This window comes from Thamnophis sirtalis, unplaced genomic scaffold, assembly GCF_051295495.1.
Source record: "Thamnophis sirtalis isolate CommonGarterSnake01/CBP01778 unplaced genomic scaffold, rThaSir2_p1.2 scaffold_8, whole genome shotgun sequence".
NCBI classification, from domain to species: domain Eukaryota; kingdom Metazoa; phylum Chordata; class Lepidosauria; order Squamata; family Natricidae; genus Thamnophis; species Thamnophis sirtalis.
Genome location: NW_028261388.1, coordinates 27281758 through 27425936, shown reverse-complemented (window position 1 = coordinate 27425936; position 144179 = coordinate 27281758). Strand labels below are relative to the sequence as shown.

Here is a 144179-nt window from a genome sequence, read left to right as displayed (position 1 = left end):
GTTATATTGAGTGGTTGCATAAAAAGCAATGACAAATGACAAATATCAACAAATTAATCTTTGTTGTCAGGTAAAAGAACTGGGATCAATTAAGCTAAGGAATTTGCATATAGAAATCTAAATAAATAATTGCCCTAGCTCACTGAGGCAAGAGGCTCCTAAAATGGTCATTTGCATAGCTGCATGCAAGAGCCATGCATCAAACCTCAGAAAATAAATGGCTTTCTGTTGGGGTGCCAGACATTGGAGAACAGCCAGAGATAAGTGAGTTCAGTACATGTCTTCTGATTATGCTGCCCAGAATGTTCAGTGGTAAGAAGTAGAAATAGCCAAATGTGATATTTATTATTTTCTTCCATCTCCTGCTCTTATGCTTTGTACTCTACATGCATACCAACTTACACACATCATATTCATACACACTTATTTAATTAGCTTTTCAACAGGATCTCTTTATCACTCTGGTGAAAGGGTGGAAAAATCTTGGCCAGTTGAATATAAACAGAAGAAAATGTGTGTGCCTATGACTGAGTGTGGATCAGATTCCCCAACCTTTTCACCTTTGTGGACAGTGGGGAGGGGGGTTATTATGTAAGCTAGGTAAGGTAAAGGCTCCCTTCACATATATGTGCTAGTTGTTCTTGACTCTAGAAGGCAATGCTCATCTCCATTTCAAAGCTGAAAAGCCAGTGCTGTCTGAGCACATCTCTATGGCCATGTGGCCAGCATGACTAAATGATGAAGGTGCACAGAATGCTGTTATCTTCCCACAAAAAGGTGGTTCCTACTACTTGCATTTTTACATGCTTTTGAACTGCTATGTTGGCAGAAGCTTGGACAAGTAACAGGAGCTCACTCCATTACGTTAAGAACCTTACAAAAGATAACAATCCATACCAACACTAGCATACTGCATAATGTTGTATTTCAATGGGTGTGGAAATTCATAGAAATGATGGCTTCCTTAATAAAGGAAGTATCTGCTACCTTAGCATCAGTTTAGTGGATAGGCTTCTAGCTAGGTATATTTTTCATTATCCAACAGATACTTTCATTCTAAATCCAAAGAAGCTGTCAGAGCAGTTGAAATGAAATCCTCCACCACAGGTTATTCACTTTCTTTTATTTGGGCAAATAACAAATATGAGTCATTAAATAAAACAACAACGTTCTGCAGAATCCATGTGGCTGTTTTATTTTGTTTGTTAAATTTTCCACTGCATGAAAATCAATTCCATTTATCATTTCTTGCTGACAATTCTTTTGCATATCTTATGCCAATTATTTCTTTGTCAGTCATATTTTAAAACTAATCAGTTTGCCTAGGCTACATTCGGTGCAATTAAGTATCTACTTCTGAGACCTTAAAGCCACTTAGTGGAATCTTTAGGGGAATGGCCAAAATTAACATGTAGTAATGATGAGAGGAGAATTGTAATAAATCTGAAAAAATGCTGTACTTTCCTTCTTTCCTATGACACATTCAGTACATAGAAATAATGGAGAATCACTGGATGTCACTTGCATTTTGTTTATCTAAAAATAGGATACCTATTTAGAGCTGCAAACCTACAGCTTTGTCGGAGACTGACATGATTACTCTACATCAAGTGGTACCTCCTTCAAAAATGATTCTGAAAAAGGACTTGGACCTCACAGGAACCTACCCTTCTGTGTTAAAAGCGAACTTCTACATAGGATTGAAAGGATGTCCCTCATTTAATAACCTATCTATTAAAGCAGAAACACACATTTTTCAGGTTCAAAAAGGAAGGAAATCAGATATTTGCCACTATTTCAGAGGAAACCGTATTTCAGAGTAATGGAACAATATGTAACTTAACTTCATCATCCTCCATCATTCCCAATATTACAAGAACAAGACAAGAATGAGACAAAATACAAAAGTTATTTGTTTTCTCTTGACCTCTCGCTATCTTATCCATGATGAAAACACAGTTTTGCATATCCCCAAATGAAAAGTTGCAAAATCTGGTAATTCTTACTGAATCCCTTCAACTCCAACTCCAGCAGGATCTTTACACAATCTGCTGAGAGAACTTCCTGATCAGGACTAGGATCTCACAGATTGCTGTTGCAGGTTGCTGTTGTCACAGGTTGCTGTTGATGTCTGAAACATGGAGGAAGAATGTTATAGATCAGGGGAGATCCATCCCACAACCTGCCTTCAATCTGTAGGCTGTATTTAAACATGGGTTTAGCACGTTTTCAGAAGAGTACCAACTCCATTTTTAGAAAGAGCCTGACAGGTCACACTAATAGAGAACTTACATATGCTATCCATAATCAATTCATAAGGCTTCTTGAAAAGTCACTAAACATAGTATACAAAACATCCACCTACATGTTAATCTTGTCACCTACATGTCACTACATGTTAAGGAGAGTAGCTGTTGAGTTTGTTTGCTTTCCTTCAGTGATGCTTAGGAGTAGGAAGCCAGGGCAATCTACCTTAACTTGTTCCATATATTACATCAATGTAAATTACATCAAAAAGGAATCCTTTAATACTGAGAGGCAGAATGAAGAGCCAAAACAATGCAACAGTTTTTGTGGGAATAGTTGTTTTTTTTGACAGCTAGAGAATAGCACAGTAATGCAACCAATTTTCAATCCCATTCATTCACCCAGAAGGCTTGGGGTCTTTTTACTTATGGTTTTGCACAACAGGGCAACTGATTCCACAAGGGTTAGATAGCAGGTTGCAATCCACTACCAAAATATTTCATTCTCAGGATATTCTGTTACTGAAGATATTGTGCTTCCACTGTTCTGCTCTAATATTTCAACCAAGCATAGAGAAAAATATGCAATTTTGCCTTTGTTTCTGCTCCAGGGAAAGATAATACATTTACATTACTAAATGTAGCTTCCCAGAAAAAAGTGCCCAAGTGAAGAATCAACAGTTTTTGATAGGCAGAAAAAGACTACAGACTATATAAGGTGGGGAGGGGGGAACCTTTCATATACAAAGAATTGAAATAAAGGCAAAAAGAACAAGTGGTTAAAAAACAAAAACAAAAAACAAAAACAAAGCTTCTGTCAAGGTGGCGCAGTGGTTAAAAGCAGCACTGCAGGCTACTGCTAGATCAGCAGGTCAGCGGTTCAAATCTCACCGGCTCAGGGTTGACTCAGCCTTCCATCCTTCCGAGGTGGGTAAAATGAGGACCCAGATTGTTGGGGGCAATATGCTGACTCTCTGTAAACCGCTTAGAGAGGCCTGAAAGGCCTATGAAGCGGTATATAAGTCTACTGCTATTGCTATTGCTATTGCTATTTTGGTTTCATGCAGACTTTTATCTCACAATTGGAGGGTTTTATTTTAGATATTCCCTTTTCATAGTTTATCAGGTGATTTGTGTGACTTGCCTTTGCACTCTTATGTGCTCAGATCTTTCATTTCACTGAATCCAGATTGATCCATACATTATTGTGAATTCTCTTACCTATATTTGTACCAAGAAATAATTTCTAGGGTCGAAACCTCAGTAGTCAAGCTGGATCCAAATTCTATAGCTTCAAAAAGCCCATAAATGATGGTTTTTGCAATACTGTGAGCTCAAGATGCCTGAGACAGGAAATGTTTTTTGCAAAAGGAAGCAATTGCTGAAAGCAACATGTAGGAATATGTAACCTGCAAATTAATTTACCTTCTGCTGTTTTATTTTCATATAAATTTCAACATAGTTTATCTTGCCGTGTGTTAATTCAGTGCATCACGGCTTTTCACACCTTGACATAGATTTGGTTAACAAAGAAGCTGGAAACAGAAGGATATGCATAATAAACATTTTGCATAATCACTGATTGTATGATCAGCCCAGACATATCCTACTACCTGGAAAAACAGTGCTAGAAATCCTCCAAGATACAAAGTTGCACCCATAAAGGCAAAATAATTCCTATGAAATTATCACAGCTCCAAAGTGAAACACTCATGGTAGTGTAGAAAATGATCAAAGATGATGGGGAGTAAGTGAATAGGCACTGCTCCTTTTCTTACTTGGCTCAGTTAAAATTTGGACTGTCTCCTTTTTTTTGAATGCACAATAAATGTATTATAACACATTTTTCAAAGCCAGGAAGGAGAAAAAAACCATGAAAGTAGAGCATCACCTCATCATAAAGTACAATATAATTTTGAATAACTTCATCTAATGACCAAACTACCTTCTTTTTTGCCTTCAGAAAACCCTTGAAAATTTTAGGATGAATTCCTCAACATTATAATAATCTCTGTGGAGGCCCAGGTTTCCTGCAAAAAGAGGATGTCAAATTTTGATATATAGTCAAAAAAGACTTGGTCTTTTGATTGAACAGATCAACCTGCTATATTCCAGATTATAAGGGAAAGTGGGTCATCTTTTACAGCTCATCAGGAAACTTGATTTATACAAAGAGAAGTTGTTTGGCTGTTACCATGGTTTGAGGTGTCATTGCACACGAATTGGTCTTCTTTAAAAATAGGGAGGGCCCATCTAGGTCATGTATAGACACTTGAGGAACTTGTTCAGGGTAAGAGGTTTTCGCACCAGCTAACAGAGCTTGCCATTCCGATGTCTCTTCTCTTGGTGTGGGGCAAGGCGTTATTAGGTCGTCTTTCATTCTTTGAGATGGTGGGTCTGAAGTGGGTTGACTCTCAATTTCTTGGTTTGGTGCTGATGGTGATGAAGGTGTCATGGGATATTCACACAGGGATGAAAACATCTCCATATCTACTGGGATTTCTAATACCCCCTTTGGGTCTTGGCTTCTATTTTCCATGATCTTGTATTCATGTAATCCCTTGTCCTCTGAGGGAGAAGTGAGAGGCTCAATTATTGGGGAAACCAGATCTATAAGTGGCTCTGCTGTGTCCCTTGTGACCAATAAGGATTTCTTTTATAATATAACTTTTATAATATATTGTCTTATTCTTTCCTTGGGAGAGCACCAAAAGCGTTAATGAGACCAGCTTCTGTGCTGTTAAGTATCTCTTCACCGGGCAGGGCTGGTTGACTCCCACTGTCTTTCTCTCTCTTTTCCAAGGGTGAAAATAAGGAGAAGGCAGCCACCTTGGGAGCTCGCATGTTAGCTATTAACAGAGTAATCCTTTCCTCACCAAAGACTCTGATGGGAAAGATTTGGAAGGAGGCTAAATATGCCTTCACCTTGAATAACATCTGTGATATGGTGGGCTGTTTGAAAGACAGGAGAATCCACTTCCAATTTGGGACATCAGGTAACCACTCCACAGCATGGAGATGAATCATGCCCCTGTGACAGTGAAGAAGCTGGCTTAGGGAATTTAATATTGCACTTCTGGAATTCCAACATCCATACTTAGATCCATTCAAATGGATTCTAAGAGCTATCCGTTGGGTTTGTAGTGAGTGATGTGATTGTTGTAATTGAGGGAGGGATGCTTTCCTGATTTCTTCTTTATTGATACCTTTTCCTCTTGTTGCCTTGTCTGGGGAGGGACTGTTTTTCTGAGAGTACTGCCACCTTTTATCCGACTCTTTAATTGTTTCTCTGGCTCTTGGCTCTTTTTCCTTTTCCTTATCCTGCGTATGGGAGTTAACCAAGTCTTCCGCAAGAACTTTAGTGGGGTACCTGGGGCCCGATATTGTACTTGAAAAACAGCTAAGTCTTTTTTCAATGTCTCTACATCATGTTGGATGGCAATTAATTGTTCAAATATTGAAACCACCATTTGCGCCAGGGAGCTGCAGTCAGGGGAGGCAGGGGATGTGCCTCATCTTGTTTGATGTTTTATTATCACTCGAGCAGAGTTAAGCAAGGGTTAAAAGCCGAAAAATTCCTGACATAGATGAGGCACATCGTTCCCCCGCCTCCTCCTGTAGAGGATGCTTTTTTAAAGGCTTTTTTAAACAGTTAAGCAGAATCATCCACACAGTGACTCTGGCAGCAACTAGGTCAGCCTGATCTCAGCTCTTGTCTTTTTCCTTTTACATTTTTTTCTTTTCATGATGGCAGGCAAGAGCAGAGTTGAAATCCTCTCTGAAGCAGCTGGAAAAGATATGTGTGTGAGTCGGAGGGAGGGGGAGGAATTCAAACTTCATCCTCAAGTGTAGATCCCTCCCCAAGTGTAGTTTGATTGCATGCAGAGCTACATTGCCTTTACACACACACACACACACACACACACACACACACACACACACCTGGATAAAAGTATATAAGCCTAGCTTCACTGATTACAAGTTTGAAAAGGCAATGTAGCTCCACCTGCAATTAAAGGCTCAGATCGGAAGGGACCAGGGGAATGGGGGGGTGGTATGGCAGATGAGCTGCTTTCAAGCCATTGGAAAATATATCCAATCCAACTTCTGTGTTTGTGTTTGTTTGAGATTGAGTGAATGAGAGAGGGAACCAACTTCTCTGTGTGTGTGTGTCTGTTTGGGAGGGGGGAGGGAGGCAGAGAGGGAGGAAGGAGGGGAAGGGAGAAGAAAAAGAATGAAGGAAATCTTTTTTGCAAAGGAGAAAAACAAATGTTGTCGCTTTAAATCAGAACTGAGCATGCCTGGCTGTGGAATTCTGGGAGTTGAAGTCCACTAGTCAAAAAAAAAAATTGAAAACCTTGTGTCAGTGCCTCACCAGCCATAAACCTCACCGCACGTCACTAGTTTGCGCTGTGAAAAGGCATTGCTTTGCCATAAACTCAGTTGAATTTTCCCAAGGTAAACTCCATACTGTGAATTCTCTGGTTGTTGGTCGCCTTTTTTGCCTTTAGCTCAGCCTCCATATAGGAAGTTATCAGGCTAGTTGTTTGTGAGAAGAGCTGGCTTTCAGTATGTCCCCCCCCCCGCCAGATTGGGAAAGTCTAGTAAATGCTGTTCTGTCACATCTTTTGGGGGGATTAGTTTTACTTACAGATCTCTTGCCAACAAAGAGCTCCTCAATTCTTGGTTGTTTTGCTGTCTTCACTGGAGGGAGAGATCCTGGGCTGGAGCCATGGCATTTCTTTCTTTTTCCCATGCTTTTTTAATTCTCAGCAGCAACAAAAGTTTTGGTTTGTATTATGTTCTACGCTGTTATCTCCACCAAAAAAATATTAATTAAATAAAAAAATTGATCCAATGGGAGTACTAAAAATTGATAAAATAAAACAAAACTGCGAGGCACTACTGCAAACACTCTCCAGCTGCACAGGCTGCAGCTCCACCACCCACCTTATAATAATCTATTATGGAAGCCATTCATAGGGATTAGCTTATTGGATGTTTGCGTGATTTTTTTCAAACAAGGCACAAATCAAACATGTATATGGAATACAGCTAAATTTATACTATTATACTATACTAATTTTATTTATATTATGCTAATATGCAGTGAGTCAACATTTTCAGGTTTGTCACTCATATTTGTAATAAATAATTTAAAAAGAAGTCTCATGTATTTATTTTAATTTAAATTCAGTTAGCAATGTGTCATATGTCTTTTAATTGTTTTATGTTACAAAGTTTCAAGAATTTTCAACAATTTACCAATAATAGTAATATGCAATTTACCTTTACATAAAAGTAAAAGGTAAAGTTTTCCTGACACATATGTGCTAGTCATTCCTGAATCTAGGGGGCAGTGCTCATCTCCATTTCAAAGCCAAAGAGCCAGCACTGCCCAAAGACGTCACCGTGGTCATGTGGCCAGTATGACTAAATGCCAAAGGCTCATGGAATGCTGTTACCTTCCCACTAAAGGTGGTTCCTATTTTTCTACTTGCATTTTTACATGCTTTCAAACTGCTAGGTTGCCAGAAGCTGGGAGCTCACTCTGTTACATGGCGCTAGAATTCGAACTGCCAAAGTGCCAAATTTTCTGACTAACAAGCTTAGCATCTTAGCTACTGAGCATATGAATACCATTGACAAGATCCCATCAGTCAATTGCAAAAATCAGTTTAATTTAAAGCAGCTTGTATCCTGTTACAGTTGCTTTAACACCATCAAAGAAGAACATACCCCAGGTCCTTGGTAAGATTTTTGACAGATGGATAAAAATATTACCATTATTATTTCCAAGAATAATTGATGCCAAAGTTCAGAAAGGCATTATTTTTGGTCCACAGATCAGAAAAGTCATCAATTACAAGCTGTTTGAACTTCTGAGGGGCAGAGAAAATCAACCTGAAAACATTTAAGAATGTTGTTGAAAGTTTTCTTGGCATCTGCAGAGTACCAAACCACATTCAGTAGGTTGACAAACTTCTTACAGCATAGACAGCATTGGAAGGACTCAACAGGTGGATAAATCTGCTCTAAAGATTTATTTATTTATTTATTTATTTATTTATTTGTTTGTTTGTTTGTTTATTTATTTGTTTGTTTGTTTGTTTGTTTGTTTGTCTTGTATGCCACCCACTCCCGGAGGACTCCGGGCGGCTCACAAAAGACAAGGGAAAGGGGGGAACGAGACAAAGACAACATATTAAAAACAAAACCAACATTCACAATTTCTGTGGAGGTAGATGCTTCTCAGCTCCCCTCAGCCTGCTGGAACAGCCAGGACTTGGTGGCTTTGCGGAAGGCCTGGAGGGTAGTAAGGGTCCAGATCTCAACAGGGAGCTCGTTCCAGAGGGCCGGAGCTGCAACAGTCTGGCTGACTGTGTGACAAACCATAATGGTTCTAGAGTTTGCCATCCTGTTCCAATAAGATCTCGCAATGACAATATAGACTGAACCAATGTACCATATTTTTCAGAGTATGACACCCTTTTCTACCCTAAAAAGAAGGTGAAAATCTGGGTGTGTCTTATACACTGAATACAGCATTTTTGGCCTCCCAAAATCCTGCCCTATGCATCCCTTTTCCGCATGGGATATAATAAATTGTAACAAAAAATCCATTTGTCATTTTAGGGAATTGCACAATTGAAAAACCCTGCATTAATGAAGACAAACACAAATCCTGAGAAACTGAATCAATTAAAGAAAAGCAGTGAACTTTTAAGGAACACTAGCTTCTACAGTATGTTCTGAATTGTTACAGATTATTGCTTTTAGTTTTCATTTCACCTATGAAATATAATTTCCTGTTGTACATTCTGAAGATTCACAACAAGAATTTGTAAACCATAGAATAGCATCAAGAAAGCTAACACAACCTCTGCATGATTAGCAAATGAATTGCCTTAAACAAAGACACACTGGTATTGCAGCTATCTTCCAAAAATAGCTGCCAGTTATTGATGGCTGACTTGCCGATAGACATGTTTGAGAGCAATGATATGTAACCTGATATCTACCAAACAGGGTAGGTTGTAACCTCTGTCAACATAAGGCTGCGGGAGATATATGCTACATCAGGAACACTCCACCTTTCCTCATGCTGACTGCCCTTGAGATGTGTAAACATTAACTATCAGAGTTATTATGACATATCTCTCTGGAAATCCAGGTAATTGAACCCACATCTGGAGGAAGAGCACTCTAGAATATTGAGATTCACCAGCAGATTCCAAACAAAAACAAAAACAATAACATTTATGTGGACTACTAAAGTTATACATAGTGTTATATTCTAAGACTCTATAGATGTTTTGAATGGGTGATTCTCTGTGAAAGATATAGAATTGAATCACCTGTTTCAATCAAACTTTCAAATTGATTTGAAGCTTTGAATCAAATCAGTTGCCTTTGAATATTTTAGGAGAGATTCAAAGCAATTCAGTTTTGATGGATTATCTGGCCCAGCAGAATCTCAAACATTATTGAAGCTTCTTTCCATGTAGGGACAAAGTTGAGGATGGCTGAGTTCTTTGTGTGATGCATTTTTCTGATATTGACATGAGCAGTCATCCAATGAAGAATTTTAAATTCAGAAACCATGCCTCTCAGTATATTTGGAACAGTGTTCTTCAGCTATCCTATTATTTTTAGGTAGCTTTTTCTAATGGAAGGGAGAGCAAAGAGGGATTTATTCAATGTATGAGTCTGATTGTGCATGCTGTTGCTTCTCCAGTAAATCTCAAATGAGAACCAGATTTTGGCTGATACTGCTAGTATGTTCAGTTATATGCATTCCATATTTCTGACAATTTCTATAACTTGAATACATAAAAGCAAATAATTTGTATTCAAATTAGCTGTTTTTCCCCCCTTGGTTTTAGTTAAGCCATTGATTTAATTGTATATAGGCACACTTGGAATTTTTGGAAATACATTGCCAAACTTCCTTTGAAATTAGTCTCTTAAAATCTTAAATCCATGATATTTATATTAAATCATTAATGGAGGCAAAAGACATGTCTTTCTGAATGTGTACTTTTATCATATTAAAGCACCCTTAAATAATATCCAAAGATTATATTAAATTCTGTATATCATACTTTTCACATAATCAAATAATTAATCTATTTACAATGTATAGTAAATCATTAAGAGGTTTATCTTAATCAAATGCAAGACAGAATGACTGCATTGCCAATTTCATAGAGTGAAATAAGTCAAGTTTAAACTTTTTCTAATATACAAGTCACTTTATTATTAATAAGTTATCTTTGACAGGTATTTGTGATCAGATAACTTGAAATAACACCAAATTGTTAAATAATCTTGGATGAAATTCTTTCTCGATGTATATCCCTGGGATAGGTTTATACAGATAAAACCATTCTCCCAATAACTGGAATTATCTGTACAGCAGCTTTTTAAAAAAACTTTTCTATCACTTTCTAGAAGCCTGCCTCTCTAAAACTTTTAACAAGGAATTTATTATTTTAACACTCCAGTGTTATAGTGCTGCTAGTTTGGAGATCCACTAATACAGTGTCAGTAGATATCAAGGTCAGACTTAGAATAAGGTAGAAGCTTTTTATTTTAACCCGCAAGCTTTTTCTTCCCAGAAACCTTATGGTTTCCAATGCTTTCTCTAGGCAATTTTCTATATTTGATTAATTATTAATCTTATCCAATAATTAAACTATAGATGAAATGCTTTTTTCTATGCTTGTGCATATGTTCTGGAAAGTATCTGAAGGAAAATCGCATATGCAGTTCTCATATTTGGATTGTCTTTCATGTTCTTTGATGTTATTGAATATACCTTTTTACACCTGAACACTTTTTAAAAATTAAGATCCTCCAAAGTCCTGCATGGATGATTCATCCTGCAACTTTGAAAGTCATACTGCATGTTTTCATGAATGCTTTATTTTCCCCCTTCCCCCACCATGCTTTGGTCAATATGGAGAAAAACAAATTGGTTCAGATTATTTTTTTCCAAGGATAACATCTCATTGAAATTTTCATGGGTGGAGAATAGGTTTCTTGCCTTACCTGATTTATGAGATGGCTGAGAGTTTTATACGAATGTCCTAACTTCTACTGTGCAAACATTTCTTTGCTAGCCTACACAATTCAAAGTCAAACATAATTACTCTTGACTTCAAAAGAGCAAACTTCCAAAAAATGAGAGGATTGGAAAAAGAAAGTTGAAAGTGGGAGTCAAGAAGGTCAAACCTTTTCAAAAGCTTAGAGATTATTTAAAATTGCTCTGGTAGAATATATACTCCACATTAGAAAAGGTGGCCCAAAGTTGGAGAGGACATCAGAGAGATTAACAAGCAGGATCAGCAAAACTATTGGAGGCAAGCAATCATTTAGAGGCAAGAAATTGGGGGAGGCAAGCATAAAAGACTTGGAGGAGCAGACGGTAAAAACATTAAGACAGAGAAAAAGTAGAAAGAAAGTATGTTTAAATTAGGAAACTAGTTTAGGAAGACTGTTGAGGCCCTGGAAATTACTGGGAAATTTGCAAGAATTGCAAGTTATTGCTTCTTTCTGCACTGTTGAGGATACAGGATACATGCCTACACTAGCATTGTCTTTTTCAAGAGAGGAATCAAATGAACAAAGAGAATAAAGTAGTGGTGGGATTCAAACTTTTTTTACTACCGGTTCTGTGGGTGTGACTTTGTGGGCGTGGCAGGGGAAGGTTACTGCAAAATCCCCATTCCCTCCCCACCCCACTAACCTGCTTTCCAGCTCTGTTCTCCTGTTCAGGGTAACGAAAGAAGTTCAGCTGGGAGGCTTAGATGTAGCAGGGGCGGGGCCAGCCTATTTGCTGGTTCCCCGAACTACTAAAAATTCATTTTACCGGTTCTCCAGAACTGGCTGAATACCACCTCTTGAATAAAGGTAATAATAGAGGAAGTTATAAATCTAATAAAAATTCAAAATAAATAAACTGTCTGATTTAACAGTATCCACAGAAGGAGACTTAAAGGACTTAAATATTTTAACACAGATACAATTTCTAAGTAGTCTATATAGAGTTAATGTTGAGCAATGAGATAGCCAAGTTTACTGAGGTTATTAAATTGCTCATGGTAATGCAATCAAAACAGGATTGTGAAGTGTTCCAAAAAGATAGGTGGGAGAGCAGATTTTAAAACAGCAACCACAGTTAATTGTAAGCCAATGCAAAGCAAAACAGATTATCTCCAAAAGCATACCACTGCCACCAACAAATATACATTAAGAGATTCTGAGCTAACGGTAACTGATTAGGACAGGGATCTTTGAATTGAGGTTCTTCATTCGGTGAAAATGTCAACCATGTCAATGGTCTGGGGTACAAGTGGGAGAGATAATAAAATTCAGGATGGCAGTTGTGGCAGTGAAATCAAAGCCTCAGTCTTTTGTACCTGGATTTGATATTAATTTACATATGTAAGCAGCATGATACCATATGCGCACATTATCTTTATATCAATAACAAACTTTTCCATGTCAATATACCTCTAAGACAGGGATGTCAAACTCGTGGCCCGCAAGCTGGATGCATCATGTGCTGACCACGCCCACTGCCAATTTAGCAAAGGGAAAAAAGATGCTATACATCACAGGTTTGACACCCCTGCTCTAATGTGATGGAACAAAGCTTTCAGAAAAACTACTGCTTCCAATGTATAGATATAAAACTCTCAAGAATCCAGCAAAATATAACATTGCTTAAGAAGTTTAACTATTATTTATGTATTTATTTATCTAATTTATGTAGCCACATGTTGTGGCCCAGCAGGAGCCGTTGGAGCTGCCAATGGACTCCGATAGCAAGGACCCCTATGAGTCTACTATGGAAGTTGTGGAGGAACCTGGGCAGGGTTCAGACTCAGAGCAGGGACCAGAGAGGCTTGTTGGCCAACAGGAGGCGCCTGAGGCATGGAGCAGGGGGGAAGATCAAAGGGAGTTTGTCCCTGACACCAAGCAACGAAGGGTGGAGAAACAAAGGCAGCAGTTACGGAGACAGACTCATAAGAGATAATCAAGCCCAGGTGGTTATGGCTTGGCCCTTCCCAAGAGAATATATAAGAAGAGACTTTGGGAGGAGTCCTTTTGCAGGACACAACCATTCGTAATAATCTGGAGTACTCCTTGTCTGGTCTGCCTTGTGTTCCCATGTCCCATGTCTGTTGAAGTCTGGGTTGCTGCCAATGTCTTGCCAGTGAGTCGTGTCTGGGCTTTCAGCCAACAGGATTATAATTGCTGTAAATAAAGAGTGGCAAACAGCTAAGCCTGTGTCTGTGTTCATTACTGGACGGAGAAGGGCCAGAACAGCCACCTATCTTTCAAGCAAGTGACTGGTTAAGGTACCATTGTCATTACCAATAATAAAAATAAAAAACACTAAAATTCATAAAAACAGTTAAAATGGAATTAATAGGTGAAGGGATAATAATAGTAATGCTGCTTTCCTGTTCCCTAGCCTGCTGGCATAACCAGGTCTTAAGGGACCATAGAAAGCCTAAAGTGATGAAGCCATCCCCATCTTGGAGGGGAGACATAGCAGAAAAGGCCCACTGCCTAGTCCTGCTGATTACAATTCATTAGATGATGGGACATGTCATGTACACATTCTGTTCAAATCTAGTAGGCAAGTGGATGAAGTCGGCAAGAATTATAATGTGTATTCTACTATTGTTCTACTTTGCTCATAACTCCTTACGCTGACTTGGAACAGTTCTTTATGGGTATTCAGAAGAGGAATTCTTAGCTTTGGAGATGCCTGGGTTTCAATCAGTCTTTCTGCATAAGAAATATGAACTCTGTCGTTACATTGTGTACCTGTTTACATAATTGCTATTTATGATGAATAATGGGATAGCTAACCAATAGAGAAAGGACGTTCCAATTTTCCTAATGATTTGTAATTGTATATCAGGCAGGGAAATGCATTTGGTTAACACATTTTTTTAAAAGCAGTTCAAACACAGTCTTTGATTAGAGAGTTTTCCTTTAAAAGAATGACTCTGAAATTGCTTAAAATATTTTGGTTTCAGAAAAGCTTCCAAAAGATTTATTTACCGTAGACTATATTTTTATCCCAAGTTTGCACACTAACCATTATACTGCTCTGAGTTTAATAGACTGTTTATATACTGTGTTTTTGATTCTTTTCTAATCCTTTCATATTGTTACCTTGAAAAACAAAAAACAAAAAACCTACCCATTAAAAAAACAACTTGTCATTCCTGGTAGGTTTCTTTGTTTCCTTTTTTAAAAGTAAATTTTCCAATTCTGCCTCAAAACCTATTTCACCAAGCAGCAAAGAAAGACAATATGAGAAAAATAATACATAATAGTCGAGACTATTATATGCTCAGAAGTGGAAAGGTTTGACACTTTCCACAATGGCTGGTAAAGGTGATGAAATGTGTGGAGATGGCTCAGTTCACTTCTTTGAACAGAACACACAGACACAGACATACCCCAAGATCTATATTTATGGCTGACTGGAAATCCCTTATAGACTTTTTGGCATAAAAGAGGAAAAATACACTTATGATCTGCGGTTTGGTGATTAGAAAAAAACCTGCACAATAGAGAAAAAAAATAGCTTTGTTGTAATCATAGAGTAAACAAATGTTGTCATTGTACTCACATTTGCTGCAAAATAAATGAAAAGCTTTTTCTAGTTCTTTTTATTTCTTTCCTCACTTTTTTCTTTTTTTAGCAGATTTTTTATTATTTTTCCCTTCTACAGCACCTTATAGTCATTATATCAACATTATTATGTCATCATACCTGTACATGTATATAATATTTCACTTCTATATGTATACACCTTTATGCACAGTTCTATATATATTTATATATATTGTTTTTTGGCTTAATTAATTTTATTCTTGTTTTGCAGCCCTTTGTACCAATTGTTCCAAATTTCATAATATTCCGACTCTTCTTAATCTTTTAATTTTAGTGTTAATTTGTCCATCTATGCACAATCCAAAGTTTTTTTTATCACTAATTCGTCCGAGGGGGTATTATTTTGTTTCCAGCATTGGGCAAATGCTATTCTAGCTGTAGTTAGCAGATGTGTTAATATGTATTTAATTTTCTTTATATATTTCCCTTTGATTATTCCCAGCAGAAAGATTTCAGATTTGTATTTTATCTGTTCTCCTGTAATTTCTTGCAGCCATTTCCAAATTTTTGTCCAATATTTTTGTGCTTCTGTGCAGGTCCACCATATGTGATAAAAAGTCCCTTGTGCTTTTTTTACACTTCCAGCAGTCGGCTTCATGTTTGGGTACATTTTAGCCAATCTTGTTGGTGGTAAATGCCAACGATAAAGGTACCAACCACCTAAATAGTATATCTCGTATAATCAGTTGTGTTGCCAGGAATCGATATTCTCTCCTTTGCTCCCTTACTCTTTGCAGGATTTGTTTCAGGGTTTGTATCTCACTGCTTTGGCCGTTCCCCTCTGTGATCTTCCCTTTCTGCCCATACTCACCGCTGTTTCCACTTGCAAGCCAGTCTGCTAATCCACTCGGTGACACAACAACAAGTTGATTAAATTCTTCCTTCCCCTTTTAGATAGTTTGTCGAGACTTCAAGTCCACCATTGAAACAAGGGAGACGCTTGCACGCCAGATTAAAAGGGTATCACCACATTGTAACGGGTGGTCACCCTCTGCCTCATTAGTCCTAGAGTTTCCCTACTCCTCTCCAAGATCAGTGTACCCCCAAAGGGATCCTCCAAACGTGTAGATTGGGATAAGAAGTCAGAGCCCCAATTTCTTCCCCACACTCATCTCGACGTCACCACCGGAAGCCCACTTTTTATTTTTTTCTATCTTCTTTCTTTATTCCTTTTAATCTTTTTTTTTTTAAAAAAGTATGTTTTAAAAATACAGTAACAACTAAGCCCAGGCTGTTACATCAACACATACAATGTTAAATCAAAAGGTTGATGCATATACCCTTTTCACATTTCAAAACTAAGCAATGCATTTTATATAACATGCAAATTGATGTGGTGATTATGCAAATTGAAGTGTGTTAATTTAGCATGCCTGATTTATGTAATTTCCAACAGGTGTTTTCATCCTTACTCCTGCCAAGAAGCAAAGACAGCAAACAAGAAGCAAAGGTATTTTTAATTTAATTTATCTTTTTAGTTTAATACGGAAAGATACTTCCTATATCAGGAATAGATGACTTGTAAGGTATCAAGGTTCACATTTAACATAATGGCCAAGGTATTTTCACAACCTTTGGGCTGTTGTCACAATCACCAACCCCATACTGAATAAAAAATAAATGGAAGAGAGTAAGGAAGATGACCTTGACAGAAATATACAAGAACTTAGTCACAAAAAAGGCTGTAATGTTTTTAACATTTGAGAAACAGAAAATATTTGGAAGTTACTTCACATTGGTGTATGCCTGATATGAAGAAGCAACAGGTATAGATGGCAAACTCTGCTAGAAGCCCTGGAGATATCAATTGGAGTTCAAAGGTTAAAATCACTTAGGGCCAATCCTGTATTGTAATTCCCTCAAGATGTTTTACACAGTTAGCTATGCCTGCAGAGATAATAGAGTACTCATGCCACAGACTATCTTAAGAACATTCATTCCATGATTATATGGAGAGAGAGAGAGAGATGGAGAGTGAGGGGGGAGGGAGGGCGGGAGGGATGTGAGAGTATACTAAAATGCAAATTGGAATTTATGAATTAGAATACGGTAGCCAAGCTGGCTAATTTATCTATTATGCATTATTTTCTCCTTTTATTTTTGTAGTGTTTTTATGATCGTTTTTGTTGAATAAGTTCTAACTAAAAAATGAGTAAAATTATTTCTGCTCTCAAAGGAAAGTTTAATTACTTTTTATCTGTATGGGCAGTTGTATCCCATTGAAACAAATAGAAAGAAAAGTCCATCAGCTGCTAATCTGAAGGGTATTGCCTGCCTAGGGAGTGTCAGGTCCTCCATAATCACTTCAAGTGCAGAGTGAGAAGATGTGTATTGTTAAATCTTAATTTGACAAGATAATCACAAGAGAGAGCAAAGACTGAACACTTTACTGCCAACTACTATTGTCTTCTCTCTTTTTTTTTTTTGTAATCCAGATATGAAATCTCTAGTAGTCCCCATGATAAAATTGCAAAGAATTCTTATTATCCATTCAACAGGAAGTTATAAATGTGCCTTTAGATCCAACATAGTTATATATACATTTGATAAATAAATAAAAGTAAGGAAAATTTGGCTTATCTAATAAGGAGCCGAGGTGGCGCAGTGGTTAGAGTGCAGTACTGAAGGCCACTACAGCTGACTGTTATCTGCAGTTCAGCGGTTCTAATCTCACCGGCTCAAGGTTAACTCAGCCTTCCATCCTTCCAAGGCAGGTGAAATGAGGACCCAGACTGTGGGGGCAATATGCTGACTCTGTAAACCGCTTAGAGAGGGCTGAAAGCCCTATGAAGCAGTATATAAATCTAACTGCTATTGCTATTGCTATTGCTAAATAACTGAGTCAGACTATGGGTACAGATTAAAAACATTATGTCTAGAGGTGTATTTGGTGTTTTTCTTTGGTTTAAATACTTTTAATATTTGTAAACTTCCCAGAATCACTGGGAGTGGGATAGCATATACATTTAAGAACATATTTTGATTGGTCGCATGGACAGCCAGATATTTAGACTGGTATATTAGTATTTTGTCTACTTGCTGAATCCCAAGCAAGGACCTGGGACACACAGATATGGTTGTTTAATAATATTAAAGATATCTTTGCAAGTGACGCTGCCTTTCGCAATTGACTGATGGTGATTTTGTAAATGCTCAGGATATTCAAGTAGTGCTGCAGTTGTAGGATTGTACCCAGGGCAGCTACTACTAATGGTATTGTTTTTGTTTTCTTTTACTACAGTTGTTATATATCTATTTACAGGTCTCTGTGTTTTGTGATTCTTTTTTCCAATTCTTGCTTTTCTGCTTTCTACGGGTACTAGTTCACTAGCCAATCTTTTTTGTATTTCTTACTGAGAATTGTTATATATGTGGTGTTATGTGGCAAGTGCTTGTCTCTTTGAATGTCAAAGTCCCAGACAATTTTAACTTCTTCATTTTCTATTACTTTGTCTATTTTGTGGTCCCTTCAGTTCTTGCTTGCAGATAAGTGGAATTTCTTGGAAATCTTCCAATGCACCATTGTCGCTCTTTTGTCTTACTGTTCTTTGTGATTTTCTTGCAATGGCTAACTAGGCGGTCCACTGTTTCTTCAGCTTCTTTGCAGAGATGGCAACTCTTCCTATGCATTTGTTCTTAGGACTTGGTCTTGTGCAGCCAGAACTAGTCTGTCTCTTTGCTATCTGCTTTGCTAGAAAGTGTGAGTCTCTTTTGTTATGATGCTGGATGTGTCCTTGGGCACCATTTCATTATTCACTTTTGTTGCAGAAATAGCTGTTTGGGGTTAGAGTTAGAGTTTAATCCTATGTGTGCTGCACAGTGTTGCAGCTGTGAGTTTACTTTCAATAAGTAAATAAATAAATAAAAAGGCTGGTCATCCTACTTCATGGCAGAGTCAGCAGTGCCAGGAACTATGCATATCAGTTTTTCTACAAGACTTGAGTCTTTAATAAAGCTGAATTCATAAGGACATTTGGATATTTGTGGATGGTCAAATGGTCTCAAATTATAAAGACAGTGAAACTGCCAAGCTTTTACATTGTCAACTTTCTCTAAAGCGGGGGGGGGGGGGAGGAATAAAAGCAATTTCCTACTTTATCATAGCACTCCAAAATGGAGGGGAAAAAAAGATGCATCTTGGATTAGGGCACAAGAGAAAAACAGATGCATTACCAGATGCTCTAAATGTTCACAAGTTAGAGGTGGGACAGACCCTTTCCTCAAATATCTACTCTAATGAAAATTGGCATATTGCTCCCCAGGCATTTTAGAAAGAGAAAATATAGATGTCTGGATGTGCAGAGGGAGCCTCTTAGCACTGCGAATGAAAACAGTTTTTTCAGTTTAAAGAATAAAAAGTTTTAAATAAAATATTTCAGGATCATTTGAATTTCCCTTCAGTTGTTCAAAGAAGAAATGTTTAATTTTTAAATATAGCTTAGCAATTGCTCAGCTGCTCAGCAGATTTTCATGATTTTGCTAACTTTCCAATTTTCATTCTAATTTATGAATCCAGTTTAAAACACAGTATATGCCAAATTAATCCATAATACTTGCTTCTTTTCATATCTGTCTGAATATCAAGACACTATTGATACTGGTGAGTTTACTGTACATATTTGTGAGTTGAGCTCAGAACCATTAACCATAGATTGATTTTTCAAGCCATGAGCTGAGAATATGAGCACTATAAGTACACTGTACTAGTATAGCCACTAGGCACTACAATGCTCATCCTAGCAATGTAAATCCTTGTCTGAAGACATACCTCTTCTTCTTCTTTATAAGAAGGAGGATTAATATTTTGCTTTTTTTAAAAAAAACATTTGTATGGCTATCTTAGAACCACAACTTTGGGCAGCTCCAAACAGTTGGTGTTGTGTAGAGAGAGTCTCCTCTTTCAAATTCCTGGGAGTCCATCTCGGCAAAGATTTCACCTGGAAAAACAGCACAATCCAGGTGGCCAGGAAGGCCCAAGAGAGACTCCATTTCCTTAGGGTCTTGCGTAAAAACAGGATGGAACAACAATGATTATCACCTTTTACCAGTCCACAATAGAAAGGGTCCTCACTTATTGCATCACAGTATGGCATGCTGATTTGACAGCCATGGATAGAAAAGCATTACAGAGGGTGGTGAGCACAGCACAAAACATTGTGGGCTTCCCTCCTGACACCACTAGGTGAGATTGCTAGGGCTCGCTGCCTTAGAAGAGTGAGAAAAATCCTCAGGGATGATTCACACCCTGGTCAGCACTTCTTTATCCTCCTACAATCAGGAAGGAGATGTAGAAGCATAGCCAGCCGCACAAACAGGCTGAAGAACAGTTTTTATCCATGGGCTGTCAGACTCCTGAATGTGAACTAACATCATAGCTAAGTCCATAACTAATGGACTTGCAGGGCTGGTGCAACATGTAATATGTTCATGCTGGTGTAATGGGACTGGGTGCTTGCTTATACGATTTATTGGGTCAGAGCTATTTTTTTTTTCATTTTTTCATTTTTCCTTTGGTCTTCACTGTGAGTTGTATTGTGTTGGAAAGGGTGCACTGACATTTGTCTGAAACGGTATAGGGTTTCCTGCCTAGGCAGCAGGTTGGACTAGAAGACCTCCAAGGTCCCTTCCAACTCTGCTATTGTATCGTATTATTATTTAAAATCAAACATCATTTTTAAAAAATCTAATATTCCTCCATGTTTCAATACTCCACATGTTGACAAGTTTCAATTGATTTTCAAACTACTAATTCTGGCACATTAACAAATCTGCATTTGAGTTCTTTACCTCGTCATGCCAACACAACAGAATTATAATTGGGGGAAAATGAGAAGTAGAACATCAACTTAAAAGATATAGCTGTAATTTCAGATTCAACGCTAAGTGAGTGTAAAGGCAGCAAATACTGAATGACGCTACTGAAGACAATTAATAAATCCGTTTATTTCAACAACTTTAGTCATGCTTAACAGAAATAACATTCTATTGTGATTTAGGGCTTGAATCCAGTAGTGCATATCTTTTAATTTAGGAAATAAGGTTTTTTTTAATAAAGTACTTTTGAATCCTAAGCCTTGGAAAAGATAAAATGGGGATTATTCTACTGTACTATACTTTGCACATATGCTATACCTAAACATTTGACAAATAAAAGCTGAGAAGTGCTCTAGTCAAAAGGATTGCTGTTTTTGTTTTGTTTTGTTTTGGCTGAGAGTACCATGTGCATTAATCCCCAGGCCCAGTGGAGGTTCTGCTTCATGGGATTTCTGGGAATTCATCTCTTTATTTTGCAGAGCAGGTAAATGGAATAGTTAACAGATGGCTATAGAGATGAGGAGTGGAGAGTTGAACTGCCTACAGATGGTGGACTAGCTCCCTTTAAAGCTATCTGTGGGTTGCATGACAGCCCAATATGTTGTGGACTTCAAAATGTGTATTCCCACACAGCCCTGATGTCAATATGACATTTCTCTTTTCATGGAATAAAGGTTTGGTGTGTGCATGTGTTTGCATGTGCGTAGGATTTGAGGAAGGCTGGCCAGATGGAGAAAGATAAATAGGAATAACACAGAAGAGTAAGAGAAAATAGCTATGATCAGTCATTGGGATCCCAGTGCCAAATAAATTTTCTCAGGCCATTGGGAGATTTTATTTCACTGAGGCCAAAAAATGTTCCTAGTAAGAGAAAAGCCCATGGTTCTTTCCTGAAGTAGTTTTTTTCTTTATTCCTTTATTCTTGTGATATTTTCTGGTGTGAATCTTAGATTACAAACTCCTTAGAAGAGTTTCCAGTCAACCTATAGTTTATGAAATACCGTTGACAGTGAAATTCCCCCCCCCCCCCAAAGTTTTTCACAGGGGCATTTGAGTAAACACAATTGGATTTCATTATATGTAAAGACTCCACCTGTAAATTAAATCTAATAAGGACGCATATTCGTAATTATGCTGTGATGAAATTTGTACCAGTATGGCAGAATTTGTTACAGTGTTTCTAAAGCTTAGGCAAAATCCTTCATTTGTAGAATTACATTAACACACTTGATGCAAATAAGTCAAATAAGCAAACTTAACATAATTGCATGCTCAGATTATTATTTTTTCAATCAATGTGCAATAAAGCTTTGGCTTCTCAGTAAAATATTATATACAGATTAGGAAAAATGTCAAAATTTTAAAATTATAATATTTAATCCAGTAAATATATATGATGCTCGTTTAATCATTTATATTACTAGCATTTTTTTAAAAAAGTTGCAGAACAACAACCAGAATATATTTGATTGCTCTATTTAAAATAACATGGTGTTTCATGTAAATTTTATCTAAAATATTTTAGATGTTTTAATTTTTAAAAAAAATGAAATTTGCACTGGAATATTTAAGAGTTATAAAAGCTGAAGAATAATTCAGTTCTGTTCATAATGTTAGCAGGGTGATACAAATTTATACAGAAGCAACTCATTCTGTTCTCTTCCTAGAACAGAATGAGCTACAGAAATAATACAGGTTAAGGGATAATTTCCTCACTCCTAGGGCAAATCCCGTTAATAGATTTTGTGACAGTTTCGTGTGTGACAGAAAAATACTTACCTTTCTAAAGTGCCTCTTAAGGAAACAAAAGAAAAAATGGGGGAAATTAGTATAGAAGACAGAAAAGGTTTATATATATATATAAAATCAGATTCATATGTGTTTGAACAATCTTTTGTTGGCTTTTGTTTCTAGGTAACAAGGATAAACAATATCAAAAGAACATTTATACACACACACACACACACACACACACACACATTTTGTTTTGGTGGAGAAAGAGCAACAAAAGGAAACACAGATGTAAAAATTGTCCTGTCTGTCTACCCACCTACAATTTCTTTGCTGACATACTGTAGCAGGAAAATGTGAAATTTGAATAGATAAATCCAGAAATTATGTGGAAGAAACAATTCAAGGATAAAGATGAATCACTGTTTCTAGAACAAGAAAAAGATTATCAGAACTTATGTGTATTTTCTGCACATTGGTATTTGTGTCACTCTATTATCTTCCCTCCCTCTGGCTTTAACTACTACCTAACATAACTATTGAGGGTTAATACAGAGATGGATCTTCAGCTTTTTCCACAAACATACGTAAGTAATCTGGCCTACCAGGTTATGTTTTGTTCAAAAACTCACACAAAACCTCTCCGCATGTTTGATCAAAGCAACAACAATAAAAATCTGTTTCCATAATCCAAAGTGCTTGTTTCAAAGATAATCATGTTTACTTTGCTTTGGATGGCACACTCAAATAAAAAGAAAAGAACCTTTCACTGGTAATTCCTCTTCTTACATCTCTCCTCTTCCCAACATCAATCAAATTACTACAGTTAAGTCTCTATTGGCCTACACTTGGTCTGGAAGCTTCAGTTGATGTAGGGTCAGCCAACGCACTGTAAATTTGGATCCCAGGCCACGAACACACTGTACCTGTGCAAATCACATATATTAAAACCCCAGGAAATATTACTGAACCAACTCAGAAGCTGATTTTGGAGAAGTTTCTTGTAGCAATTTTCTCATTCTCAGATTCTATTCTCCTTACTTGAGCCTGCATTATAGGTTGCATTTTAGAATAGAATAGAATAGAATAGAACAGAACAAAACAGAACAGAATAACAATTGGACTCTTCCAATGGACCCTTTTAATGGTCCAACCTTAGCGGTCTTCTAGTCCAGCCCCCTGCTCAGGCAGGAAATCTTATACCATTTCAGACAAATGGTTGTCCAATCTCTTCTTTAAAACTTCCAGTGTTGGAGAATTCACAATTTCTGGAGGCAAGTTGTTGCACTGGTTAATTGTTCTAACTGTCAGGAAATTACTTCTTAATTCTAGGTTTCTTCTCTCCTTGATTAGTTTCCACCCATTGCTTCTTGTCCTGTCCTCAGGTGCTTTGGAGAATAGTTTGACTCCCTATTCTTTGTGCCAACCCCTGAGATATCAGAACACTACTTTCATGTCACTCCTAGTCCTTCTTTTCATCAGACTAGACATACCCAGTTCCAGCAACCATTCTTCATATGTTTGAGCCTCCAGTCCCCTAATCATCTTCATTGCTCTTTGCACCCTTTTGAGAGTCTCAACATCTTTTTTTTATATCTGTATTTGGGCCCATTAGATCCCGTCTCAGTCTCCAGTCTCAGGTTTTTCTAACCATGAACAACCATGATCAACCATAACCTGTCAATGACTACTTCAGCTTCCACCATAACAACAACAAAGGTCCCTTCCAACTCTGCTATTGTATTATAATACACGAGCACACAATAGATACAAACCAAAAGTAAAACCAACTTCAGAATGCCTGGAATGTGTTACCTGACTCAGTGGTTTCTTCACCAAACTCCCACAACTTTAACCTCAGACTAGTCTACTATTCACCCAATTCCTAAGAGGTCTGTAAAGGACGTGCATAAGCGCACCAACATGCCTATCGTTCCTGTCCTAACAACTTCATTTATTCTTATCCATTTCATGCACTCATAATCTTGCATATATTTACATCTATTATCCTATACAGACTTGACAAAACAAACAAACAAACAAATAAATATATATATATAAATAAATGATCCTCCAGCTGATTCATCAGGCACTCCCTTACCCATGAGTGTGTCAGGTTCTCTTTTTTCTTTTTTCTTTTGCTGCAGAGAAAAACCCCCACTGAGCAAAATCCTGCAGTGAGAAAAGATTTCCTCTCTGTGCTTTCTCCTTTTGCTTTTTGCTTTATTCACATTTCTTTCCAGATACAAAGGACTTCCCAGTTATACATGTGAAATGCAATGCAATCACATTCTAATAAAAAGGGAAGAAATGAACCTGAGCATCAAGAAAACAACTTCAGCAAGCAGCATCCTCCCTTAAGATTAATCCACACCATCCAGGAATCTCCAAAGGCTAGCTCAAACAACCAGGACTTGATAGATTTCTAGACTTAAAAACGTAGGTGGACAATCTGATCTCTAGGGGAAACTACTGAAGAAAAAGGAGGGGGAGCAACCACAGAGAAGGTTCACTGATGACAATTCTGAAAACACCTCATGCCTTCTTTCTCCTAATAGCAGCTTACTATGATATCTACCTATTTTCTGTCTCTCCAAGAGTTTCTATTCTCCCTGATCATTTACAGTCTCTAGCTACTCTTGTGATAGGATTTTAACTTCATTGGTTACTCCTGGCAAACTCCTACTGTTCTGCATTCAATTTTAACTCTATTAATTATTCCCTAGTGTCTAAGCCAACTATAGGAGTTGCATAGATTTAAGAAGGATTCTTAATACTTGAATATTTTAAGTATTATTTAAGAAGTGAGCCAAGTAATACTTTTGAGTTACGTTTTGTTTTTCATTTGATTTCATTCACAATACAATTAAAATTTCACTATATGGAATTTTCCATACCGGTGTACCTAAAGCTTTGAATCCACATCTGGAACATTTTTTTTCACCTGAGAATGAACTGAGATTACAAGTTCCACAATGTTGGTAACAAAAGTACTTCTGTTTTATAGGGGAGTGCCACAGGAACAGGAAAACCCATGAGATAAATGCACACCACAAGCAAATCTGTGTTTGCCCTATTTGCAAGACTTCAAATAGAAGTGCTATCAGAGGTGTGGAAGAGAGTAGTTTGAACATCATTTTTTGTATGGGAGAATTTGAAATTTCCCAGCCATTACAAGTCAGAGTTCACCTCTCTTTGAATTTTTATCTTAGCTTGCAACAGTCAATATTCTGTCTGCAACAAGCTCACCTTTCTTACTCTTTTCCAACCCTACCAAAGTGAGAGAGAAAATGGGAAAAACAGAAACCCAACCAAAGGCTGAAGCTATTTCTAAGACATCTCTGCAGTCAAAAACTATGACAAAATGCCATCATGTTTGATGTTCGGGGGAGGGGGGGACATTTTCTAAAATATGCTGGGTGAGGAACAAACTAAAATGTTAAATAAGCTACAGTTTTCAGAACCAAAAGATAAAGCTTATCTCTTTAGAGCAGTTCCCCATCCTGCACTGAAGTATATTTTGCATACTCTGCTCTTAGTCTGTTTTGTTAACTTTGGGAATATAAATTCTTTATTCCTTCATTCGTTTTATAGACAGTGAAGAAGATTCTCTGAACTACTTTCTATTTCTTTTTCTTGTTATAAAGCTGTATGTAGCTGATACAAAAATAAAAAATCCCAATCTTTATTCCTCTGCTTTCTTCTTACTTTCTATATATTCTATGCAATTTCTATATATGGTATATATTGCATTTGATGTATATGGATGAGAAATAGTGGTTAAGGCAGAGTAAGTCTTTTAAGGCAGGGTACCTTTTCTAATTTTGTATTAATTAACTACAGTATAAGACATTTCAGCACAAATATGTGGCAAAGGAATGGAGAGAGAGAGAAAGAGATTGAAGACAATAAACCCCTTTATTTAAAAGAGGAATGTTAGGAAATTGAAGGTATATTGAGAAGCAAAGGCTGGTTGTTGATGCTGTTTTTTTAAAATGCTATAAAGAAAACATTGATTTTCCTTAATCGGGTTGGGAAGAAAAATATGTTCACATGCTTGAAAGAATGATGTTTCCCTCAAGAGCCATGTGCCTCTATTGTGAAGACTTGACTGAAATGAATAAAAGACACCATGTACTCCAAAGAAACTTCATGCCTGAGTTGAAAATCATCATTTTTTCCTTAAGATAGCACAAAGAAGAGGAAAACATCACCCTTGCCACAAAAGCTGTAATAAAAATACCCGGAAACTGTTATTTTCACATTCATCTGCAGAGAGGCTTCTTCTGTGAAGGCTTTACAGTTTAAATGGGTGATCAGAAACCCTAAATTATGTCTACTGAACACACATCAAAGAAATGAATGCAGCCTGAAAAGAAAAGGATTTGAATTTCAGGGTCACCATTTACCTCTACCTACATTTCACCATAAATTAAAACTTTTATTCTACAAACCATGATAAAGACTAAAAACTTTACAATGAAAAAACATGAATCAAACAATTCCCGAACAATTCCTACAATTCCCATGAACAGTGGCCTCTGGCTTAAACACACCCAGTACACCGAGTAGACCAAATGAAAGCATTTTGATCTATATAACCAGATCTATTCTGCATGTGTGATGAATGTATAGTATTTATTATTCAATACTGTATATATGTCACATTATTGCTATCATGTTACACAGCTTGAAAAACACTTGTATGAGGAAACGGTTCAACAATGGGAATCCTTCTGGGACATGTTTTAATCATATTCAATTACATCTATGAAATACCTAAATTTCAGAAGCTAGTCAGGAATGATGAGAATTGTAGCCCAATACATCTTGACAGCACTAGGATAGGAGGGTTGACACATTCCATAAACAATTCTAGCTGAGGCCTATGTTTAAAACATGCAATTTTCACAGTGTTTTGGTATACACATATCTTTGTATTATTATGACCATAGAATGGCAGTCAACAAAAAATGTGAATGATAGGAATTGTAATTCAACATCTCCAGAAATGCCAGATTGGAGAAAGCTGATTTATATTTTATTTTGTTTTGTTCTTACAAGAAAACCTTGATCAATCTGCTGTATAGGGTACACTTTCTATGAAATATACAGCAATGATTCATAAAGTTTAATGAATACCAAATTCAGTTGTCTACTGAAGAGTTTTGTTCTAGAAAAGAGAATTCATTACAATAATTACAGTTAGTTTTGTCCTGGCATGAACTGAGAATCCACAGTGGAATGGAGTGAGTTGCAATGATCATAACTCAAGTCACAATAGGCAGAAGCACCTAGTGCAATGTGGCAAACCTTTTCAGCACCGGATGCCAAAAAGGGAGCATGTGTGTGCGCCCGTGCTCATCTGGGCTGCAACCCAGAAGAGGAGCTGACCAGGGGGTATGTGCATGCCAGAAAATTAATTTCTGGATTCCGGTGCATGCATGCATTCCAGCCAGATAGTCTTCTAATTACTGGCCCGCACGTGCACACGATGATCAGCTAGACAGCATGCTGGAAAATGGAAGACATGCACAAACGCTAGCTGATCATCATGCACACATGCGTGCCGAAACCCCAAAAGAGGAATGGGCAATGACAGGCATGACAGGCAACATGGCTCCATGGGCCACTGGTCATGCAGGCCATAGGTTCACCATCATGGTTCACCATCGCGGATCTAGTGCCTTTGGGGTATTCAAAAACTAAGCAAGATTAGATAATTAATACTTTGGTAGGAAATGCCCGAGTTGTAGAATTCCTAGGAGGTTGTAGGAAAATCCTGAAGTGAATGGCACAACAGTTCCAGTATTTAATTAAGAAAATAGCATGGATCTGTCTATAAAAGATAAAGGAGAATGTGTTTTTATGGTACTTACCTTTACTTTTTATATTTGTATCCCAATTCAAGAAGCTCAAAATAGCATCTAACACTCTTTTCTACAATTCATTCCCTCAAAAATCCTGTGAGTTTGGTTGCCTGAAAATACCACTCACAGGGTTGAAATCACTCAGAACATTTCTATGGTTAACAGTAAATTTGAACCTGGATTTCTCTTATTTGATATTAAGCAGTGCACCACATTGGCTTTCCTTTTTAAAAAACTTAAGGCAGATGTAATTTTACTAGGGCTACCAGTTCTGACCAGAAAGTACACAGAAAAACATGAAATATTAATAAAGACCTTGGACTGCAAGCCCTCTAAATCTGACTTGACTCCAACTCATATTCTTCTATGAAAGCTCTCTGCTTCTTTAGACAGTTTGATAATTGAGCACGTTAAAAATGAGTCAAAGTAGTGACGCACGGTGACTCACAGTGGCATACAAGATATGCAATGCAATAACAAAACATCCTTAGTGAAAACACCAACACGGATAACAAGAAAAATAAGTAAAAATAATACCATGCTGAAAGTTAAAAATATGCCTCTGAAATAACTTGAATTTCAGTAATTTTCTGAAAGTCAGGTGGAAGGGCCGAGACTAAAAATTTGAAAGCAATTGTGCTACTTCAGAAAAGCAACATCATCTAAACTTGATTTACTCCTCCTACAGAAATCTGAGACTATTAGCAGCCATTGTTATAAAATCTAATAGGTTGGGCCAATATTCAGCTTTCTAATTAACACCAGCATCTTAAATTATACTCAGAAGTTTATTGGTAACAAATACAGAGTTCATAAAATCCATAATTCAGTATATGTTCTTATTCCTGGAACCACTACAAGTATAAAGACTACTAAAATTTCCCATAATGTAATTTCTAATCAGATGATCAAGACTTGTAGCAAATGACAATAGAATGGAGAACAGATATAATGTAAATTATTGTTTGTACAGTTCAGAGAGGGGATTCAGCATGTTCTGACCAGTTATGGAGAACTGGTAGCAGAAATTTTGAGTAGTTTGGTAAATACCACCTCTGACTGGCCCCGTCCCCATCTATTCTTTGCCTCCCGAGTCCCAGCTGATTGGGAGGAAATGGGGATTTTTCAATAACCTTCCCTGGAGTGGGGAGGGAATGGGGATTTTACAGCATCCTTCCCCTGCTATGCATAACAAGCCACACCCACAGAACCGGTAGTAAAAAAAATTGAATTCCATCACTGGTACAGTTACAGATTAAAGTGGCTCAAGATTTCTTTTTATGGGCTTGTATTTAGCAACACTTACTAACAACCCAATGATAATGATCATTTTATTCTCATTTTAGTTTGTTTTTCAGTTTGCCATTTCTCTTTTCTATTCCTATTTCTTTCCTTGCTCCCTTTCACAAGCTAGTCTGGTATTTCATTATGTTACATGATAATTTTAGGTGCAGTAATTCTTTTTGCTTAATCCTCTTCCCTTGTTCATTTAACCTTCTTGCAAATTAGTCGTTACTTATTAGCTTCTATTTTTGAATAGTGCAGATAATTTGTGTTTGCCTTTGTCTCCTCTTTTTTCTTTGTAAACAATGCCATCCACATTTGATTTTTAGCTTTCCTTGTGTGTGCGTGTGTGAGTGCACATATTAAATACATTCAATAGCAACACAAGAAAAAATTGAGGACAGGAAGAATGGCGAGGACTCACTAAAATTGTGCAGTGTCATTTTAGGAAAAGAAGTGTTTGGTTTAAGGTATTTTTGACAGCTCTTACATCTGTGGCCACATGCACTCTGAATTACATTTTCCCCCTTAAATCCAGATCATTGCACTGCCCTACTATTCTTTCTCTTGATACAAATGTATAGCTCCGATAAAGTCAAGGAAGGAAAGCCAGTCAATTTATTCAACATGGGTTTGATTAGTCCCACAAGAACTGAGATCATTATTTGACTACAAGTCTGAATTCTATTAACCTGTAAGCTAAATATACAATCTCAACCAAGATGGGAAATATCCTTATAGCTTAAGAATATTCATATAATAATAGTTATTTTAATCTTATTTCCTAATCATGTGTTATGCGTTTTTTATATAATGAACTTGTATGTCAAATTCCATAAACATCAAATCTTGCAAAAGTATCCCTTTCTTTGATTTAGACATAGGATGTCCAGGAATTAACTGAGGCTACTTAAGAAGAAAATCTATATGAGCATATTTCAAGTAATCTATCCAAGTCAGATGATTTTGGACTATCAGGATGTTCTATACCAGAAATAAGAATCTGGCATCTTCCAGATGTTTTGTATTCCTTATGTCAAATTATCAGGAGAACATCACAAATTAGCAGCATCTTTCTCTGGAATTTCTTGAATGCAAAGTTTGAGTTCTATATCTTTTTCCACATCTTTTCCCTATCTCTCCCAATAAAATTTCCACAAAAAAGTTTAATATCTGTTATGGTAAAATGTTAAAAGATAGATATAATGTGTGTGTCATGTGTATGTGTTGTGTTGATTTACTTATGTAGACATTGTCAATCCATATCATATGCCTCTTTGGAGATTTTATGTAGGAATGAATTAGAGCTCACTAATATTTTTGTTAAATCAGACATTGGGTGAGATCATTAGTACTAATTGGGAGAGTGGTGTATAAAATTTAGATATCTTCTTCTCTACTGGGAAATTGACTGCAAATCAGAGGCTCCTAGCTAATATATCAGATTTTAGTGAGGACTCAGCAATTCATAAATTCCATTTCTTAATTTTCTGTAACATTCAGTCCAAGGGTTATAAAATACCATGATGAATGGAACACATTTAGGAAGGAAAAAATACAAAATTATGTAAAACACGAAGTACAGCAAGCAAAACTGAACTGAAATATAGAGTATCATCATCACCTTCACAATTTCTTCTTACATGGATATAAAATATTCTGGGCAATAAATTGTAATGATCAGGAGCAAAAGCCAGCTGTGGGATCAAGACTTAGTCAAGACTAAAGTTATAAAGATTGAGACAGAAAGCAGTGTTTAAAAGAAAGCCAGAAATCAGGACAAAGAAGGCAGCAAAGTGGATTATCAAATACCCAAGAATGTGTGAACATGTCAGATCACAGAGGTGCTTTTTCAAGAGGCAAGTGGACTTCCTTGTTTTTCCCTTGAAGACAGTTTGCTTCTCATCTAAGAAGCTTCTTCAGTTCTGACATACTAGTGGAGAATGTGAGGATTTATATTTCTTACAGTCTTCTGGTTGTCAGCACTCTCTCTGAAAGTCGTTGAGGCCACTTGGAGGTTTATCTGTGTCCTCAAGGTCACGTGAATAGTGCAAATGGATGTGGAACTTTCTTGAAACTGCTGAATGAACTGTGTTGTGACAGTAGTTACAAGAAGCACTATTGTGTTGTAATAGGGCTGTAAAGCACAATGAAGTGGTATATAAATCTAAGTGCTATTGCTAGTATCAAAGAACTTGTGAACTACATTGGTTTGATGAAGAAAGGAAGACAGAAAGCAACTAAGAGAAGAAGAAGCAATGCAAATAGCAAAAGAAAGAAAAATTAAACAGGACTGGCAAATGATCAGGAGAAAACTTTCAGGTCTGCTCCTGTTTCCAAAGGAGTGATATCATTTTCAAAAATCAATCAAATTACAAGTAATCCTCAATTTATGACCAAAACAGCTTCCCAAGAGAGGGGAAATGTTTCTGCTGTGGATTGTTTGCTTAGAGTATAGGTCTAAGACTTTGCTGGGCTCTGGCCATTATGTTGAAAAAACTAACTTGACTGACTGAATTACAGTATTTTGTAACTTGAACCATGGGAATAATTTCTCTTCATTCAATACAATATCATTACATTAAATAGAATAAAATAGAATAAAAACAAAGAAGCAAGAAATTTTTTTAAAAGTTGACATGGATAGAAGCAAGCAACTCCAACTGCATGAGTTCATGTATTTTTAAAAAGAAAGAAGATATTGTACTTATTTAGATGCAAAATATTTTTTTTCTTTTGTAATCTTTAATATAACATTTTTACTAATTTGTTTAGCAATATAGCCATTGCATTTTCTTACCAGATGCAAATCTTTCAAGGGAGGTCTCTTCATTTCAATCATGAGTCAAAAGCATAGAATTAAACTGAGACATTGGAAAATTCCTTAGCATTATTTTAACACCATCTTTAATTAATGTGAATATTCACCAAGAGATAGAAGATAAAATTCTTGTGCATCTCATAAGATTCATTATGTGAAACAGGATGTTGTTTCTAAAACAATAAATGTATTCTCCTAAGATAATATGAAATAGGAATCATAATGCACTTTATAAACTGAGATCTGCGATATCACAATTATTTTGTTTGCAAAGCACTTTGAAAACACATTTAGATTCCACACATATTTGCCTTATTTTTTCCAGTCTATCTGGGATCCCCAAAATGTACTTGGCATAAAAAAGAATTTGCATGGAGGACTCTAAGATAGCTTACCTTCCATTGTTTGAATCAGTCAATCAGTGCTGCCAGATTCTTTTTACCATCTTTAACAGTTCAGAAAGGGTGGGGAGAGAATCCTTTTATTTCACAATGGCGTCATTTTGCCAAACGTTTGAATTGATTTAGGGCACTGGAGGCTAAAGCATAGGATGAATGGTTGCAGGAACAGGGTATGTCCAATCTATGGAAGGAATAGGGGTGACATGATATCAGTCTTCCTATATTTAAGGGGCTATCAAGAGAAGAGGGGGTCTCCAAAACACCTCAGGACAGGACAAAAAGCAGTGAATGGAAACTTATCAAAGAGAGAGCCAACCTAGAATTAAGGATAAATTTCCTGTCACTGAGAACAATTAATCTGAGAAATGGCTTGCCTCCACAGGTTATGGCTGCTCCATCACTGGAGGTTTTTAAGAAGAGATTGGACAGCCATTGTCTGGAATGGGATAGCATCTGTTGCTCAAACTTTTGTATTGGGATCTAAGTTCTCCAAGGACCCTTACAACTCTGTTATTCTGTTTTATTTCAACAGATCCTCCCGGCCAAGAAATAGAATGTCTACATTTTAAAAAAAATAAGTTCAAACAGCTTTTTCTTGTGCTGGCGGATGTAATGTACTTTGAGATGTGGCAGGCAGCTTTATTTTCACTCTGAACCTCAGAAAATGTAAAAAAAGAGTTTCTAAGCTTTGTGTTTCATTGCTTCGTGGCTTCTACCAGCATCATGTGCTAGACAAGGTCATTGCAACTATAATGATGCATTAAAATGTACGTGTGGTAGAAGTTACTAAAAGCAATTTCAAATCTCACTTTTCAGACAGACAGACAGATAGATGGATGATAGGTAGATTAGCAATAGCACTTAGACTTATATACCGCTTCATAGTGCTTTGCAGCCCTCTCTAAGCTGTTTAGAATCAGCGTCTTGTTGCCAACAATCTGGGTCCTCATTTTTCCACCTTGGAAGGATGGAAGGCTGAGTCAACTTGAGCCTGGTGAGATTCAATCTGCCAAGCTGCTGGCAGCCGGTGATCAGCAGAAGTAGCCTGAAATACTGCGCTCTAACCACTGTGCCATTTCAGCTCTTTGATAGGTAAATAGGTAAATAGGTAGGTAGGTAGCTAGGTCAGTAGGTAGATAAGTAGATTTATTCATTTATTCATTCAATTTTTTCCACGAAGCTTCATTCAATGTTATGAACTAAAGCTTGTTTTAGATAGTCCTTCACATAGAGAGAATTTCTGAGAAATGATCTTAATGAAGTTTACTTGTATTTATCTGTTTATGAGCTTACCATAAGGATATATGTGAAAGATTTGTTCTCTGTGAAAATGTCTTCCCAGAAATCTGCAGCTTCCTTGGATTCCATTGCTACTATTATAAAGCCTCAAAGAAGATGTACTGAAGGAACTCTCCCAATGGCCTTTTCAGTAGTGATGCTATTATCAGCACTAATGGAGAATGGTGCCCTTGAGGCATTATTAGAGAATTTGAGTCACTCTCGAGATATTTAGAGTAAACATCTACCATTTTCTCTACCCATTAGTTGGATAGAGAATTTCAAAAAGTCATTAACAGCTCTAAGTATGGCATAAAGTTATGTACCATTCTGTTTAGAATCTATACTCTAGAGGTGTGAAACACTTTTCTTCTCAAAAGCTTCATTCACTGAAGATAGTCTGACATTGGCCAGTGGTATGTGAAGTCAAAATCAGATATGCGGGGAAAAGACATTGGTTTTTTTAAAAAAGTACTAAATTTATATGCCACCGATCTCAAATTTTGAGGCAACTCTTGCTTTATTTTTTAATTTTATTTTATAACATTAGCTGATACATTCATATGTACTATATACCATATCTACAAACAGAATTAAAACAATGCAAATAAACCATCAACAATAATAATTAAGCATCCCTAATGTGCCAAGAAAATATTATTCTAATAAACAAAAATAGCCTGTACATGTCAGTGCTGGGTTCCTACCAGTTTACTACTGGTTTGCTGAGAGAGGGCATTTTGTGCTTTGCTCATGTGCCTGCCCACCACGTGTTGCTGTACATGCACAGTTTACTGAAAACGGTTCTGCGCATACGCAGAAACATGCTGGTGATGGGAGAAGAGACCCGGAAACTGCCAATTCCAAAGACTCCGGCCGCCAAACCACCAACGGTTCACCTGAAACAGTCCAAAATGGTAGGAACCCACCATTGGCACATGTACTATCTCTACTTCAGTCCTCAATGGTTTCCTAAACAGCCAAGCCTTGGTAGCTTTTCCAAATCCAAAAATGGATGGAGCTATTCAGATCAGAAAGAGTGCTAATGACCAGATGACTGCAAGATTAGAGATTAAGATTTAATGGATTTGTATGCTGCCCAATCCCGAAGGATTTTGGGCGGCATACATAAAAAACAAGTTAAAAATATTAAAAGGATTTAAAAATACAAAGACAAAACAGTTAAAAGAACACAACATACACTTAATCTTAGTGGGGCTGGAACTCAATCAAGGATCAACAGCCCCAGGCCTGCCAGAACAGCCAGGTCTTAGTAGACTTCCGGAAGGCCGAGAGAGTGGGAAGGGTCCAGATCTCAGGGGGTAGATTGTTCCACAGGGCCGGGGCAGCTACAGAGAAGGCTCTCCCCCAAAGAGGCACCAGATGACATTGTGTAGTCGACGGCACTCAGAGAAGGCCCACCCTGTGAGATCTTATCGGATGCTGGGAGGTATGTAGCAGGAGGCGGTCACGGAGATATCCAGGTCCTAGGCCATGTAGGGCTTTAAAGGTGATAACCAGCACCTTGAAGCACGTTCGGAGACCAATAGGGAGCCAGTGCAGCTCACAGAGGATAGGTGTAACATAGGTGTATCTCGGTACACCCAGTATCGCTCGCGCGGCTGCATTCTGGACCAATTGTAGTCTCCGAACACTTTTCAAGGGCAGCCCCATGTAAAGCGTGTTACAGTAGTCGAGTCTTGAGGTGATGAGGGTGTGAGTGACCATTTGGAGTGCCTCCCGGTCCAGGTAGGGCCGCAACTGGTGCACTAGGCGAACCTGGGCAAAAGCTCCCCTGGTCACAGCTGACAAATGGTGTTCTAGTGTCAAGGAATACAAATCCTTCCACTCTCCTCCATTCAGTTAAAACCGAAGAAGCTTCTTGGATGAAAAGTGAAACACCTTCAAGAAAAAGCAAAGTCCATTTGCCTTTTGAAAAATCACCTTCAGGACAACCATGATCTGCATGACTGAGAATGTCTGTAGACACCTCATATGAGGGAAGCAGAAATGACCCACTTCTAATCTCACTCGTGCTAATTTTCTCAAAGTAGGGACCAGAAACAACCCTCTCTCCTTAATCTTACCTGATAAACAGAAGACCACTGAGACCAGAATATCCCAAAGTTCCTAACCGTGTAGGACTAAAAGTGATAATCAGCCTCTTCAATTGCGCCTGTACATCATCTGGCAACCATTACAGCTCTCAAACTAGCGAGTATTATATTTGCTTTAGCTCCTACAGCCTAGACCAGATGTACTTTTCTTTTATTTTCACAGGTAGTCCCATGCAAAGTACTTTGCAGCAATCCAACCTTCATGTAAAATAGGCTGGAATCACAGTGCATGGGGCCTTCTAGTCTAGGAAAAGATATAACAGATTCCATAAAATACTCTCTTGGCCACAGGGCCTTCTAGCAGGGACGTGCAGTCAGGGGAGGCAGAGCCTCACCACTGTCATCATGAAAAAAAATGTAAAAGGAAAAAGGCTGAGCTAGTTGCTGCCAGAATCACCATGGATGACTCTGCTTAGTGCTTAACTGTTTAAAAAAGCCTCTAAAAAAGTGCCCTCTACAGGAGGCGGCAGGAGAACGAGGTGCCTCATCTAGTCTGACTTTATGATCACTCGAGCAGAGCTAAGCAAGGGTTAAAAGCCAAAAAATTCCTGACGTAGATGAGGCACATCGTTCTCCTGCCTCCTGTAGAGGGTATTTTTTTACAGGCTTTTTTAAACAGTTAAGCAGAGTCATCCACACGGTGACTCTGGCAGCAACTACTGTAGCTCAGCCTGACCTCAGCTCTTGCCTTTTTCCGTTTACATTTTTTTTTTCATGATGGCAGGCAAGAGGAGAGTTGAAAACCTCTCTGAAACAGCTGGAAAAGGTACGTGTACGTGTGGGTCGGAAGGAGGGGGATGAATTCAAACTTCATCCTCCTTGTACAACTTTGTGTGTGTATGTGTGTGTGTTTGAGAGAGGGGGAGGGAGCATATTGAGACAGTTCTTTAGTTTATGCACTATGTAATACTCTAATACGATGACTTTGAGTCTTCTGAAATTTTAATTATCCAAGCATAAGCAAAAACAATGTTTCCAGTAGAATGAATTTCAACTTCTACTTATACCTGCCAGCCAAAATGCTGCTAGTGGTATTGCTAACATGGGCTGAGGAGGAAAACCTAAATTTTCTGAATCCTGGTGCAACTTTGTGTGTGTGTGTGTGTATGTGTGTTTGAGAGAAGGGGGAGGGAGGGAGAGAGGGAGGAAGAAGGGGAAGGGAGAAGAAAAAGAAAAAGAAAGAAGGAAACTTATTTAGCAAATAAGTTTAGAAAAACAAATGCTGTCACTTTAAATCGGAACTGAGCATGCCTGGCTGTGGAATTCTGGGAGTTGAAGTCCAGAAGTCTAAAAAAAATGCTGCCTCACCAGCCATAAACCTCACCGCACGTCACTGCCTTCTAGTCTAGGAAAAGATACCATAAAATACTCTCTGGGCCACAGCTGCTATCTGCTGCTACTTGTTCTTTGAATCAATTCAAAATGAGGAAGTCTGACTTCACCCCAAACCAATAATGGAATATCCCTGGACTCACATGGTCTCTGAATCCATTTTACATGGATGGAACTTGCATTTATTCTCCCCCACCCTCTCTAACACCTTTCAACACTGAGACAACACACTGACCATGTGTCTTGAGCAGTGGTGGGATTCAAAAATTTTTACTACCGGTTCTGTGGGTGTGACTTGGTGAGCATGGTGTGGCTTGGTGGGTGTGGCTTGGTGGGCATGCAGGGAAAGGATACTGTAAAATCTCCATTCCCTCCCCACTCCAGGGGAAGGTTACTGCAAAATCCCCATTTCCTTCTGATCAGCTAGGATTCAGGAGGCAGAGAATAGATGGGGGTGGGGCCAGCCAAAGATGGTATTTACCAGTTCTTTGAACTATTCAAAATTTCCACTCCAGAACTGGTCAGAACCTGCTGAATACCATTTCTGGTCCTGAGATTGATATGGGTATGATCAGATATTATTATCATACTGATGGCATTTGAGTCTGTGTTGATAGGTGAATTTCTCAGTAGCTTCATCTTAATGATAGAGGAGAGAGTGAGTGGACCCCCGAAGCAATCCATAACAGAGGGCATTAGGACTTCACCCCTTTCCTCCAAATACATGGTCTGAAATCAGCCTTGTTGAAAGGAAGAAAAACAACCTACCATGACACTATGCCTCCCATTCCCAAACCAGAGATGGTCCAGAAGGACATAATTCTTTCTTTTGGACAACCAATAACCACACTTGCATTGTTGATACCTACAAAGAACTATACATCTCATGGATGTTAAATAATCCCTGTTTTTTTTTCCTTCAACCCAACAGAATGTTGAAACAAATTATGGGGCTCAGGATTCTGTCTGCCCTTTGCCTTTCTGTTTTTGTTGTTAGTTTCTAATAGAATAACTCTCCAAAATCTGGAAGGAACAGAACAAAATTTAGTGTGGGATTGCTTTGCATTCTTTCCTTTCTTTGTTATAATAACAATGGGCAAAGGAACATACAATGACCACTCTGTTTTCAGACACAGTTCACGATTTGAAAGTGCTCGGAAGCTAAATCTGAATAACTGTTTTTATCCTCTGAAAACTCTGGAAAATGAAAGAGCACTCTAAAGGGAATATCTAGACAGTTTGTTTGTTTCCACCCTGACCTGAAAACAATATTATTTTAGACATTAAACTGAGTCGAGCATCAGGAAATAATTCTTAACTATTCTTCCTTTTAAAAAGTTCCTCTGCTTGTCACCTAAATGGTTACTAAATGTTGGAGTAATTATATTGTTCAGTGAACAGATTAGAGTGCTATCACTGCTTAAAAGAGAAGTTGTCTTATATCACATGATCATATTCTCTGTGGAAAAGTTTAGAAAATAGAAGCAAAGTTAAAAATGGCTTAAAATGTGCTTGTCTTTTTCACAAAATTTATGCTTACATTTTTGAAATGATGAAGTAAAAGTAAAAACAATTATTTTTCAACACTGCTGAAGGGCAGTGCACAACTTTATAAAACTATCTGAGGTCAGCATGAGGTAATCTATCAATTTTCATAAAGCTCCTTTACAATTTTTGTCCAACAATTCTGCATTAAAAAGCCCACATTTCTTCTAATGTATCCATGCTTTTTACAAGGTTTTTTGTTTGTTTTGTTTTGTACACTTCAATATAAGTACTTCTCTAACATAACTAGTTTACATACACACAAAACTATTTGGACACAAACTTTTTTCACTGTAGAAACAATGAGTGCTATGAATCTTAATGTTCAATATGTCCTCACTCAAGTCTACATACAGTAGCTGCAAAGTGGATACATTTACTGGTAGGTTCTCTGATAATAGGCTGGTCCAAATTAAATGTATCTTGTTAATAATTAAACTTGAATGCATAAATGAAATGAAAGCCAGTTGATTTGAACCATATTGTAATTGTAAAAGGTAAGACAATGCTAAGTTATCATAACTCTGCTAAGCTTCCATGTCAACATCTACATATTGAGAGATTGAGATTTATTAGATTTATATGCCGCCCTTCTCCCAAGGACTCAGGGCGGTGTACAACAATTAAAAGAAACACATAATATAAAAGTTAAAAAAAATTAAATGGAATATCCCAAACCCAATTAAAATTGACAATACATTTTAAAAAAATATTTGAATTAAAATTAACAGTGATCAATAATTTGTTTTGTTTTGTTCAGGCCAGGCTGGCTTGCTGGAAAAGCCAACTTTTTAGGGCACGTCAGAAGGACCGGAGGTCGGGGATTATACGAAGCTCTGGGGGCAACTCATTCCAGAGGGAGGGCGCTCCCACAGAGAAGGCTCTCCCCCTGGGGGTCACTAGCCGACACTAGCCGACACTGTCTGGCTGGCAGCACCCTGAGGAGGCCAACTCTTTGGGATCACACTGGACGATGGGAGGCTACCGGTGGCAGTAGGAGGTCTCGCAGGTACCCTGGGCCTAAGCCATGGAGCGCTTTAAAGGTCATAATTAGTACCTTGAATCGCACCCAGAAGACAACCGGCAACCAGTGCAGGCCGCCTAAAAGGGGTGTAACATGGGAGCACCTAGGTGCCCCCATGACAACCCGCGCAGCCGCATTCTGGACCAGTTGAAGCTTCCAGGTGCTCCTCAAGGGCAGCCCCATGTAGAGAGTGTTACAGTAGTCCAGGCGAGAAAGGACGAGGGCATGAGTGACTGTGCACAGAGCATATAACAATAAATGTACTTCATCTATTATTAGAAAAGGGTAATAGGATATTTATGCTTCCTATTAAAAACACTTCAAAGTAACTCATCTTATTCATATATACATTCATTTATGTTCAATCCATATTACCTCCTCAGTGATTTACTACATTCAGTTTGATTTGTATTTCTGAAAAAGGAAGGAAGAAAGGGAGGGAGGGAGGGAAAGAGGGAGTGAGGGAGGAAGGAAGGAAAGAAGGAAGGTGTTCTGGGTAATTAATAGTTTGGTATACACTTTTCCCTACTAAATTCTGTTTTAATGAAACTTATCCAAGGCATTTTTAATTCATAACCAACTTTTTCAAATATATACTTTTTATGTATTTCTTACTTTACTGAAATACCTAGGTTCCTGTGAATCAGTTTTTGTGGTAATCATTCTAACAACAATTTTTGTAATGATTCACTTTATATATTTCATATGCCATTAAAAAGGAAATGTCATTCATTCTACGTTAGTAGGGTTAAATGTAGCTTTTAAGCTTGCTAGAATGTCCCTTTATTGGAGAATTATCATCTGGAAAAAGGGTTTTAATGATGTTATTAAGACCTTTTATTTAAATCTATTTCAAGTTAGCTCCAAGAAGGACATATAAGCTTTCTTTCTTTTTTAAAGTTTGGAACGCATCCAGCTCTTTGAACAACCAGGGGTGGTTTTTTTGTTTCTTTCCTCCTTCTGCTCTCTGATTCATCCTTCCTGGCCACATACAGCTCTCATCTGTGCTACCCCAATCACATGCTTTGCCATCTGGGCTTTTTTCCCAGCATGGAAAGGCAATTTTGCAAGATTCTCATTTTCCTGATTTCTTGGAAAGGAGACTTAACAGGGAAAAGGCTATAGGCAAAAGAGAGGTAGAAATGATTGCCCTTACAGTTATACCATATTGCCCCTGTGGTGAAGCAATTAATGATAGCATACAAAGAAAAGTCCTCTTTGAGGTTTTTCTATTCCACCTAGAAGAAGAAAAAAGTATGTCTGATAGAAAGAAATATATGGTATTTTATATTACAGAGCTAGGTTTGCTTTCATTTTAAAAAAATTCTGCCATTTGGGCAAGGAGATGTTCTTCTCTAAATAAAGACAATTAATAAAGTCACACTGACAAATGAATTCACATTCCCTCAAATTGCTTTGAGCTGGTGCTATAGGCTCTTAATCTTTTTTCCTTTCAGTTGGCTGAAAATCTTCCAGATTAGGTACAGTATCTTTGGAATACATTGTGGGATCAACAGAATTCTATCTGAAAGACTCTTGCCAAGAATGCTACAGCTGGAAGGCTTTTCAACTGACACTACAGCCAAAGACTGAAAGGGTAGCAATGCAAAAGAACATGGTTTTATTATTTTATTTTATGATCCGGTTATGGTTATGGTTATGTTCCAAGTAGGGTTGTTTTTTGTAGAATCAGAATGTTCAAGTCTGATAAATTTAAAATTTCCAAATAGAGAGGTAGCCCTTTAGGTATTGCTCCAAGGGTTCCAATTACAATTGGGACAACACATGATTTCTTTTTCTACAGTCGCTCAACTTCAATTTGCAATTCCTGGTACTTTGTGATTTTTTCTTGCTGTTTATCTTCAATTCATGCATCTCCAGGTATTGCAATGTCAATGAACCATACTTTTTTCCTTTCAACTATTGTTATGCTAGGTGTGTTATAGCAATAGCAATAGCAGTAGACTTATATACCGCTTCATAGGCCTTTCAGGCCTCTCTAAGCGGTTTACAGAGAGTCAGCATATTGCCCCCAACAATCTGGGTCCTTATGGGCCAAGTGCCTGTCAATCTGGATTTTGAAGTCCCACAAGATCTTGACTTTCTCATTCTGTGAAACCTTCTGAACCCGATATTCCCAGTGGTTTTTGCTGTACTCAAATCAGGGGTCTCCTCCTCCTTTTTAACCAGGCGGCTATCAGAGAGAAGAGGGCAGCATGTGCCCATAGGCTTATGCAGCAGCTGAAGATCACCTGGTTAAAAAGATTGCTTGGTTAAAAAGGAGGAAGAGGAGGCTCCACTGGTCCGGAGCCCATCTGCGGGGGCAGAGATCAGATCATCTGGGGGCTTCACGCACCTGCTCACTTGCATGGCCTGCATGCTTCTAGCAGGAAGGGGAAACACGGGGATCTTAATGTAGTAGGATTGGGGAGACTGGAGCAGGAGGCTCCCTGGTGCTCGCGGCCGTGGCCTCTGCTTGGGAGAAAATCAGCCAGATTCTCGAGTGAGAGCTGCGGGGCGAGACACAAGCAACGAAATGGGTCACAACGGGCATAAAAAGCACTGTTGGATCACCTCCCATGGTCTCGGAACCAACCAACCAACCAAATAAATAAATAAAGTTGGCTTTGCTTCCTTGTGTGGCAAGAGAGAAAGTTGCATGAGACGCCACTGGGAGAATGTCCCCTTTGGGTTGCCGGGACAGCAAGTTTCAAGGCAAAACACAGCTGCTGGAATCAGTGCGCCTGCAAATTAATGTTCACCAAGAAGCCTGTGTTACTGGGAGCAGCAGCAGCAATGGGCACTATCTCCATGTCCCGGTGTCCAGTGTTCTCCTCACGAGGTTCACGGCCATTTGTGCATCTCTTCTGAGCTTATCTTGGGAGGCAACTGCCGGCAGAGCCTCTGGGTGGAAGACGAGTGAAGGGCGCATTGGCAGGAGATGCTGGCTGTCCTCAAAGCTAGCTCTCAAGGAAGGAGGCAGAGATGAGGCCCAGAGCTTCTTTCCCTTTCCTTCTCAGCAAAGAAAACGAGGCTTCTTTGCCAGCCTCCCAGCTGGCAAAACAGAAATTTTCACCAACTGGAAGGTATGTGTGTGTGAGGGGGGGGCAAGAGAGAGAGAGAAAGAAAAAGAGTAAGAGAGAAAGAATGGAAGGAAGGGAGAGAGAGAGAAAAAAGAGAGAAACAAAGATAGAAAGAGAAATAGAAAGAAGGAAAGAGAAAGAAGAGAGAGACATAAGAAAGAAGGAAGGAAGAAAGAAAGTAAATAAGTAAGTGGGGGTGAGAGACAAAAGAAAGAAAGAAAGAAAGAAAGAAAGAAAGAAAGAAAGAAAGAAAGAAGAAAAAGGAAGGGAGGAAAGAAAGAAAAAGAGAGAGAGAAAGAGAGAAGAAAGAAAGAAAGAAGGAAGGAAGGAAGAGGAAAGAAAAAGAAACAAAGAAAACTTATAATCACAAAATTTTGGTTGCTAAGCAAGAGCATTGTTAAATGAGTTTCACCACATTTTACAAATTGACCACTCCCACCCAATCACATGACCACCAAGCCACGCCCACAAAATAGGCCACACCTATAGAATAGGTTCTAAAAAAATTGAAACCATTGACTCAAATCCAAACTTTTGCCACAATTTCCAGTAAATGATCTTAACAACGCAGTTATGGCATTGTAGGTAGTCAGTTTGTGAAATTTTGCTGCAACCCACTGATCAAGTGGTCGACTGTCTCGCCTTTCTCATTACAGAGGCGACATTTGCTGTTGGTGGTAACATGTTGAATTTTTGTCTTCATGCAGTTTGTGGCTAAGGCTTGTTCTTGAGCTGCCAAAATAAAGCCATCTGTTTCTTTTTTCTCCTGATCTTAACCAGTTCCAAGTTAGCTTTTGGTCAGCTTTGCCTTCAATACTTTTCAAATATTGGCTATGCATAGCTTTGTTTTTCCAATTTTCAGCTCACTTCTCAATTACTTCTTTCTTATATTCAGCTTTTGACTTAGTTGTCTTTAAAAGGCCTCCTTTATTTATTTCCTTAATCATTGGTTCTTCACTTTTCTGGATGTAATCATTCAGGCTGTGTTTTTCTTCTTCCACAGTCTGTTTTACTTGCAAGAGTCCTCAACCACTCTCTGCTCTTGGTAGATATAATTGGTCAACATCACTTTTAGGGTGCAAAGTATGATTCATTGTCATAGGCTTCCTTGTTTTTCCGTCCAAATTGTCCAACTCCATCTGGGTCCAGTCAATTATTCCTGCAGAGTATCGAATCATAGGTATAGCCCAGGTATTTATGGATTTTATGATGTTTCCTCCACTCAATTTGGACTTTAATATCTTGCGAATTTGTCAAATGTATTTGGCTGAGGTTAATTCCTTGACTTTGTTATGCATTAAGTCAGAAGCCTCTAAAATCCTTGTACTTGTAGCCTTCTTCTGGTTTTACTGCCTTTATCATTTCTTCTCAAGTTCTATTCTATCATCTTCTATGACCTTGCCTGCTTTGGTTGCCATTGTTGCACATTTGTCAATTCCAAACTGCATACCTATGTCTTGGCTAAATTCTTTTGTGCTTTCAATTAATAAATTCACTTCAGCTTTTCTTTTACCAAACAGCTTCAAATTGTCCATGTACATCAAGTGTGAAATTTTCAGTCCTTTCTTTGCAGGTTTGTGTCTATAGTTCATTTTATTCAAAATGATTGTCAGTGGTAGCTTTGAGAGTATAAAAAATAGGGGTGAAAGGGAATTGGCCTTGAAAATGGCTCATTTAATTTCAACTTCGCCCAGTACTTCTTCATTAGCTATTAGCTTCATTTTCCAGAGGTTCATTGAAGTTTCCATGAATTTTTGTATGTTGCTACTGATGCCAAAGATTTTCAGGCATTTCTTGATCCAGCTATGAGGAACTGAATCAAATGCTTTCTTATAGTCTATCCAAGCCATGAACAGGTTGGTTCATCTTTTCTTTGAATTCTTTAGGATTAGTTTGTCAATCAGCAGTTGGTCCTTTGTTCCTCTTGAATTTTTGCAGCATCCTTTCTTTTCTATAGGAAGCAAGTTATTTCTTTCAGAGTATCCATAAATTTGGTTTGCAATGATACCAGTAAGGAGCTTGTATGTTGTTGGCAAACAGGTGATTGGCCTATAGTTTCCAGGATCCTTTCCTTTTTTAATCTTTTTGGATCAAAAATGTCTTTCCAGTTGTCATCCATTCATCATTTTCAGGTGTTTTTAAGATCTGATTCATTTGGGCTGCCAATCTTTTGTGCACACTTGTAAGTGCCTTTAACCAGAAGCCATGTAACTCATCTGGTCCAGGTGCACTCCAGTTCTTCACTATTCTTGACTGTCTTTGCACCATTTCTTTTGTTATTTTCACATCTTCCATTTTATACACTTTAATAGAATCCTCAATCTGTTTGATTTGCTCTGAACTGTGAGTTTTCCTTGAATTGAGTTACTCGGTTTTCATATCTTTTAATCTTTTCAGCAAGGACAACAACCCTCTGCTTCAGCTCTTCAATTACTATCAAAATCTCTTTATTCGCCACATCGTATCTTGCTTCCAGGCTGCTTTTGACCCGCTTGTTCTTTAGCTGACCTTGCCTTAGGTTCTTCAAGTTGGTCAAGTCTCCATGAAATTTTTTGATCTTCAGTTCCAACTGAATTTTCCATTTAGGCTTCCTTTTCTTGCTTCTTTGGTTCTTTTGTATTTTCAAACCCAATTCTTTGGTGGTTATGAAGGCTGCTGCATACATCAGCTGGTTTGTTTCAGCTAATGTAGTGGTTTGAATGATCTGCACAGCCTCATTGACCTTTTTTAGTACCTTTCTCAATTCTTTCCGGTTCATTTGGTTCAGCTTTGGCAAACATGTTCTTTCAGCATCTTCCATTTGATGTATTATTTTCTCAACTAATTGAGCAATATCTGTTGGTGTTTATTCTTCAGTGCTTCCTTGTTCTTTATCTTCATCTGTTTCAGCATCCTCTTCCTCCTTTTCTTCCACAGTTTGCTTTTGAGTCTGCAATCATTCTTGATGTTACTCTTCTTTGTTGGTATACTCAGACCATTAGTTGCTTTCTCTTCAGTTCCTATTATATCTGCTGTAATGAAAAAATTGTGGCTTAGAATTATTATTATTATTATTATTATTATTATTATTATTATTATTATTATTATTATTATTATTATTATTATTATACAATTGTATCACAGCGGCCAGTTGTTTCGCCGGATTTGGCATTGGTTACTAGTCGGGCCCCACCCAGGGGCCTAGGACGTCATAACGTATTTTCGTAATATGCATGCAGATCCAAGCAGTGCGGCTTTTTGCATTTGACTGATGGTGATTTTGTCAATTTTTAACTGTTTTAAATGTAATTCCAGTGCTTTTGGAATAGCACCCAGTGTGCCAATTACCACTGGAATGACCACTGCTGGTTTGTGCCATAGTCATTGAATTTCGATTTTTAAGTCCTGGTATCTTGCGATTTTTTCATGTTCCTTCTCGGCGACCCTGCTATCACCTGGTATTGCGATGTCTATGATTGTGACCTTATTTTTCTCAACCAGTGTGATGTCTGGTGTATTATGCGCCAGTATTTTGTCGGTTTGTATACGGAAATCCCACAAGATCTTGACCATCTGATTTTCGGTGACTTTTTCAGGCTGATGTTCCCACCAGTTTTTTGCTGTTTTGATATTATAATTTTTGCACAAATTCCAATGGATCATTTGTGCTACTGAATTGTGCCTCAATTTATAATCAGTCTGCGCGATTTTTTTACAGCAGCTGAGTATGTGATCAACAGTTTCATCAGCTTCTTTGCAAAGTCTGCATTTGGCATCATCAGAGGATTTTTCTATTTTGGCCTTAATGGCATTTGTGCGGATAGCTTGTTCTTGCGCAGCCAGGATTAGTGACTCTGTTTCTTTCTTTAATGTACCTGTTTTTAACCATAACCAAGTTTGTTCCCTGTCCACTTTATCTTTTATTTTTTCCAGAAATTGACCATGCAGTGCTTTGTTCTGCCAACTCTCCATTCTTGATTTTATCACATCTTTTCTGTATTCTTGTTTTGTCTGTTGGGCCTTCAGTAGATTTTTGTTCTTTACTTCGATTAATAGATGTTCTTGACTTTCTTTTAAATAATCAGCCAGTGCATGTTTTTCTTCTTCAACTGTTTGCTTCACTTGTAATAATCCTCTGCCACCTGATTTTCGGGGCAGGTACAGTCTATCAGTATCACCACGTGGATGTAAACTGTAGTGCATTGTCATTAGTTTCCTGGTTTTTCGGTCCAAAAGGTCCAAATCAGCTTGTGTCCAGTTAACTATGCCAGCTGTGTATCTTATAACTGGTATTGCCCAGGTATTTATGGCCTTGATTGTATTTCCACCATTCAATTTAGATTTCAAAATTTTCCTAACTCTGTTGGTGTACTCTCGTCTGACAATAGTTTTTACTTCTCCATGCTTGATGTTATCCAACTGCAGAATGCCTAAGTATTTGTAGGCTTCATTTTCTTTGCATTTAATTAGTTGGCCATTGGGCATTTCAATTCCCTCAGATGCAGTGATTTTGCCCCTTTTTATGGATACAGTGGCGCATTTTTCCATGCCAAACTGCATTGAAATATCGGTGCTGAATACTCAGACTGTATTTGTCAATGATTGGATTTCTATTTCTGACTTTCCATAGAGTTTCAAATCATCCATATATAGTAAATGCGAAATTTTTTCAGCTTCTTTGGCTGTTTGGTAGCCTAATTTCATTTTTTTTAAGATTACTGATAGTGGGATCATTGCGATGATGAAGAGAAGAGGTGAAAGTGAATCACCCTGGAAAATTCCTCGCTTGATATTAACCATTCCGTAGCTCTCATTCCCTACTGCCAACTCAGTTCTCCATTGTTTCATTGCCTTTTCAGTAAAGGATGTAATATTTTTGCTAATGCCAGTTGTTTCTAAGCATTTTATGATCCAACTATGTGGCAGTGAGTCAAATGCCTTTTTGTAATCAATCCAGACCATATTCAAGTTCGTTTTTCTGTTCTTACAATTTTCTAATATCATTTTATCAATTAGAAGCTGATCTTTTGTGCCCCTGCTCCTTCTTTTGTTGCCTTTTTGCTCTACTGGCAAGATGTTGTTTGTTTCCAAATAATCCATCATGTTATCTGCAATAATGCCTGTGAGTAATTTGAAGGTTGTTGGCAAGCATGTTATTGGTCTATAGTTTTCAGGTGTTGTTCCTTTAGTTGGATCTTTCTGAATCAAGTATGTTTTTCCAGTTGTCAACCATTCATCAATTTGGCCCTTTTGTAAAATTTCATTCAGTTGCCTGGCCAATATTGCATGTAAACTGGTCAGATATTTGAGCCAGAAACCATGTAATTGGTCCTTTCCAGGTGATGTCCAATTCTTTACCTTTTTAACTCGATTTTTGACCATCTCAGTTGTTATTTCTAATACTTGCATTTGTTTGTTGCCAATGCTTTTCTCAAAGTCATGTATCCACTTTGCTTCCTTGTTGTAGTCCTTTGCATTTTCCCACAATTCTTTCCAGAATTCAACTGTGGCCTGTTTTTCTGGTTTTTCACTTTTGGTGTCACCATTCACATTAAGACTTTGATAAAAACGCCGTTGGTCTGATCGAAATTGCTGATTTTGTTTATATTGGATGATTCGTGCCTCATATCTTTCAATTTTTCTAGCTGTTGCTGTTATCTGCTGTTTTACAATCTCTACAGCTTCATTGATGTTTCTTGTATCCAATCTATATCTCCTGATTAGCCGATCTATGATTTTGTTGTTTTTAAGCCGTTGCTCATGCATGTTCTTTAAGTTACTAGCATCTGCCCTTAATTTTTTTATTTTTTGTTCTAAACGGATTTTCCACTTTGGCTTTGATGCTTTTTCTGTTGTATGACTAGGTACTTTAATTTTAATGCCTAGTTCATTAGTGACTATTACAGCTGCGCTGTACATTAACTGGTTTGTTTCCAAGATGGATCCTGGTTCAATTGTTGAAAACACTGCATTAACCATTTTCATGATAGGGGCCAAAATTTTCTTCGGCACAGTTTTTAGTGATGGTAAACGTTGCCTTTCCTCATTAAGCAGAAACTGCTCCATGATCTTATCCTTCAATTCTTTTTGTTTTTGAGTTAGTTCATCAGTTGGTTCAGTGATAACTGGTTCTAGTGGTGGTGATGTTATTTCCTCCCCAAGATCTTCTTCTGGGAGTTCTACTATAATGTCTTTAGTTGTGTCTTGAATATCAGTTATTTCCGCTTGTGATATTGTTTTTTGGGTTTTGCAATTTGCCTGAATTTCCTCATGTTCAACTTCACTAAACACTTTATTCCGTATAATAAATCGCCTTTGATCTGCTAGTCGTTGTTCACTAACATTTGAATCTGGATATTGTTGTTTCCATAATTCATACATTCGCTTTAAATAGCCTCTTTTTTCTGGCTCTGAGTTGTAGTAACAGGCCATTATGGCACGGTTTTCATCTGCACTATATTTTTGTCGTTTTGTTGGCTGGTCCACTTGTAGCCCACTTGTCGACGGATGTCCAGGGACCCCAACATCCACCGCGGCCCTTGTTAACCCGCGCGACGACCGATGCGGTATGGAATTCTTATTTGTTTTTTTCACCATATTGTATGGGTTGGCGGGGGTTTTTTTACGGGACCAGATGCCAACCTGATCCCAACCTTCCTCCTTTCTCATCCGGGCTTGGGACCGGCAATGGCGGAGTTTTTTTTTTTTATTATTCATAATAATAATAATTATTATTATTATTGGAGTGGATCTGCTGGACTCCAAGTTTTTCGTTAAAAATGTTATTTCTCAATATGTCAATAACTGAATATTCATCTTGATAACTGTGTTATTTCAAAGGTGCATTGTTAATGTTTTCATAGACAGATGAGTAAACATATGTTTATGTACCTTCTCTTGAATTATATTTCATGTACCTATATAACTCAGTAAATTCATGTCTGACTAAGAACTTTCCAAAGAATGGCATCAGGAAGTGGAGTTCCAGTCTGATTGAATAGTTTCTAACAGAAAATGACATTAGTAAAAGTACTATCTGACATGTCCAACAATAATTTATTATTTGCGGGGGGGGGGGAGACACCACTGAGAATAATGAAGAAAACCTGGAACTTCATTTGTGTAGGGAGAACTTTTATTCAGAACTTTGAGTAAGAATTTTAACATGGTAAAAGGGATTTTCCATCCAAGGGATCATTCAGAGTCAACACATTCTCCTCCTCCTTCTCATTAAAATGAATACTGGTGGTTTTCTTGTCCACTGAAAAGCATCCTCTCCCCTCCCCAATATAGAATCTGTGGTGTAGCTACAGCAACTCTGAGAGACGGCTGTCCAGCTTAAATAAGTGCCTCCAGTACAAGACAGCTCACTACTGTCCAAGGCATTCGGTTCCACTGATGAACAGCTCTTATCATTAAGAAGTCTTTCTTATTGCTTAGCTGAAGTCTGCTTCTCAATATCTCTGGACTTGTACTTGTCTTGCCTTGTGGAACGGCTGAAAACATGTCAACTTCATCTTTTATATGACAGCTTTTCTGTCGTTGGGAGACAGCTATCATAGCTCTTCTTAATCTTCTCTTCTCAAAGATAGTAATAAATGCACCCTGGGTTTTCTTCTTGCTTGTTTGTTTGTTTGTTTTCCTGAATCAGGCATAATATGTCCAAGAAATCCAGGCAATTGCTGTCAAAGTCATATTTTACAGGAATATCTGCCATAATTGAAACTGTATAAAAGACAAGAAAACGCAGTACAGGGGATCAGGTTTATAAATTCCTTTTCAACAACTAGATGTTGATGAAACAGGGAGATAAGTAGTCTAAAACTTTGCATTGTATTACACTTTAGGCTAAATTTATTGTAAAAATGTACTATAAAAAAATGAAACTAGAACCATCTATGCATTACTTCTCATTAACCTAAGTGAGACCAGCATGCTGCAATCCAGGGGTGAAATGCTACCATTTTGGACTGGTTCGCCTGAACTGGTAGTAAAAATGCTACCAGTTCACCCAAACCAGTAGTAAAAAAAATGCTACCAGTTCGGGAAACAGGTCCGATCTGATAGCATTTCACCTCTGGATTGCACCATGTTGGTCTCACTTAGGTTAATGAGAAGTAATGCATAGATAGTGCGCGCACACGCTCACATTGCTACTGAATCGGTAGCAAAAGTAAATTGATTTCACCCCTGCTGCAATCCCATTTTATTTGTGAGTAAACCTATTGAATTCAATAATATGTGCTAGAAATGCTTTGTAGGATAATCTTAGGATGTATGCAGTTTGAAAGACAGCCTACATTCAAAGCTGAAAAGGAATTTCCTATATTTTGCATCAGCCAATTTCAAAGCAGCAAAAGTTATATTTAGTTATATTTAGTTTTGCTGAAGTGTTCATGTACTTGTCTCTTTTGGGTGGTGGGGTGAGCATTTCAGTTACTAGTGTTTTGTGTCATTTTGTACTTCTGCCTGACTAAATTGATTCTGCCATCTTATTCAAGGCTGAAAATGAAAATTATATATGGAGCACAAAGCTCATATAGCCTTGTAAAAAAGGATGGTCTAGAAACAGATTGAACGATTCTGACTTAAATTCTTCTTTCTCATGGCCAAAGTATGGCATAATTTCTGGCCTTACTGTATCATCCATTTCACATTCACAATGTTCAAAAGATGGAAAGAGTTTTTATTTGCCTCTCCAGGGGATATTCATACACAGCTGGAAGTGCCCAGAAGGGCGAAACAGAAAGACAGCCAAGATAGTTATCATGTCCAAAATAGAAAGCAATTTACATGGACAATTAAGATGGAATCACCAGAGACTTGGGAGGAGGAAAAGTTGGATTATAAATCCAGAACTTTCTAAGGTATGTGTGTGAGTGAGTCAGTGTGTGTGTGAGAGAGAGAGGGGGGGAGGGGGAGGGGGAGGGAGAGAGAGAGAGAGAATGTATTTTCATCTGAGGCAAGAGAAAAAAGTTGAAAAGCAAAAATTGTGAAATTTGACTGATCCCTCATTTCATACATCAATGTATCACCTCGCAATACAATTAAGATAAATCAACCTTATAAATGACTACACAGGGACATTATTTTGTCACTGTCTTATCAGTGCAATGGTAAAAGTCATGCGAAGGAGAGAAAGAATCAAATGAGAAGAAGTTAGATAAAATTTAGTTCAATCTGATGTTCTCAAGATATATTGGTCTACACGTCCCAGAATACCAGAACCTAACCTGATCTTTTGCATTTGACCTGGCTTAGTATGGAAGATCAAACTGGGCAGTCCCAGAGGAGATGACTGCTCTTTAGAAGGCCAGATCCTGAAGATAAAACTCAAATTCTTTGGCCACCTAATGAGAAAGAAGGGCTCACTGGAGGAGCGCCTAATGCTGGGAAAGATTGAGGCAAAAGAAGAATGGGATGACAGAGAATGAGGTGGCTGGATGGAATCACCAAAGCAGTAGGCATGAGCTCAAATCGACTCCAGAGAATGGTAGAGGACAGGAAGGCTTGGAGCAACATTGTCCATAGGATCACAATGGGTCGGACATGACTTCTCAACTAACAAGAAGGAGAAGGAGGAAGAGAAGGAGGAGGAGGAGGAGGAGGAGGAGGAGGAGGAGGAGGAGGAGGAGGAGGAGGAGGAGGAGGAGGAGGAGGAGGAGTACACAGATACAGTATAAGTGGTACCTTCCTCAATAGTAGTAACTGTGAGAGGGATCTTGGAGTCCTAGTGGACAACCATTTAAATTATGAACCAGCAGTGTGCAGCAGCTGCCAAAAAAGCCAACACAGTTCTAGGCTACATAAACAGGGGGATAGAATCAAGATTACATGAAGTGTTAATTCCACTTTATAATGCCTTGGTATGGCCACACTTGGAATACTGCATTCAGTTTTGGTCGCCACGATGTAGAAAAGATGTGGGGACTCCAGAAAGAGTGCAGAGAAGCATAACAAAGATGATTAGGGGACTGAAGACTAAAACATATGAAGAACGGTTGCAGGAACTTGGTATGTCTAGTTTAATGAAAAGAATGACTTTGGGAGACATGATAGCAGTGTTCCAATATCTCAGGGGTTCCATAAAGAAGAAGGAGTCAAACTATTCTCCAAGGCACCTGAGTGTACAACAAGAAACAATGGGTGGAAACTAATCAAGGAGAAAAGCAACTTAGAACTGAGGAGAAATTTCCTGACAGTTAGGACAATTAATCAGTGGAACAACTTGCCTCCAGAAGTTGTGAATGCCCCAACACTGGAAGTCTTTAAGAAGATGTTGGATAGTTATTTGTCTGAAATAGTATAGGGTTTCCTGCCTAAGCAGGGGGTTGGATTAGAAGACCTCTAAGGTCCCTTCCAACTCTGCTATTGTATTTGTATTTGTATTTGTATTTGTATTTGTATTTGTATTAGTAGTAGTAGTAGTAGTAGTAGTAGTAGTAGTAGTAGTAGTAGTAGTAGTAGTATGGAAGTATTGTATTTATGGAATGTGTGATCTTTTTCTATGATTGTGCTGAAATTATATTTAAAACTTAATATCGCTAACAAATTTACACTGCTAGACACCAAATAGCAGGTATTCAATATCAAATACCTGTATGTTAATATAGAAATATTGAATAAATGAATATTAATATTCAAATAAAATAAAAATTTTGTGTAATGTTGTTGAAATTTGCCCCTCTAATCTTTATACTTTTATTCATTACCAATGATTTTGTTTTTCAATCCTACAGTACTGTCCTAACATTCTTATATCTCTGAAGGTACAACAGTTAGAAATCCAGACTTTTGAGAGTAATCTAGCATTTATAGCAAATATACCATTTTAGTTTGAAAATGCTTAATTTACAGCTAATTCTTTTTACTACATACCTACACTCCCTGTTTGTTGTGCTAATTTTTGCTCCACTTCAGTTAGAAACACATCAATAGCATTATTGGTATTAATACAATCCACTTTTTGTACCATGCCATTTATTTTCATGAGGCTGGTGTAGGACATATTGTCAATGGCCCACACTTCACATTAGCCCCTAAGTGATGTCACTTTTTCTGCTCTGAAGTCTTAAGTATCATTTTCTCATTGTCTTTCTGGTGATATAGATGCCCAGGAGGGGATGGTTCTCTCTTTGTGTAGCTTAGTTGTCCTATTTCATCATTATTTGACACAGCATTTATGTTACATATTCCCTCGCTGTAATCCTGGAACACTGTTTACTCTCCAAACTAATGGAGAAAGTGAATTAAACTGCATTAACCTTTAAAGCTACTATTATGGGGCTGCTACTTTAGAACTGCATAACAACAGTACATTTTTATGCTTACTCATTTTTATCCTGACATCATAACTCCATATGTCAGTGATATTAAACAGCAAAGGATGGAAGATTAAACCCATTTCTACTTTATTATTCCACCCCCGTTCTTTGTCCATTCCATTCAGTTTTGGACTTCATCAACTAATTTTATTTTCTTTAAAAGTTAATAAAGTTTTTAAACACAAATCTATCTTTTTCCTATGTGGATTCTGTCTTCAACCTTAGTTCTCTAGATAGATAGATATTTCTCTTTGGAAATTAACAATTTTTAATCCATCACCCATGAAATGTTGTGGATTGCTATGCTGTGATCAGTAAAAAAAACTTACTTAGCTTAATTAGGATAGCTACAATATATGTTTTCTAATTATGTCTTGAAATCACATCATATCCAATACACAAAGTTATTCATTTGTGCAGCATAACATAGATTTCTCAAATTAAACTATGAGGTAACTGCTACCAAAAGGGTAGTGATTAATTCCTGTGGTAAGTTTTTAACTCATAAAAGTATATGTTTCAGTTATGTTTTCATTAGAGGTACAACAGTTTTTAATAAAGGTATATAGTACAAATCTGGACAAAGCAGCTACAGTATATTTGAATAAAATTCTGCCTTGTGGAGAAACCATTAGCCAGAGAGAAATGCCTTTGAATGGAATACAACCATTTCCTCCATTCACATAGTTTGAAATGAAGAGACAGAGATTAAGACCCCACACTGCTATTTCTTTGAAGAGATGTTCAAATAATATATATAGTTAAGTTTGAATTTAATACAGGTTTCAACCTGAACTATATATAAAAAAACCAAACTTAAATCATTAGAAATAACTTTATTCACTGCTAATGGAAGAAGAACCAAAAGTCTTAGAAATGAGCTCATTTTTCATTACTAACAACCATTTCTGAACTCAGATAAAACCCCATGCCACTGTATAGTGTATAGATATTACTGCCATGGTACAATGATTGGAATCTTTGCTTATGATTAAGCACCTGTGTGCTTATCCTTATGTCCCAGAGTCCCAATTACATGAAAGCAACTTGAACACTTATAATCAAGTAAAAATATAAAAGTTATCAACAGTGCCCCCTACCCTATTCTAGTACACAGAGACATGCACATCACACACATCAAATGTGGACCATACATTGGAAATCATATCTTGCAAGATCAGTGATGGCGATCCTCTAGCAGGTGTGCCAGAGGTGGCACACAGCGCCCTCTCTGATGGCACATGAGCCATGGCCGTGTTCTGCTCCGACATGTGTGCACATGCATCTCTCACTGGCCAGCTGGCCTTTGGGTCTCTTGCACGCATGCGCGAGGATGGGGCGTGGGGCAGGGTGCATGCACAGAGGGCACGTGTGCATGTGCAGGGGTGAAGGGTGCATGCGCAGGATCACACATGCATGCATGGGGCACATGCATGGGGCGCATGCATGGGGGTTGCATGTGCATACACGGGGGCATTCACATACATGGGGTGCACACGCAGGGGGCCCACATTGCATTTGGGGGGGTTCAGGCATGCACCCTTTGGCCATTTGGCCCAGAAAAGGTTAGCCATCACTGCTATAGATTGTCAATGTTTATCAGTTTAGCTGTTTGATTTCAGGAAATTTCTGGGCAATGTAAACTTTCCCCACAGACACTTATACAATTATATCATATATTGGACCATTCTGTTGTTAGTATGTAGCAACTGCTTGTACTTGAAGTAAGCTAAGAATTTTTTACTTTAGTAGATTACATATATCTATTGCTGGGTTTTATACTAGAGCTTGGCAATAAATCTTGGGTCTCCAGATACTTCACTCATTATTCAAGTGAACTCCTGTGAATTCCTGAATAAAAAACTATCTCTCTAACAAACAAAATGATTGTTTCTAGTTGATAACTTCCATATTTTGCCTGTAATATAGGTATTTATTTTTTAAAAAAAATATTTTTATTAATGTTTTAATAAAGAAAGTAAACACTATGTAAACTAAAAAAAAGAAAAAAGAAAAATTCAGAAAGTGCAGAAGAGAAAATAAAAAGTAGAAGAAAAAAAGAAAAAGACAACAAGAAAAAAAATGGCTTCCGATTTTTATCATACCAAGCATAAGCTAATAGAGTAACTTTTTGCCCTTTATTAAAGTTACAAAGTGGAAAAAAACCCTACTTCTCCCACAAGCTAACTCTTATCTAAAAGAAATCCAGAAATAATCATCTTTTCAATCCTAGTTCAGGAAGAGTTATCAGATATATCAAACAAACAGTTTATCCCTGGTCAAATAGTTCAACTTTATATTCCTTCTCCACACAGTCTTGACCTTTGAATCTTTTCTATGGCATCACAGGATTTGATCGTCCACCATTCTTTGATATTTAAAAAAAGTCTTCAGAGTTTTCACCCGCTTACTTTGTAAATCCCATAAAGAGGCATCACCACCATTTCTTGTCTGAGCTGTTCCAGATCTGATCTTTTTCTTCCCCTAAAGAGGCATCATACAAAACCCCATCTGTAGATCCTTTTCTTGGTTTGTCTTTCATATTAGTACTTTTGTAATCTTTATTTTATTGTCCTCCATGCCATCAAATACTATAATTGCTATGTCAAATTTTTTTTAATCTTCCTCATTGACTTCTAAAAGTTTATTCATAGAAATCTGTATCCTTCCTGAGTTATTCATATTTTAAATTCTTTAAAAGAATTTATTTAATTCTTTAAGAATTTTCCCATGGACTGAACTATTAATAACTAATATCTCAGAATGGATACAGTTTTTAGAGAACCAAAAAAATCAGGTAGAAAAGAGTTTAAATGGTATAAAAAGACAGAAGGTTTTTTTTAAATAAAACTTAATATGCTTAATATAAGAGGTGATTCTGACAAGACATTAGCCAGTGGTTCCTAGAGTAGAATAAGTGGCTGTGTATATTAAGTTGCCCAAGAGAGTCATCTCCTTTTCTGAGAAATATGAAGCATTGGTCTACTCACCAGTCTTTCATTCTACACAGCGGTCATCATCTCCACTCGTTCACAGATACATATTCACTCAGCCATGACTTAGACCAGAAAACCCATTTTATAGATAATTTCAACTGCAGTCCTTCCACAGGTATGCTAGCCTGCTTAATGAAGTACAAAATATGGAGAAAGTTATTGGCTGTGAATTCTGGACAGGACCTAAACCGGTTAGCTAAAGTAAATTGTCCATGGTCTAAACCAATATCACAAGGACAGGAGTGTTTCAGTTCAGGTACTGTTTCATGATATGGTAACAGAATATGCTTCTATTAAGGCTGCAAAAGATTTGGTGTGTGGTTACCTTGGTGATGAAAGATAAAAGACTAGCATGCTTTAGTTTATTTTTAATGAAGTGCTGTTATAGTAAAGGTGAATGTTAATGCTGCATTTTTGTGCCAAAAGCAATTATGAATTGCATAAATTGACAGTTATTTGGCATGAAATGTAAAATATTTGTCTAAAAGATCAAGCAGCATTTTCAGTAAGCTCAGTCCTAGACATGTTACCCTTTCCTTGCCTATCATAAGCAAAATAAAAATTTAAAAAATGCATTGCTCTATAAAGATAATAATACCAATAAGCATTTGATACGTGGGATCTTTAGTACGCCCTGAGCTTGGATGTTTTTATGCAGACATTTCATTACTTAAACTAGTAATATCAGTGCTAGCAAGGACTGGGATTTGTTCTTAGTTTATATTCTAGTGGCTACTATTAGTCGGAATAGTCTTGGAAGTTCTTTGGTTGGGCTGTTTATTGTTGGCTTAACAAAATAACAGAGTTGGAAAGGACCTTGGAAGTCATCTAGTCCCCCTGCTCAAGGATTAAGATCCTTGCCCAATCAAGGATCTGCTTGCTTGGTAGATTCTTGATTGGGATATTGTTGACTTCTTGATTGATGGTCTGATCTAAATCCTGGAGTTTATCTATGCTCATCTGGGTGTTGATTGCTGGTGGGGAGGTCGTTTTGGTTTTCTTTCTTTCTTTCTTTCTTTCTTTCTTTCTTTCTTTCTTTCTTTCTTTCTTTCTTTCTTTCTTTCTTTCTTTCTTTCTTTCTTTCTTTCTTTCTTTCTGGCTGCAACCATCCTAGACCAAGCCAAGTTCAAAAAGACTAGAGAATTTCTAGGTGCCTGGCACTCTGACAAATTAACCATCAATAGATACATAGGCATAAGCAATAATGACATACTGTGCAAAAGACAACAACAAAACAATTAACAATAACAAAATAAATAAATTGTTATTAAAAAACCAAGCCAAATAATTATGATTGATCCATATAATTCCACATTTGGCTAATGGTTTTATCAGGTAATATGAATATATTCATTACAATTATAAACACAAATAGATGCTTCTTTAATTCTTTGATAATTAATCTGAAATTTTAAACATGTGGCCAGAATATTGAATAAGAACTGGGAAAGATGGTGATTCAAGCGATGAAGCTTACTGTGTGAATTGAGGCCGGTCTCTGTTTCTCTACCCAAAGTATATTCAGGATAAGAACGGAGCACACTGTACTCTGCAAGAAAGACAAAAATAATTCCAACAAATAAATGAATCAAAGGCATAAATGGAATTCCACACAGCTGGGAACTTGATATTGTGCTAAGTTCCGAATTCTACTGGGAACCCCTGATAGATTGTTGAAGATTAAAAAAAAGAACACATATGTTACTTACTGGTAGCTACTATTTTAAGGTTTGTATGCAGTTGCTTAAACCTTAGCCTTCCCAATCTGTTTTTTTAATACGCGCGCGCGCACACACACACACACACACACACACACACACACACACAAACTCTTAAATAAATCCTTGTCAAGGGTTAAAACATCAGGGTATCTTAATTTCTAGAATTTGAGCTACAGGTTCTTTTATATTTTCCTGCTAAGTGAGAGGATTTCAGTTCAAGATGCAGAGCCTGAAAATTCAGTTCATAATTGTTTATATTGAAGGGTTACAAACTGGGAGTAGAGATAATTTAAAATTTCAGGGGCATTCTCCTTTTTTTCAAGTGTTCTTTATAAAATATACAGGAGGCAGCTATGTTATGTGTACATGTGCCAGGGACAGGGAGAGTGTGGAGGTGCACCATGCCCCCCATGCCCCGTTTTTTGTCACAGGGCCAAAAATGGGGTGCAGGGGGTCACATGCACATGTGCAGTGAGACAGGGTGCATGGAGGGGTCGCACAAACATTGCCTTATGGGTGTGGAGCACATTGTCACTCACGCTTTCAGCACACAAGTACAAAAAAGTTAACCATCACTGTCCGAGGATCCCCAGTCTGACCCCAGTTTTATTCTTCCCTTTGTTAAAAGCCCAAGAAAAATAGAAATGATTATGCTTTAGATGTCTTATCTACAACATAACAAATTTTGGACCACAAGGGACAAAATTGGTAAAAATGATAATAATGAGAAAGTCCCATTTTTCTAAATTTCTAGATAGAAAGTTCTTATTTACAAAAGGATCATATATGGGCAAAAGAAAGGCATCTCTCTCTCTCTCTCTCTCTCTCTCTCTCTCTCTCACACACACACACACACACACACACACACACACACACACACACACACAAACACTCCCTACATATAATTGCACAGAGACGTAGACACAGATATACAATGGCCCAGAGAGACACACACATATAATTTATTGTCACCTTTCACTTTTTGAAGATCTCATCAGTTCTTTATTTTCTGTTTTCCCTTCATCTCAATGTCTCAATTTATTCTCATAATATTTGTTTTGCAATTTGATTTATTCTTATTCATTCTTTGTATATGAACAACTCTCAATGTACTTATTTTGTATACTAGCCATTTATCTTTCTATTCAATACACATTCCCCTAACACTATTCATTATTGATTCGATGTTTCAATGTTTATTCTTGTATAAACATCCTTTATGAACTCCATTATAAGACCTTTTTCTTATAATGGAGTACATAAAGCTGAATTCAGCTTATTTTCATGTGTCTCATCATTGTTGTCAGCCATTTCAGTTGCGTCTGCCCCTTGGCTACTCTATGGATTAACACTCCCCATATCCCTCTATCTCATACTGTCCCCTCCATGGCTATCCCAGTGTATCTTTTATAGTGTCCAGCCAATGAGTGCTTGGGGGGGGAGTGTCTTCTAATATTTTTTTTTTTGCTGATCACTCCCAGCATAATTGACTTTTCAAGTGAGTCAGCTTGCATGATGTGACCAAAGTATGACAGCTTGTTTGTTGATGTTGCCTTCAAGTGATATTTTTGGTGAGGTTCAGTCAAAGACTTGTTTGTTTGTTTATTATTCCCCCCCTCCCTTGTTTTATTGTAAGTCGCCCGGAGTCCTTCGGGAGTGGGCGGCATACAAATCAATAAAACTATAAACTAACTATAACTAAACTGTTTGTTTTTTGCACATAGAGAAATATAAAAATTGGGCAAAAATACATTTTTATAATCATTCCATTTTTGCAACACACTGCACACTACCAACAACATCTGTACCAGCATTTGTCTATTTAAAATTTCTCCATCCATTTTCTCATCTTTGATATAAATTCCAACAATGAATTAAAAAAAAATCTGCATTGCTTTTTTTTAAAAAACAATTTAGTACAACTTGTCACTGTAAATTTTATTTTTCTTGTTAAACACAGTTACTGTACTTAGTTTTTGATAAATTAATTTTCAGGACCATAATCTATTTTTGTGAAAAACATTCCTAAATTCAAGCCTATTAACTTTGTCATATGTTCCATTTAAATCAACAAATATATAATAAACTTTTTTGATATACTGCACAGGCATTTCTCCACAGTCTATTGAAGAACAAAATCTGATAAACATATCTTCTCTCATAAAGCTGCATCTCATCTGCCAAATTTTGCTCATTACTGTTATACTCTTTCAATCAAAATTCTAATAAATACCTTCTCAGGGACACTCAATACCTGTAGTATGGGCATTAATCTAATCACCATTAAATGGGGTAATAAGAATAGCATTTTTTCAATGATCAGGCTGAGATGCATTCTCATTACTGGACATTAAGATTTATAGCATTTGTCAATTCCTTCTTTGACACATCACTGTTATTCCCACACAAATCTCTAAAAAAAAACCTTTCAGCATTCCTTCACTTCAGATTCGTTCCAAATAATTTCATCACTTTTTATTTTTATTAATATTCACCCTGCTGGGAGTTCCCTGTTTAGCTCTCTTTGCACAATACCCACAAAATTTGTTATTTCTATCAAAATCAATGCATTTCTTTTGTCTTCTTTCTTTTAATCTTAATTACTCCATTCGCTCCCTGACTACATGTATTTACTTTAATCACATTTTTCTATTTTGTTCTTTTGATTGTGTCTAATATTTCCATATATTATACTGCTTTCATTTTAGGATAAAATGTTTTAATAACTGTTTTAGATATGTTATTCTTCAGACTACTGAAACTCTTTTCAAACTCTTTGTATTGGAACATAATATGAATCTTAACAAGAACCAGTCTAATTTACACTTTCATAGAACCCACAATAATCTAGATGACATAACTTTAAGTTTTCTAATATACAGTTTAGCCCCTTAATGAAATCTATACCTTCACTTTCTTGCATGAACTCATTAATTTCACTCCACAAAATTGGACCCTTTTTTCAGTTTCACATGTATACATAAATATATCCATTTTTCTTTCTTTCACTTCTTTCAGTAATTAATAGGATTTGCCATTTACTCCTTTAATTCTAAGTCACCAACTTCCATATGCCATGGTTCTCTTCAAATGATCCCATTAAAGATTGAGTGCCACTACCCATCATTTTGGCAATCAAAGCTTTTGCATAATGCTCTTTATTAAGTTAGAGACAGAATAAATTATGTTATAAGGTTTAATCATATCCATATACCACAATATTATATGCTACAGTATATGTTAATGAGAACAGTATCTATCAATTTTGGCATATTTTAGGCAATAGGTCGTAAGCTTAACCAAAGTGCATTTTTACCTCAACAATGCCCTTGATATTCTATGTTCCAATGGCATGACAGCATACTGTTGCTTACATTTCACCAATTAGTAGCTACATACAAGGTACCAAGATGTTAGTTATACCCCAATCTAACATTAGTTTATTGTTAACCCTAAACCCTAACCCTGATTTTTGTAAAGCATATGCTGATGTTTTTAAATCATGAACATCATAACCTTACTCAAGCAGTGATATAATCCCAACTAGTTAGTTCTAGGGTTTTACTACCCTGTTTTCCTGAAAATAAGAATTCCCCAGATAATAAGCCCAATTGGGCTTTTGAGCACATGCGCTAAAATAAGCTCTCCCCAAAAAATAAGCCCTCCTTGAAAATATTGCAACCCAGCAGCAGCCATGAGATGACCACGCTTGCCACCTCCTGCACCTCAAAAATGATAATACCACCCTGAAAATAAGGCCGTGTTTATTTCAGGGGTCAAAAGAAAGTAAGAACCCTGTCTTATATTCAGGAAAACATGGTAGGTGCCCCAAGAGTACAGATAGTCCTCAACTTACAACCACAACTAAGTCCAAAATGTATGTTGCTAAGTGAGAAATTTGTTAAATGAGTTTTGCCCTATTGAACAACTTTTCTTGCCACATTTATTAGCTGAATCACTGCAGTTGTTAAATTTGTAACATGGTTGTTAAGTGAATCTGGTTTTCCCATTGAGTTTGTTTGTCAGAAGGTTGCAAAAGGGAATCACATGATCCTGGGACACTGCAACTGTCATAAATGTGAGTTGTCAAACATCCAAATGTAAATCACATGACTATGGGGATGCTACAATGGGCATAAGTATGAAATGGTCATAAGTCACTTTTTTCAGTGCTATTGTAACTGAATAGTCACTAAGCAAACTCTTACACGTCAAGGACTACCTATATAGTTGGAAATAAATTATTTAACACATACACACCCTTTGTGAGTACTTTATTCAATTTTGTGAATATGCATGATACCAGATTTTTGGGGGGAAACTATTGGATTGGGGGCTTTTTTGTTTGTTAGTTTGTTTCGCTTTTGTTTGTTTTTTCAAGTCAGGAAAATGTTCATGTCCTGTGTCAAAAATTATCTAACTGACTATGCACTCTTCTGAATATAATAGGATTATAAGAGGCAGAACGTTTTATTCATTTCGTTTTGTTTTTCAGAGGTAAAGGACATAAACTTCATTCCATTTATTCAGACCTATCAGCATGAGATCAATTGGGGGGGGGGGAGGGTTATTGGGTCATTCCAAAAACTAGGGATTTGTTGATAGAGAAATTCTGTATATCATCTAATTATTGTTTGCTTTTTTTAAAACACACATAGATACACACATAGAGTAAAAGGTGTCTTTCAAAACAAGCTTTCCTGTGGTGATTTTAATTCTTTTTTTGTTTGTTTCAATTGTTTATAATACCTTTGGTTTTGGTTTTAGCTTTAGTTTCATAATTTATTGTAAAGACTTTTGGTAACAGTCATACAATAGCTGTACTATTGTTGTCACAGGGTCACTGGACCACACTTTCACTTCGCCCTATGATCAGAATGAGTAGCCCACTATTTCTTGACATCAAGGACAAATTATGTTATCTTCCTAGCCTACCACACTTTAGTCCAGCCTAGTGCCATCTCCAGATTTGACTGGGGAAAGAACATGGCCTTCTTCCATCCAACAGCTGATCATTAACCTGTATCACCATTTCATCCTTTGCCATTGAATCATTATGTTTTCAGCTATTCTGCAGCTGCTTCCTTTCACTTTCTACCTTCCATTGAATTCAAAGCCTATAAAGTCTCCTTACTATCATGTTTTCTTCTGCTGCTCTCACACTTTCATTCTACTTTTATGTCTCATGTGGACAATCCTTTGGTTTTGACGCTGCCTCAATAAAGCACTTATTTCCCATAACACTCGGTGTTACACAATTACCCTCTTTTCTTTCTTTCTTTCTTTCTTTCTTTCTTTCTTTCTTCTTTCTTTCTTTCTTTTCTTTCTTTCCTTCTTCCTTCCTCCTTTGCTTCCTCCCTTCCTTCCTTTCTTCTTTATTTCCTTCCCTCCTGCCATGCATCCATCCATCCATCTCTCCATCCATCCATCCATCCATCCATCCAATAAACTCTTTTTAAAAAATGTTTCAGTAGAGATAAGTTGGACAAAAACTGCAATGCTTCAGTGTCTGCTATTTTGCTACCATGAGATTAAATTATGCCACAGAGGTTTTTTTGACCCATAGTGAATTAGACGAATAAAGGATGGAAACAAGTAATTGTCTCAATTTTTTAATAAAAATAAGTATATTGTAGGGAGGAGGAGGGGGAGGAGGAGAACACAAATGAGAAGGAGGAAGAAGTATTTTCCAAAGTAGAAGAAGGGAACTGTAGATCTACCCATACAGGTTAGGCTATCATATAGAGCTAGCCTTAGATTAACTCATTTTGGAGAACAATTTCCTTCATTCCTCTCAAAGACTCTCATCTTAGAAAAAGTTATTCCTCTAGAAAAATCTGTGGTTGGTCTCCCTCCATCCCCTCTCTTGCTTCATAAAACTCTGAATTCTTTCCATAATGGGATGAACTGGGAACTGTATATAATGACAGTTAAGGAAAACATAAGGGAAGGAAAAAGTGTGGGGGCACTGGTTCATTCAATTTCTAGTCCTAGTAATTAGAGGAGAAATTAGATTTGAAAAATGTTAGGCTGCTAGCTTAAAAGACTTTTAGTTCAGATGCAAATCTGCCTCCTCCTCAAGTGAAATACCCAAAAAAGTAATAATGTACAGTCTGATAAAATGTTGATTTTCTTTAATGATAAATTAAATAGACAAATTTAAAATTGGAATAATGAAGAAAGTGGAAGTCAGAAATCTTCCTGGTACAGCAGCCAAAGCCTTTTTTTTACACACCCGTCTCATAAAAGTGTCGAGGAAATTTAAAAGAGAAATATGCTAAAATTAAAATGGAATAGAAAAAGTCATTTCACATCCTTAATGGGATAATGAAATCTTTTTAATGTAATTTTCTTTACTCTTCTGATTATATATTCCAAAAGAGATTCTTAACTTCCATCTTTATTAAGTGGAATGTTTGTCCTCATTATGGGTTAAGAATTTTCATAAACATTTGATGAATATTATCCATTTAAAAATTGGTAAAAATCATTTACACTCATTCTAATGGCTGCTGGGTATAAAAATATTAATATCTAAATTACAGCAAGATGCTTGTGCAGTACATAGATTTCAGTTTATGCACATATATAAAACTTGTGCAGAAGTCATTAGGTTGACTGGTTAAATGATGGCGTATTTAACAACATAAAAAGGAACTCCACTAGATTAGACCAATAGCCGGTTTCGCTATGCATTCTGTACCATCATTGGGAAAGCATGCATACTTCAGATGAATAGGACGATGTAGGCCATCTTTCACTATTATTTTCTGATATTTCAAAGTATTCCACCTGGGATTTTAAGGTGGGAAAATAGTGACTATATGAAATAGTCATCAAAGTCAAATACCCCTTGATAACTCAAATGTCTCTGCTTAGCTGCATGAGTTGATAGCTGTCACCCAATATAATGACAGCAAATATTGGACTCTGATCATATTCTGCATAAATATGTCAATCCTAAATCTTGAAACTTTATTTACTTTTAAATAAGTCAGGCATACAAGCACTCAAATGTTAGACTGGTTCTATTTTTCTTTTAAGTTATAGAACCAGAGTAACTTGTCTACAGACAAAGGTGTTGCTTCAAATGAGATCGATACAATAGTCTGTACTGAGGAGACACTGTGCATTGATGTAGCACTATTATGCACAATCCAGCTACCTTGAATTAAGTCTTGTCTCTGGTCCCCTTAAGTTGAAGCAATTAAGCTCTTCAAAATTTAGTTAGTGCTCTCCCCCCATAGCCATCAAATGAATATCAGATGTATTGTATTCTAGCACTGAGCTATATGAATGAACGGTGTGATGCATGTTTATCGGAAGTGGGTTTCAAAAAAATTAGCAAGGGGTTCTCTGCCTGGTTGCTGGGTGGGCGTGCTCATGATAGGTATGGCCTAGTCAGCCTCCTGCATGACATTTGGAGATTTTTGCCCTCCCCAGGCTCTGGAGACTTTCCTCGAGCCTCTGGGAGTGTGAAAACAGCTTCCTCAGGCTCCGGAGTCCTCTGGAGGCTGGAAACAGGGCCCATTTCTGGCCATCCTGAACTTCCGGTAGGCCTGTTTTTCATCCTTCCTGAGCCTCAATGCATGCCCTGCACTTACCTGCATCCAAAATGGGCCTCGTGGGAGCTCCTGGGAGGGGCAGGGGTGGGGTGGGTGTGTCTAGCCAGGAGAAGGATTTGGAAGTTCTCCAAACCGCACAGAATCTTAGCTAGAGGTTTTCCCGCGCCCTTGCGAATCCCCATGATGTTTATATGATGTTCATATATGAAGTTCATGATGTTTATGATGTTTATATGGTGTTCATGGTGTTTATTCATGACTGGTAGTTTATTCTAAATTTTCTCTATAAATGTAGGCACCTAAATCTGGGACAGAGATGCAAAAACTTTGGATGCAGCCCAGGAATTGTAATGCTATGTGAGAATGACATTAGGAGACAGCAGGAAGAGCCGTGGGCTGAACAATTATCATGAAATGAAAGACATCTCAGCCCACAGAAGGAAGAAGGACAGGGGAAGTCTCTCACAAAAGACTTTCCCTTGTTTTCTGAAAAGTAAAAGTAAATTAGGAGAGAGACTTAAGATTCTGTTACTGTAACCTTACAATATAACTAGTGTTGGTATTCATGGTTTATTCTTCTCTGGACTACCACAAAGAGCTGCTCAAAAGTTATATAAATATTATTACCAAATTGTACCAAATTGTACCAAATTAGTACCAAAATAACAAAGTGTATAATGTACTTACAAGTTTTAAGTTCATTTTAAATACATTGAATTCGAAATGAAATTAAAATTGGGTTCTATCCTGCTTCAAATTACTGGAGTTAGGCAGTGAATCAAAGAGCCAAAGTCATTTATTTTCAACCCTTCGATGAAAATAAGTTGTAAACCCCTAATTCCCTCCTCCTTACTTAAATGAGTTTTGCCTTAAGCTAATATTTGTAGAGGTGGAATTGGTGGCCTCTGGTGGTTAAGACACTGGGCTTGTCAACCAGAAGTTTGTCAGTTTGAGACCCAAGTATCGCATGACAGAGTGAAATCTGGGAGGCAAGACAGGACTTCCATATTTCCAAAACATGAAAACTGAGATTTTGCACAAATGGAAGTCACTAAATTGGATACTATTCTTATATTATGCTCACAAGCATGTTTTGAAGTGTGAATAATCCATGAATTTATTTTGAAAATGCAATGTCAGGTTTTATAATCAGGAGTGACAAAAGTTCAAATAAATTGTTCTTTACCATAAACCAGAGATGGTATTCTACCAAATTGGACCAGTTCGCCCGAACCAGTAGCAGAAATCGCAGGTGGGGCCTCCCCCACCCACACCCTGGCTCTATTTCATCCTATCTTGGGACATTTTTTCATCAAAGTGTATGGGTGGAAGGCTAGGCATATGCATGGATGGGGCACATGCAAGCGAAGCACAATGTCAGGGCTGCTTCACTCAGTAACCAAGAAAGAAACCACTCAACTCCATTTTGCAGAATTAAGAGTACTTTTACTGGTCATGAGTAGATAGTAGCTAAGCAAAGCGAGGTCTGAGGGAAAAGCACGTGTAAGCATAGATATCAATATGTGACCCAACCCCCTCCCCCTGGTAACCTTAGTCCATAGTCCAATCAGTACACCCCATAGGTGTCATATGGGAGACGTCTTCAAAAAGCATCATCAGGCTGGTATGCCGAATAGTTGGTTTGGATGGCAAATCCTTCATCTGCAGCATGTGCAGTAGATGGTGAGAACACCTCCCTTTATACAGTCACTCCTGTGCTGACATTTCCCCACCCTCCTCCCCGTTTCAATGGCAGCCGAAAGCAAGCAACAAAACAGAGGCTGACGCACACATTTACTAACTGGTAGGGAAAGTAAGTGAAAACCACCCCCGCCATAGACATACACTGGGCCACTTTAATTAAATCCAATATAATTGTTGAAAAGAAGGCAAGATGCCTTAGCAGCCCCAGAGTTTCATTTGAAAGACAGACTACCTCCTGATTAGGTTCACTTAATATCTCTTTGTTTTAGATTTTTAAAATTCATTCTTGAAAGTATCATCACCATATTTGTTTGGTCTAAGGAAACAGTTCATCTTGGAATTGAATGTCTCATGCTGGAGTTAAAGCTCCATCTGGAGGCAGCAGATTCAAAAAAAGAGTTTAAAAAAAAAAGCCCAATCATAGCCTTTCTTTCTAAATTGTTTCCAAGGACAGGTGGGTGAAGCAGTTTATTTTTAATGTCAAACCTGACTATATAGCTAGCAGCACATATCTGGAATGCAAATGGAAATGAATTAAATGCCACCCACTTCTAAGATAGCCACAATATAATCTTTCTAATTATCGTTATTATGATTGACCCTACTCTTTTTTTTCCAAGTAGAGGAGACAGTATTTCTTGCTTACAAAATTTGACGATCACTGTAGAGATGGATGAAGTTATTTCCCATTTTTTCTGCCTTTATCTTTATAGATGGTGACATTTCTTATTTTTTTGGTTCCATTTATAAGAGATTTCTGAAATTTGGAAAGTTATTTAAAAGTAAATAAACTGAATAAAATTATTATTCCACCATCTGCCTTGGCAAAAATCAACGTCCTGGCTATTATTACTATTAAGAAGATCTCAGTAAGAATCTGATGGAAAAAAGAAAGATGGTAATTTCAAATTATCAGCACAAAAGAAACTGAATTTATCGAGATTCAGACTCAAGTCATTCAATACTCAAATGCTTTCTCCCACACCAATGTCTGCCCATGAAAAAAACCAAACCTCTCAGCCCTGTTTATGAGGACATTTGTAAATTTTGATCAGATTTTTGTAGAAAACAATGATAATAAAAGAAACAAGTTTCTCATTTATTCTGAGCAATCACTTTGCCTTGCCACGACTGCATAGCTACAGAACTAGCTTTACACTCACCCAAGGTGAGATTTAAGACTCCGTACATCCAAAATAATATGCTGATGATTGCAACATTTGTTATACTGAAAATAATAGAATATGATTGGAAGCAATTTCAAAGAAGGAAGCAGTATTGGTGCTTATCTCTAGCAGTATGTGTAGGCACTAGGCAGGAAGGTTTCATTCAGATATGAATTCAATGATTTAGACATTCAAATTTCCCAAAGGACATTATATACCCATGATGGCGAACCTAGAGGTGGCATGCAGAGCCCTCTCTGTGGGCACACATGCTGTCACCAGCTGATCTTTCGGGTTCTGTTGCTTGCATGCATGTCATCCAACTGGTCCAGCGTGCATGCACACCAATCAGCTTCTCTCTTCTGGGTTCTGTCGTGCATGCACACCAGCCGGAACCAGAAGACAGCAGCTGGCTGGTGCACATGTTTGCTAAACCAGATGTTTGGTGTTCATCAGTGATGTGTTCCAGATCACGTTGCAACCTATATGCCACAATGGGGCCTGCCGTCCACCAAATGAATATGTGCAGCACGTTTGCAGAGTGCAGATGAGTACTTAGCACCTGCGACACTCCAGCTGTTTGGCGGAGCATCACGTAGGCACCATACGCTCCTTGCACGTGCACAAAAGCTCAAATAGCAGTAAGGAGAGCAGGCGGGCAGGTAGTCTCTCTGGAGCACCGTACCGGAATGGTACCTGGTACTCCCAGCAGGCACCAGTACACCTGTACCAGGGCGTACTGGTTGTTTTCCACCACTGGTGTTCATATGCATGACAGAAACCAGAAGAGCAGCTGGCTGCCACACATGTGCACTGGCCACCTGATCTCTTCCAAGTTCCGTGGTTGTGGCACACACAAACAAATGCATGCATTCCAGTTTTGGCACTCAGAGACAAAACTATATACTTTTTTAAGGATATGACAAAGATCTTCCCCTCTCCTCATGATTGTCTCTCCACTGAGGACAGAATCTTCTGAAAATCTCCCTGAAGCAGGAATGGTAGATTCACAGGTACCACTTCTAGGTTATGAAACCATCAGCCTTGGTCAATCAGTTTAGCTACACTAAATTATGGACTTATGACCACAATTGAGTCCAAAATTTCTGTTGTTAAGTGAGACATTTGTTAAGTGAGTTTTGCCCCATTTTATGACCTGCCTTGCCACAGTTGTTAAGTGAATCACTGCAGTTGATAAGTTAGTTACCCAATTGTTAAGCAAATCTGACTTCCCCATTGACTTTGCTTGTCAGAAGATCGCAAAAGGTGATCACATGACCTTAGAACACACAGCAATAGTCACAAATATGAATCAGTTGCCAAGCACCTGAATTTTGATCACATGATCATGGGGATGCTGCGATAGTCTTAACTGTGAAAAACGGCCATAAGTCACATTTTTCAGTGCCGTTGTAACCTTGAACAGTCACTAAATGAACTGCTGTAAGTTGAGGACTATCTCTACTTTTTCAACTTGCCCTAATTCTTCTCTTGCCCTAATTCTTCTCTTGCAAAAGCCATCCAAAATACAATGTCCCAGACTGCACTCACTTTCTCATCTCCTATGTCTTAAAGTAAGAGAGTTTTCTTGCATTCAAGCAAAGGGAACAGTTATCATAATTCACAGCTTCATCTATCAGTCCTATTCATCTCTCTCTTCATGTTTTAAGGAAAGGAAGAAGAAAAACCACACACTATGCTTCTAAAAGAAACCAGTGGTACCCACCAGCATCGATATTGTATGAGAAACAAGGGAGAAACAATCTGATCCTCTAGCTGTTTCATAAAAATTGAAATTAATCCAGAGAACCCAACTGTGCTACTTTCCCATTCTCTCCATAGGAGTGGCTGAAGCACTGGTGTTACTAGCTTGAGGATGTGCAGCTAGGACACAAATAACAAAAGTCTTTAGAATTGGGCTGGAGAATGAGCTAACTGCTTGAAGATCAAAGTGAAGATCTATGAAAGCATAAGATTTGCCTCCATGTTATTGATTTTTATGGAGAAGCCTTTAGCTAATCATTCTCAAAATAGATTAAATATTCTCAAAATGAAAAAAAAGTATGGCTAGCAGCACATTGTAAGAGGAATATGTATGAAACTTTACTAAAAACCTGACATGGTGCTTCTTTTATTTTGCCACTTTGATGATACATACAGAATGAATGGATTTTAGCTCCCAAACTTACTCCTCATATCTCCAAACTCAGCAAATATTTGAAAAGAAAAAGAAACCATCAAATAATTTCATATCCAAAGTTTCTCAACACAATCCAGAAAGTTCCTAACTCCACTAAGAACCCAGTGCCACTTCCTGAGGTTTCTGTTTCATCTGCTGCACTGTAGAACAGAAATCAAGAGGCAAGGAAGTGGTAAGAGGATCCTTCCTACTGAGAAACAACAGTGCAATAATGAAATGTAAATTCTATTGGCTTTTATGTATAATGTTGACTTAGCTTTATTTGATACAATTAAGGAGTGTCCAGGAGGTGTAAACTGAACAGTTTACTATATTTTCAGATGAACAGCAATACAACAACAGATTAATAACTATCTCAGCAGGGCTTACAGCTGAAAGGAGGAATGAATACGGTTGCCAGGCTACCAAACAAAAAGCAAAAGAACAAAAAAATAAGAATTTCAAAACCTGTCCTCCCACTTTCAGTCCATGTATATGGCAATAACTCCATTACTAACTTGTGTATGATATGTTACTTAAACACTTTTCTGCTCCAATTTGTCTCATGAATCTATCCATCACTCTACTGATGGGTGAAAGTCAGCATTACGATGCCTACAGGATTTATTTAGAATTTTCTTCCAGATTAAGCAAGGCATCAAGAACCCAGGGGCTACATAACATATACGACTTCTTCTCCAACAAATGGCAGGACAAGGTGCAAGAAATACCATGGGAAAATACCATAGACTTTCCACATCAGGAAAACTGAAATCCAACTATCATGAAAGTACCCTGTTGAGGAAGACTTTTAAGCTAAGAGTAATGGTCATTCCTTCATAGTCCTACTAAACTTCTTCTATCTCTGTTTTTAAAAGCAACATTGCATTTCTATAGCTCTGGTGAAAAAATTCTAGTACTCCAAACCTTGCTAGCTAACAACAAATCCAAACAGCATGATCAACATATTAAAAGGCTTGTGGAGAGCTGTGGTTTACCGACAAAACCGCGAAGCCCTTATCCGCGCTGACATAAGCGCGGAGGGAAAATCTGCGCCATCCGAAGCGCTAAGGAAAAAGGCGACCCTAGCGCGATGACATAACTGCGGAGGGCAAATCCGCGCCTTCCGAAGCACTCAGCACCCTAAACCTAACCCTAAACCTAACCCTAACCTAACCCTAAACCTAACCCTAAACCTAACCCTAAACCTAACCCTAACCTAACTCTAAAACTAACCCTAAACCTAACCCAAATCTAACCCTAACCTAACCCTAAACCTAACCCTAAACCAAACCCCTAAACCTAATCCTAACCCTTACCTTAATTTAAATCGGCTTTCTGCTGCCGCGCTGTTTTAAAGCGCCCTTCTGTCACCGCGCTGTTGTCGCCGCAGTGATGACGTCGCGGTGATGACGTTGCGGCTTTAGCAACGCGGTTTTGTCGCCGCTATTTTGACGAGCACGATTTTGTCGGGCCACGGAGAGCTGTACCTTAACAATATCTGTTGAATCACTATCCCCTCTCAGGACCAGATCTGTTTTCTTAGCACATTCTAAAGAAGTCTTCTCCAATTTGGGCAACTTCAAAATGTGTGAATTTTCATTCCAGAATTTCCCAGAGATTAACATTGCTGAAAATTCAGAGAAATGAAATCCCTCCAATGTGTGTTGCAAGATTGGAAAAAGCTGTTTTCTAATATAATATTCCATAATCTATAGGTAAAGGTAAAGGTTCCCCTCACACATATCTGCTAGACGTTCCCGACTATAGGGAGTGGTACTCATCTCTGTTTCAAAATCAAAGAGCCAGTTCTATCCAAAGATATCTCCATGGTCATGTGGCCAGCATGACTAAACACCAAAGGCGCATGGAACACTATTACCTTTCCACCAAAGGTGGTTCCTATTTTTCTACTTGCATTTTTACATGCTTTTGAACTGCTGAGTTGGCACAAGCTAGGACAAGTAACAGGAGCTCACTCCAATACACATAGTGATGGGTTGCCAATTTTTTTACTACCAATTTGGGTGTGCTCCTGCCCATGCGATGCTCCTGTGTATGCTGGAACTGCCCGCCGCTGCTATTACTGGCTCACCCACCTCTGATTACGCAGTGCTAGAGATTTGAACCACCAAACTGCCGACCTTTCTGATCGACAAGCTCAGTGTCTTAGCCACTGAGCCACTGTGTCTCTCCATAATCTATACAAGAAAGCAATACACAATTCAGAGCAGTAGCCCAAAAGAGAAAGCATGATGTTATGTTAAATTCAGAAATTATGTTCTGTTATTCTTGGGCTTTAAGACTAAGGGAAAACAGTATCATTTCTATTTCTTCAAAAGCTAACCCACTGAAAAAGATAGAACCAACTGGTTCAAGTTATCCTTGGGAGTTGATGTAAAAGAGCTTTTCCAGATTTATGAATATTCTTGCTGTTGTTACCATTTCTGGTCCAGTATCACCTTAATAATGCAGATACCACCAAGCAGCTAGGCTAGAATACTGTAGAACTCATGGGAAGAATGCTACACTACAGAAAAACAGAATTTATAAAGATTTTTTTTCTTCCTCTGTGAAATTGCTCAAAGCTGGGAAATTGGGAGGCACTTAAGTCTGACTATCAATATGTCAAAAATAAAATTAAGAACTACTTTTTTCTGAGGATCCAACATAATACTTCAGAAAAGAAAAGTGAATATTGTCTGTCATGCATGTCTCTGCAGCTTACATATTTGAAGTACATATTTGAAGTAAAGCAGACATCTTTGATTATTTAAAATATTCGGTAGTGTTCTACCACTCTACTTGTTCTATATATTCCATAATGTTTTTCAGTAATTTTTTTTCAAACAATATACTTCCAAAATTACTGCATTCTAATCACTGTAAACTCATAGGCAAGCATGAAGTCAATCCATGATTTAGCATAGCCAGGCATTTTAGCTAAAAGAGAAAAGCCAAACATTTTATCCTGTAAACCCAAACATTTGGAGAAATGTGCAATTGTCGATTGAATCACTCTCCCTTCCCTGGTTAGCCTTGGGAAAGAATCTTCTTCCTTTCACAATTATTGATTTTAGGATAGGTATTATGGGCTGAATATGTTTCAAAGCTATCAGTTCCATTTGTAGCATATTTCTAATGACAAATATACGTTGCCCTCAATCTCTCTGAGTTAGAAACTGATAGAGATTAGAACACTGACCAGATAAGGTTCTGTCATAAAATTGTGTTATAACATTGACAAGCAAATAGCAAAATCCCTATTACCTGTTTCCCCAGTGGGCAACAAAATTTTGATGTACTTTTTAAAAGTCCACACAAGTAATAAACATAAAGTAAAGTAAAGTAACCTGTAATTGCAATATTGTAATATGGTTGCTAATAATACTTCTTTCACAATTATAATGTAATGGTATATGCCTTTTGTTCATGTACTAAACACAATAGATATTGAGCTATAGCATGCCCTACTAAACAGCAACTAGCCCCTATTTTGTCTCAAACACAAAATAGACTCTGAAGATTTTCCTTTGGATGAAAACTATTTGTATATAGCTAACATATGTTAGTAGTACCACAGTTGGACTGGAAAAAAATCTAAATGACATTGGCAGAGGTGATGCAGAAAACTCTGTATTATTGTCCAGTAGCCATCTATTATTATTTTTTTAGCTCAGATCGGTAAAGCAATATATGTGGTTGAATATTTTGGTTTCTCTCTCATGAATAAGTGTTTCTGTTTATACAGTTTGTGAATTATGGCATTACTACAGATATAATTTCCCCAATTGTAGCTTCTTTGTACAGATAGTCTTGATTTACAACTGATGGCTTAGCAATCAGCTGAAGTTATGATGGAGCTAATTGGAGAATGATTATAGCCAGATACAAAGTTCTGACAGCCCCCCCCCCCTCCTCAGTCACATGATGAAACTTCGGGAAGTCAGCAACTGGGCCACATTAATGATTGTTTGCAGTACCCTGCAGTCATGTAACAATGATTTACAATGGTTTTGCTGAAAACCAGAATTTACTTCCAGTTTTACTTCCAAGTTTTGGCTTGCCCATAGCAAACCATTAGTTCACTTAATGACCACAGTGTTTGTTTAAAAATTACAGTGGCTGCTTCACAACTGCCATGGACCACTGCAAAAAAGAAAAGGTTGTAAAAACTTTTTGGTTTTAGTTGCATGACCGACCCATTTGATAACTGTCACAACTTATAACTGTGATGGGCAGGCTGTCAGCAAAATTTTCTTCTTAACACACTGGGCAAAACTCCTCAACATCCATTTTTTTTGAAATGATCTTCAACTGATCTGTAAAATGGAATTGAAGCTCAGCGATGGAATACCTTATTAGCATATAAAAGTTTTAGTTTTGATCACTAGCTTTTCAAATTACAGTTAAGAATTACACCAATCTGAAAGCCTGAAGGAAGTGTGTCCATTAGGAAATACTGAATCAGATGGATCAGCAATGTCATTATCAGACAGACTTCCATGTTTCTAATATCTTTAATTTAATTTAGCCTGTCTGGGACCAGGTGGGGATGGGAGAGAGAGAGAGAGAGGAAGGGAAAGAATTTCTACAAAGAAAAATAGTGTCTACTCACTAGAGAAGTTCTTTCACATAGTCAGGAAAGGCTGCCAAATGTTTTCTTACAGAAAAAAATATTTGTTCTGGGTGGGGGAACCAAAGCACTGATGGAGCCCAACAGGTTTTCTACCATGCCGTGAACTTTGAAAGAATTTAATGTGTACTGTACTGCTGATATCCCCAGTGCTGGCCTCAAGCCTCAGATGAATTATGGCAGTCAGGCCAAATGAAGGCAAACTGAAAAAGGACCGAGAAGAAGCCGTGTTGCATATCCCAATCTCACAGTGCTTATAGAGTGAGAATCCCTCTGAGAAAAAAGCAGGAGATGTAGGGAAGACAAATTCCAATTTAATCCCATGCTACCAAACTGTAATTGAAAAGAAGGTCTCTGGCATGGAGCAGCAGGCAAAAACCACTTAAAAGTCTATTCTTGTGATTTTTCACACATAATATCTATCTAGATATTATGTACAACACCCCCCACCCCAAACGATGAGTTTAATTCCCCCTTGCTTTTAATCATCACACATTTCAATGGGGCATGAAACTCAACATTCTGAACTGATGATATACAAGAGTAACAAATGACATCTGCTTATGCTTTCACTAGAGGATATTGAAGCTGTAATTGCAGTGACAGCACCACCTGCTACCACTTGGGTTTAAACTCTGAATAGCCGTAGGTAGGAGAGGAAGCTATGGCAGAAACTGGCACTGTTCAGGGCCCCATTAGAGGGAGCTATCGTGACAGGGTCCATAATAACGATTCGCATGAGCAAATGGAGAAGGATGTTTCTAAGAATGTAGACATGGGAGTAATAATTTCAGGAGACAAAATCACCATATCTCCACATCACAATAATCATAACCAAGTTTCTGAATGACTTTTTCTCTGCCATTATTTTCAGTATATTTAAACATCAGTTATGTTCAGTGCCTTGGGTTAAATTTCAAAATAATGTTTTGAAGGATGCAGGAAAAACAAATCTAGTACTTGTCTGTAACATTTTAAAAACAGGGGTGTTTTGCTTTCTAATGGAGCAGTTACAAAGGGTAAACATGCAATCCTGGGGAAATAGGTAGCTGCTTTAAAGAGTTGCAGACAGAAATATCTTTGCATAATTATTTCCAAAGCAACACATAACTTTAATTAAGCGTACCATTCTATTAGTGGCTATAAGATGTGAAATCTCTAGGATGTAACAAGAATAAATAAGGAGGTAAAAGGAAGCAGATTTAAATATGTGCATACAGTATCGGCACGTGATCAAGCACACAAACACATGTTTTCGTTGTGCTGTATGCACCCTTCTGTGTCCAAAATAGCAGAGATACTGAAGAGGAAGGTTATTGCATCTTCTGCAGATGAATAGATGTATTTCCTGCAGAATGCTGAAATGTTCTCTTCTAGACCACTATGGGAGTTCTGCCCTCTTTTTCCCTGGGTACCCTAAACCTCACTTTTGCTCCTGTCTCTCGTTCTATTTTGCCTACGTCTTAGATTAGTTAACAGCAATAAAACAGGCTAATTTCCAATTCCTGGAGATGTCATGTTCACCAGCTAATGAAGTCACCTGTTAATCCATTCAGTAGCAGCTACCATGCCAACAAGCCTACTCCTTGTAGATAGTGTTCCTGGCAATGGGCTTGCTTGCATTCATAACATCTCTCACACGCTGTAACCTGCTAGCTTTGGTTTCTATAAATCCTCTATTTTGTTGCTTTTGTTGGTTTTCTTTTTTGCTGTGAAAGAAAAAATAAGAACAAGAAAGGAGAGGGAGAGGAGGAAGAACTGGGTGGATTTAATGCCCCAACTTCCATTCATTTCTCCCTTTTCTTCTAGTTAAGCAGAGCTATCACTTTCCAAGTCACAAAACTGTTTTGCAATGGCTTTCGTGCTTGCAGAGCAAAGGGAATAATTATTCTTTTACTGAAACAAAAAAGCTAACCTTTTGCTTATGCTTTTTAGTCATTTTTGTCTTTCATTTTCTAGCTCCTAAAAGGAACCTTAAAAAAAATAACCCTAAATTGATGCAAACAAAATAATTGGCAAGGCATGAATATACTGACTGTATCCAGAGTAGAGGCAATGTTTTTGGTGCTTTCTTAATTTTCACTGTATTAAGGTAATTTCCTGTGACTGTGGGTTTTCCTGCAGCCATTCTCACATCATGCCATTTTGGCTTTTCACATCAGCATGCTATTTTTTCCCTTTTTCACATTTATGCTTGTAAAGAAAAATGTCTAGTTTAAAATACATTTTGTCCTCTTTCTTCTTTATCTGCATATGGATTAACAATTATGTGTTGACTCTCTTTAAAAATAGTCACAATCTAATCTTAACAGAAAAAAAGAATTATAATATGTTTCAGAGATAGGGAAGAAGTGCTGTATCTATGATAAGCACCATTCAGATGAATAAACCAAGAGGAGGGCTGGGTGTGATAAATTCATTTCATACTTTAATATAACCTTTCCTAACATGTCCTTTTGACTCCATATGCAAAACTAGATGCCATTTAAAAGGGAAACAACTCAAGATTTTGAGTTTTTCATTAGTAAACGTGTGTGTGTGTGTGTGTGTGTATTTTACTAAAAAATAATGTTTAAAGGATTCTTAAAATGATACAGAGATTGTATAAATCTAATTATATTTATGAAAATGGGTCAACGGAAGAAAATTGACAGATTTTTTCCCTGGCTGTCTGGGAGGAAGTGCTCCTGGAGATTATCTCTGTATATCCACAATTTTCTGCTCTAAATGGTTTTATTTCCAATTCCATCCTGGAACAGGGGTCTTCACCCAGTGATCTATTTGTCAAAGTTACAGTGGGAAAAATCCAAAGTAAAAAAATGTAATATGTAACTAACATTTGACTCACTCGTCTTCAGATGCAGAATATGTTGGTTGTTTCTGCATTTTCAAAATCCTATCTAAAAGCTGACATATCTCTTGGTATATGTAGGAAGAGCAAGACTGATAAGGTGGTATCTGTATACATTTTATCAACTATATCGTTTGATTATTTAAACAATACAATTCATTTTCTGTTGCTGATCTAAAATTTATCAAAATCTTTACACTACCTCCTCCTTTACACCAACAAAAATGTGTGGCTATGGTTTTCCCAGTTGCAATGTATGGCTGTGAAAGTTGGACTGTAAAAAAGTATGAACGCCAAAGAATTGAGGTCTTTGTACTATGGTGCTGGAAAAGATTCCTGCGAGTCCCTTGGACTGCAAGGTGATCAAACCTGTCAGTCCTAGAGGAGATCAACCCTGACTGTTCTTTAGAAGGCCAGATCCTGAAGATGAAACTCAAAGACTTTGGCCACCTAATGACAAGGCAAGACTCACTGGAGAACAGCCTAATTCTGGGGAAAAGATTGAGGGCAAAAGAAGAAGGGAACAACAGAGAATGAGTTGGCTGGATGGAGTCTCCAAAGCAGTAGGCATGAGCTTAAATGGACTCCAGAGGATGGTAGAGGATAGGATGGCCTGGAAGAATGTTGTCCATGGGGTTGTGATGCAGTCGTGATGGGTAGGACATGGCTTTGCAACTTACAACAACAATAACAACCTTCTCCTCCAAATTCTATTTTAATAGCCCTATTTTCTCTATGGCCTTTAATTCTGAAATAGTTTAATGGCAAAATCAATCCATCTGGCTGATCAAAAATAGTGCCGATACAGTGTTATACCTGGTCAGTTCTTCAGTATAAAGCAATCATACATTTTGAAGGCTGTGGGTTAGATTAGATTAGCAAAGAAAAAATTATTGGCAAAATATTTCCATATTTTGCAATATGGACATAGATATATAAAAATCCATGTAAGCCGTTGACTTAATTTAGATGAGTTTATGTTTCAAATTCTAAAATGTGCCATTACAGTGAGGAATAATGGTAATTTTGAGGATTGGTAGTCAATTGAAAGTATTTCTTCTTCTGAACACATCTGTAATCCAAATGTTATAATGTAATTCCAGATGTTAATGGCATGGCACTGTTGTATGCTTTTTAATCATCATGTAAGGTTGCTATTCATAATCACAAAGAGAGATGGCTATAAGAAAGTTATCTTTTGAAGATAAGCCATAACTTTTTAAACCACTATTTACTGATTAAACCATAATCAATATTCAAATATTACTTTTGCGCTAATATGTTGTTGTTTGTTGTTTATTAGTTTTGTATGCCGCCCACTCCCGAAGGACTCCGGACGGCTCACAATAAACAGGGAAAGGGAAATAAATAAGACAATGCAAAGAATTTAAAAATGCACAATATTCACAATTGAGGTGGGGCTGGATATTTCAACAGCCCCCACCCTGTCGGAACAGCCAGGACTTGGTAGCTTTACGGAAGGCCGGGAGCATAGTAAGGGTCCGGATCTCCACGGGGAGCTCATTCCAGAGGGCCGGCGCAGCAGCAGAGAAGGCTCTCCCCCGGGGGGTTGCCAACCGACATTGGAACCCGGAGAAGGCCAAGCCTGTGAGATCGAATCGGTCTTTGGGAGGTAATTGGCAGGAGGCGGTCTCTCAGGTACCCAGGTCCGATGCCATGCAGGGCTTTTATATGAAATATAATGTATATGTTACTTGCATTGTGTTAACAATGCAATGATTTAGTATTGGTGGCACAGTGGTTAAAGAATAGTATTGCAGGCAAACTCTGCCCATAGCCTCAAATTCAATACTGAGTAAGTTCAAGATTCCAAATTTCCAAGGTTACTAAAATGAAGTTCCAGATTGTTTGGGGCAATGTGCAAATGATTCTTATATTGTAAGCCACTCAGAGAGTGTGGTAAAGCCCATGTCTCAGCATGGCCTACTAGTTGCTTGTGAGTGATTTGCAACCAGGCCACAGAAGCAGCAGGCAAGGGCATGGGCACACTTGAGCAAGCAGCAAGTAAGTATGTGGATGTGCAATCCATTTCTGTAAGTGATGGGCACATATGCACATTGTTCATCCAAATAGAGCTACACATGTACTTGCCGGCTACTCACACAGAAGAGTCCTCTCCCCCCACCCCCGCTGGTTTGCAAAGCTGGAATGGTTGGGGAACTCTACTGTAAAGCCCTATGGGGTGGTGTATAAGCCTAAATGCTATTACTATTGCTAATGTTAATGGTTTACATCTCTTGTAAACATCACAAAATCCAGGAATGCTCCTTCAGGTGATAATGGCAGAATCTTGAAAACCTGATGGATGTCTCTTTGCCACTTATAACAACAGAATCACGGAAGGATTATTTTGAATTTCTCTCTGATGTTTTGTCCTTTCCTTTCACTAAGGTATCTTTTGAGTTGAATGTATATTTACTGACAAAGAAATAAAGGGAGACTAGTATAGATTTATTTCAAGCTGTTTAGCTCTTGTCAGCTAGCCTTATCCTTCTGGGATTTGAAACCGGGATACTTGCATATTAGGCACATATTAGGTAGATATTAGGTAGATATATTAACCTCTATGCCCCTGGCTCTCCTTGAGAAGTAGTCCAGGTTCGAATACCAAAAATGTATGGCCAGCTGACAAGAGCTAAATAGCTTGAAATAGATCTATACCAGTATCCCTTTATTTCTTTGTCAGTAAATATAAATTCAACATAAAAATAGTTTGTTGTAAAAGCAACTGCCTGCAAAGGCTCTTGGATTGGGGCTGAAAGGTGGAAGCAGAAGCACTTTGCTCTGTCCCATATTTGGGTAGACCAGGTTGCCCTGATAGACACGTCTCACCAGAAAAAAAACCACTTAAGGTATCTTTTCTGGTAAACTGATCCTGGATCCTTCGTCAAGATTTCCTTGCATTATTCTACCTGAATTAAATTTGTACAATTACTTGTTCAATATCAAGCAAATCACACAATGGCTTAGCAAATCCGTGGATCCAACCAAGGGAGTTCTCACCTTACTTTTCATAATTGGTTGAGGACAAAAATGTATAAGCATAAGGTATTGCACAAACTGGAAATAGAAAAAGCACATACGTCACTTTCTATGTGTTTTAAAGGAGAATTTAGAGGTTTTGATACCAGTTGCTAGGGAACATGAGTGGAAAGCTGCAGTTGAATTAATTACCTATTTGTGGACAATTGCAGAACTAAAATGCTAAACCAGATGCTGGATGATTGTGAATAGTTCTTATATTTTAGGTATCTGTACTTGTGTGGTGCCATTAGAAGACCTGAAATGTATATTTTGCTAAGCTAATCATGACAAAAAATATGGCACTTCTATTACATTATTCTCCAAGTTTGAATGAGAAAAAAAATGAGAGCTATCCATATTTGGATATTACTTTTCAGATTTATTGAAGAAAACCGTAAATGTTAATATGTGGCACGTACATATCTGATATTTTTCTTTTCTTTATGATCCACTATGTCCCTTATGGGTATCCTCTTTCCCCTGAATATTTAGTAGTTCTACTAGGTATTTAGGGAAATACTTAATAGGACTGTCCCATTTCCTTTGTTCATGTCCATGTTCATACTTATGCCTACTATCCTGTACATGTTTGACAAACAAACAAACAAACAAACAAACAAACAAACAAACAAATTCTATTACAGGTTCTCCCCCTTAGGAAGGGGAGCCTTAGTTAGAGCCTTTTTCACTCTGTATAGTTCTAATGCCTTAAAAATATGGAATATTTTTATTTTGAATTCTTGAGCACTGTTTCTGTCTTAAGGCAGGTGTATCAAAATGTCAACTAGTTGCTTCATTTTGTGGACTTCTCGGGGAAACACTTGATCATTATTAAAGTGTGTAATTATAAAGAAAGGAATGCAATGGCTCAGTGGCTAAGATGCTGAACTTGTCGATCAGAAAGGTCAGCAGTTTTGTGGCTCGAATCCCTAGCGCCGCATAACAGTGTGAGCTCCCATTACTTGTCCCAGCTTCTGCCAACCTAGCAGTTCGAATGCATGTAAAAATGCAAGTAGAAAAATAGGAACCACCTTTGGTAGGAAGATAACAGCGTTCTGTGCGCCTTTGGTGTTTAGTCATGCCGGCCACATGACCATGGAGATGTCTTTGGATAATGCTGGCTCTTTGGCTTTGAAATAATGAGCACCACTCCCTAGAATCGGGAATGACTAGTACATATGTGTGATGGAAACCTTTACCTTTATCTAATTATAAAGAAAAAGAAAAAGTAACCTAAATCTAAGTAATGCCTATTAGGTTGAATGTAAGACTTTTAGGAGATTTATCCGCATGTCAACGGTTCAAAATCTTCATTTAGTTTTATTCTAAACATGCAATATAGAAGATAGTAACTTTCTTCTTTGAAAGTTGTGGTAGATTCATCACTTGAGACTTTCAAGAAGAGATTGGACTGCTATTTGTCAGAAATGATGTATGGTCTCCTGCTTGAGCGGTGGGTTGGACTAGATGACCTATAAGGTCCCTTCCAACTCTGTTAATCTGTAAAATCTGTTAAATTCATCCTAAAATGAGAAGGAAGATTCTTCTGACTCCTCTGTTTACTGAAAAGCAAGTGACAATCCCAAAGTAGCCTTTGTCACTGATTGTCCTTTTCCTGCCGCAGGAGGTTATTCAACAACAATCCTCTGAGATATCAGAACCTAGGCAAAGAAAATGAAATGTGTCTGACATTAATTCACATATGCAGACTCAAGTGGTGAAAGGGCAAGAGAGAAATGTCCTTTTTAAGTATGATTGAAATTCAAATTGGGTTTGAATTCCATGAGTGCAACACCTCCCACTTACAAATGCAGCAAAAAATGTCAGCATCTAACACCTGATATATGCTAGCAGATACCCTTTAGAGCAGCAGGCAAAAGTGGGAAGTCAGAAGGGCAAAAGGATATTGTCTTAGAGAATACAAACAGTTAATTACTTGTAGTTGGAATCAGAACAGATAACAGGAAATGTGCTTAAATGTGTGGCTATTGACTGACTTTGTATTGGAAAAAATGTTTACAGATTTATACCCTACTCTTTAAAGATCATAAAATATCTCATTTACCTAAGTCATTTTGTACTAGAATTGTCCCATAAAACCTGATATGTAAAACTGATATTTTATTATTATTTTCACAAAATACATACTTTTATGAAGTGTATAGAGATATTCATATGAATCATGAACAGCAGTTTTACCATATTGTTGGCAAGTTAAATATAAACCCCATCCAGTGCCATTAAGAGTAGGAATAGAGATTTCTATCATGCTGCTTCCATCAATCCTCCAGATTACTTTTCCTATATAACTATTGAAAATAATATTTTGTCTGGTATAGAATCTACAGGCAATAATCAGGATGACTAAGTCACATTCTGCCTAGGTATAATTTTTTTTTATTAAACAATACCAGATTTCTTGATAAAGTATGTGCTATCTCACCCAGTTGCTATACAGATAATATTATACATGATACTAAAATATCACAAAGATTACTATCAGTACATCATAGTTATAGTGACTGGGCCACTCCCAGATCTGGGAGATGGAAAGCAATGCTAACTATTATTCTGGGTATCCTGGTATGTGATTTACAGCTATAAGCCAGGGTGTGCTGGAAAGCTGGCTCATATTGGCTCATGACATTATATTTTTGAGAACTTTATGAGCTGGTTAGGAATAGAGCTAAGCCACAATTGTTTGGTAGCTGTTTGGTAGCTCACAAGACAGTGCAGTGGTAACAATGAAAGCAGCAGAACCTGCTATTATACATTTATCAGCACACCACTGGCCTATTGTTAGATAAAATGATGCAACTACTCCAAACTGTGGATCAAGACAAATGATGAAGCAAAGCCAGCTTACCATCCATTGCTTTTCTGGTCTCATATTTAAATTAGCATTATGCTGAAGGCCCTATGAGACTTCATATAGAACCTTGCTTTTCTGCAGGCTGGTTTTATGGGTTGCTCTGATATGGGGCTCAGAGAGATGCTTAGTGAGGTGTCTAGCATGACTTGCTTAGGCAGGGTCATCTGACATATCCCAGAGAACGGTCTTAAAAAGAGGCAGTTAGCAGTTAGAGATCATCCTGCCACCAGTTAGGGATTCATGGAAAAACACCACAGTCTTTGGCACCCATATTACTGCTCCATCATCTATGTTGAAATAAATAAAAACAGCAACACTGTAATCCGAATGACTCTTACAGAAAGAGTCAAACAAAGGAATGACATCATTCCAGAGATGTCAGTCCACTTCAGGCACTGACATCTCTGGGAAAATTCTGTGGTCTCAGAATCATGAAGCTGGGCACCTGTCAAGTGTCACTTTCAACTAAAATTAAAGAAAGGAAAGTATGTAACTCTGTCCCCACATTGCCAAGAATTTGGCCAGCATGTTAAACTGCTGAAGAAATTTTCCACAATTTGATGCCTTTCTTATAGATTGCATGGCTACGAGACATTTCAGGAATTGCTGTCTTGACATATCTGGAGACCAGGTTAAAGCAAGTACTTGTCAGAGTTGAATTGTATTTCATCGGTACTTTTCCCATTGCAACCAAGAAAAAAAACACATATTCAAAGCATATTTGACAGCAATATTCACAGAGGACAATACTGAAGCGAATGTTTGAGATGATTTCATGTGCCCTATGAACTCAGCAAGTTTGATGTGTGGTAAGCTGCAATGGGAAAAAGTCCTCAGAGGCACTTAGCAAGGCCAGGAATTTCCAGTACTTCCTCTTGTTTGGAAATAAATGTATCTCTGTGTGTGTGTGTGTGTGTGTGTGTGTGTGTGTGTGTGTGTGTGTGTGTATGTATCCATATGTGAGTGTATGGATGTACACACAGACATGGACATAGACAAACATACTTATACATGTTCAGATACATATTTATGTATGTATGCATGCATAAATGTTATGATATATGTTATTTTGCAGTGTGAGCTCAGCATATTTGATTCCATATATTTTTGAAGTTAGTTGGGTAACTGGAATATTCAAATGTCCCACAGCAGAGAGAAATATACTTAAGAGTTATAAGCTCTGGGGCTTGGAATCTTTCTGCTTCAGCTGATATATTGTTTAAATCTAAAACTTATTTAAAAACCTGTCTGGATGTGATGGCTTTTAATTAATCTTCTCTTAGTTTTTATACCATATAGTACCTTGAAGACGCAAGATCAATCACAGCTGTATTGTAATGTAGAGTTGGGAGACAGAAAGATAAATGAGCCATCAGGTTTAGCATTTTGATAGCTAAGTTTAATTTTAACTAGCTCATGAGCATACTGTAGATCAGAGGATAAAGTCATGAAACAGCTTTCATCTCTGCAGCCCAGGCTGGAATTCTTTCATAAAGAAACAGAGAAGGTTTGTTGGTATGTTTACTTTAAGGCAGTGATGGTGAACCTTTTCGGCACCGAGTGCCAAAAGCTGAATGTGTATGCATGTGTGGGTACCGGAAATCCAAAGCCAGCTGATCTTTGATTGTATGGCATAAACATGGGTGCCGACCAGCTGGTCTTTGTGTGCGCCAGACAGTGGTGGGATTCAAATAATTTAACAACTGGTTCTCTGCCCTAATGACCATCTGGGTAGGTGGAGCTCAGTGGTCATGTGACTGGATGGGTGTGGCCAACTCAACATCACTCAGGTTGATGGGCACATCACTTAGCTGTTACAATGTAATAAGGGTTAACCAGAGAGGCAGTTTCTGTAAGCAGGTCAATAAAGATTAGGCTAGAAACAAAACTAGAATGTTTCCTTCCTGTCTTTTTTACAGGATTAGCCCTGTAAAGTGGGGGGGGGGAGGAGATTTCTTCCAACAATCGGTTCTCTGAACTACTTAGAAAGTTACCAACCGGTTCTCCCAAATAGGTGCGAACTGGCTGAATCCCACCACTGAAACTAAAGAGCAGCTGGCCGATGTGCACATGCCTGTTTTTGGCCAGTTTTTTGGTCGTTTTGGGGGGCCATTTTCTGGCACTCCTGTGCTTGCAAAAACCAGCGCATTGGAAACCAGAAGAGCAGCTAGCAACAGCCCATGTGCCCACAGAGTTTGCTCTTTGTGCCACCTCTGACACGCATGTCATAGGTTCACCATCATGGCTTTAAGGTCTTTCATGTAGAGAAATACAGATCCATAGAAATTTCATCTATATAGTTCTCTACATTTGTAGGGCAGCCTTTTGATCAGTACCTTTTTAAAATGTGAAATATTTTTGTCTGTATCATTCATACAATTCACTCTTTCTCTAATGCAGAATTGGGCAACCTTTAACCCATGCCTGAACTCTCTGACAGATGACATATTTAAGCAACAAAAATTGACGGTAATGAATTTCTAACTTTTAAAAATGGATGGGGAAATGCAAGATAGATATCTTAGGCCTATGTATTATATTATCTTCTCAGGCACTTCTCAAAGAATAGGAAACCATTGGACTTGAGTCTAGTGACATCACTAGGGCATGTTCTTCAGAGGTGGGTTCCTACCAGTTCGTACCTATTCGGTAGAAGCGGTTTGTCAAATCTACCGAACAAGTTAGAAGAGGTTCTACCAGTAGACCCAGAAAGCAGGCCACACCTACAGAAGAGGTTCCAAAAAATTTTGAAACCCACCACTGGTCCTTGGATATAATTATTCTACACTATCATGCTCATATTTATAAAACTCTGTGCCTTTGTGAAAGGTAAGGATGACTACTGCATTTGTGGTGCAATCAGAACATTGCGTGTGTTGAAGTTGTTTTAACGCAAACCAAAGATGCCTTTTAAAAAACAAGTTTACATCATATTCTTATGCATGCCAGTGCTGTGTGTGAGGTAATTTAAGGTGGTTTTGACAAGTGTCGTCGGCATCTTCATATCCGGTCACATGGGTGGCAAGCCACTCCCATCCAGTCACATGGGCAGCAAGCCACTCCCACAAAGGAGGCCATACCCACAGAGTAGGTTCAAACAATTTTTGAAACCCACCACTGATGTTCTTGTACCTTCAGATGCCAAAATAACCAGATCAACTAAACACATCTATTGGTCTAAAGAAGATTCTGGGATTTAAGCTAAGCCTCTGTATAACATAGCACTTAGACTTATATACCACTTCATAATTTACAGACCTCTCTAAGGAGTTACAGTGTCAGCATATTATCCCCAAAAATCTGCATCCTCACTTTACTGACTTCAGAAGGATGGAAGGCAGAGTCAACCTTGAGCCAGTGAGAATCGAACTGCTGGCAGTTGGCAGAAATAGCCAGCAATACTGCATTCTAACCACAATACCCCTATTCCTTTAATATAGAATGTAAACACTATATGAAAACAAACCATAATAATTATTTTCATTATGCAAATTTCATGTCATCTTTTTTTACTTAATTACCTTTACCTAAGGTTTTACAATTTGTTAAAAATTGTACATCTTAGACATGCATATTTATTGCTTTTTATTATTCTGCATTTGCAGTTTACTGTATAAGATGCTTCAGTGTATAAGACGCACCTTAGTTTTGGGGGAGGAGAATAAGAAAAAAAATCTGCCTCTGTGTACCAGCTAGTGTCCTTACCAAAGAGCCTGGCCAGCTTCAGCATATAAGTTTGCTGGCTGTGAGCGCTCGAGCGCAATGCACAGTGGCTAAAGGGTGAGGGGCGGCAAATCGGCGGGGCTACGTTCGGAGTATAAGACGCACCCAAATTTTTACTCTCTTTTATGTGGGGAGTGTGTCTTATACTCCAAAAAATACGGTAAAAAAAATCTCTGTTTTTGTCAGGAGTTTCTTTCATTAACAAACTTCTCAAACTAGATGAATTTTCTTTTAAGAGTATCCTTCAATGTATTACTTGTTTTTTTCAAAAAGCTCATTAAAAAAGCTCTTTGCTGGTTTTGTTGTTGTTGTTGTTGTTGTTGTTGTTGTTATTGTTCATTTATTTTGTACTGCTGTATTTTTATTGTCATGAGCCATCTACAACACTATGGAAGATAGGTAGAAAGGTAAATTTTTCAAATAAACAAAATAATAAATATTTGTCCTTCATTACCTCCCATGCAAATCTGCAAATTGCTGATAAAAGAGAGCTTGGCACACAGTGTAGGAGATAAATTTAAATGTCTCCACCTCTCCCTTGCAAAACTGGATCCAGATCCAAAGGCGACATTTCAACAATGTACTTTTTAAAATTTGGCTCCTATCTATCCTACCATTATGATTCTACTCTTGATTATTCTGTGTTTATGTAATTCTTGCTTTCATTCTATTAGTCTAATATGTACAAGTCTTTGTGTTAAGAGTTATGCAGAACTGATTAGAGAGAATGAGAATAAAGCTAATTCTCATCTAAGGGAAGCACTACATTATTTGCCCCTTGCAAATATTGTTGTCATTTCAAAAGTGACTAAAACCTTGCAGTCCAAACAAAGTTAATGGAAAGTAAATGTCAGGCTGATAGCTCAGAACCGTTTACTAGGAAACCGAATTTGTGTTTTGCAGAAGTAATTAACAGTTGTTTAGGCATTCCAGGAAGCAGTTTCAGTACTGAGCCACTTTGATGATCAGCTTTATAGCAGGAGCTTTGAATGGCCTATAATCCAGAATCAAAGAAATCCTTAGAATCAAAAAGCTTTCAGATTTGTCATGATAGGGCACCACAAGTCAAGAGAAAAAACCTGTATTATCCAAAAAAAAAACCACCTTGCAATAGAAATCACCCATATATTATATTTACTGTGTTGCTATCTATCGATGAAGATATATTTTTATGTAACAGAGGTCCAGCTGTAGAGAGGTAGCAAAGTAGCTATATCATTGACAAAAAGGAGCTTTCCATGCTAATATAAGGACTAGAATAAACATATTGGGATCTTATTACATGCAGCTAAGTCTACCATGGATAAAAAAATGATAATTTTAATCTGGATTGGGACTGGGAAAAAGTTAGAGATTAAATTTGTTGTGGAACTAAAGAAACAATTTCTTATTACCTAGTATTAAATTACAAAACATAAAATAGTTGGTTCTTGGAGCAAACCAGTCCTATATTTTAAGGTTTTCGGGTTTGAAATCGGAGTCCTATTTCAGTCTCTTGAGCAGGGAAATTGACTTGTTTTATGTATCCGTGTTTCATTTTTGTAGTCCTTGAGTTGTTCTATTGCATTTTATGTATCGGTCTAAACTGGTTTAAAAAAAAATCTCAGCATGAACATTTCCATTTGTAATATATACATCTTTGTAAGCATTTTTGTATGCTTTTCTCATTGATTTCAATTATATGTTCCTTTAAAAAAATAACCTATTCCATCATATCATCATTTGAATGCATTTAGTGGGTATGTGAAAAATTTTAAGGGGACCTTGCTTTCACCAAAGGTTTGTTGAGGGAATTTTCCACTACATAATCATGCCCCACTTGTAAAAATAGAGTGGAGTGACCATGCTGCTTTGTTTTTCATTATAAAAGTGGCTTCTATACACAAAGGCTTCAGCGCATTTCTCAAAAAGCTTTCTACCAAACCAATCAACTGCAATTAGGCTTTGCAAAAGTGCATTTTTGCAACACCAAGAAGTACTCAGGTGCAAATCTGTACAGGCTTAATTTTTGTTGTTGTAGTAGTTTAAGAAACGGGGATTCTAAAAAATATAAATATCTAAACATCACTGCATTCCCCTTTGGATAATGACTGAGAACATCAAAATTTATTCTCCTTAATTTTAATTTTAAAATGATGTTAAAATAAAATAATCTTAAGAATCATTTTAATATGAACTTTGCTCCTTTATAACAATAGAAAAAATACTACTGTTCTTAGGTTGGGGGGAAGGCCTCCTCTCAGTCCTTCTCAATCATGATTTATGATTTTTATGATTTTATTGAAAATTTATATGCCGCCCTTTTCCCTGAGGGGACTCAGGGCGGCTTACAACAGTGAAGGGAAGGGAGTGCAAGACAGGACTTAAAAAGAAAAAAAAAAAGAAAAAAAAAAAACCGTGATTAAAAGAAATTGATCATAAAAACACAACATTCACTCAACATTCGGGCGGGGTGAGAGTAATCCTATCCCCAGGCCTGACGGGATAGCCAGTTCTTAAGGGCTGTGCGGAAGGCCTGGACTGTGGTGAGGGTACGGATCTCCACGGGGAGGTTGTTCCATAATGTCGGAGCAGCAACTGAGAAGGCTCTCCTCCGCGTAGTCGCCAGTCGGCACTGACTGGCGGATGGAATTCGGAGGAGGCCTACTCTGTGCGATCTGATGGGACGCAGGGAGGTAATTGGCAGGAGGCGGTCTCTCAAATAGTCAGATCCACTACCATGGAGCGCTTTATAGGTGGTAAGTAAGACCTTGAAGTGCACCCGACGATCAACAGGTAGCCAGCGCAGCTCACGGAGGATTGGTGTTATATGGGCGAACCGTGGTGCGCCCATGATCACTCGCGCGGCCGCGTTCTGGACTAGCTGAAGTCGCCGGATGCTCTTCAAGGGCAGCCCCATGTAGAGCACATTGCAGTATTCCAGCCTAGAGATCACCTCTTCCATACCACATTGACAAGCCAAAATTAATGCAGGGATTTATGTTGCTAGCATTTACTGCTTCCACCTCTTCCTTACATCCCCATTTCAACCGGGAACTGCCAAAAAGAGAAAAATGCCTTTTCATTCATAATTGGAAAGAAATTGTTAACGTAAGTGCTAGATCAAGTAGAACATCCATAGAGACCTAGCCAGTGGTGGGATGCTACCAGTTTAATTACCAGTTCAGTGTGTGTGTGCTTTGCGCGCATGGGTGGTTTGCGCACACATGCAGCGCTGAAAATGGAGCATTTAGAAGCTCAGCTGCTTACCTTCCAAATCTGCAATAATAAGTAAAACAGCTGGGGGGGAATCAGCTGTGCCACGCGATTGAGTTGAGCTAGAAAGCAGGAAATAATGGACAAGATAGAGCAGAGGTGCAGGGGCGCAGGGGCGTAGAGGCGTGTGGCAGGGCCCAGCTGATTGTCAGACCAAACCAGTTCACTCCTGGCTGAACGTTGGACCAAACCAGTTCGCTCCCAGCTGATCATTGGAGCTACCGGTTTGCCTGAACCGGTCCGAACTGGTAGAATCCCATCCTTGGACCTAGCCCTTTTCTGGCATATTACAGCATATAACCAAGATAACAATAATTGGCACCAAAGCTATTTATTTAAGATAAAAAGCCCATTTTGCCTCAAAAAAAAAAGAGCTGTAATGCTTGCTCTGGCATTTAGTAAAATTTATAGCTTAGATTTCCTTACTGGAGAAAGAAGATACTAGTTTGTAGACACCTATGTGTATATTCTGACCCAACAAGGACCTACAGAGATCTATCTTACTGAAAGTTCCTTTCTCCTCTTGCTATTACATGGTCTGGTGTGAGGCTTCCTTTGGAGAATGTTTGGAAGCTGTAATAGATTGAACTGTAGGAATACGTCCCTTAAGGTGCTGCAATGGTATTATATAGGCAACTGTTTTTCTGCAACATCACCCCAACATAGCAGATGCACGTCTCTGGTCTTCTGCCAGTTGGCGATTCTTTCACCTGTGCGGCCCAGGAAGAAATTCTACTGACATTCCTGCATTTCTTCATAAATGAGAAGGAAAGAATTTGGGGGTGAGGGGGTGCGTTTAAGTAAAAGTACAGTATGTCAAAGAAGATCATCCAGAATCCCTAGAAGTCAGGTGGCATGTAAATTTAATATAAAAATAATTGTAAGTCTGGCTAGATGAGAAAGACAAAAAAGTTTGGTGGATATTGTGGACGTTGAAATACCTGGAGACAGCAAAGTAAACAAGAAAGAAGTGGAGAAAATCAGGAAATATAAGAACTTACAAATAGAAGTAAAATGATGGAACAACTGTGTCAAAAGAAAACAAAGATAATAGCAATAGTAATATGTGCATTGAGAGCGATCCTAAAACATCCGAAGAATCACCAGCAGGGCTGACCAAATCACTAGTTAATTGTAAAAAGCAGCTTCACTTGGAACAGCTTACATCCTGCAACCATACTTTTGACATTATCAAACAACAGCATCTACCTATCCCTGATCCTTGGGCAGGATTTGATAGGTGGACAAAAATGCCAAATCCAGTATAAACATCTGGCTGAATTTGCAGCCGACCATAAGAATTGGTTCCTCCTAACCCACTGATGACTAACCTTTTTGTTGTTGCATGCCAAAAGCATGCACACACCCATGATGCAATGTGATACCCCCCGCATGCTCTTCCCTCGTGCATGTGACCCCTCCATGTACAGCCCGCCATTGCAGGTGCGCATATGATTCCCCTGCTTCCCCTCACCCTGCATGCATGCGTGCATGGCGCTCTGTGCATGCACATGCAACCCCCTGTGTGACCCCACTCCACACATATGCACTTGCAACCCCCCACATGCTCCCCACCCCCCACATATGTGCATGTGACTTCCCATGTGCCCTCCACTCCCCCACACATGCAGGAGTTCCCTTCACGTATGCCCCAATATGCACACACACCTCCCGCATGCACTCCTCCCCACACGCATATGTGGCAGACACCTGAAAATCAGCTGGGCTTTGGGACGTGCATCTGCATACGCAGTGGAGCTGAGCTGGGCCAATAGCTTGCATGCCTGAAGAGATGTTTCTACGTGCCACCTGTGGTACACTTGCCATTGGTTCACCATCACTGTCCTAACCACCTTTCTAACCATGACAACCTAACCATTTTTTAAAGTCAAAAGAATATATACATGTTTTCAGTTTATTAAATATTTCTAACAAATTGCTGGCGGATTGGACAGATGGTTTCTTGTTTGTTTTGTTTTCTGGTCATGGACTATAATAAACTATTTGATTGACCTAACACAGCTTCCTGTTTATGCTACATGATCTGATAGAAGACATTTTCTGTGCAGAAGCAAGGTTTTGCTTTGCAATATGTTGACTAATAATATCTAGGGACTTATATCTTTATTCTGAGTTTTTTCCCAAACCATTTTCATTTACCATATCTGATACGTGTCCAGAAAACCATAAATTTGATTAATTTGCAATCATTTCTACTAAAGTATAGCAAGATACCTTGGTTTTCTTTTTCTTATAAAGTGAAGAAAGGCAAAATCCTAACTGACTGCTTAGATAGATGAGATTAAGCATTAAGGGTGGGGATGCAGTGGGAAATAGTCATGTTGTCAGACTAGTGTATGCATCATGACAAGGTCAACAATGGAGACAGAAATAGGAGAAAGAGCATGAGACTGCCACAGAATACAGTAATTTACATACTAAATTAAAGTGATAAACTATCTAGGCATCAACCCTTCTCTAACAGTGATGTCTAGCAATTGCATCACTACAGAACATAAAAAATCCATGACAGACAAGTTAATAATCCTGCAGTCAGTCCAGTCAGTAACTCCAGTCAGTCAATTCAGAGATTTGTGCTATCAAATACACAGGCTGTTATCATTGATAAATCTCAAAACTTTCTTAATGAATCTTCATTAGGAGCTACATGGCTATGTAGACCTTTACACCAGTAAATAATCAGCTTTGCCTTTTGTCTCCATTTTGTAGTGGTGAGTTCCATAGGTTTTAGTAATAGTCCTAGTACCTGGAAAAAAAACACCAACATTTAAATTCCTGCCAAAAGTTTTGCCCAAGATGCTTTAGCACTCAGAAACAGGATTTCTACTTAAAACTTCAACATAATCCCATCATGCAAATGCGTTACTTGGTCCCTATCTGTGGTAATTAGGGATCCAGTTAGAAAGTTAGCTGGTTTTTCAACTTGCCACTCTGCTATTATCTTCCACTAACTTTGGTTCTTCAACTGTCCACAAAGGGCAACATATCCCACTATTTTCTGAATTTCTATATTTTCTATAGCTGACTTCCTCTTGCAGCAGTGAAATTATTTTATTGCTTTAAATAATAACAATGGCAGCCTTCTCATTTGTTTTGTGACATTATAAGCCCACCCAGAGATCACTCACAGAATATAAATGCTATATAATATAAATACAAATAAATTTATTTAAAATATTGCCTCTTTCCATCTATAAAATGTGCAAGGACATTCTTCAATGTTATTCGGCAAAGAACTCTCTACAAATGAAATGGCTCATTTGCTTTCACATTTGTGTGTGGTGTATGCATACAAGACATGCACAGTCCTATTTTAAAAGTGAAAAACGATCAGTAAATCCCTATGCTGTATTAGCACACACTGTGAGATATAGATGCTTTCACTGTTTCCTCGCCTTTGTTAATCAATTTTAACCCTTTGGTTTCCTGTAATGATTTCTTCTTTATCTTTATAGGCAGGCAGGGGAATAAAGGAAAGGCAGGCAGATAGATAGACCAATATTTTTACTGCCTGCTTTTTCTTCTGCTTCTGTGATCTGCTGCAACACAAAAACCGGTTATGAAAATATTCTTTTTTTAAAAAAGTGCAATTATATCTTTTGTGGAGATGCTGATATTGTTGCTTTAATCCTTGTTAACAAATTAGCTTTTTTGCTTGGGACAATTTTTCAAATGCTTACTATCATCTCTCCATTGATGTTAGACATCAAGTATCAGGGGAGTAATAACAATCTTCACAGTTATTTAATAAGTCCTGACTGATAGCTTCCTTTTTAGTTAATACCCTGGATAGGTTTTTTTACAGTTATTTAAAAAGGTTGTTATAAAAAATAAGGATTAATAAATAGTAGTGGCATGCTATTTACCTGTCTTAGTTCACATATAACTATAGTATGATACAGTGGTGGGATTCAAAAATTTTACTACCGGTTCTGTGGGCGTGGCTTGGTGGGTGTGGCAGGGGAAGGATGCTATAAAATCTCCATTCCTTCTCCACTCCAGGGGAAGGTTACTGCAAAATCCCCATTTCCTCCAGATCAGCTGGGACTCCAGAGGCAGAGACCAGATGAGGGCAGGGCCAGTCAGAGGTGGTATTTACCAGTTCTCTGAACAACTCAAAATTGTCACTACTGTTTCTCAAGAACTGGTGAGAACCTGCTGAATACCACCTCTGGTATGATAGGTTAAGATTTTTATTGGCTGATTAAAATTAAAGCAAGGGGGCTGATTGCCCCTTTTTCATCTGAGTCCACTCTGAGGATAAGCAATAGCAATGGAAGTTCAAATTCCATTGAGAGCCAGTTTGGTCTAATGGGTCAGGCACCAGGCAAGAAAGTGGGAGGTCATGAGTTCAAGTCCTGCCTTCGCCATGAAAGTAGTTGGGTGATTTGGATCAGTCATTCTCTGATTTTACATTTGACAACTATCACAATAACAATATGAACAATGCTCTTGATATGTTTTGATGGTTCCTTCTTGAGAGAATAAAATAGAACAGGAAAGAAAAACAAAACATTTTAGCAGCTGAATCAAGAATATGAATGAACTTGGTTTATGAAATTCAGATAACCTTCCTCCACTTACTAATTTTGACGAGTTCCTGAAGACTGTTTTATTTTGGCAGGATTTTGTTGTATCTGGCATTTCAATGTTTTATTTTTTTGTAGTTGACTTCATCTCACCATTGATTGTTTTATATTTGTGAAAAGCTGCTCTTTTCTTTTCTATCCAAAGGGCAAGATAGATAGATAGATAGATAGATAGATAGATAGATAGATAGATAGATAGATAGATAGATAGATAGATAGATAGATAGATAGATAGATGATAGATGGATGGATGGATGGATGGATGGATGGATGGACGGACAGACAGATCTAAGAGTGATGATAATGAAGAGTGGAATGGAGCAGTTGAATAGGATGCCTTTTCCAGCAAAGATCCATATTGAAAAAAATAAATGCAATTTTGTTTTTATATCTCTTTGGTTCCTGATTATTTCAGCTACATTAATAAGGACCTTTTATTCTAGGTGGATAGAAAGGCCCTTTTAAGGATTTTTCTTCTGACAGCTGTAAAACATGTCTGAATATACAGTGATATACATATTGGTCTTGATTTTGTCATTGAAAATTAATAGCTATATGTGTGTTATCCATTGTATATTCTGCTCAAATATTTAACTCCAGAGTAACAATTGTATTGTAATTAAGAATGATAAACCTTTCCTTCTGCTCCACATAATCAATATTCATACACTTGTTTAAATGGCTATTCTCAGAACTGAACTGACCGGCAGCCTCTTTGAACAATTAATTGAACACTTGCTTTTTAAAAATGTATATGCTTTGTAGAAATTCACTCCTTCTCTCCTCATAAAATGCTTTATATAATTTCCCTAGGAGACAAGAAGCTTAATTCTAATTTTTCTTCTAATACATCAGCATACTTGAGCTTATTTTTCAAATATGTCACTGGGTGCGCCAAGTACTAATGAATTGAGGGTGATCAATAATATAGATTATCCCATACAGCATCTTTCTCTGAACAATAAAGAACAAGAAATATTAAATGACTGTTGTACAAATTATGGGCATCAAATGCAGGTCATATTAAATCACTGCAAGATAGCTGTTACCAGGCAGTGAGCAGAATACGAACAACAGCAATGACTCACTATCTGGGTCAGATTTTTACTCTTCAATATTTAATTACTTGTATAAAGAGGAAGAAAGGAAGCTGATCTGCAGGGGATGCAAAATTGAATGGCTTTTAAACTCATAATGTTCATAATAGGTAAGAGAAATGGTTAAAACTAACATAGGACAGTGAGTTTGTCTCTCTAGTTTTGCTACTTTTTATTTTCACCCAAACTTAGGGGTGGGATCCTACTGGTTTAACAACCAGTTCGCTGAGCATGCGCTATGCGCGCATGCACAGTTTACAGAGAAATCACCTTGTGCATTAGTGCTGGAAGGGAGCTGAGGCATGGCAATCCATTCTGCCGCGCCTATCAGCTGGGCTTCAGAAAAGTTGAGTATAGGTGAGTATAGTGCAGGGGCAGGGGGGCGGGCCCAGCTGAAAGTCGGAGCAAACCAGTTCACTCCCAGCTGATAGTCAGAGCTACAGGTTCGTCCGAACCGATCCGAACCAGTAGAATCCCACCTCTGCCCAGGCTCATTGTATAAGTGCATGGTAGCAGACAAACAAGAATGGGAGTGATTGACAAACTGAAGAACCATCTGAAAGTGACAAAGTCTACTAGACAAATTCTTCATCATCAGGTGGGGAGGGGTGTGGTGAGGAGAAGCAAGACACATGTCTTACCTGACTTCCAGCTCCATCATGTTTCTTGCCATTGTGTGCAGGGAAACAAGTTTGTGGGACTACCGTAAAAAACTTCTCATGAGTTCAATGAATTAATTCCAATTTCTCGAACTTACAAGGGTACCATTAAGAGATGGGGCACAGTAGCTAAGGTTTGTGGAAGCAGCCTCCACGAGACTGTTCTGCGTGGATGGCAGGTGTATGTGGGGTGCATGGGGCATGTTCATCCCCCTTCCCTCCCCAGTCTCACCTCCTCACCTCGTGGTGTTTGCACGAGAAGCCATGAGGAGGCCCAGGGACAGTAGGGCTGGCAAAAGTGTGCCAGAAACAGACATTTTGGCAAGAGTGTGCCAGAAACAGAGACAGAACCTCCAGCCCTCTTGCATCAGCTGATCCGCAGGCCACATGCCAAGTTTAAAGGGCCTCCTACACCTCAAAAATAATAAGACCTCCCGGAAAATAAGGCCAGGCACTTATTTTGAGGGTCAAAAGAAAACACAGGTCTGTGACTAAAAAGCTGTTTGATTATTTTAATCTAATTTACATGTATTTTGGCGTGCTGAAAACAAATAAAATATTGAAAAAATTCCTAGACGTCATGATTTGCCACAACATGCAAAATTGTCTTCAAATTTATCATTTTTTTTTAATTTTTGGTATTTTTTTATATTATGGGTTTTTAACCAAATTTAAAGTCCAAATTACTATTAATTAATTCACATAAGTGCATTTAAGATATAAAATGCCAAAAAACCCTTAAAGGGTTTGTCCAAGTTATGTAAAAAAAATATAGCACTGTAAATCTGATGGTCAGCAATATATGCATAAGCTAAGCAAGTTTTAAGTCTGTGCTTCTAATGGTAGAAGGGGTTAATCTTTCCTGAAGAATCCAGTGGGAGGGAGACACAGGGCAGATAGCAGCATCTCTGGTCAGTGCAGGGGCATGGCCAGCACTGTGACATCTCATGTACAGACACAGAGCTGCTCTCTCCTGCATGCCACACTTGTGCAGGAATCATCATCAGGTTCTTGATTCTAGGCTGTTCACACTTTTTCATTGCAATTCATGTTAGCTCATCATTCTTCAACCATTATGTTATGACTCCACGAATGTGTATTAATTCACCAGACAGTTTCTGTTTCATCTGTGGTGAATATACAGTGTTGAAGCAGCAGCAGAATATTACAGACTTTTGTGAAAAATGTATACTTTGGACTAAAAATTGAAGATCAAGATAGTTTCTGTGCCTCATAAAGTGTGCAAACGGTGTGTTGAGGACCTCCGAAACTGGTTCAAGGGTAAGAAAAAATCTTTCCGTTATGGATTCCTATGGTATGGCGAGAACAAAAGAACCATAGTGATGACTGTTACTTTTGTTCATGTGATGTGAAAGGGTTTAATTCCAAATGGAAGCATTCCATTTCATATCCCAATCTTCACTCAGCAATTTGTCCCATCCCCCACGGCACAGATATACCAGTAACCAAGCCCCCTGCTACCTTGGAAGAGATACCTAGCTCCGATGAAGGTGAAGTCATACCTGAACCAGATGACAAATCACGTTCTGACTTTGAAGATGATACAAGACCAAAATTGTTTTCTCAGGAGGAGATGAATGATTTGGTAAGAGACTTGAATCTTCCCAAAGATGCCGCTGAGTTACCCGGATCAAGGCTGAAAAGCAGGAATTTATTGTTGCCAGGAGTGTCATCTTCATGGTTCAGACATCGTGAAAAGGAGTTTGTTCCTTACTTCATCCAGGAAGACAAGTTGGTTTATTGCATTGATGTCGAACGTCTGATGGGTCAATTTAAAATCCAATATGATTCAGAGCAATGGTGTCTTTTTATAGATTCTTTAAAAAGAAGTCTCAAAGCAGTTTTACTCCACAACATTTTTTACGCTTCCATACCTGTAGGTCATTTCGTACACTTGAAGGAAACCTATGAGAAGAACTTGGAATTGGTTCTTCGTAAACTTAAATACATGGATGGCAAGTGTGTGGGGACTTGAAGGTCTTGTGCATGCTGCTTGGGCAACAAGCTGGGTATACCAAATACCCTTGTTTTCTGTGTCTATGGGACAGTTGAGACCAACAAAATCACTGGACCAAGAAGAGTTGGCAGCCGAGGGTCAGTGAAAAAAATGTCCTCTGAGAAACTTTGGTACCTTCCCATAAAGTTCTTCTACCACCTCTCCACATAAAATTGGGATTGATGAAGCAATTCGTAAAATCACTTCCAAGATAGGGAGATGCTTCAAATACTTGGTCACCAAGTTTCCATGCTTGTCGGAGGCAAAATTCAAGGAAGGTGTGTTCGTCAGACCAGACATTAGAAGGCTTATAGTTGATCAAGAGTTTGTCAATACCATGACGGATCCTCAAAAAGAAGGGTGGATTGCATTTAAAGAAGTCGTACAGAAATGTTTAGGCAATAACAAAGGTCCTCACTACAAAAAGATCATCGGAAGAATGCTGAAAGCATTTCAAGCTTTAAGTTATCTGATGAGTTTGAAAGTGCATTTCCTCCAGTCCCACCTTGACTACTTTCCTGAAAATTTGGGAGCTGTGGGTGAGGAACAAGGTGAATGATTCCACCAAGACATTAAAGAGATGGAAAGGAGATACCAGGGAAAATGGAGCATTACAATGATAGGTACTTGAGAGACTGCCTACTGCCAATTACCTCCCAAAGACCCATTAGATCGCACAGGGTCGGCCTCCTCCGGGTTCCGTCTACTAGCCAATGCCATTTGGCTACGACCCGGGGGAGGGCCTTCTCTGTTGCAGCTCCGGCCCTTTGGAACGAACTCCCCGCAGAGATTCAGACCCTCACCTCTCTCCAGGCCTTCCGAAAAGCCGTTAAAACCTGGCTGTGTCGGCAGGCCTGGGGTTGATGAGCTCCCTTCCCCTCTCAACAGGTGTGGTTGTTGGCTATCTTAAATGCTTGTCTTGTATTTGTGTGTTCCCTTTCCCGTTTGAGTTGTTTGCCGCCCTGAGTCCCTGTAGGGAATAGGGCGGCATATAAATAAAACAAATCTCAATCTCAATCTCAAAAGCAGACTACTGTTGGATGCTTCAGAGAGACATTCCAGATGCTACTCACAAGTGTAAATGCACCAAGAGGAACCTCATAAGGAAGAAGAATCGAGTTTAGTGTGTGTAGGTGAGCTCATTTCAGTTCAAAGAAGGATTTTCATGAAAATATTGTAATAAAACTAATTTTATAAGTCCATTTCCATTTATTTTGAGGTATTGCCTTATTTAACATAGTTACCTAAATTGTCAGGAAACGTGATGTCCTAATGACAAAATGGAGGTCATTTTTGGATTCAGCTCACCAAAAAACATAAAGATTACATGGAATAACCAAAACAGCTCTTGAAAAAAAATTTTTTTGCAGACCTGTGATTTGCCTGCTCACTGTGAACATATTTTTCTGCTCCAATTTTGACATTCATTTTTCCATGTTATGACATCTCAAGAAGTCTGGACTATTTGGAGTAGCACTATTCAATTTGCTGTATTCCTTCATCCCTTTTCAGCAAAGGAATTCCCCTTTAAATACAATCTCTGGTAAATATGGAAAATTTATTAAGCCACCAAATAATTCCTATATTAAATTAAATAAATATCTAACGCTGGTTAGTTCATATATGATCCAAACTGTATGTTTCTCAATATAATATAGAAGGCAATAATTGGGAGTTAGGAAGAATAAGGTAAAGGTTCCCCTCGCACATATGTGCTAGTCGTTCCTGACTCTAGGGGGCGGTGCTCATCTCTGTTTCAAAGCCAAAGAGCCAGTGTGTCCAAAGATGTCTCCATGGTCATATGACTGGCATAACTAAATGCTGAAGGTGCACAGAACACTGTTATCTTCCCACCAAAGGTGGTTCCTATTTTTTCTACTAGCACTTTTACATGCTTTCAAACTGCTAGGTTTGCAGAAGCTGGAACAAGTAATGGGAGCTCACTCCATTACATGGCACTAGGGATTCAAACTGCTAAACTGCCAACCTTTCTAGTCGACAAGCTGAGTATCTTATCCACTAAGCCACCGCATCCCTATCAAGCAGAATATTCATGGGCAATAGTTTTTAAAAGTTTTTCTTTTTCAAAAAATTAAGCCAAATAAAGTCAAACTGCAGCTGAATTTATGAATGGATCGATAACAGCTAAAAGCAGAATGAGCAATAGGCCATCAGGCCATTGAAAGAGGAACTGGGAAGATAAATGCTGTTTAGGGCATGTTTGTAGGCCCAGTGAGATAGTTTGATGGCATGGCTGTACAGCTGAAATAGTAATAATTAATAATAAGGAAATGATTCTTGCCTCATGCTGATCATCTTATTAAGGGAAGGATATTGGGGAAATGGAACAATCACAGCTGGAATGATTGATGGATGGGATTCAATTAACAAGAGATCACTGCATTTCAGAAGACCAATTTCTGAATGAAATAACTGGCAAAATGCCATGGAATACTAAAAAGTAGGTGTACTTTTTTCTTCTTCATCATTTCCTTTTCTTTTCTTCTAGAGCATAGAAACCACAATCAATAACAGAAAAATTTTTAAAACAACATGGACTGCTTTATTCCACACCCACTCAAAATTATCACCTTTCTTCTGCATTTTTTCCACTTTTACACAATTTAGCATCTATATATTTTAGTGAGTTCCATTTTTCCTGATTTTCTGTATTCATTTTTGCTACTACAAGAAATCCTGATGAAAAATCTAATTCTACACTAAACTTCCTATCACTCATGTTTAAAAAAATTACTGATGATAACTGCTTCCTTCTGTTTTGTCAGTATTCTTTGAAAAATCCCTTATTCTGTACCAATGTTTTCTATTGCCTAGTGATCAATAAATCCATAAATATATATTTTCTGATTTCTTTTATACTTTTCCATTGCTTTTCTTAAAGCTACAATGAAAAAAATAAAAGCACAACAAAACAAATGGATACAATAAGTATATATTTATGGTAGGTAGGTAGGTAGGTAGGTAGGTAGGTAGGTAGGTAGGTAGGTAGGTAGGTAGGTAGGTTGGTTTAGGTTTAGGTTTAGGTTTAGGTTTAGGTTTAGGTTTAGGTTTAGGTTTAGGTTTAGGTTTAGGTTTATTGGATTTAGATAGATAGATAGATAGATAGATAGATAGATAGATAGATAGATAGATAGATAGATAGATAGATGACAGAGAGAGAGAGAGAGAGAGAGAGAGAGAGAGAGAGAGAGAGATGATAGATGATAGATGATAGATGATAGATAGATAGATAGATAGATAGATAGATAGATAGATATAGATATAGATATTTACTAATCAACATGACATTAAAATGTGTATTATTCCACAATATTAAAATATAGATGTAATTATATTTATATCAAGATTACTATAATTTAATTTTTAAACAAGTTAAGAAGGTTAGCACATTTCATTTGGGAATGAATGGATGCTAATCTGGTACACATCTTTCTAGGGAGACAAAATCATGTTCTTGGCAACTGTCCCAAAACAACAGAAGCAAAAGTTTTCATCAATGGACAAATGCTTTATTTTATTTTTTAAAAAAAATACGATTTAGCAACACATTATTGTCTTTAAATCTTAACTTCATTTTCAGAACTTGGATCGTTGTACTAAGAATGTCTAGTGAAGAAGATACTACCAACTCACCTGATCAAATCTAGTACCTTGAATTTCCCATATTTCTGTCCAAATTTAAAAAAGCCACTCAGTTCCCCCAACCTAATTTTGTTCAAAACAAAGGACAGTAAGGAAAATTTGGAAGAAGAAAAAAAATACAGCTGCGTAGGAAAATAGAAAGCCCAGCTGGATGACTTTGGAGCAGTCACACTCTCTCTCTCAAACCAACCTGCCTAGGATTGTTGTTGCGGGGGAAAAGAAGGAGTAAGATTAGGTATGTTCACCACCTTGTGTTATTTATTAAAATAATAAAACCTGGATAGAAAATCAAATAGAAGAGAGAGATGGGGGAGGGAGGGAGAGGGGGAGAGTGAGAGAGGGAGTGAGAGCGCGAGAGCAATGTTGGATTTTCTGACTGCTTCAAACAATCTCATGGAGCTGCATTCTGAATGATGGTGAATTTGCATTCTCTTGTTCAGTTGTTGAAAAAGTGGCAACCATAATGCGTAGCTCCATAAAATGACTGCAAATATCAAGCATCCATTTCATACATGGAAGCTTCTTTCCATGCAGTTTTTATTTCTTTTTTCAATTAATCACAAACATACCAAAAGAAAGAAGGGGGAAAATGTTATGATGAATGAAATATAATTTATAAACAAAAGGAGAGAAACAAAACAGGAGAGAAGGAAATAGAAAAGAAAGCTCTGGTGTTTCAAGCCCTTGAGATGTAAAACAAACGAAAAATTACATACTAAACTGATGAAGACACTTATTCTGTTTCAGGACCTAATATAGGTTCAAGGCATGCAGAATATTCACTGTCTTATCTTCCAACTGTACTTTTCTCATAGAAATTCTGTAATTCAAAGTGGGGATGTAGTTCTCTTGCTTCTTTTTGTTTGTTTGACAAGATTTCTTCTGACTCAATAATAGGACAAGATGCTGACTCATAAAACAGCCATAATAATTAAAAAAACATAGCGTACAAATATGTTAAATGAAATAGCATAGTCACAGGACTACCTCTCCAATAAACTATGATCCAAAACAGGCCTCCTTCAGGAAGGAAGAAACTACCATTAAGTGGGGCAGGGAGGGGTCCTCCATCAGGAGAGAAGCCACAGAAAAGGCATATTTCCTGGATGCAACCTCCTTGGGCTTTTGGAGGGTGGGATTTGTAGCAAGCCTTTATGCTTCAAAGGTTTAGGATGGGCAACTGCCCTTTGATGAGAGTGATTCAAAGATAGTTGAGCATAGATTAATAAAATATGAACATCTTTAAAGTACAGTGAAGTTTTCAGTATAATTGAATGCTTAATCAAGCTTCATTTTTGGAAAGGAAATTGTAATTACATAATATATAGTTATATTGTATAATTACACATTGTTTGAAAAAGGAAGGACACTATTTCTGCCCCATGGCCCAGCCCTATGGCACCAAAATGATAACTTTATTTGCACAAATGATACATATTTATCACCAGCATCAAAAATGAGAAATTGCAGGCTAATCTTCTAACATAAACTGTGACTATTGCTCCCCATCTCCTTATTCATCAGGCCTTGGATCTCCACATATATATTTTCTGTATTCTCCCATTTAGTTCCTAAAGGGATATATCCGGTTATATACTTGTAAGCAGGAGCCTTCATCATGCACTAATCCAATATAGGAAAAAATACTAGAAAACAATATTACAATAATTTAATTCATCTTGCATATTAAAATTAGTAACCTATATGTAATCTCCTATTGCATTTACCCATGCTGGGGAAATTAAACACCGTTATTGCTCTTTTAAGTGAGAAAGAGGAATACATATTTTCCTCAAAACTGAGGTCTTAAACAGAGAGTTTGTAAAACTAACAAATAATCTGCTCCTTGGTTTGTTCAACTACTCTTTTCCCTGACTCAGGAAGAGACAGTAGCAACATCTGAAAGGTCAAGGTTTTCAAACTCCCAATGTACTCAATTATTCTTAATTATTCCTTGCAATAAACTACATAGTTGGTTACACTAAGCTGTCTTATTCTATAATCATAGATTCCTTCTCTTAGGAAAATCAACCCTTTCCCATGTGCTCTGAAACTCTGTTAAAAATCTCAATATTATCATTTCATTATATCCTATCCTGCTGCAAATATAAAGATAATTGCACATGTATTATTCTGTTGAACACAGATAAAACCTATTTCCACCAATTTTAACTGAAGTTTCTGACATGGAAAAAAAATTAGAAAAGAATGGCCAATTAGACTGGCCCTGGATGTATTTTTGAAAGACCTGAAGACCATGCGGGATAAAATCTATTTATGTGATTGCTAAGAGTCCTATTAAGAGATGTGGTGGTTCAGTGGCTAAAATGCTTAGCTTGTCAGTCAGAAAGGTCAGCAATTCATCTGGTTCAAATCCCTAGAGTCACGTAATGGAGTGAGCTCTTGTTACTTGTCCCAAGTTCTGCCCACCTAGCAGTTCAAAAGCACGTAAAAGTACAAGTAGAAAAATAGGGACCACTTCAGTGGGAAGTGCCTTTGCGCCTTTGGCATTTAGTCATGCTGGCCATATGGCTACAGAGATGTCTTCGGATAGCACTGGCTCTTTGGCTTTGAAACGAAGATGAGCACAGCCCCCTAGAGTCGGGAACGACTAGTACATATGTGCGAGGGGAACATTGACCTTTATCTAAGAGTCCTATTACCTATAAGTCACAGATGAATTTCTGAGATGAAAAAGCAGGTAGAAGGAAATATTTTGAAAATGATAGGATCTCAACACTAACAAAAGGGAACTGCTTGAGTAACCCAAGCAGCTTCATTCAACATAGCAATTCTCCAGATGCACAGCAGTTAAACTTTCAGCAGTGGCTAAGCTGCCTAAGGAATTCTAAGACTGAAGTTAACACCTGTAGAGGAGAGATAGGTTAAGGAAGGCAAAATGCTTATCTAGTTAAAAGTCAAAACTTGTTTATTCAACTTGTTTATTCGAGTAACAATCCACTAGGGCTATTAAACAACACTACCTAACTTTCAGGTATTTATATTCTTCTTTGATTTGTTGAAAGAAATATCCTTCTGGGTTCAGTTCCAAGTGAGAGAAAAGACACTGGATTCATGGAAGTTGCTTGGAAAGAAGAGTGTCTGGGTTTTATACCCTCTCTGGGCTTTTGAATTTGAGCTTGTATTCTGTTTGGTTATCAGACTCCCATTGGGCCATGCAGGGGCAACTCTGTAGGCTGTCCTGAGTCCCAAGCTTGGTTGAACCTTACTGGGCGATGATGTAATGAAAGGGCTTTGGGCAATTCCTACTATGGCTCTGCCTGAAGGAGGTAGATCTTTTTTATGTAGAATAGACTGGCTATTAGAATAATAGGCTCAGGCCTTAATGGCCCATTAACAAAGGTGGGGGGGATGAGTTTCTGCCTCCCTTTTAGGGAAATATTCTGCCGTTTTAATATTTCCTAAAATATCTCATTTTCCTAGAAGACAGATGGGTGCTACACTGTTTCCCTGAAAATTAGACCTCCCCCAAAAATAAGACCTCCCTGAAAATATTGCAACACAGCAGCAGCTATGAGGTCACCATGCTCATCGCATCCTGCATCTCAAAAATAATAAGACCTCACCCAAAATAAGGCCAATCACTTATTTCACAGATCAAAATAAAATAAGATCCTGTTTTATTTTCGGGGAAACACAGTAACTTCCTACAGATTCCTAATTTATGGAATAAAATAATGCAAAACAAAAAGAAGAACTCTATTTCTTTTTCCTTAAACATTCATTCTTTTGGGTTCATAATCACTAGAAACAAATACTTTCATGGGGACTCAAAGGCTAACCAAAAAAACTCTAATTCAATTCAAAAGCGACTTCTCTTCCCACTATGTATAAGACACATTTCTTTTGCTATATTGTCCAGCTTGGTCAGAGATATTTTTCAGCTCATTAATCTACTGGTTTAAAATGTGACACTCTTCGTTTTAATGCTCATGGCCTTATAACTATTTTGAATGAATAAGTGTAGAGAAGGTTGTTGCCTTGTTGCATCCTGCATTTACGAATGAAGAATAGAGTGACTAAGCTTATTTTTATCATCATTCTGTTCTTTTGGGGCCAGAGATGAGCTGATAAAAAAACAGGCTTGGAATTTTGAAAGTTTCCTGAATCAGCAAAGGCAAGAGCCTTAGCAGAGAAGCTACAATTACTTCTTACACCACCAACACCACCTCTACTAATAGGCTGTGGTAATGGAGATACATTGTGAATCCAAGAGAGTGGGAGGCTGATCATCTGCAGCAAATAGAATAAGGTCAATAATAATGAGCAACTGTGAAAAAGATTCCAAATTGCACAAGGATTTATGGAGCAGTTTCTGCTTGGTGAGCAGATTCTGAAGAAGTTGAGTGTTAATAAGAAAGGCATAGTTTTTTTCAGTTGTGCCAGCTGCTAGGAAGATGTTGGCATACTTTCTGATGGCGCTCTTCAACGATTTGGCTTGCCCTGTCACAGCTGAGAAAGAAGTGCATATAAGCATATTTTGCAGCAACATATATGCAAACAGCTGATCACCAGCTTACACAGAAGCTATCAGATGCAGCGAGTAAGCAGCATACTCAAAAAACAAGGACAAAAATTGGAGGGATCTTCAAGAATGTGAGAAAGCTTGGCAGGAATTAAATCTGCTATACTTTAGTGAAACAGGTGAAGGGATTTAGAGTAGACTTTTAAAAATCAAGATGTATACGATAAAATCATGCATACATTTGTTTAGAATTACATTACATTATTCATTTTAATTACGTCTATGGGGATAAACCTACCATATGTAAGATAAGTAAATTTGATTTGTGCTGGGTAAAGTTCACCATAGCAGCAAAAATATTTGGAACTGGTGTAGGTATTCAAGTGAGCAGGAAGGGGCAAGGGAAGACAAGTGATGAACTGTGTTATGACATTGTGATGCAAATCAAACATCATCCTTATATGCAAGAGTAAAAATATGGAAGACCAGAGTTTGCAATATGTTGTCATAACTCATGTTTGTCATTTCCATGATTATGTAGTCTATGATACTTAGTGCTCCTTACTAAGAAACCTGTTAAAATACAAATTAGATGACTCTGGATTGGGATGGGAGAAATGAGCCACAAGGGAGAAAAAAACCAGTAAACATCAAAACGAAGGTCTTTTAACTCCTACTGCACATTTAAGGAAGTTCATATATGAAATAATATGGATCCTATAACCTTCCTCCCTAAGCAGTGGATTGAAGAGAACCTGATGGGTATGATTCCTATGTTTGAAATGACTCCTTTCTCTTCCCTTTTTTACTAAGCTTCCTAATGTGTCCGTTTAAAAGCAGCAGCAAAAGTATTTAACATTTGGTCTCTCTCTCTCTCTCTCTCTCTCTCTCTCTCTCTCTCTCTCTCTCTCCCTCCCTCCCTCCCTCCCTCCCTCCCTCCCTCCCTCCCTCCCTCTCCCCCTTTCTCTCTCACTCTCTCTCTCACTCTCTTTGACAGTCCTGCAAAGTGAGCAGTAATGGTTTTCTAGTACTTTCACTACTGGTTCAGAACTGGGATCTCGCACAAGGTACATCTGCACAGGAGCAGAGCATCCGTGTTGATATCTGGGCAGGTGGGCGGCGCTTCCTGCTGCTGCCACTACCGGTTCACCCGAACCGGGGGAAATCGGCAGAATACCACCTCTGAAAGTGAGGCTTTACAACCACCTGAGTTTTCTTCTGGTCAGTTGAAAAGAACCCTGCTTCAGTTTGAGATGCCGCAGAATTTCCCATAAGCAACCCAACTGATTTTAGAAGTTGAGATTTAACCAAATACTAAAGTACATTCCTGCAATTTAGCAAGTAAATTGGCAGCATTTTATCTTGGAACTTGTTAGAGTCTCTAGATAATTTGCATTTAAATAACAAATAGCTACATTTGGTGGTCTTATGGTCTGCTGCTGAATCACTTCTCAGCAGGAGGTCTCTGGATATTTAAACTTGCTGATAGACACAGCTCATTGCAATTTGGAATGGTGAGGAATTGAAGACAAGATGAATAAGAAAAAACAGACACACACAACCAAATATTGGGAATATATACATGTGATTGTGTGCATTAAAATGTTTGCCAAAAAGGATTAAGTTCCTACCTAATTATAATCAAATGTTTCTACACATACCTAGCCCATAATTGGATATTCAAGAGAAAATATCAGGAGGTCAGAATTATCATGTTTGTCTTCACAGTCTTGATTTCTCATGTAATGGATTAGACTGCCCTGATACAGAATCCTGTATATTCAGAGATATGTAGTTCTTTCTTGATGCCTTGATATTGTGAGAGTCTGGTTGAGGTAGCAGTAACTTTGGGCTCAACACATTCGAAGCTAAGTGATACTGAATTTTAAAGCTTCCTGGCTCCAGAGACTTTGCACTTTTAACTCTGCCTGGTGATGCACTTTACCATATTTCTCGGAGTATCAGATGCACCTTTTTCCCTCAAAAAGAGGATGAAAATCTGGTTACGTCTTATACACTGAATACAGCATTTTTGGCCTCCTGAAACCCCGCCTCCTTTGCAAAAATGTCAGTGTATAGCCTTTAGGAAGCTTCCAGAGTGCTCCTGGGGGCTGAGGAGGACAAAAATCAGCCAAAAATGGGCCTTCTTGCTTGTTTTTTGCCCCCCACCCCACCCCCAGGAGCACTCAATAAGCCTCCTAAAGGCTATGCATGCCATTTGTTTGACAAAAACAGGGGCATTTTCACAAAAAAGGGCCGTTTTTTGAAGGTCTGCAGAGTGCAAAAACTTTATTTTAAAATTTGCCTCTTCAAAATCTTGGTGTGTCTTATACTCTGAGAAATACGGTAATGCACACTTGGGGGGGGGCGTTCTGGACTTACATTTCCTACTCAACGAGCAGGTGGAAGCTATGGATAGGGGTGTTTGTCACAGATTTCTCTTATCTGTGATGACCCTGCAAGCTGCATTGGCTCCAGCATGCTTCTGGGTGTGATTCAAGGTGCTGATTGTCACCTATGACATAGGGCCAGGGTATTTGTGCAACCACCTAGCTGTTATTGTTTCTGTCCAGCCCACCAAATCTACCAAAGGCCATCCTTAGGATCCTTCTATTATATTATCTTTCTCAACCCGGCTATTATCTCTTCTCTGTAGCAGCTTCTCTCCTTATGGAATAGCATAGTTCAGAGATCCCGCTGTCCATGACCCTGTTAACCTTTAGTAAGGCTCTAAAGATCTGGCTGTTTCCCCCAACAGGAGGTTAAGCAAGCTCTGCTGTTGATGTGGGATGTATTGTTTACCTCGGGCATCATGGCTTTGATAAATGTTATGCATTGCTTTGCATCCATTCCCTCTAATTTATCATGATAAAAAATAGTTGGCAGTGATTATGACCCTCTTGTGTCTTGGAAAGGTGACTAGAAATTATAACTCTCGTCACCTGAGAACTCATTGACAGACTACTTGCCTGGCACAAAGATCCATGTAGTCATACATCTTGTCCGAGGTTCCATAGAAAAAGAAACAATGTCCAGATTTTTAAAATATAATTGCTTGTAAAATATGTGTTCAAAGTATTCAGAGGTGAGAGAGAAAAAAGAGGGATTTACTTTACCTTTTAAAAAGTCTGCCATGGATATTTTAGCTTCTCAGAAAAATATCAGACACTGCATTCACAAAGGATATCTGGGTAATTTCTTTCCCTTCCCCAAATCCTTTATAAAAGCAATAATTCCTACTTTTGTTTCCAAACATGTAAGTCTAGTTATGCACCATTCAATTAAATCAGTTATATAAACATTTTCCTTCCTCCCTTAACTTTCCTCTGCTGTAATAAAGACATAGTACTGCAGCAATACTAAATTGCTACTTGTACCAATATTCCTAGGTTAACACTTCACTACTTAAGTTAAACCTAAGATCACATCATGCCATGTATATATCTTCTCTACAATCACTTCCTATTTAGAAATATGGAACTGTTCTGACCCCCTCCTCCATCCAGTAACGAAAGCCGAGACAAGCATAAGCCAAATAAACAAACAGATAAGGACTTTGGCAGCAAGTTCGACAAACCTTGGCAGCAATGCAAACAAACTCTGGCAGCAATCCAGCCTGCCAAGTTTGTTTCTCTTTAGTCAAACGTTGACTTCTGCAAGAAGGGCGTGGCACAAGTAGTCTCTTTTATAGTCTGGGAGAGGAACTTAATGACCATCAGCTGAGCGTAATTACCTCCTGTAATTACGTAGTTGTTCTTGACCCGAGTAGCCTTTCTACGGCGTGCATCCCGGAACAACTCACAGGAACTATGTTAATTATGCATTGGTGGCAATTTCTCAGGCTGGTAAGACATTGGTATCCCCTCTCGCCTTCCAGAAAACAGAAACCCAAGATGTAAGATGCCTCCCTATCAAAGGATTCTTCTTCTTCTTCTTCTTCCTCCTCCTCCTCCTCCTCCCCCCCCCTCCTCCTCCTCCTCCTCTACCACCACCTCCAACACCACTTCCACCTCCTCTGCAATGGTCTTGCATCTGCTTTGAACAAGCAAACATGCATCAGGTCCAAAGATGCCACCAAAACGATTTACCAGTCATCTGATTTCCATCTCTTGTCCCACTGCTGCCAGCCTAGACCATATTAAATTCCAGAAATATTCTGTGAAGATATAACTGTTGATTTATCCAAGTTTATCCAAGTGTTTTGATTAAACAAACTGCATATCTGGGTGATCTCCATGGGATTGTAGGAGAGAAAGCTCAGTTTTTGTCATGGAATGTAAAAGGGCTGTGAACAGAATATTATCTGGTGCCCACATACATTTTCTTCTCACTGTATCTTGTGTCAGGGACACTTCTCTCTTCCTTTGTCCATTAAATCATTGTTCAGTGGACAGAAAAGTGCAGGGAAGTGCAAAACACTTGGATCACATTTTAATGCTTCAATGAAAAGTAATGCTCCATCTGATAATTTCAAATTGATTACCCTTTCTTGTGTGGATCCTGTGGCTCTTTTCTCTATTCCACTGAAACTCATTTTGTTTTCATTTATTAGAGTTTATATACTGTTGCTCATTTATAACACTTCTAGTAATTTATACATTCATAGACTAACATAACCCAAATAGAGAGAGACAGAACAGTTAAAAGCCATCAAGAGAGTCTCCATGCAATTTCTACCTGGATTTGTAATTGACCTCGATTGGGTCATTTTCTTTCATTTCATTCTCTTTGTACATCTTTGTTCCCATTCTGTAGCAAAGGGTGAAATATGCCAGAGAGGATCAAGTTTTCATCACAATGTCCTATGTATCTTTTATTTGGGGGCATATTTCCTCTTCCCTGATATTCACCCATATTGAACCATTCTCTACCGATTTACAAAGTGTTGAAAACTATTACTTTGGGTGAGTCATAATTAAGCATATTGTCAACCCATTACATATAGAAGCAACAACAATAATAACTATTATAGTTCTTGTTAGAGCTATGTCATTTAGGAAATCAAAGGAATTTACAGTTGAAGCCAGTTTGCACCAACAAACTGTGGTTAGCTTAACTCCATAGCGAGGTTCCATGACTAATCTCCCAATCCCTAGTCCAAAGATTTAACTATGATTCTTTTTACTATTGATATCCTTACCTTCATATAGGCAAGTGACAAATAAATTAGGCTTTCTTTTCTGTTTTCTTTTCTTCCAGGCAGCTTTTCTCATTTTCAGATGCTTTATTCTCAGGATGTGCCATTTGAATAAATTCACAACTACTATCTGTGGTGTCACTATTAAAATATTGCAATAGAACTATAGAAGAGAAGGGGGACTCTCTAGGTTCATTCAGTCCTTCCCTAGAGAAACTCAATAAACACCCATGAAATAATAACAAGCTGACAAACTAACCAATTAATTAGCAGCCATCTATCCCTCTTGGCATCCAAGTATGTGAGAAACATCTAAATCAGATCCAAGTTAAGAGTTTCTAAGGCTCTCAATATCGTTACTGCAGAAGGATAGCATCTAATTATAAAGAGAAACCTCAGACCCAAATTCCCTTACACTTTGTGTACCTAATCTAAAACTGACAAAGCACTGTATCTTCCTAATTCATGAACTAATCCGCAAGCTTCAGAATTAAAGAGGTGCATTCTAATCAATGTCTTAAGATAGTAATATTTATAATGAGTTCTGTTATTCTCAAAGGCAGTATATAGAGCCTTATCTAAGCTTATGTAAGATGGATGGGGACATAATTTGCAGTAAAGTTCATGGCTTGTATATGAATGTTTCTTTTTTCGCTAAATTTCATACCATGGATATAGACAATACGAGACTAAACAGACAAATAGTCTGATCTGAACCATAATAGATTCTTGAGTTATAATAAACTTAAAAATCAAATTGGACAGATTTTTGCAAATGAGGTCCATCTTCAGGAAACAAAATATTATGCAAATGTATTTTAGGAACTACATATGTTCAGTCTTGAGAAAGACACTATGTGGGTGTACATCATGTTTTAACATGAACGTTAATTTATCATCTTAGATTACAGGATACTTAATAACAGTCTTTATACATAGGAAAGAATATTCCATTTGATTGTTATGAAATACTTCCTAACTATAAGACCACTGCCAGTATAAACAAAGTACCAGTTACTTAAAAGGAAGATTCTTCTAATATCTTCTAACCGTCAGACAGACATTTGTCTAGGATGCTTTAGTTTGGATTCTTGAATTGAACATGAAGGTGGAAGAGCGATGAATAGCCCTTCCAGCTGTTTGATTCTATGATTTTTACATAAAAAATTCTTCTGGAAATACAGACCTAGCAGTTCTCTAGCTCAGGTCCAAGGATCAAGAACTCTTAAAAATCAATATTAGTAATGATAAGGAAGAAATAGAGTCTGGAATCCTTATCTTGTCCAACGATGTTTTGCATGTTCTCCAGGTTTGAGGAGTGAGATTCAGATTTATCAAGGAAGCAAGAAGATAATCAAAACTAGAAAAAAGTGCACTGGTTCATTTAAAAAAAGATACTGATTCTGGGGTTGGAGTTACCATTCTAGAAGGCTGTCCTGGTTAGTCTAGAAAACTTTCTTAGGCATTTCAAATCAATGCCTAGGTCTGTGATGGTGAACCTATGGCACACATACCACAGGTGGCACGTGGAGCCCTCTCTGTGAGCATGCGAGCCTTTGCCCAGCTCAGCTCCACCACACATGTGAATGTGCCTCCTGCCAGCCAGCTATTTTTTGGGTTTCTGTCATGCATGCGGTAAACGGGTGTGCATATGTGGGGGTGGGGACACATGTGCATGCATGGGAACAGGGGGGCTACATGTGCATGCACAAGAGAGCACAGGGGGTGCGGTGCACTCCCTCCCATGCCCCATTTTTTGTTTCAGGAGGCTTCAAGGAAGCTCCCAAAACAGGGTGGAGGGGTCACACACATGCATGGGGAGCACGGGGGGGTCATGCACATCCAAGGGAGAGCATGGGGGACATGTGTGCATGTGAAGGGGGTGGGGTGCATTGCATTGTGGGTGTGGGCCAAAGTATACATGCTGTTGCATGCATGTGAGTGATTTCGGTAAGCAAGGACAAAAAAGTTAGCCATCACTGACCTAGGTAATTTTCTTCCCCCCCCCCACATTTTTACTTTTTATTTTTATTTTTTACAAACATATCAATGTGTGAGCATTGTGGCACCTGAGTGTTTTACCTTTCAGTACAAATAAAATAATATCCTTCATAATTACTACAATTGACAATCTTACATAGTTTTGACAATAGTACACATATTTTGTTGAATTATAAACTTACCTTATTTGATTATTGAATATTTCAATATGTTGTTTTTATGCCAATCAACATATTCCAAATGTCACTCCTTTTACTACAAATAAAATATTAATAATCATGGCCTGGGTAATTTTCAACTGCATGAGTGCTCTCCTTGGTCCTGAACATTATCTTTTAGATCAGAGTTCCCCAAACTGTCTGGCTTTCAGGACCAGTGTGGGGAGGAGAGGAAGAGAACTGCAGGCACGTGCACCCAGCACTTGTGCTCACCCCTCCTTGTGCAAGGGGGAATATGCACATGTGGACATATTTGCCTGCTGCTTCAGGTGGTCCAGTTTTGAACAGCTCACAGCCCAGAAGTGGGCGGTAGTCCAGAGTTTGGGGATCTCCGGTTTCAGAGGACAAATCCATGCTTTCTACTTAGCCCATCATCAATATAAACTCCTCACTGCTTCCTTCCACTCCCAGCCCCTGTTTTCCAGCTTCAGTTTAAAATTTTCAGGTTTCCAACCTGAACTTTTTTAAACTTGTGAGGGCTAAAAATCTCCAATGTTCAATTCTGTTCTAGCAACAGATTCGCATCTGATCAGATGCAGAAGCTGCATATTCCCTCTCATGCAGGAATGGGTGTGTGTGTTTGTTTGTTTATTAAATGTATCAATTCATCTCATAATTGAGTGACTCTTTATATATTTGTTTTCTCTTGTTTTGCTAATCTCTTTTCTTTTTTCCTTCAGTTTTTCTTTTCTGCACTATTTTTTCTTTCCTTTTTTTAAATTTGTATTTGCTTTTATATTTTTTAATTGCAATGTTTAATAATATTACTGTTATTAAAATTTTTCCCATTCAGTCATTTAAATACCCTCCTGGTTGGCATCATTTATTTCTGCCCTGAAGCATGCTTGGTTTTCTTGCCCCCCATTCTCTGCCCATAGCATTGCAACATTTCTCTTCTTTGCACCTCCTTTCTTTTTCTATCTTGTTTCTTGACTACAGAAGATAGGAAAGGAAGAGCAACTTTACCATCTAGTCTTTGATTATTATATTATAGAGCAATTATGGTATTCTAAGAGAAAAAGGAAAATAATTATAAGCAAAAAAACTTTAAAGGTATTGAGGCCAGTGAGTAAGGAACAATCTCTAAAAAGAAAATGCTGTCAGGCCTGCAGCCATCTTTTCTTTTGAATCTTTGCCCTGCCACACTTTCTATTATTATGCTATGCATTTTCTATTGTGGGGAAATGGGATTGGGGGAATGTAAGGAGTTACATACTATATAGCCATAACAAAATTCTTTCTGGAAAGCCAAGGTCATCCTTTGTCTCTGCACCTCTGCACCTGACCAGAACTGGATGGGTGGAACTGCCAACATGGCAGTGGGAGGTTGGACCATGTGATAGACTTGTGGATGGTGGGACAAGATCTTGAACTTTCAACTAGGTGGGGAAAACTGGGAAGCCTTCAGATTCATGTTTTTCCAGATGTGCCAACATGGCTCTCTTAATAAATTGGAAGTTGGAGGAATGCTTTGCCTTGGACTCTGATTTAATTTTGGATGCTATTTGGAACCCTGACACTAGGGAGTTCCAAAAAAAATCTTCTGGTTCATTGACTATGCTAAAGCCTTTGATTGTGTGTATCACAACAAAGGTTCCCTTCAGTAGTGGGATTCAATTTTTTTACTACCAGTTCTGTGGGTCTGGCTTGGTGGGTGTGGCTTGGTGGGCATGGCAGGGGAATGATACTGTAAAATCTCCATTCCCTCCCCTCTCCAGGGGAAGATTACTGCAAAATCCCCATTTCCTCCCAATCAACTGGGACTCGGGAGGCAGAGAATAGCAAGGCCAGTCAGAGGTGGTATTTACCAATTCTCCAAACTAGTCAAAAATTTTGCTATTGGTTCTCCAGAACTGGTCGGAACCTGCTGAATGCCACCTCTGCTTCCCTTCCTGTGCTGTAGGCAAGGCAAGAAGCAGGAAAATGACAAATGAAATCCTGCAGCAGATGTAATCCAAATTGAATATCAGTCCAGTCCTATTGCCAGCCCACAATTTCTAGTCTGAAATTTCAAGGTTGGCTTTAGAAAACAACTGGATCAGTACACAAGACAAGCAGTTTAGACTACATGCAGAATAGCCCAGAGACATGCTGGGCAGCTATCTGACTTGTTTCTGTTTTATGTTCTCTCATCTGAATTGTTGTGGTCATGGATGAGAGAAGCCCAATGAACTTGGAGACATAGCAGAAATTATTAATATGATTTGTTTTGTATTTGCATCTTGAAAAACATTACATTTTTGCCAAGAGTGTTCATCTGTTCAGACCAGACTGGTTTTGTGGGATTTGAAGTCCATTTTAATAGGATGCTGTATATCTGAAGAATTATGAAATCAGATGACAGGCAATTGCCAATTAAAACATTCTCATGTCTTGTTTATTTATTGATACCTGATAATTATGAGTATACCTTTATTGCTAGGTAAATCAATGCAACTTAATTCAGAAACATCAGATTCTATTCAGTCAATGCTCTTTTCTCAGCATCTATCATTATTTAGCACTTGAAATTTGTTCCAGGGCACCAGCCCTGCCACATACCTTATTTAAATGATGAATATGGCCCTTCAAAAAGCAGCTGCTATTGAGACACTAAACTCAAATGGCTTTTATATACATATTATGTTGGCATCATCCTGGCACCTGGTCTAATGTCACTTGATCTATAAAAGAGTACATGAACAAGAAACCTTATGACCACTAAGAGTTAAAGGATCATAATGGTAATATGCTAACTATTTTTCTCTGTTATAATTAAAATTCATGACCAGTATGTTACTTTCATTTATTGAATTCATGTAAGATGACTTTATGCAAATAGGTAGCTGAAGGGAACTTCAGATAAAGAAAAATGCTTTTCTTCTGAATATGTTCCATCATAAATAATCTATGAAATGATCTAATATTAGTCAATCCAACACCTTGATTGTACAGTTGATCACATAAAATATATGTGTTTGTTTGTTTGTTATTTTATTACAGAGCTTTTAAGATATTCCAATCTGCTGACTTTGAGTAGATAAAGTTCCCCTTGCACATATGTGCTAGTCCTTCCTGACTCTAGGGCTGTGATGGTGAACCTATGGCATGTGCATGACTTCCAGTTTGCTCCTAGGATTGTTTTTTGCCCTTCGAAGCCTTCAGGGAAATCACCTGAAGGCCCCTGAATGCTCCGGAGGGCTAAAACCAGCCCTACGAACAAACTGGAATCCCATTCCCAAACTTCCAGTTTGCTCATGGGACCAGTTTTTCATGCTCTGGAGGCTTCAGGGAAGCTCCTGAAACCTCTGGTGGGTCTCCAGGGGACAGGGGAGACTATTTGTGCCCTCCCCAGGCTCCTATAAAGCCTCTGAAGCCTGGGGAGGGTGAAAAAAGCATGCCAAAAATTGGGGGAGCACTGGTTGTGTGCTGGGGTCATGCGCAAAGCATTATGAGTGTGTCATGCCTGTGTATGTTGGTATGCGAGCCAAAAAAGGTTCGCCATCCCAGCTCTAGGGGGTGGTGCTCATCTACATTTCAAAGCCGAAAAGCCAGCACTATCTGAAGACATCTGCGTGGATATGTGGCCAGCATGACTAATTGCCGAAGGCACACAGAACACTGTTATCTTCCCACCAAAGGTGGTCCCTATTTTTCTACTTGCATTTTTATATGCTTTCGAACCGCTAGGTTGGCAGAAGCTGGGACAAGTAACGGGAGCTCACTCTGTTACACGGCGCTAGGGATTCGAAATGCCAAACTGCCAACCTTTCTGATTGACAAGCTCAGCGTCTTAGCTACTGAGCCACTACATCCCTGATACTGAATTGATATTACTCCCTAATTCATAACTGGGATTAAAATCATACATTCAGGTAAAAACAGAGAGAATTATTTATATGAAACCAGAAGCGGGGAATAGAAATAGCAACACAAATAAAGGGATCCAATCTCATGAGCAATCAGAAATTAGAGCAAAGCTGCCTTCCTGGCTTGGTGAAACAAACAAGTTTTCATCAGGTTCCTAAAAACCAGAATGGAAGCCCTGATCACGTATCTGGGGAAGGGCTATTCCAGAGGATGGCGGCTACAATTGAAAAACCTCAAACCAAGAAAAGATTTCACGTTGACAACTAGCTCCCTGAATTTTACCTTAAGCCAACTGATAACCATTGCAACCCTTGTAGTACAATTATTATATGGGTATCTTGTCCCACACCCATCAGCTGAAGCTGTCAAATGTTCTTCAAAGACAGGCCAACGCAGTGCATTGCCTAGTCCATTCAAGAGGTAATTAAGGTAATGTGTAGTGCCTGCTCTTCTGTGAAATGTTGCAATTTGCACTCAAGATGGATTTGTACAATGACCTTTTTGATTACAGCAACCTCGAGCAAGAGCTATGAGTCTAAGAAGACCTCCAAACTGCAAATCATTTCCACCTAAGAGACTGCAATCCTGTTTATAGTTAACAAAAGCATCTCACTGGGAACAAATGACTTTTAAAGTTTCAGTACTGCCAGAACTGAGATTCAGCTGGCTTTCTACATCCAGACTTAGACAATCTCCAGGAATCCCGGCAACCTTTGACAGCGATACTTGAAATCCTGGCTCAAAGTATATAGTTTGTGTCATCAACATGCTCATCATATTTAACCACACACTGAAAATCTTGCCCAGCGAGTTCATGTAATGTGGAAAATGAGCAGAAAGACTATCAAGCCCTGAGGCCTCTTAGTAAGAGAAGCTGAATCATCCCATACAATTAAGGGCTATGGTAACACAGTGCCTCTTCCCTTCCCAATTCTCAGAAACAGTTCAAAATGATACCGCCTGTTAGTGAGGGCTACTGAAAAATCAAGCAGGATCGAAATGTTTTTGTTATTCTTCCAATCCAACCTGTGTAAGCATCAACAATGATGTCTCCAAGCTGAACCAAGGACTGGAACCAGAATAAAATGAGTCCAGATAATTTGTTTCTTCCAAATTCTCTGCAATTGCAATTCAGTTACTTTCTCCATAAAATTCCATATAAAGGCGATTGGTAATCGCCCAATATATCCAGTTTGAGCTACTGCTTCTTGAAGACAGAATCCATCACTGCCTCTTCTAAACAGAGGAATAACCCTCTCTTTTTCAAAGGGGATGCTTTACCACCAGCCTGACCCAGTTGTCTATTATCTTGCTTAACCTTTTACTTATTTATTTTAATTTTCTCTTTTGAATTATGTGTAAATGTGGTTTATCTGTATGTTCCTATTGATGGCTGATTTGTCTGAGTGCCAAGTTTCCAGGAATTACGATTAAGTACTTTTCTTCATGTCTGTGAGGGTTGGAAATTCAGCCCTGTGTTTGATGAGGGGTGAATCGTGGTTTTTCCTTGGAGCATACTTTATGATTAAGTAAAATAAACCTGAGGTAGATTCTAAGAAACATATTTTTATTATAAAATAAATCACAAACAAACTTACTGGTTAATAACTACATTCTGGTAAAGTTCCTAGCCTACCTCCTCTTGGCAGGCAAAACAGAAAAAGAAAGAAGGAACGGACATGCTCAGTAGGCTTACAGAGAAGAATTAGCCTACCATATGTCTTAGAATATAAGCACAGCTGGCAAAACAAAAAAACATCGTGACAATGTCTTCAGAAGACACATCAGAAAATACAATGAAAATTATTTAGTCTCACAACCCAGGGACAGATTCAACCATAGTTTCCACAGTAAACATCCTAGAATAAGCTAAATCCAGAAATGCTAGGGAATTCCTAAGACTAAAAAGGCTAACACATCCATCAGCATTAGCAGGGCAAACTACTGTATGTTTACAAGGAGCAAATCCCATACTCACTAGCACTGCTGATGTTACCTGGCTGAGTAATGAATACTGCAAGCAAAGAATCTAGCTCAGAGGAGTAAGGACTCTTTCTACATGGTCACAAAGCAACATATGTACTGGTTGATGCATGTAGCCATAGCAACCATGGAATTCAAGCAACATCATCTCCCACTCCATTGTCATGGGCCTTCTGTTAGGACCAATACTGTTCAGAGCAGTAATAGTTGAGCCATTTGGCTCAACGTCTCCTCTCCTATCTTTGCTAAACTCTCCTGGGCTATCTTACCACATTGAAACAAAGCTAACAGCAGTGAAATGCAGAATAGCAATAGCAATAGCAATAGCAGCTAGACTTATATACCGCTTCATAGGGCTTTCAGCCCTCTCTAAGCGGTTTACAGAGTCAGCATATCGCCCCCACAGTCTGGGTCCTCATTTCACCCACCTCAGAAGGATGGAAGGCTGAGTCAACCTTGAGCCGGTGAAATTAGAACCGCTGAACTGCAGATAACAGTCAGCTGAAGTGGCCTGCAGTACTGCACCCTGACCACTGCGCCACCTCGGCTCTTCCACTTCTTCATGCTGCAATTTTTCAGGTAAGGTGAGCATTTCCTCCCTTTTTGCCGAGCAAGATCTTGTCAGTCTTCAGTCTTCAGTTACTTCAAATCACATTCCAACAGGGCCTTGGCAACATTTCCCCTCAATTAGCTACTTCTATTCACTTTGATATTCCAAAAGATTTTTAGTGGATATGACATCACACATAAACAATCTTCTACAACATTCCAATGACATTGTTTGACGCTAGATTCAAGACCCTTAAGGAGGTGTATGTTTAAAAAAATCATTGATAAAATATATTCCTACAGAATATGAAGTTGGATATCAATATAATCATGATGGTTATACTTTTTCATGGATTTCAACTGAGTTTACTGTAAAATTGACAAATTCTGGATCCTGTTTATAAAATGGTGCATCTTCATAGAAAATGAACTTGTCACTTTACAGAACTTTGATTTGAGAGATTCCTATGTTACTGAATTACAACTGCTTTGGAACAACAGTGAAACCAAATCAAAATAAAACCTGTATTTTCAGCCTTTAACCTGAAAAGCACTACAGTTAAAGTACATACATCTATAATTATTAATAAAACTAAAAGTTAAATATAATAACATATAATACAATAAGATGATAAAAATAAATTCATATAGTAACATTACTACAGATAAGAGTTGCAGTCACCAAAATTTGTACTAATCTTGAATCATAAGTAAGATGGATATTACAAATGATAGCACAAAATCAGGCAATGTGGGAATGTATGACAGACCTTAGTCAGACAGAAGAGGTGACAGACAGCTCTCTACCAGGATAGTTATTTTACATGGGATAGGTATACAGTATGTCCTCCAAGATTTATTATAAAGAGAGCAACAAAGGAGCGTATGGCTTGGGAATTCTACAGAATCATTCCCACATGGATATAAAGGCTGCTGAAGAGGAATGATTTATATGCACTGGTAGGACTGCAGAGGAACATGCATCCAACCTGGCCCAGGTGAAGCCAATTTGAAGCCTCAACAATATTTCAGAATTAATATTCAGGAGAGTTAAAATGATACCCTGTTTCCCTGAAAATAAGACCTCCCCAGATAATAAGCCCAATCAGGCTTTTGAGTGAATGCACTAAAATAAACCATCCCCCAAAATATTGCAACACAGTAGCAGCCATGAAGTGACCACGCTTTCCAGCTCCTGCACCTCAAAAATAATAAGACCTCCCCGAAAATAAGGCCAAGCACTTATTTTGGGGGTCAAAAGAAAATATGTCTTATTTTCGGAGCAACACAGTAGCACAAGATGATTTGAGAAAAATCCATAAACTATGGAGTTGCATAGTAGGCTTAAACTATTCCAATATCCCAGAACAGTTACTTAAGATGACTCCTAGCATTTGCAAAATCTAATGGACAAATATTTTCAAAGGACTGGAGTCTGCTATAGGTTCTTGTAAGCCAGATTGATGCAAAATAGTCTCTAAGAGCAGTGGTGCTACATCCACATGGAGAGAGTAGTATAATAATAACAACCAAAAAATAAAGCACTAGAACAATGCTCTGGCACCGACAGAAACTGAACTTTCTAACCATAAGATAGCATTCTTGATGGTACCTAGGGTGATGGTAACATCCCTGCTAATGTTCCCAGAAGCATTTAACTGATTGTTATTGAATAAATGTGCTAGACTAACAATGTCTTCGCTTTCATTCAGGAAAGCCCTTATACTATATTCATATTTTTCTTTAGCCTAATTGCTACCTGATTGCATTTGTTTTGGTAATTAAATATTTATCCTGGAATAAAAGAATTTTTCCCCTTCCACTTCAGGCCTATTTCAGAGAGCTATACTTGACAAAATCCGAGATTCCATTTTACTATAGCTTTATTGTTATTGCTTCAGCTTGCATTCTGTTTTTAAAGTTACATTGTTCTATTTTCATAAAGTACCACTTTTCAATGCTAGATTGTTATTAAAAATGAATTATTCTTGCTGGTGTTTACATGGCTTGAAATAAATGCATCTTTTTTATTTTTTGTACTTAAAACATGTTCTGCCTTTTAGAAAAGTTCAGGGTAGCTTTATGAAATATCCTTAGTAGTCACATGTTTAAGTCTATACATGGAAGTGCTATTCATTATGATTGCTGCAGTAAACACTATTGTCACACTTAGGCTGTTAAGTAGCAAATACATGTTGCAGAGCTACCGTATGCTATTTATGTAAAGCGGTTTTGTGAACCTTTAAAAGACACCATTTTCCTTCATACTGAATTTATAAACTCTTTGCAGAATAAAGAATTCATTTAGAAGAAAAATATATATAAAAGGGAATGATGATTTCCAATCATTCTGAAACTGTGCTTCTGTTGATATAGCCTAAAGTTACTTTCTACGATTATGATTTTTGAGTCAGCTATGTACCACCTTAATTGTATTATTATTCATCTTGCACTTAACAGAGAAGAGCAATAAAGATGATTAAGGCACTGGAGGCTAAAAAATATAAAGAATGGTTGTTGGAATTGGGTATGTCTAGTTTAATGAAAAAAAGGACTAGGGGAGACATGATAGCAGTGTTCCAATATCTCAGGGGCTCCTACAAAGAAGAGGGAGTCAAGTTATTCTTCAAAGCACCTGAGGGTAGGACAAGAATCAATGGATGGAAACTAATCAGAGAGAAGCAACATAGAACTAAGGAGAAGTTTCCCGACAATTAGAGCAATTAATCAGTGGAACAACTTGCCTCCAGAAGTTGTGAATGTTCTAACACTGGAAGTTTTTAAAAAGCGATTAGACAGCCATTTGTCTGAAATGGTATAGAGTTTCCTGCCTGAGCAGGGAATTGGACTAGAAGACCTCCAAGATCCCTTCCAACTTAGATATTCTGTTAAACAGCTTGCTTACCAGAATGTCATGGAATACTTTGTCCAATACTTTGCAGAAGTCAAAATCAAAAATCCATCTACAACAGAGATGTCAAATTTGCAGCCTGCTGGCCACACCAATCCCCATTTTAGCAAAGGGCAAAAAGTTGTGATGCATAATGTAATGACGTGTCATCATGAGTTTGACACCCCTGATTTATGTTCCCACAAACTATTGAAGAAGTTATTGAATCAAAACAGAGAGGTTAGACTTGTCAGAGCTACAGAGTGCCTAAAATATATTTCAGAGAAGATTGCAGAAGTATCAGTATGGATCGGCAAATAATCCAAATACATTATTAAAAACCTGTCCAATAGGTCATAAAAATATGGTCCATAAATCTAATGAAGCCTGAGGAGCTTACAGAACATCCAAATAATATAACTGTATATTGAAATGTCCAACAGCAGGTAGCAAAGGTCAGTAAATATTCATGACCCTAGGTAAACTCTTCTGAGATCAAACTTGCGAAAATGCCTGAATTTCTCAGTCATTTTAAGAATAAAGAAATGCCCTGATGTTCAGAAGCCCATGATCATAAATGAAATGTTTCTAATCATCCCTTTGATGATGATGATGATGATGATGATGATGATGATGATGGTGATAATAATAATAATGCTGACTTTGCAACAAGTGTTTCACCCTCCCGAATGCTGAGTGAATGTTGTGTTTTAGTACTTTTTGTTATCTCACATTTTTTTTTGTATTTTGTCTTTCACTCCCCTTCCCTTACTATTGTAAGCCGCCCTGAGTCCCCTCAGGGAAAAGGGCGGCCTATAAATGTTAAATAAAATAAAAAAAATTTAATATGTCAATGCATCAAAATTGCACAAAGTGATTACAAAGCTATACATGATTGAGTTTCTAAATTAATCCACTGGTCATTATGTGAAAAATACAACTTACCTGTATCCAAAAAGTAATGAGAGCAAGTGGGCTACAAGTGGACCAGCCAACAAAACGAAAAAAATATAGTGCAGATGAAAACCGTGCCATAATGGCCTGTTACTACAACTCAGAGCCAGAAAAAAGAGGCTATTTAAAGCGAATGTATGAATTATGGAAACAACAATATCCAGATTCAAATGTTAGTGAACAACAACTAGCAGATCAAAGGCGATTTATTATACGGAATAAAGTGTTTAGTGAAGTTGAACATGAGGAAATTCAGGCAAATTGCAAAACCCAAAAAACAATATCACAAGCGGAAATAACTGATATTCAAGACACAACTAAAGACATAATAGTAGAACTCCCAGAAGAAGCTCTCAGGGAGGAAATAACATCACCACCACTAGAACCAGTTATCACTGAACCAACTGATGAACTAACTCAAAAACAAAAAGAATTGAAGGATAAGATCATGGAGCATTTTCTGCTTAATGAGGAAAGGCAACGTTTACCATCACTAAAAACTGTGCCTAAGAAAATTTTGGCCCTATCATGAAAATGGTTAATGCAGTGTTTTCAACAATTGAACCGGGATCCATCTTGGAAACAAACCAGTTAATGTACAGCGCAGCTGTAATAGTCACTAATGAACTAGGCATTAAAATTAAAGTACCTAGTCACACAACAGAAAAAGCATCAAAGCCAAAGTGGAAAATCCGTTTAGAACAAAAAATCAAAAAATTAAGGGCAGATGCTAGTAACTTAAAGAACATGTATGAGCAACGGCTTAAAAACAACAAAATCATAGATCGGCTAATCAGAAGATATAGATTGGATACAAGAAACATCAATGAAGCTGTAGAGATTGTAAAACAGCAGATAACAGCAACAGCTAGAAAAATTGAAAGATATGAGGCACGAATCATCCAATATAAACAAAATCAGCAATTTCGATCAGACCAACGGCGTTTTTATCAAAGTCTTAATGTGAATGGTGACACCAAAAGTGAAAAACCAGAAAAACAGGCCACAGTTGAATTCTGGAAAGAATTGTGGGAAAATGCAAAGGACTACAACAAGGAAGCAAAGTGGATACATGACTTTGAGAAAAGCATTGGCAACAAACAAATGCAAGTATTAGAAATAACAACTGAGATGGTCAAAAATTGAGTTAAAAAGGTAAAGAATTGGACATCACCTGGAAAGGACCAATTACATGGTTTCTGGCTCAAATATCTGACCAGTTTACATGCAATATTGGCCAGGCAACTGAATGAAATTTTACAAAAGGGCCAAATTGATGAATGGTTGACAACTGGAAAAACATACTTGATTCAGAAAGATGCAACTAAAGGAACAACACCTGAAAACTACAGACCAATAACATGCTTGCCAACAACCTTCAAATTACTCACAGGCATTATTGCAGATAACATGATGAATTATTTGGAAACAAACAACATCTTGCCAGTAGAGCAAAAAGGCAACAAAAGAAGGAGCAGGGGCACAAAACATCAGCTTCTAATTGATAAAATGATATTAGAAAATTGTAAGAACAGAAAAACGAACTTGAATATGGTCTGGATTGATTACAAAAAGGCATTTGACTCACTGCCACATAGTTGGATCATAAAATGCTTAGAAACAACTGGCATTAGCAAAAATATTACATCCTTTACTGAAAAGGCGATGAAACAATGGAGAACTGAGTTGGCAGTAGGGAATGAGATCTACGGAATGGTTAATATCAAGCGAGGAATTTTCCAGGGTGATTCACTTTCACCTCTTCTCTTCATCATCGCAATGATCCCACTATCAGTAATCTTTTAAAAAATGAAATTAGGCTACCAAACAGCCAAAGAAGCTGAAAAAAATTCGCATTTACTATATATGGATGATTTGAAACTCTATGGAAAGTCAGAAATAGAAATCCAATCATTGACAAACACAGTCCGAGTATTCAGCACCGATATTTCAATGCAGTTTGGCGCCACTGTATCCATAAAAAGGGGCAAAATCACTGCATGTGAGGGAATTGAAATGCCCAATGGCCAATTAATTAAATGCAATGAAAATGAAGCCTAAAAATACTTAGGCATTCTGCAGTTGGATAACATCAAGCATGGAGAAGTAAAAACTATTGTCAGGCGAGAGTACACCAACAGAGTTAGAAAAATTTTGAAATCTAAATTGAATGGTGGAAATACAATCAAGGCCATAAATACCTGGGCAATACCAGTTATAAGATACACAGCTGGTATAGTTAACTGGAGACAAGCTGATTTGGACCTTTTGGACTGAAAAACCAGGAAACTAATGACAATGCACTACAGTTTACATCCACGTGGTGATACTAATAGACTATATCTGCCCCGAAAATCAGGTGGCAGAGGATTATTACAAGTGAAGCAAACAGTTGAAGAAGAAAAACATGCATTGGCTGATTATTTAAAAGAAAGTCAAGAACATCTATTAATCGAAGTAAAGAACAAAAATCTACTAAAGGCCCAACAGACGAAACAAGAATACAGAAAAGATGTGATAAAATCAAGAATGGAGAGTTGGCAGAACAAAGCACTGCATGGCCAATTTCTGGAAAAAATAAAAGATAAAGTGGACAGTGAACAAACTTGGTTATGGTTAACAACAGGTACATTAAAGAAAGAAACAGAGTCACTAATCCTGGCTGCGCAAGAACAAGCTATCCACACAAATGCCATTAAGGCCAAAATCGAAAAATCCTCTGATGATGCCAAATGCAGACTTTGCAAGGAAGCTGATGAAACTGTTGATCACATACTCAGCTGCTGTAAAAAAATCACGCAGACTGATTATAAATTGCGGCACAATTCAGTAGCACAAATGATCCATTAGAATTTGTGCAAAAATTATAATATTAAAACAGCAACAAACTGGTGGGAACATCAGCCTGAAAAAGTCACCGAAAATCAGATGGTCAAGATCTTGTGGGATTTCCGTATACAAACCGACAAAATACTGGCACATAATACACCAGACATCACACTGGTTGAGAAAAATAAGGTCACAATCATAGACATCGCAATACCAGGTGATAGCATGGTCGAAGAGAAGGAACATGAAAAAATCGCAAGATACCAGGACTTAAAAATTGAAATTCAATGACTATGGCACAAACCAGCAGTGATAATTCCAGTGGTAATTGGCACACTGGGTGCTATTCCAAAAGCACTGGAATTACATCTAAAACAGTTAAAAATTGACAAAATCACCATCAGTCAAATGCAAAAAGCCGCACTGCTTGGATCTGCACGCATATTATGAAAATACGTTACGACGTCCTAGGCCCCTGGGTGGGGCCCGACTAGTAACCAATGCCAAATCCGGCGAAACAACTGGCCGCTGTGATACACTTGTATAATAATAATAATGGTTACATTGGATGCTATGGCTCCTGGGCATTCTGCACAAAATGAACTTCAGGGCTCAGCTCCCTCTGCTAGGCAACCAGAGCATGGAGCTGACAAGCTACTGGAAGTAAAAGTGAAAAAGCGAAAAATCTGGACTAGGGAAGAAAACATCTCTATTATGAAAACTTACTATCAGTCTGAGCCAGCAAAACGTGGATTTCAAAATGTATCAGATTTGGCAGGTGAACCACACAGACGGTGATATCAGTGAACAAAGGCTAATGGACCAACGATGTGTAATTCTAAGCCACAAATTTTTCACTACAGCAGATATAATAGGAATCGAAGAGAAAGCAACTAATGGTCTGAGTATACCAACAAAGAAGAGTAACATCAAGAATGATTTGCAGACTCAAAAGCAAACTGAGGAAGAAAGGGAGGAAGAGGATGCTGAAATGGATGAAGATAAAGAACAAGGAAGCACTGACGAAAAAACAGCAACAGATATTGCTCAATTAGCTGAGAAAATAAAGCATCAAATGGAACATGCTGAAAGAACACGCTTGCCAAAGCTGAACCAAGTGAACTAGAAAGAATTGAGAAAGGTACTAAAAAAGGTCAATGAGGCTGTGCAAACCATTCAAACCACCACCGTCCAGACCTTCCGCACAGCCCTTAAGATCTGGCTATCCCGTCAGGCCTGGGGATAAGATTCCAATCCGCTCCGCCCGAATGCTGAATGAATGTTGTGTTTTACTGTTTTATTTTATTTTATTCACGAATTTTATGTTTTGTCTTGCACTCCCTCCCACAAGTTGTAAGCCGCCCTGAGTCCCCTCAGGGAAAAGGGCGGCCTATAAATGCCAAATAAAACTCTAAAAACTCTACATTAGCTAAAACAAACCAGCTGATGTATGCATCAGTCTTCATAACCACCAAAGAATTGGGTTTGAAAATACAAAAGAACCAAAGAGGCAAGAAGAGGTAGCCTAAATGGAAAATTCTGTTGGAATTGAAGATCAAAAAATTTCGTGGAGACTTGAGCAACTTGAAGAACCTAAGGCAAGGTCAGCTAAAGAACAAGCAGGTCAAAAGCAACCTGGAAGCAAGATACGATTTGGAGAATAAAGAGATTGCGATAGTAATTGAAGAGCTGAAGCAGAGGGTTGTTGCCGTTGCTGAAAAGATTAAAGAGCGACTATGGAAAAAGAAATGGTGTAATTGGAGCCCTTGGAGTAATACCTAAAGGGCTACCTTGCTATTTGGAAATTTTAAATTTATCAGACTTGAACATTCTGATTCTACAAAAAACCACCCTACTTGGAACAGCTTATATCCTCCGACGTTACCTTAACAGTTCCTAGGTCCTTGGTTAGGACTTGAGTTGTTGAGCTACCAACCAGCCCCAAAGGCTGTGAATCTCACCAATGATTAACCATATAATAATAATGAAAAGATTGAACACTGTAGAGGAAAAAGGGGGTATGTGGAGTCCTTTTGCATATTATTATGAATAAATTCATTTAGGCTGACCAATTCAACCTAAATATGGGAGAATGTATTTTGAAAAAATACGAGGAGAGGAATATAATCACAGAGTTGATGTGGATGAAGAAAATAAAGAAGATGACTTTAATGAAATTTTGTAAGTACTGTTGCATAGGCAAAAGGGACCTAAATACTTTTTAAATTCAGCATCATGAGATAACATTCAGAACTAGCTTAAGCAGATACCTCCATAATTCACTAGTATGCAAAGTAGGAGGAGTATAGCATAAGACTTGTGATATTCTGTTAGTATAGCCAATCTCAATAAAATAAAAGTAATTTTACCCTTCTTGCAAAGTTGATTCGTCTTATGTACCTAGTAGAGCAGGGGTGTCAAACTCAATTTTATTGAGGGCCGCATCAGGATTGTGTTTGACCTTGAGAGGTTGGAGTGGGCATAGACAGGCCAGTTCGACATCACTTGTATTGGGGGTGTCTGTGGAGACCCGAGCACTCTGCCAGCAAAAACAGGCTCCTGTGCTCCATTTTTGGCTGCACCGGCCTCCTGAAATCCTCTGCCAGTAAAAATGGAATTTGGGAGAGGCACACACAGCCCTCTAAGCCCGTTTTCACTGACAGAGGCACTGTGGGATGGTCATTCGCTGTTTCCCCGTGGGCCAGATATAAGCACCCTGTGGACCAGATCCGGCCCCGGGCCTTGAGTTTGATACCCCTGTGCTAACAGAAAGGGGTGCTGATGGTGAAAATCTGTGCTTTCCTTTGCCACTGTTCCTTGAGTCCCCCGTGAAGAGCTGAACTAATGAAGTCAATGTCTCTGAAACTATTGGGTGGTATGCCTTGAACTCTGATTTAATTCTGGATTATATTTGGAACGCTGACAGCTTGATTATAGTGTACCATCACAACGGCCTTGCCTGACATCTCCTAATGTTGAGATTTTGCAGACAGATCAGTTGCCATGTTGATTCACAATTGTCTGCCATGAGCAAAGAGGCTAGACCTCAGTGAAAAAAGTAACATTAATCATTGGGCAATAATAAAAATCTTTGTGCTTCTTTCTTCTTTACTCAGACCTGCCTCTCTCCTTAATATATATTATGCATCCATCTCTGGAATTCTTAATACATATTCTTGTTCTGGGTTTCATCTGATAGGTCCAGCTTAACAAGCCAATTTGGCATTTTTTATTCCAGCCCATATTTGAGCTAACAACCAAGAGTCTCCTATAGAAACCACACAGAGTACTTTCTCTGTTGTAAACAACATATGTTATGAATGGCAGCCAGCTCTCTAGTAGCTTTATCAAAATTAGTTCTCAGGGAATTTATAAACTTGGTGCAGTTGTTCAACACTGGGATGTTCAGAATTGAGATTGCCCATTTCCCAATTCTTTCTGTCAAGTGACTAATTAATACTTGCAAGAGATTAGTCCATTGAGAAAACCCTCAAGTCTTCTAGTGAGGTATATCATTGAGCAAAAAAATGGGGAAAGGTTTCCAGATTCATCTGGCTTAATTGATTCATCTGGGTCACTGTGTTATTGGAGCAAGACATTGGTGGCTTGATCCACAATCAATGGAACTGCAACACCAGCCATGATTTAATAATGGAGTTGTGAGTAAATTTTCTCTTTCAATAACAATGGGAGTAGAACTATTTATATAGTTGTCGGAACTAGGGTCAGATAAAACTTTTATTTAGGATATAAGAACCATTCTGATATAATGTATATTGTAAACATTGCTCATTTTTAGTTTATATCAATGTTGATCAATTATCCAGGGCCTTTTTGCTATAGCATGGCAAAAATGAAACAACTAAAAAATGTTAGCTCTATTCACCCATGTAATAATGGTGAATAACACATGCATTTTGGCAGTGACTAACATCGCTATTTCATAATGTTCAACATTTAATTTTTCAGTTCCCACAGAGATTAACAGGGTTCTTATAATCTTAGCTGTTTTGTGCTAAACTGCAGGCTGCTAGAATATGTATATAGTTAGCAATACCCTGTTGTGTTAATAGGAAGATGATGTATTGCCAGGTGTATTTCTATATTATCGTTGACTTGAAAATGCGGTATTTGTTCCTCAAAATGAGACTCTGATTTATCGTAGTCTAAATCCTAACCCCCACAAAATATGGATCTTACGATATATCCTAATTCTTCAAAGAATAAACTGTGGGCACTGGGATGTCATTAATAATTTATTTAACTGATAAACAATTACCACACTACATACTATAGAACAATATATACAACAATCATAACCTATAGCAGTGATGGCAAACCTTTTCAGCACCGAGTGCCCAAACCGGAATGCACACGTATGTGTACGTGCTGTTTGCGTGCTGGAAACCTGAAGACCAGGTGGCCAGCAAGGGCATGTGCACTGGCCAGCTGGTCTTCGGGGTTCTGGCATTCCGGCAAATGTGAAGCCCAGCTGGCTGGTGTGAATGCGTGCACCAGAAACCAAAGAGCAGCTGGTGATGGTGCCCATGCCCACAGAGAGTGCTCTGTGTGTCCACAGAAAGTGCTCTGTGTGCCACCCTAGCACTTGTGCGATAGGTTCACCATCATGGATCTCTCTCTCTCAATGGATACCCCCAAGGGTATACCCCTAGGGATGAAATTCAGCAGGTTTTGACTGGTTCTATAGAACCAGTTGCGGAAATTTTGAGTAGTTTAGAGAACCAGCAAATACCACCTCTGGCTGGCCCCAGAGTGGGGTGGGAATGGAGATTTTGCAATATCCTTCCCACAGGAGTGAGGAGGGAATGGGGACTTTGCAGTATCCTTCCCCTGGAGTGGGGTGGGAAGGGAGATTTTGCAGTATCCTTCCCCTGCCACGCCCACCAAGCCAAGCCCACAGAACCGGTAGTAAAAAAATTGAATTTTACCACTGCCATCAAGTATAATATACAATCTACAATAGGCATGGAACCAGCTAGATTGTTATTCTTTGTTTTTAAGAAACCATTTTTCTTAAGTCCTTTGCACTCAAAAGCCCTATTGGGCTTATTATCTGGGGAAGTCTTATTTTTGGGGAAACAGGGTAGTCAGTGGAGAGAGGCAAGCAAGTACAAGTTAAATTTATTCTAGACAGCATTTTTTTTAGATTTGGATTATTTTATTTAGAATGATAGACTGCATACCGTATGACTTTTGAATGAAACATGATGAACAATTTTGAGCGTAATTGTAAACAAGTCTTCTTAATCCCATAATCTTAAGCAATTTTAAGTTAACATTTGATCAGTGGCATGAGTTATGACAAGTTCTGGAAGAAAATAAAGACCACTAGAAATGCTGGAAATTTATTAAAGTTACTGGATCTATGCACAAAAAAGTATATCTTTTTTCAGTAGGAACAATTAGAAGGGCAGAAGGGAGAAGGCAATGAGTAAACTGAATATACTGCAACCAAGGAATTTATATAGTTCAAGCCTCTCACTATCGGGGTTGCAGATAACTGAAAAGTCTTTGTATTATATCAGACATTGTGCTGCATCTATAAAATTCATGAGAATGTCATATTGCCCATTTCATGCTATGAGACAATTTGCTACTTTAGGAGACTTAGAAAAGCCATTGTCTACAAATGGCAATTTTAATGATATTTATGTAAGACATGATGTGGATGGATCTTCAGGCATATGCTTGAAGGGCCCTAGAGATCAATCCATATTTCTTGAGGCTGCTGACAAGGTAATTCTGAATAGGATTAGTTTCCGGAACATTGATAATACTGCTATACTTACTCTCCAAACACTTGCAATCTTTTGAAAATAAACACACACATTGGTGTTCACACAGCACTCTTAACCTGTTCAATTACACTAGAGGCTTCATTAGTGCAATTAGTGCATCAGCATTCATGATGTTAATGTGGGGGATGGACAGCTTTGTCTGTGGTGTGAACTCAGATCACTGATTAATTTCTAGGCAAAACGAGAAATTAAAGTAAATTCCATAAAACAGTTAAGTATAAGGTGTGGATGCAGCCATATACTTGGATGAACAAAGGTCACTGTTGAATGGAAATGAGTGTTTTTCTTGTAGTGAAATGATGTTCACTGTAGGACTCCATGGAAATAGTATTTTAATTAAAATATAATCCATGCCCTCAGGTGCAATATAATTTTAGGTGAGGTTTTTGTAAATTTTCCTCCCACATTTTCTGCCATTAGTTCTATTTTATTTTACTGAATCAATTCATCAATTTATTAACATTTATTTGCTGTGCTTTTTGTTTTACCATCTGGATATGACTCTCAGTTAAATAAGAGGAGGTCAGTGTGGTTTGAATGATTCACCTATTCTTGTGTAAAGTGCAAGCAATTATATTTGGGGCAATATTTATCATCTAATGCTTTGATGAAAGGGCATTAAAAAGCCGGTGGAGTAAAACTGGAGCATAACTTTTGTTATCTGATCAATGACAGTGCCTTTCCATCCTTCAATCCTTGTACGAAAAACACTGACAAAACAGGAAAATAATGGGGCCAAAAGAATAACAGAGTTGGAGGGGACCTTGGAAGTTCTCTAGTCCCTGCTCAAACAGGAACTCTTATAACATTTCAAACAAATGGTTGTTTAATATCTGACAATCCAAAAAGGTATGTTGGGGCAGCAGGTTGAAATTTTAAAGATTTCACATGCTAGCAAAGTTATGCTCAAAATCCTACAAGCTAGGCTCCAGCAGTACATGGACAGAGAAGTACTGGAAGTACAAACAGGATTTCGAAGAGGCAGAGAAACTAGGGATCAGATTGCCAAGATATGCTGGATCATGGAGAAAGCTAGTGTCAGAACTGCAGCCATCTTTTCTTTTGGATCTTTGACCTGCCTCATTTTCCTCTATTCTACTATGCATTTTCTATTGTGGGAAAATGGGAGGGGGATTATACAGAGTTAGATGAAATGTAGCCATAACAAAATTCTTTCTAGAAACCAAGGTAATCCTTTGACTTTGTACCTCTGCACCTGTCCAGAACTGGATGGGTGGAACTGCAAACATGTCAGTGGAAGATTGGACCATGTGATGGACTTGTGGGTGTGGTGGCAAGATCTTGAACTTTCAACTGGGTGGGGGAAATTGGGAAGCTTTCAGATTTGGGTTTTCCCAGATGTGCCAACATGAATCTCTTACTAAATTGGAACTTTGAGGAATGCTTTATCTTTGACTCTAATTAAATTTGGATGCTATTTGGACCCTGACACTAGAGAGTTCCAGAAAAAACATCTGCTTCATTGACTATGCTAATGCCTTTGATTGTGTGTATCATAACAAATTGTGGCAAGTTCTTAAAGAGATGGGAGTACAAGACCATCTTATTTGTATCGCAAGAAATCTATATGTGGGTCAAGAAGCAACATTGAGAACTGGACATGGAACCACTGATTAGCTCAAAATTGAGAAAGGAATTTGGTAAGGCTGTATACTGTGACCCTGCTTATTTAACTTATATGCAGAGCACATCATGAGAAAGGCAGAGCTAGATGAATCACAAGTTAGAGTTAAAATTGCCGGGAGAAATATCAACAACCTCAGATATGCAGATGTTACCACTCTAATGGCAGAAAGTAAAGAGGAACGAAAGCGCCTCTTGATGTGGGTGAAGGAGGAGAGTGCAGAAGTTGGCTTGAAACTCAACATTAAGAAAACTAAGATCATGGCAGCAATTCCTGGCAAATAAATGGGGAAGAAATTGAGTTAGTGGCAGATTTTATTTTCTTGGGCTCCAAGATCACTGCAGATGGGGACTACAGCCAAGAAATTAAAAGATGCTTGCTCCTGGGGAAGAGGAGGTTTTCCCATTTGCAATATATGGCTTTTAAAGTTGGACCATAAGGAAGGCTGAATGCCAAAGAATTGAGGCCTTTGAACTGGTGTTGGAGAAGACTCCTGTGAGTCCCCTGGAGTGCAAGGCGGTCAAACCGGTCAGTCCTAGAGGAGATCAACCCTAACTGCTCTTTAGAAGGCCAGATCCTGAAGATGAAACTCATCTTGCGTCACCTAATGAGAAGGAAGGACTCACTGGAGAAGAGCCCAATGCTGGGAAAGATTGAGGGCAAAAGAAGAATGGGATGACAGAGAATGAGGTGGCTGGATGGAGTCACTGCAGTAGTCGGTGTTTGTGAGCACTTGTATAGGCAAATTACAACTAGAAGATGGTAGCTTAGATTTGTCACAAAGGATTTGTCACAACTATAACTTAGTGGAACAGGGGAGTGCCATAGATTGAATGTACCTGGAGCTCAGTGTAATATCTGATAGAAAGGTTCAAATTACTTTTCTTTATAGAAGGATAAAATAGGCTCGATCATAACACCACAAGGGGAAAAATAATAAAGAGTATTTTTAATGGTTCATCTTAGAAGGAAATATTGAGCGGATTGTCAACACGCTCTTTCCAAAAACAATTATCAACACTTTGAATAAGAGATTTGAGGTAACATTTATTAAGTTTGCAGATGATGTAAAACTGGCAGGGCTGATTGATAATTTATATGGAAAAGAAAAGATTTTCCAACTTCAAGATGGGCTTAAGCAGTGAGTGAAATGAACAGGATGGAATGTAACAGGAAGAAATGCAATGTTCTGCACTTGGCATAAAAAATGAAAGGCACAAGAATGGCATTAATACCCGTGAATGGGATCTTGTTAAATGAAAATTTAAATATCACCCAGCAGCTATTTAACACATTGACATTATTGCATTAGCTGGATAATAGAGTCCAGACCAGTGTCTCCTAACCTCAGCTCTTAGCATGCTGGCTGGGGAATTCTGGGAATTGGAGTCCATATATCTTAAAGTTCCCGATGTTAAGAAGCAGCCGTCCAGTTCACAGGAAGTAATTCTTCTACTCTGCTGTGGCCAGGCCCCATTTGGAGTACAGTGTAAAGTTTGGGCACCACATCTTAAAAAGGACAGTGATAGGTTAGATTAGACTCAGTGGCTATCAATATGTTGAGGAGTCTGGAAATCAAACCCTGTGAAGATTGTGGAAGAAGGTAAATACATTTAGCCTATAGTAATAAGTTGGAAAAAAATAAGTACAATTATCATAATTTATCATTTGTAGGGATATATGATAACAGTTATCAAATATCTGAAGGAGTAACACACAGAAGAGGTGAATATTTTTTAGTCTTCCAGAGGACAAGACTAAAACCAATGAGTTGAAATTACAAGAAAAGAGTTTCAGAATTCTATCATGTGGAACCGGCTGCCACATGAACTGATGAGTTCTCTTTTGTTACAGATGCTTAAATACAGCTTCATTGCCAAAGAGACACCATTCCTACCAAGAGCAGTAGTTATACAAGATTATTTTTATGTCATTTCCAACCCTATGATTCTATGAGTTGTGGTAGAAATGTGGGAGGAATGTTATAGGAAATATTTTTTTTAAAAAAAATCAGGGTTGGTGACTACTTGGGCAAGACAATGTCATTTTTTTTTGCTAATAATATAGATGTGGGTTGCCAATATATTTTGATGAGTTGCTTTCTGAAGTTCCCAATCTATCACCCAGTACTGGGGTTTCCTAGTGGTCTTCCATCCATGGAGTAACCAGATCCAACCTTATTAGTTGGCTACAAACTACCATCTACTGAAGATCCATGTAATTGTACAGAGCATTGTATGGCAATTGGAGGCTTTTGAGAAACAAATATGAATTTTAAAATGAAATAGAAGTTATTTATTTGAGATACTTTTGATACAGGCAACGAAGCAATTGTATTTTCAGCTTCTGAGGAGGAAGTGCTTAACTAAAGAGAACTCCAAGAGACTGGGCTTGGCCATGTGTGGGACAGAATCAGCTCTTTCTAATTATCCGCCAGCCTAATCATACAAACATCAAGCTACACGCACCATATGTCATTTCTTATTGAATGCATTCAGGAGTTTCTTGATTAATCCTTTATTATTTCTTGCCAAATCCCAAGGTTCCCGAAAAGCTGTGTGTACTTATATATGTATGTGATTATCTGAAGCAATTCTAATACAAAAGCAACCACTGGAATTATTCTAGACATAGTTGCTTGTTTTCTCATACATACTAATACCCACTGGAAGTACAACCTGTAGCACCTCCTGCAGGGAAAGAATGAAGCTAAATTGCTTAGGGAGTTTTCACTGTAGCATTCATATCTTTGTATTTTCAAACAGAACTTCATGCTGATAGGGACTTTATATTGTTCCTGCATTCGCATGTACAGAGTTGTAATAGCCATATCTCATGGAGTTAAATTTTGCTGAAAGAAATGAAGTTAAGATTTGATTAAGCAGAATCCACATTTACACAATCTGAAGGTTATTCTTTAATAGATTTAGGTATCCTAGATGAGATCCCAATGCAGAATAATTACAGCTACCATATCCAGTTAGGGGAATAACAAGCAGTAATTGGGGATATATACAGGAATAAATAATGTATTTCTGAACATTTATTTTTGTAACATTGAGCCATTTCTATGTGAGGTTATAATGTAAATGAGCAGGTCAGATCCAGACTTCTCTATTTTAAATTAGTCTTGAGACTATACTAAGATTTTCTATGACAAAAGGGAAAGGCTTGAAAATGAATTGGATCTATGAAACCATGCTCAGATTTCTCTGAAGAACAGGTTCTGTGCTCAGGTTCAATATTGGCACTGGCTTTTGGCAGTCTAATTATTTAGGACCATATTATTGAAGGACTGCATTCACTTCTTTAGCATTAAACACATTATTTGAGTTCCTCCCAGAAGGATATTTAGAATGACAGGTATAAAAGAAAAGAGTTTTCATGGTAATGGACTTCCAGATCATGTTCTATCATATAACTTCAAGTATTCAAATAGATCCCACAGATTTATCTACATTGTTTACCATGCACTAATTCAATTGGTATTTCAATGAGATTGTGGCGTATAGTTTAGTTTCAGCTAGGATTGTCTGTTCCAAAGGGGCATGTTAGAGCATACAGAAATGTAAATCAAGCACTTGTGTGTAGTTCCTTAAAGGAATTGCATTTTTAAGGCAGGATCAAATGGTGCTTGCAGAGGACAAATGTGATCCTAGGAAGAGACACCATTAATTTAATAAACTGATGATACAGGCTACATTCATATCCTTTCACCCCATGACCTCAATATCATGCCTATATGCCTTGTCTTTTTTTTTTAAGGCAAAAAAAACAGCTATACCTCTATTGCTTTTATTAGAGATCTTGTAAAGAAATGGAGATCCCAGATCTATAGGGAGTTTTTCTTTTTCTTTTTTTACCAGTACATTTCACCTCTGAAAATTAAAAAAAAGAAACATACTAGTGCATTGCCTAATATGCCACAGCTCTGGAGGTGAATTTTTACCTTCATAGGCAGAGGTGGTATCCAGCAGGTTCTGGCCAGTTCTGGAGAACTGGTAGCGGTAGTTTTGAGTAGTTCAGAGAACCGGTAAATACCACCTCTGACTGGCCCACCCCCATCTATTCTCTGCCTCCTGAATCCCAGATGATCGGGAGGGAATGTAGATTTTACAGCATCCTTCCCCTGCCATGCCCACCAAGCCATGCCTGCCATGCCACGCCCACAGAACTGGTAATAAAAAAAATTGAATCCCACCACTGTTCATAGGCTTCTTTCCTGTAACTCTGTTGATGCCAACAGACATAACAGCAACATAAGCAAGCATTTTTTGTCAGTGGTTTATTTGGGTGGAGGGAGGGGGGTGTTCAGGTGCCCAAGTAATGGAACAAACTGCCTCTAAAATTGAAGAAAGCCACCTCCTCGTTATACTGCAGAAGAAGGTCAAAAGCATATTTAACCAGGCCCTTATTTTTAGCATTTTATATGCCATGATTTTATGAGGTGGTTGTTGTTGTTTTTTTTTGCCTAGTGTTCAGTAAGCTACCCAGAGCTATTAAGGAATAATAACCTGAAAAGAGCAGTCAGCCTGTTTCCTAAATAAACAAATAAATAAACACAAGTTGATGGAAGGCTTCCATTCTGACTGAAGCGGTAGCAGCCATGCTAATAAAGGATTTGGTTGTGTGTATTACATATTTAAATGGATCTGTGTGTGCGGGAATAGCAATGCTGGACTGAACTGAATGGTCAGAGGGGGTTGCTGTAGTCAAAAAACCCAACTCTTTTAAACTAACCAAATTACTTTGATAATTTTATTTGACTTGCAATTGATAAACAATATCTACATACTAGCAGTGATGGGATTCAGCTGGTTCACACCAATCTGGGCACACCGGTTGTTAAATCCTACACACACACACACACACACACACACACACACACACTATCAAAATGGATCCTGGGCGCTGCAATGGAGAAATGGGCTATGGAGTGGCTGGCGCGAGGGAAGGAGAAGGCCTCTTTCCTTCTTTCTTCTTCCTGCTCTTCCTCCTTCCCTCATGCCAGCCACTCCGTTTCCTCTTTCACCACTGGAGCACAGTGCCCAGGATCCAACTGGATAGCAGAGGTGGGGTAATTTAACAACTCGCCCAGGGTCAGGTTAAACATTGTGGGAGAATCGTCCCACATGTCCAGTAGAGCTAGAGGATGGGGATGGGCGAGTCCTCTCACAACAGCCAACCTGACCCTGGGCAAACCGGTTGTTAAATTATTTGAATCCCACCACTGCATACTCGGCTCCCAGCAAAGCTTTTGCACTTTGTTTGAGCAATACTGAGCAAAAGCAGAACAAGCGCTTATATACCTTTGGCCCACTATGTTGCAAATAAAAGATCCAAGGCAGATGCAGAATGATGTGGTGATATTTTAGATTAGGCGTGTCAAACTCCCATCCAGTGGGCTGGATGTGTCACACACTGGCCACTCCCATGCCCGGTTTAGCAAAAGGGGAAAAGTTCCCAATACGTCACATGAGGTCGCTGTGGTGACACGAGTTTGACACCCCTGTTTTAGATAATTCACTTGTAATGACCTTATATTATTTATTCCTTCCTACTAGGTCAGCATCGTAATCATACTATCTTTGCAATACAAGCCAGTCAATAGAAGCAATTAGGATTTGCTACCATAACTGGGTGAGAATTTTCAGTTGTTAAGGAAATTGCAGCTAATTTTTATGACCTTTTTTTGCCATGGTTAAGCGAATCACTACAGTTGTGAAGGGAACCATGTGGTTGCTGCAACCACTGTAAATGCATGTTGGTTGCCAAATATCTGATTTTTGATCACTTTACCATAGGGATTCTGCAACAGGCAAGGCCCAGGTTGCGTTAAGACATTTTTATCAGTGTCTTTGTAACTTCAAATGGTCACTAAATGAATGTTTGAAAGTGGATTATCTGTACTTGGCCACGGCTTCCTGACTGAGTCTTCTCAGGGTCAATTCAGTTTTCTTTGAATTGTTTTACAAGGGCACTTTAAGCAGTGCATAGCTATTGTGGGGAAAGTGAACTCAAAGGTTTCAATACTGAATGCCTCTTACATATGTATGGGAAGATACCATTTACCACAGTGGTGGGTTACAGGCGGTACGCTCCGGTACAGGCATACCAGAGCCTGCCCAGAGCATCAGGTACCATTCTGGTCCGGTGCTCAGGAGGGCCCACCCACCCGCCTGAGCTCCTTACTTGTCCTTTAAGTCTTTGGTGCTTCTGCGCATGCGCATGGCGCATACATTGCCTGCGTGATGCTCCGCTGAGCAGCTGGAGTGGCGTGGAGGATTGCGTAGGTGTCGCGTGCAGATACGATGCATGCATGTGTCGCGTGCATATGCATGCGTATGCGCACACAGTGTATGTATCCTTGCTTGTTAGCCGCCCTGAGTCTCTTGGGATAGGGCGGCATACAAATGCAATAAACATTTCAACATTTCAAACATGTGGGTGATGCTGGGACCATTCCAACCGTATCAGTTGTAATGGGATCCGGAACCCACCAGTGTTTTACCACCACAGGTTCAGTGACAATTCTTCCACAGAGCAATCTTTTAAAAAACTGCCATGTGGCTGCTTGAATCTCTAAAGGTTTTGGAAGATTGTGCATTATTTTAAAATAGCATATAATAGCTACTATTACAACTAGGTGCAGAACTTTTAAAAAGGTACCATATTTTTGGAGTATAAGATGCACCTTTCCCCCCCCAAAAAAGAGGGTGAAAATCTGGCTGCATCTTCTACACTGAATACAGCATTTTTGGCCTACCAAAACCCTGCCCCCTTTGCAAAAATGGACATGCAGAGAGTTGGGAGGTTTGCAAAGTGCTTCTGGGGGCTGGGGAGGGCAAAAATGAGCAGAAACAGGCAGTTTTTGCTCATTTTGCCCCCCAGGCCCCAGAAGCACTCTACAAGCCTCCCAAACATGCCTCCCTTTTTTGCAAAAAAAAAAAAAAAAAAAAAAAAAAACCCAACCCTTTTTTGCAAGAAATGGGACATTTTTTGCTCGTTTTCACCCTCAGTCCCCAGGACCACTCTACAAGCCTCCCAAATCTCTGAAAGCCCCCTCCCCTTTCTGCAAAAAAAAATGAGGCATACAGAGGGTTTGGGAGGCGTGCAGAGTGCAAAAACCTTTTTTTTCAATTTACCTCTTCAAAATCATGGTGCGTCTTATACTCCAATGCGCCTTATCATCTGAAAAATACGGTAAGTACTGCTCTGGACATTTGAGTGAGGTGCCTGGATCCTCGCTCAAAAAAAATATGGAGTTAGTAACAAAAGCTGATCTAATATAATTTACATTTTAATTGCATTAATATATTACAAATTATATATAGGCAATATAGTTACTCCATATATTTATTAATTCCTTTCCTGGCATTAACCATTGCTCTGAGAACTGGAGCCAAGATTTTGAGGAACTCAATGCATTGTTAAGGTGCCTCAGGTGATACACCTAGGTATTACAAATCCTCTTCTCTTTCTTAAAACTACAGAAAATTATAAAGG

At 38.1% G+C, this 144179-nt stretch overlaps 1 long non-coding RNA gene across 1 annotated transcript; it reads right to left on the bottom strand.

Moving 5' to 3' along the window:
• Positions 1 to 50461: 50461 nt before the first annotated feature.
• LOC148044343 (uncharacterized) lies at positions 50462 to 122095 on the bottom strand. Its single transcript, XR_015697571.1, has 3 exons — positions 122001 to 122095; positions 118697 to 118818; positions 50462 to 50955 (listed from the first exon to the last, which is right to left on the bottom strand). It is a non-coding gene; the product is annotated as an uncharacterized LOC148044343 (long non-coding RNA).
• Positions 122096 to 144179: the final 22084 nt, after the last annotated feature.